This window comes from Neoarius graeffei, chromosome 14 (assembly GCF_027579695.1).
Source record: "Neoarius graeffei isolate fNeoGra1 chromosome 14, fNeoGra1.pri, whole genome shotgun sequence".
NCBI lineage: Eukaryota > Metazoa > Chordata > Actinopteri > Siluriformes > Ariidae > Neoarius > Neoarius graeffei.
Window position 1 is genome coordinate 42,765,668 of NC_083582.1, and position 144,179 is coordinate 42,909,846.

A 144,179-nucleotide genomic window follows, 5' to 3' on the forward strand; every position below is an offset into this window, starting at 1 on the left:
CATGTTTGTGGAAGTGTATCATGGCACGAACAAAGGAGATTTCTGAGGACCTCAGAAAAAGTGTTGTTGATGCTCATCAGGCTGGAAAAGGTTACAAAACCATCTCTAAAGAGTTTGGACTCCACCAATCCCCAGTCAGACAGATTGTGTACAAATGGAGGAAATTCAAGACCATTGTTACCCTCCCCAGGAGTGGTCGATCAACAAAGATAACTCCAAGAGCAAGGCGTGTAATAGTTGGCAAGGTCACAAAGGACCCCAGGGTAACTTCTAAGCAACTGAAGGCCTCTCTCACATTGGCTAATGTTAATGTTCATGAGTCCACCATCAGGAGAACACTGAACAACAATGGTGTGCATGGCAGGGTTGCAAGGATAAAGCCACTGCTCTCCAAAAAGAACATTGCTGCTCGTCTGCAGTTTGCTAAAGATCACGTGGACAAGCCGGAAGGCTATTGGAAAAATGTTTTGTGGACGGATGAGACCAAAATAGAACTTTTTGGTTTAAATGAGAAGCATTATATTTGGAGAAAGGAAAACACTGCATTCCAGCATAAGAACCTTATCCCATCCGTGAAACATGGTGGTGGTGGTAGTATCATGGTTTGGGCCTGTTTTGCTGCATCTGGGCCAGGACAGCTTGCCATCATTGATGGAACAATGAATTCTGAATTATACCAGCAAATTCTAAAGGAAAATGTCAGGACATCCGTCCATGAACTGAATCTCAAGAGAAGGTGGGTCATGCAGCAAGACAATGACCCTAAGCACACAAGTCGTTCTACCAAAGAATGGTTAAAGAAGAATAAAGTTAATGTTTTGTAATGGCCAAGTCAAAGTCCTGACCTTAATCCAATCGAAATGTTGTGGAAGGACCTGAAGCGAGCAGTTCATGTGAGGAAACCCACCAACATCCCAGAGTTGAAGCTGTTCTGTACAGAGAAATGGGCTAAAATTCCTCCAAGCCGGTGTGCAGGACTGATCAACAATTACCAGAAATGTTTAGTTGCAGTTATTGCTGCACAAGGGGGGGGTCACACCAGATACTGAAAGCAAAGGTTCACATACTTTTGCCACTCACAGATATGTAATATTGGATCATTTTCCTCAATAAATAAATGACCAAGTATAATATTTTTGTCTCATTTGTTTAACTGGGTTCTCTTTATCTACTTTTAGGACTTGTGTGAAAATCTGATGATGTTTTAGGTCATATTTATGCAGAAATATAGAAAATTCTAAAGGGTTCACAAACTTTCAAGCACCACTGCAGGTTTCTATTTGATGACTTCTACATTATCGAGTCAGCACAAAATTAAATGGTACAAAAAAATGTTTCTATCTGAGCAGCATATCACATAAGAGAGCACTTTTCAGATTTAAAAAAAAGAAAACATAATGAAGGCTGCTGGGTTTTGGTGCAAAATGAAGAAGCGAGTGTGACAGTCAAAGTGTCCAGAAGAATTAGATGCTCAGTAAAACCTACAGCTCATTTCCTTATAAAACTTCACTCATTGTACCTGAGACTGCCATTTTTTTCTTTAGAGCACAAGATCATCTCACACCAAATATTGACTTTGTTTCATTTATTATGGTTTACTGTTGTTTGTGGCCTTTTTTTTCCTTTTTTTTTTTAAAGATGTTGAAACATTTCATTATTTTTGTAAGCCATTTTTGATCTACAACATTTCTTTACATGTGCCTAAGAGTTTTGCACAGTACTCTATATATTTGTTAGTTAATGTACGTTAACCAAAATTGTCAAGTTTTAAACAAAAGTAGTCAAAAACAGCACTTCTTTGACCACAAGAGAAGGGGAAAAAAAACTAACCCAAAACAGATTAAATAGACCATCGGTCTGCATTTCTTTCAGTCCCTGCTCTTCTGTCATTCAACATCATAAAATTGAAAGACGTTATATCTAACTATTGCTAGCTAAAGCATTTTAATAATAACTAGCTGTTAATAGCTTTCTTCGGTGTTTCTTCCCCCCAAGCTTACTGTAATCTAGCAAACTGCTTCGCAGGCAGGAAATCTATCCCAGGTGGTTGTTTCTTGTTTGTACTGGTATCATACTTATGTATGTCACTTTTATTAAATGTTAAGCACAGGAATTATAAGTCATACAGTGCTCAGCGTAAATGAGTGCACCCCCTTTGAAAAGTAGCATTTTAAACAATATCTCAATGAACACAAACAATTTCCAAAATGTTGACAAGACAAAGTTTAATATAACATCTGTTTAACTTATAACATCAAACTAAGGTTAATAATGTAACTGAGATTACACATTTTTCAGTTTTATTCAAATTAGGGTGGTGCAAAAATGAGTACACCCCACTGAAAGTCTCTGGAGCAAAGCTAAATTGTAGACTACAAATGTCTAATTTAATAAGAATACAATCACAGGTGAGTCTAATTAGTCATTGCACAGGTGTCCAGCAGACAGTTGACTATAAAAGGGTGTTACTTAAAGAAAACCCCTTCTTATTTCATGCTGTCAGCAATGGCACCACATGGAAGAGAAATGACACAAGACTTGAGAAAGAAAATAACTTCTTTACGCCACAAAGGTGAAGGCTACAAGAAGATCAGCAAAGCTTTACTTATCAGTCAGAATACTGTAGCAAAAGTGGTACAAAAATTTAAGAAAGATGGAACTGCAACCATCTCATGGAGACGTCCAGGTCATCCACAGAAGTTAACACCTCGACAGGAGCGTCTTCTGATGAGAAGGGTTGAAGAAAATCGGCATGCAAGTTCACTGCAGTTATCTAAAGAAGTAGAAAGCCAAACTGGGGTGACTATTTCCCATGACACAATACGGCGTACACTGCAGAGGAATGGCATGCATGGATGCCGTCCATGAAAGAAGCCTCTCCTAAAGCCCAGGCACAAAAAAGCCCGCCTAGAGTTTGCCAGCGCCCATGCTGACAAAGATGAAGACTACTGGGACTCTATACTCTGGAGTGATGAGACCAAGATAAATGTTTTTGGAACTGATGGCTTCAAAACTGTATGGCGTCGCAAAGGTGAGGAATACAAAGAAAAATGCATGGTGCCTACAGTGAAACATGGTGGTGGCAGTGTCCTTATGTGGGGCTGCATGAGTGCTGCTGGTGTCGGGGAGCTGCATTTCATTGATGGCATCATGAATTCACAGATGTATTGCTCTATACTGAAAGAGAAGATGCTACCATCACTCCATGCCCTTGGTCGTCGTGCACTTTTCCAACATGACAATGATCCTAAACACACATCTAAGGCCACTGTTGGATTTCTGAAGAAGAACAGGGTGAAAGTGATTCAGTGGCCAAGTATGTCTCCTGATCTGAACCCAGTCAAACACCTATGGGGAATTCTGAAGAGACAAGTTGAGCATCACTCTCCATCCAGCATCCAGTCACTAAAAGAGCTCATTGTTGAAGAATGGAAAAAGGTTGATGTTGCAAAATGTCGCCAACTTGTTCATTCCATGCCTAGAAGACTTGGTGCTGTCGTTAAAAATCATGGAGGCCATACAAAGTACTAGATGTAGTAGTTTTTTTGTGGGGTGTACTCATTTTTGCACCACCCTAATTTGAGTAAAACTGAAAAATGTGTAATCTCAGTTATATTATTAACCTTACTTTCCCGTTATAAGTTAAACAGATGTTATATTAAACTTTGTCTTGTCAACATTTTGGAAATTGTTTGTGTTCATTGAGATATTGTTTAAAATGTTACTTTTCAAAGGGGGTGTAGGACAATTCGCATTACTAAAAGTCCGATCTATACAATTACCTTGTCTACTTGCTAACTTATTTTGCTGTATTACAGCATGATCTCAAGACACCTAGATAAAGACAGAAAAATGATGAAAAACAACGCTAATATAGTTAACTAGTAAGCTATAGCACAGGAGCACAGGCACTTTAAAATATTATATTTCAGTGCTTTCACTAGTAAACATGGACATTTCCCATTTTACAGGTAGTAAGGTGGTTTGTTTGTGAAGGACAGACCAGCTGTATTTGGAAGAAATTAAGGCATCTAAATAAGTTTCCAAAATTAAATCCTGTTAATTTCTGAATTTACATCCCATACGTTCTTTAAATTACACTGTAGGCTGTTGTGGCTTTGCAGATACGGCTTGGTTCTAAAAAGTGATTTTGTAATAAAGAAGAATATATTTCTTTTTATTTAATTACACTACAGAGTACAAGCACTGAATACTCTACACTTTCCTGCTTTGACAGATTGTTGTCTTTGCCTCATTTTGAGTCGGAAAAACCCTGTGTAATGTTTGTCTAGACTGCAGATTAACTCAAACAAACTGTATTTGTTATGTGCTGAGTGAATAGACCACAGAGAGATATTGTGTTGTTGCAAAAACACTAATTTTAATAAATCACACACTTCTCTAAATTCAACTCTCACAAAGGGAGGTGACACCTGAACAGTCCGGTTGTCCTGGACACACAAGTGGTTCTTCGGGACACGTAATACACATGGAACTTTATAACATGATTACTGGACAGTAAATTCTGATATCTGAAACTGAATATCCAGTAAGGAAAAGGAATGATGTGATGTTAGAAGAGAAAGAGCTCAAGCTGACAGATTTGTTCTGAAGATCTTTCTCTTGCTCACTTTTTGTTTAGCTTGACGGTGGTCAGTTTTGGCCAGGAGGTCTGTTACAGTACAACAGAATAGTGGTTTCTGAGAGTTGGTGAGATGAATGAAAGGTCAGTGGCAAATGTTGAGTAGTCTGTAGATGTGAGAAATTCTTGCAAATAAATAAATTGACTTTTTTGAGTAATTTTATTTTACTGACTAATTTTTATTTCATTTTGTGAGTTATTTTTGGAGCAATTTTATGTTCAGTTTAGAAGAATGGGAAACAGTAATTGCTTTTTTTTTTTCTCCCACTATCACACAAGTTACCGTTAATCAGCAACAGTTGATAATGATTTCATATATAAAGGACTTGTTTTAAGGTACCTAATCTCATAAATATTGAATTTCTGAATTCACATAATTTCCTCAGTGATGCTCAAACCCTACTATCTGATTAAATCTTTTATGACCGTATATATAACAAGATTAATTCAATTTGTTCAATCAAATATGTGCAATTTTGTGCATGGATATTTTTATGAGTACCACTCGTCAGTGTCTGCACTACATCATGTGTCTTTTGCATTTTAGCGTGATTGGGAGTGTAATATGCTCTGTGGTCGACGTGTGGAGAATGAGTGATTTTTATTATTTTATTTCATAATGTCAGTATTGAGACGGTAAAACTGAATGCAGTGATCACGGCTTTTGACTTTTTATTTGTGTGGTTTTTTTTTTTAATTTATTTTAAAGCTTGTGTTAACAGAAATCTAAGTGTGTTTTGCTTTTTGTAAGCTGTTTTAAAGCCTTTTGCACCTCATGGTTCAATGATCATAACTATCAGTTTAAAAATAAATACAAATCATTGACTTCACTGAGATTGAAACTATGTAAGAGAGTTGCTTAAGTGATCACACATCGTGGTCAGCGATGCTCTTTTTTTTTTTTTTTTACTTAACGTGGGAAGGAATTTCTTCATGGCATTTTCATATACATGTACGAGTAGTACTTTTTCTTTGTCCAGATATGTATTTGAAGTGTTATGTGTCTGTGTGAGCGCACTGCCATTCCCACTGCAGGAAATGTTCATTTTGTGGAGAGAAGAGAAAAAAGGAGAACAAGCAAAGAGAGTTCAAGTGCGTTGTATTGAAGCGTGTGTGAGGCACGGCTAAACCGTACACTGCTGTGACCGATGTGCTGGTCTGTGTGCTTACTTGTTGTTATACCTCAAGCTGCACTCTGTGCTCTTTAATTCATGCATGTGCTAATCTCTAATAAAACATATCATGCTGGTGACCTTTCATCAAATCTGCCTTTTCTGCTTTTTTTCAATGACTATACAGTAATGTATCAAATGTGTCCATTTCTTTATGACGATGTTCAGGAGATCCTTCAGAATTAATGATGGCACATACGCTCAAGCAGCTATCACTCTCCAGATGCTGTGTAGCTTATTTGCTTAAATGTTACAAGCCAATAATTTGTGAGGAATTAAGCTTAATTAAGAATAAAGCTCTCATGCCATAGGCTGTTCTGATGTTACGAGAAGTGCCGTGATGAAATCAAAGGGTTCAAGCAGCAAAAAGCTCATCAAATGTAATTACATGAGTACTACATACATATTACGTGCGTACTACATACAGTACATACTGTACGTATGCATGTTTCTACGAGTTACAGTATTTGCAACGATGAGACAATGATGAATATTTGTACGCTTTTCTGTTTGCCAGTAAACACGTAGTGATGGATTTATATTCTGATTGAATTGTTTTTTTTTATATCCTGAGCTTGTTTCTTATCCTCAGCTGAAGACCTAGATGGTAATTATGACTGTTTCTACACAGACCTTAGGATAATTTATGAATTTCTCTCACAATACAGATCATGTTATTTTGCTTAGACACGTGTCATTTCTTTTTATCGGTTTCACACTCATGTCTATCTGATTTTATTCTTCACTGTCCCCAAGGTCATTCAGGAAAAAATGCTGTTCCAGTATACCTATGTCCGGTTGAACTATCAGCAGTATGTCATGAGTAAATCAAGTTCAAATAAGTGTAAACGTTGCCACAGAATGATGCTACAGGATTGATATTAAAATTGCAACATGGTGAGTTTTTCTGCGATCTGAACAATCACATTGCTATGTCTTTGGCCTCGAGTTATTGAAATAATCCTCATTAGCACCCAGAGCATTTGGAAATGTACATTAATCTGCAGTGAGCACTTCATCTTTGCTCTTCAGCAAAAACAGACCGCAAGGAAAATATTATTAATCAGGACGTTAATAATTGGGTTGCCATTCTTAGACATAAACATGCAATAATGCATTTTTTTTTAACAAGTACGTTTCTTATGAGTTATTGAGTCATATAAAAAAGCAATTATAAACTGTGGAGAAAAGTTAGAAACAGTTGAGTAAATTGGCTATTTATGTTTGTGATGTGGTGGCTGCTATTTTTGTTGTTGCACACCACTGGTTTCGCAATTGCCTCTCTCAATTCTGTTTACTTTGCCCAAAGCTCCTAATTTCCCCAGTGTCACACTGGTACCACATAATGCAATAATGATGTGCAAAAAAAAAAGACTAATATTATAAAAAGACACATTTTTATTTGCATAGACAAAGGCAAAACAACCTATATTTATATTTTTGGGAAATATCAATAAATAATAACTAGTTCTGTTCTGAATCATCCCATGGCATTGAGACACATGGTAATCTTGAGCTAACGCCATGAAGAAAGAGTACATAGAGGCTGATGGCTTTGGTCTTTTTGTTGTTTCCATTATTTTTTAAGCCCAGGCCTTGGAGCACTTTATGCTAAGTTAATTTACCCAAATATATCCACACCACAGCCCACAACATCAACAGCTCTGTTAATAGAAACCTGCTGATCCATAACAGTTCTACTGCTAGACAGGAGCTGGGGGGGCAGCGTAATATTAACATTAATATCAATGATCGATCAGGGGATTTGCAAGCCGGCATAAGGCATTTAATTATAATTGCATTGGGAGTGGTGTTGTAGTGGCAGCAGGATTTGAATAAGGTCACATCTCCTGCTAACCTTGCAAGTGTAATACTATATTAAATGCCACTCATGGTAAGTGTGTCGAAACCTTCCTGATGTAGTCACACCATAATATAAAGGTTAAGTTGAAAAATGTCCCCTCTCCAGTACAAACGCAATGATTGATACACCTTAGAAGGAAAATAAATGTTAACAGGCTTCCATTTTAAATGGGCGCTGTTATGAATGATATGTATTCTAATAGAGCGGTGGGATCAAATTGAGAGTGACTCTGTTTCAGCACAAAGGAAAAGGTCAGTCAGAGAGATTAGTCGGATTTGGAGAAGGTTAGACCACACTGGTTTGGCAGTATGTTAATTACCATGTCACTGAAATACAGAATTTAAAATACAACGAATGACATATATTTTTAATCTTTAACATGAACTGTCCTGACACTTTCATTGTAATAAACTGTGTTAGGATTGATATTGTTTTGCAATTTTCTGTAAGCAGCTGTTTATGTGAGAAAGGTATATTCATTAAGCCAAATTCTATGCTACACTTAATGCAGATTTTATTCATTTAAGGCATCTTGCAGTTTAAGTTTAATTTTAAGTAGGCTATAATCTTTCATATTATGATACAAATGGTCACAATAGATTTGATGTCTCATGGCTATTTGCATAATATGTGCATAAGCGTAGTTTACAAATTAGCCTATATCTACCACCTGATTAGAGAGTTATTTTAATTATCTGGTCTGCCATGTTTTGAAAGTAGTTATACAGATTCTCTCTCTCTCTCATTATCTCTAGCCGCTTTATCCTTCTACAGGGTCGCAGGCAAGCTGGAGCCTATCCCAGCTGACTACGGGCGAAAGGCGGGGTACACCCTGGACAAGTCGCCAGGTCATCACAGGGCTGACACATAGACACAGACAACCATTCACACTTACATTCACACCTATGGTCAATTTAGAGTCACCAGTTAACCTAACCTGCATGTCTTTGGACTGTGGGGGAAACCGGAGCACCCGGAGGAAACCCACGCGGACACAGGGAGAACATGCAAACTCCACACAGAAAGGCCCTCGCCGGCCCCGGGGCTCGAACCCAGGACCTTCTTGCTGTGAGGCGACAGCGCTAACCACTACACCACCGTGCCACCGTTATACAGATTATATACAATATAAAATACAATCATAGTTACTGTAGCACACACATACTGTATACGCTGATATTGCACAAAAAGGTTCTTTCACTTTCCTCTAACCTACTGAATGATCACAGATTATCAATGTTATATTTTACAGTGATTATTAAATTATTACATTGAAATCTGTCCTCTGAGCACAGAATATTATAATAATAATAATAATAAGAAGAAGAAGTAAAGTTTAGTGTATAATCAGTGAACACATCCTTCTTGTAAAATGATGAAAGGGTGACGCTGAATTGTTTTTTATCTGCAAAAGGGAGAGATGGTCCATCTGTAAATGTCGGACAGATCAGTGAGTGTCAGGGGAAATTATACAGACAAAGATGTACACACTGAAATGTGCAAACAACATACAGTAGCACTTCAACTCTTTCTCCAAGAGGGGGTGCGATACTGAATGCTTCACTCCAAAGGCAGGTTAAACACACTGAACAGAACCGTCCAGATCATGCACTGGGTTTTGCAACCAAGTTTCTTCAGCTTAGGTCTGGAAATGATATAAAATTAGCTAAGGGGAAAAAATTGACCATATAATATCTTAATTATATGTCAGTGTCAGTACAATTATAAAGCTTTAGGAATATGGACATTATTATTAACTTAAAGGATATGTTAGTGAACCAAAGCAGAACTTACTTTGTCTAATCTTCAGATGGAAACGGCTTTTGTATAGAGAAAAAAAAAAATTCTGTGCATTTGGTAACGTACAGATTTTTTTTTTTTTAATCCACTGTACTAGTATGAGTGCAAATCCAGGCCATATTATTTGTACCTACACTGTGTTTAAAGATTTGATCTAAAAATAAAAATAAAGAAAAATCAGATGAACTCAATACAACAATCACCACATTATTGTCCCAATTAATTTGCACCACAGCTTTGAAAAGTTCAGTGAGGTTTCTTGATTTTTCCCAGTTTTTCAGACTGTGGAATTTACATGGTCCAGAAGTGCAAGTTTAGCTGCTGAGGCTCCAAGTGCTGTATCACGGCTCCTGCAGAGCTGCCGTGTGGAGGTCTAAACCCTGGTGAGGGGTCTGGTGTGGACAGAATGTAGTCGATGCTGAATTTGATCTCCGGCTCGGGTTTGCTGAGTGGAGGGTTGCGCTGGTCCACTCTGTGATTTGAACTCTCTGGACAAAATGAATCAGGATGAAGCGACCGCACCGTGGCATTCTGCTGTGAGTCCATGGGGCTGAAGGGTTCAGACGGCTCCCTGAAGCCCAGGCTTAAGTTGCGTCGCCGACGCCGACGGCGTCGAAAGTTACCGTTTTCAAAGAGGTCTAGCATGGACTCACAGCCTGTAGCAAAAGTCCAGTAATTTCCTTTCCCCTTCTCATTGCCCTCAGTGCGAGGTACCTGAAGAAAACAAATTTTGGCATCATGATCTGTCATGGAATTTAAAATGTGGCTCAGTCGTATGTGTGTGTGTGTGTGTGTGTGTGTGTGTGTGTGTGTGTGTGTTTAGTTGCAGGTGTCAGTTAGGTAGAGGGTTCAGAGGCTAAGAGAATCACTAAAACACAAGCTCTTATTCCACAGACACAAGTTGTGTAACAAAAGTTCAACCCCGAAACAGTGAAACTGCTTGTGCGCAAGGCTCTGCTCACTCTCTACTTACTACATTTTCATTTAATTTAATCTTGGCATGCATTTGTGCCGTATAAAAATTTTGGCACCCTTCTTACCTTTATAAAGCAGCTGTTGAGGGAGAGATTATGGCGTATGGAGTTTTGCCAGGCTCTCTGGTTGGATCTGTAATAAGGAAACCTTTTCATGATGAACTCATAGATGCCCGATAGGGTGACTTTGTTCTCTGGACTTTGCTGGATTGCCATGGCTATTAGCGCAATATAACTGTAAGATGAGAGAAAAGATTGATGAGAGAAAAACACATTTACTATCAGCAAAGAGGTTTCAGCTATTTCTGTCAGATATTTCTGACAGAACTCCTGGTGTGAAAACACTAAGCATGTACTATGAAAATTACAGACTGTAGATAATTATTCTTACTGTTTGAATAAGTGAGCTACTTAGTTTTACACATAAACTTTTAATGACCTTGAATAATATGAGCACTGTTTACACTAGTATTGACTCAACAAAAAGAGAAAGTTCCCAGGTGTATATTTTCTTTTACTCAGCGATATAGGGATATTATGGTTGGGCTAATATTTTATGAATAGTACTTTTATAATTACTCATCTTCCCGAATAATTATAAAAGTACTATTAATCAATTCATTATTAGTATTGTTAAATACAACAATAATAAAAAAATTAAATAAAGATAATTGGTAATGAATTGCTACAATTATTATTATTATTATTATTATTATTATTATTATTAACATTAATGTGTAATAATAAAAAAGCAGCTTTATTATTAATCAATTCTATTATTATTACTAGTATTATGTTTAACAATAATTTTTAAATAAAGGTAATTAGAGATAGTAATTAGAATAATAGAACTAGAACTGTTGCATAATCATCCCCAGGATTATTTTTTTAGTATAATAATGTTAACTTCAACAGCAAGGACAATAAACTTAATAATAATAATAATAATAATAATAATAATAATAATAATAATAATAATAATGAAATTTAAATGTTTAAAGCAAATACCTGTAAGCAGGTCTGCACACTTTTTTCTCCTCTTCAGTGCCACAGGACGGATAATCTCCATCATAATTAAAGCAGTTGTAAGGGTACTGTGAATTGTCGAACATTGTGTGGTGCGCAGGATGGAAAGTCACCTGTGATGATAATTCAATGTAATTCAGGGCTGTTGAGAGCAGAAGGGAACTTGGTGAAGTGAACACACTTCAGCATTGGCCTGGTGTGGTGGAAACCCCCCTCTGTCCACCCCCCACCCCCCTACCTCCCCTTCTCCACCGTCCTGGCTCCCTCCCCCTCCCTCTCCTCCTCCCCCTCACTGCTGCTCTAAGTGGGCTTTAATGATGGAGCCAGCAAACACACTCACTCACTCACTCACTCACTCACTCACTCACTCACTCACTTATTCACTCACTCACTCACTCACTCACTCACTCACTCACTCACTCACTCACCCCCACTCACTCACTCACTCACTCACTCACTCACTCACTCACTCACTCCTCATTCACTCACTCATTCACCCCTCATTCACTCACTCACTCACTCATGCCCTCATTCACTCACTCACCCATTCACCCACTCATTCACCCCCATTCAATCCCTCATTCACTCACTCACCCCTCATTCACTCACTCACTCATTCACCCCTCATTCAATCCCTCATTCACTCACTCACCCATTCACCTACTCACTCACCCACTCATTCACTCACTCACCCCTCATTCAATCCCTCATTCACTCACTCACCCCTCATTCACTCATTCACCCCTCATTCACTCACTCATTCAATCACTCACTCAATCACTCACTCATTCACCCCTCATTCACTCAGTCATTCAATCACTCACTCACTCACTCACTCACTCACTCACTCACTCACCCCTCATTCACTCACTCACTCATTCAATCCCTCACTCACTCACTCACTCACTCACTCACTCACTCACTCACTCACTCACTCACTCACCCCTCATTCACTCACTCATTCAATCCCTCACTCACTCATGCCCTCATTCACTCACTCATTCAATCCCTCACTCACTCATGCCCTCATTCACTCACTCACTCACTCACTCACTCACTCACTCACTGACCCACTCATTCACTCACTCACCCCTCATTCACTTACTCATTCAATCCCTCATTCACTCACTCATTCAATTCCTCATTCACTCACCCCTCACTCACTCACTCACTCACTCACTCACTCACTCACTCACTCACTAACTCACTGACCCACTCACTCACTCACTCACTCACTCACTCACTCACTCACTCACTCACTCACTCACTCACTCACCCATCCCCTCACTCACTCACTCACTCACTCACTCACTCACTCACCCATCCCCTCACTCACTCACTCACTCACTCACTCACCCATCCCCTCACTCACTCACTCACTCACTCACTCACTCACTCACTCACTCACTCAGTCATCCCCTCATTCACTCACTCACTCACTTACTCACTCATCCCCTCACTCACCCCACTCACTCATTCACTCACTCAGTAACTCATTCGCGCATTAATTCATTCACTCCCTCACTCACCCATCCCTCCCTCCCTCCCTCCCTCCCTCCCTCAATCCCTCATTCGCACATTCCCTCCCTCACTCAGGGTGGTCCAGCCCTGTTTTAAAACAGAGGCTCTTTCCCCTCATGCTCCTTTTTTTTTTTTTTTTTTTAATAGCTTAAGCCACTAATAGCGACTAAACCTGGAGTGGAGCTGTGTAACAGACCCGGGGAAGGCGAGCGGCTCGCCGCTGTTTGAGTTTCTCCACTGGCTTTGTTCCACACAGAGCCGTGTTTGCGCACCGAATCGCACAAATCTCCCAGCAGCCAATCGAGTTCCGTAGATGTAATCTATAATGCTGTGTAATGAGCATAAATTGTGTTTCCGTGACTAAACGGGAGGACGTGTGTGTTCAAAAGGAGCCTGAACGGCCCAGATGAGGGGCCAGGGTTTACTGCGAGGCCGGCAAACACCCTGCGGCGGCTCCAGTGTGTGTGTGGCCCAGTGTCACTCTGACAGAGACACTGCTGCTACCGCTCACACACACACACACACACACACACACACACACACACACACACACACACCCCAACGTCATCTCAGACCGCTTATATTTCCTTCTGAAAACAAAAGCTCGGGATGAGTTTGTAGGCCGGTTTCCCGAAAGCGTGTAATTTAATGATCTTTGTGTTGACATACTTTTGAAAAACTCATCCGGAGGTGTGTATATGCGGTCTGAACACACACCCGCCCTGTTAGTCATAAGCTATAGGCGAACCAAAGGATTGCTAAAAGACCAAAGATGCTTGTGATATATTAGTATGACTAAATAAGATTTTTGTAAAAGCCAGTTGTTTTAAAATGCATAGACATGCATGATGGACTGATTGGGTTGCCAGATTTCGTACTGTATACACTAGATTCAGCTCTACAATGTTCAGCTGTTGGATTTTATAAGAGATCCAAAACTATAGGGGGAAAAAATCAACAAATATTCGACGAAAGCTGTATAAATGTCCAATCTGGCAACTCTGTGTACGGGCTCGAGTCCTGCAGCGTTCCCATGTCGCTCTTTCCTCTGCTTGGTGTCTGCGGCTTGTCTGATCGCGATTACTGAGTTCTAGCTGGCCCAAGGGACTTTACTTTCTGCTCTGTTTCCGTCCTCTGTTCGGATTGTTGTGTCTCTAAAGTTAGACGCTAGATCCCTCAGCTAAGGGCATATGGAGGTCATCATAACTTACACACATCCACAACGCACCCAAGCAGTTCTTGAAATCATGTTATAGTACAGTACTTCTTGTTATACAAATTTAAAAAATTTGGGGAGTGTTTTTTTTTTCACCTTAACTTTTTTCTGACATGAAAAATTCTCTTCCACACATCTATTTCAAACTGAAGGATATTTAAAGGAAAACTCCACCCTTAACAATCTGCATATTAATCTTTATAATTAACATGTCATCAATTTGGCAGCACGGTGGTGTAGTGGTTAGCGCTGTCGCCTCACAGCAAGAAGGTCCTGGGTTCGAGCCCCGGGGCCAGCGAGGGCCTTTCTGTGTGGAGTTTGCATGTTGTCCGCGTGGGTTTCCTCTGGGTGCTCCGGTTTCCCCCACAGTCCAAAGACATGCAGGCTAGGTTAACTGGTGACTCTAAATTGACCGTAGGTGTGAATGTGAGTGTGAATGGTTGTCTGTGTCTATGTGTCAGCCCTGTGATGACCTGGCGACTTGTCCAGGGTGTACCCCGCCTTTCGCCCGTAGTCAGCTGGGATAGGCTCCAGCTTGCCTGCGACCCTGTAGAAGGATAAAGCAGCTAGAGATAATGAGATGAGATGTCATCAATTTGTTTTGAATGATTTTGTAATTAAATTCAATTTAAACATTAAAACCATTTCCACTTCAGTGAATGGTTTCCTACATTACACCCAATGCTGTTTGTTTAGCTCTTTCTCCATGTCTACCTAGAGAGCGATGCAGCAGTGCTTTAGTCCTGTAATCTGTTCAGTTCTCTCACCTCCTCGTGTGTAAACTCTGCTCAAACAGATCAGGCTCCAAACCTTCAATTCTCATGCGAACATTGCTATCAGTACTATCGTACTTGTCATCTCGTAGATCACTAACTAGCTGAGTTGCGTCTCTGGAGTCTCCAGCGTTTGCTGTCTCCACTCATCGTACAATGGATTTCCTCATAAATATGACACAAACATTGCTCAGTTGTTGAGTGAGAAAAGAAGCTTTTTCTCTTTTGTTTTTAGGAGCTAACAGTGTCACATGACTGTTATTGCTTATGCTTGGGATAATTGTTTTTTGTTTGTTTTTTTGTTTGTTTGTTTTCATATTACATGCCACTGTAACTATGTTATCAATGTCCCCCTGTGATGTCATTGATAACTTCTCACAGGAGTAACAAAAATACTGCAATAATTAGCATCGGAATTGTTATAAATTACATATATTTTAGTTTAAACATGTTTAATATGTTTCAGAGAGGAGTTTTCCTTTAATTTGAGGTTTAATATTTAGGTCACAGCTTTCTCTGTAAGCGACTAAAGACTTCCAGGCAGACAAGCACCAGCCGTCTGAAAAACCACTGCATTCCATTTTCCTCCTGCTAACTGGCTGATTGTCACAAGGATGAAGATAAACTCCTGGTATTCCAGCTGTGGAAAAACTAAAACAAAATAAACATTTGTTGTGCAACATAACACTAATAACTATAACAACAACAAGAGTGGGCGGCACGGTGGTGTAGTGGTTAGCGCTGTCGCCTCACAGCAAGAAGGTCTAGGTTTGAGCCCCATGGCCGACGAGGGCCTTTCTGTGCAGAGTTTGCATGTTCTCCCCGTGTCTGCATGGGTTTCCTCCGGGTGCTCCGGTTTCCCCCACAGTCCAAAGACATGCAGGCTAGGTTAACTGGTGACTCTAAATTGACCGTAGGTGTGAATGTGAGTGTGAATGGTTGTCTGTGTCTATGTGTCAGCCCTGTAATGACCTGGCGACTTGTCCAGGGTGTACCCCGCCTTTCGCCCGTAGTCAGCTGGGATAGGCTCCAGCTTGCCTGCGACCCTGTAGAACAGGATAAAGTGGCTAGAGATAATGAGATGAGATGAGAACAACAAGAGTCATCAGGAGATGACATATCCCTCCTCCAGCCCCCAGATGAAACCTCACTCCAAATTTTCCGAAGTTGAATTGGTTGCAGGCAGCATGGTGGTGTTGTGGTTATCACTGTCGCTTCACAGCAAGAAGGTTCTGGGTTTGAGCCCAGTGGCTGACGGGGACCTTTCTGTGTGGAGTTTGCATGTTCTCCTCGTGTCTGTGTGGGTTTCCTCCGGGTGCTCCGGTTTCCCCCACAGTCCAAAGACTAATCGGTGGCTCTAAATTGACCGTAGGTGTGAATGTGAGTGTGAATGGTTGGTTGTCTCTGTGTCTCAGCCCTGCGATGATCTGGTGACTTGTCCAGGGTGTACCCTGCTTCTCGCCCATAGTCAACTGGGATAGGCTCCAGCTTGCCCGCGACCGTGCACAGGATAAGCGGTTACAGATAATGAATGGACAGAATTGGTTGCCATGGAAATACAGGAAAAAATAAAAATCACAAAAATCCCCAAAATGTCAAAAGGCACAACTGCTCAAGTCACTTAACATAACTGTAAGGTTTTGTGAAAAAGTTCCTAATAGTTTTTGAGTTATGTTCCAGAAACTAAAATGTTTACAGATGGACAGAGAGACAGATGGATGGACAGACGGACAGAGCGATAGCTATATCCTCCCACATTATATGCCGGGGGGACAATAATAACTGCGTGATTCAAGCTCAGGTCAGCTACAGTATATCAGTATACAATACACAGATGTGCTACAATGGTCAGTTTATTGCACTTGGACATGAAAAAGAAACCTTACACAGAAACGGTGCAATTAAAAAGCATGTAGGCATCTCTACAGTTCATATGTTAGTGATATTTCTGACAGAACTCAATGTGAACACTGTAAAATAATGTACAGTGAATGAAAAAAAACTTACCTTAATTTGGCAATGAAATGCCATCGCTCAGTTTATGTAAGCCAGTTCTATAGAATCCATATGTTCAAGTATTTCTATAATTGCACAGGTAATGGATTCACATAATATATACAGGACTTTTTCAACAGATACTGAAATATGCTCTAGTGCAGTTTAAAGTCTTTGTTTTGTACATTAACACCCATGTTCATTCTTCATTAAAAAAAAAAGACAGCAAATAATGGTAAATACTAGGCTTATACATAATGTCAAAACCAGGATTTTCAAATATATTGGAAATAAATGTGATAAAAATCTATAAATAGACTGTAAAAACCCTTGCAAATAAGGTTTATGAACAAGAAAGAGTGTTTTGTTGAATAAAATAAAAGCTTTTTGACCAAACACATGTTCAAGTTCGTGCTTGGCAAAGGAGAGACCCAGTCATCTTTCCTCAGAGTGCGATAAAGAAAGAAAGCGAGAGTGTGCTTTTCCTGCACAGATATACATATCTCAGTATCCTGCTTACCCCCGAAATCCTAAATGTTCTGACATAGCAGCATTCCAGCCTAGCACAATCACGGCACAGTTTATATAAAGCCCGTGGAAATATTGTAAATCAGTCAAAACCAAACCATTATTTATAAAGAGGATCTGATGAATGCGGATGCAGGTGTGAATAATACATTGCCAAAATACCACTGTTCTACGTGTAAGCTAAACCTCAAAGTGAAAACGCAAAGAATGCTGGTCCATTCAAATATTTACCTCTGACATTTATGCTGTAATTCATTTACTGTGTATTCTGTAAGTCAATCCACCTGGTCTTATAAATGAACATATCCAGTATGCACAATAAATTCGGCAACCTCTCTAATATTCTGAGCTAATTTATGATTATGATTTTTTATGATACTTTATGATTAGATTTGTTACAAACCTTTCCGGTGATCAGAGAGATTGCACTGATGTGTTTTATTGATACTGAGAGAGTGATTAATAGGATTTCTTGGTATCCAACAGGCTATATCAGGAATGTCTTTAATACACAAAACAATCACTTTCTAAATACTATCACAAACACTGAAATTTCATTAAAGTTTTCTCTGAAGCCATCCATCTTTTCTGTAATGACATAAGAAGTTGGTCAAACAATTCTTGAAAATAAATATAAAACTTAATAAATAATTATTGGCAGCTACACATATTGGAGCTAACCTGCACTCCACTCAAAGCTCTTCGACTTTAAAAAAAGAAAAAAGAAAAAAGAAACCTCTGTTAAATGCACAGTTCTTCTTTGCTATTAAGAGCAAGAATAAAAGACCCCCATTATACTGCATTAAGACACAAATGTCCACATACTCAGGCAGCAATGCACATGTTGTCCACATCTATGTCTTTAACATGACACACATGGTCCACTGATTGCGGATGGAGTCTTTGGAATTCACTGAATTCAGAAAAGTCATCTTCGAGAGCTTCCTTTGTGAGAAGTTCGTCATCTGCTGAGATGTGTCGGAAAGCTGGAAGACCGGCTCCTCCACACCTACTACCTCAGAGGAGTCGAGGCTTTGTCCATGTTTTCCGAAGTCATATCATCCTCCACCACACTGCTGTAGCCCTCCTTCTCGATACAGTCAGCCAGCACCTGCAGCACGAGGCGCAGACGGCGGTCCATTGCTTCCAGGTGGGGCTGGATGAGGATGGGGGCCAGCGAGTCTCTCTGCAGTGACTCCTCCATGAGAAAGCTCAGCTTGTATTCCTCTTTAGCCAGCAGCTGCAGACGCAAGTGAGTCGACTTCTTCACTCTGTTGAAATGCAGCGATCATCTAGTCATTATCGAGCCTGACCGCATGATAAGCCATGCACACCAGAAATGAAAATGGCCTCACATTGCTGCTTTTTTTAATAAACTCTTTAAATGCTTAAAAATGATCTGCAAAATTTTTTTTTGGCTCATTTCATTACGCATTACTATTTAAAGCTAAAATAATTGCAGGATAAAGGCATTTTCACAAGGTAGTATAAAAAAGATCTCATTACTATACTATATGGTACCATACCATGGCCCTTTTCTACTGCATGGTACTGATTTGACTCGGCTTTTGTAGTAGCTTGTTTTCCACTACAGCTGATCGTCATAGCGACAAAATTAAAACCTTATTGGCCCATCATAGTGTTACAGAGCGAGGTGGAGTAATGGTGAAAACACGGGACTACCAGTCTGAAGGCGCAGGTTTGCTTCCTTGTTTGGTGAATATTATTTGGGGAAAGTTTTTCTGCAGGTAGCTCATTTAAAACTAACTCATCAGTTTTACCAACAGACTATTATACAAAATACCAGTACAGGCTGGTTAATTTTAAATGAGTTACCTGCAGAAACTTTCCCCAAATAACATACGTATGTTATGTCCTGACAGGTTGGACGTCACTTTTTTTATACTTTTTTTTTTTGACAGCTTCCACTTGACATAACACCATTCCACGTGCACACACAATCATGCATACGAGCTATGAAAATATAGCACACATAATCAGGGAAGCATGATAAATAAATTTAACGCTATTTAAAAATGGAGGTTTTGTTCAGGACGTCCCATCTCGCACAATGATGACACCGGAATAGTGATGATTCTCTCTGACCAATCAGTTGTGTTTTCCACAGTGTTTTCACGTCACCTTTTAGAACCTTGCTTGGAACCTCAACGGAGGTGATGCCAAAAAGGTACCAGGTACTATCCAGAACTATGGCTCAGTGGAAAACAAAGGAAGGCGAGTAGAGTTGAGTCGAGTTGAGCTGGCAGCATGTGGTGGGAAAGAGCCACTATGTTATACAATACTATTAGTGTCCTCTTCTTACTAGGGACAGAAAATTCTCTTGCAAAGCAGGATGTGTGTATGAACAGTAACGCTATGTAGGTAAATTAACTAATACCATATTCTACAAAGCTTCAGGTAAGTGTATAATAATAATAATAATAATAATAATGTAAAGAATGGATGACTAACCTGCAACACTGACTTAGAGGTGCCAGAATTGAGACTTCATCATGAGAATGTTTGCCAAACCTGAAATTAGAAAGAAAACTCAAGTCCTTTGTGCCCTTAACATATTCACATATTGAAAACTACAGTGTAGAGTTTCTAATAAAAATGCATTTTCTTTTAAATCACTGAATATGAAACAAAGAGGAGCCTTTTCTCACCCTCTTCCATTATCAAGGTGAATAATGAAGGTCTCATTTCCAAACTTCTCAAATGTCTCATAGTGATGACGATCCATGTTCCCTGTAAAGAGCAACAATTATTATTCATCATTATCGTTCACCCAAATATGTACATTCTGAACTAGCATTACAACCGAGAGATTTCTGTTACCCATGAGAAAGTCAAAGATGGTCATATCCATGATGTCCAGCAGGCGAGTGCCGCTGTCATACGGGGGAGTTTGTTTCACCTCCTCACAGTAGTCTGGATCCACCTCCCACCTAGGAACACACACAGAACTCATTACAGCAGACTATCAACATTATCTGAAGTAAAAATGCAGGATCTGTTTAGTATAAACATGCTCAGTCCATTGCTGCTGTTCTGTAACGTGGGACTGTCACAAGAGGCACTGGCTGCTCAGTTTACTCAGTTTACTCACGATCTTGCTCTCGGAGTCACGACACTTCCTTACACCCGAAGCCCCGTCATTTTGGATTTAAACAAATATTGATTCTTTAATACGGATTTCCTGCTATCCAACGGAATATTTGTCACAACAGACACCATGACACCATCAGTACTCCTTCTGAATATAAAGCTTATAATACAAGGCTTTACTTTATTTTATTAATTTTGTTCCACTGCATTTGTTGTGCTTTTGTGAATTTTCATTGTGATAAACAAGGTAGTCCTGAAAAAATTGTTTCAGAAATGTTGGTATATTTGCGCAATCCCAGAGAAGAATATATATATATATATATATAAAATACAGACACGAGTATTTTACTGAGAAATACTGTATGCCACTTATATTTTTCATATTTTCATATTTTACATATTTTGGCTCAGTTGGATAAGGCGCCATACCATAAATCTGGGGACCTGGGTTCAATTCCAACCCGAGGTCATTTCCCAATCCTTTCCTGTCTCTACACTGTCTTATCCAATAAAGGTGGAAAAAGCCCCACCTAACATATTTTGCAATATCTTCACTCGTGAGGAAATCAATGAATTGTTTTGATAAATTTGGGTACTGTTTAATTTTGTGAATGTGTCTATATAATAAAAAAATCACACGTTGGCTTGAAGATTTGAAGTTTATCTTCTTGTATTGAAAAACTTGCATTTTTCATATGAAATACATCACAGATCTGAGTGACATATTTAAAATAATATTGGTTGGTGTCGATTGGTATATTAGATATATTCCATTCAGCTAGCATGATATTGTACGAGTCGAAGACGAGTTCAATTTCATGCTAGCTGAATGGAACATATCTGATATACCACAAAAAAAGCCAGCCAATATTATTATTATTATTATTATTATTATTATACATTCTTTTTGGGTGTTCAACGCGTCTTTCTCTTTCAAAATTCTCTCAAAATTTTCTGTATTTAACAAAGCAAACCTGACGGCCATGTTTGTTTACAAATTGTCACAGTCGCTCACTACCATGGAAGTTTTACGTATAATACGTATCGCATCAGCTCCAACGTGTGATGTTATGTTGTCTTGACAACCATGCAGCGTTGCAAACCATATTAAACACTCATTCTCCATTGGGTAGAGTGACATAATACATGTGGGATAAGTGATATGATAAGAATATTGCATGCTATCAAACCAAATGAAAGAAACCCGCTAGAAGGGAATAGAATACTTGTTTTTATTCCATTGAAAAAGTATCCTGTATGTATAATAATTCCTGATATTTCACTCCAATGACGTCATTCCCAGTGTTTTCCCGCTGACAAAATGGTGAAATGTGTTGTCAAAATGGTGAAACGGTTCAAAATTTAAATCCTTTTGATTAATTTGCTTTTTTTTTTTGTGGATGTGTATTTTTGCACAACCATGTAATATCCTCCCCACAAATATATATATATATATATATATATATATATATATATATATATATATATATATATATATATATATATATATATTTCAATACAACTACTACTAATATTTATTATTATAAAATGTGCGCTTATTTCCATTCTTTTGTATTAATTATCATTACTATAATTCTAAATAATAATAATAATAATAATAATAACAGATTTCCACAAAAAATGATGCAGGTGAGCAGGGTTTGAGTTGGTAGCAGAGCCTGAGTGTATCAGCACTGAGGGAAATGTGTGTTATTATTTAAACTCTCAGACAAATACTTCAGGAATCACAGTAAGGATCTTATCTGAAGTATTTATCTTATCTACTGAATATCTATCTTGTTATCTCTACATCAAGTCATTATCTATCTACTGGTGCAGTTCTTACTCAGCTTTCTTGCGCTTGTGGTAGGAGCGTCTCCAAGGGTTCCTCCAGGTTTTGCGCTTGGCCAGGGCCAGGTCAGGGAGGAACGCTGCCAGAGATCCCTCTATCTGATCTGGCTTCCCACACAGAGCATGCTCAGTGGAACAGTAGTACGAGCACTCACCATAGAAACAGATATTATTGGCTGTGGGAGAGAAAAAGAGGGTTAGGGTAAAATAAACAGAATGGTAAAAAGAGATTAAAAATCCTGATGCATATAAGTTTAATTAAGATTTAATGGGAAAGACTTGATCAGATAAAGCAGGGTGCACTCTGTTGGCCCTTTTGAATTTTTTACTGCGCAATGAGAGAATCCAAATCCAACCCCGCCACCTAGTGTTCACTGTACTTGGTTACTGAGTGCTTAGATATTAGTGCTTAGTTACTCCACCCTCCTGTATTTTAGACCACTCCTTCACCGCACCATTCAGAGTTCATGGTGCCTATTTTCATATTTCACCTGCTGTTTCAAATAATTGCATTTTTATATGGGATTGAAGTGAAATTGATTTTGTAGGCCAGTCAGTGTGTTTCAGCATTCCATCAGGTTCAACAACACACACACACACACACACACACACACACACACACACACACACACACACACACACACACACGGATGGTCCTACAGTATTCATTCCAGAATATAAGAGTCTCAGTGTTGTGTTCTGCATGAACATATACTGTAGCATTGAAGGAAGAAGTCTGCTCTGTAACTGAAGATGTGGTTTTACACTCATTTATATTCGTCCAAATGCAAAACTTTTTTTTTTTTTGCACTCTAAATAAGCAGCTGCTTTTAGTGGATTTGACTCATTTTGTTCCTGGAGAACTTAGGTTCTTTTATATGATAAAAATGAAAAAAAAGAAAAAAGAAAGAAAGATTACTCCGCAATGCAATTTTTTCATATTTTGTATATGCTTGTGTTCTGAGAAGAAATCGTTATGCTTTTGATTATATCATCATGCAGTATCTAGTGATGAAGATCAAATAGTATTATTTAAATAATCCAGAGAGTATTTGGTGAAATGTGCATAAGGCTGGATTTGAACAGCAGGTTAAAATGACTGAGAGTGTTTACGACAAATCTGTTTCTATCATTAACTCGATGAGGAGAAAAGAAAGGAGCCAAAGTGTGAGTGGAATAAAGTCTATGTACCATTTTACATAGAGTTTTACAATGTGCTCAGTACCTGGAGAGATGAAGAAGGTTTTCCACAGCTTTTTGTCTCTGGTTACGTCTCGGATTTCTTTGGTCATATTCACCAGCCTTCCAGCTACGGGAGGAACGCGCCGAAAATCCAAGATTCTGTTATAATCAGAGAATTTTCATAAAATCTGCAATTAATAATCTAAAGAACAAAATTCATTGCAAAGTATATTGCAAAGTGAATTTCTTGCAAGCCAACATCACTGTTCCACAGCATGGCTCATATTCTGGCACCCAGTTAGTCAAAGCATTTCAGTGGACTGCATTTAAACACAAACTTGCATTAAGTCCATCCATCCATCCATCCATCTATCCATTACCTGTAGCTGCTTATCCTGTTCTACAGGGTTGCAGGCAAGCTGGAGCCTATCTCAGCTGACTATGGGCAAGGGTATACTCTGGACAAGTCGCCAGGTTATTGCAGGGCTGACACAGAGACAAACAACCATTCACACTCACATTCACACCTACGGTCAATTTAGAGCCACCAATTAACCTAACCTGCATGTCTTTGGACTGTGGGGGAAACCGGAGCACCCGGAGGAAACCCACACAGACACGGGGAGAACATGCAAACTCCACACAGAAAGGCCCTCGCTGGCCACTGGGGTCAAATCCAGGACCTTCTTGCTGTGAGGCAACAGTGCTAACCACTACACCACCGTGCAGCCCTTGCATTAAGTCTCATCTCATCTCATTATCTCTAGCCGCTTTATCCTGTTCTACAGGGTTGCAGGCAAGCTGGAGCCTATCCCAGCTGACTACGGGCGAAAGGTGGGGTACACCCTGGACAAGTCGCCAGGTCATCACAGGGCTGACACAGAGACAACCATTCACACTCACATTCACACCTACGGTCAATTTAGAGTCACCAGTTAACCTAACCTGCATGTCTTTGGACTGTGGGGGAAACCGGAGCACCCGAAGGAAACCCACGCGGACACGGGGAGAACATGCAAACTCCACACAGAAAGGCCCTCGCCGGCCACTGGGGTCAAATCCAGGACCTTCTTGCTGTGAGGTGACAGCGCTAACCACTACACCACCGTGCCGCCCTTGCATTAAGTCATTATTAACTATTAGTGTCTGACCATGAATATTTATTAAGTGCTTTGACAAGGATACCCCTGATGGATAAAGTGTTTACTGTAGAGGAATGAATGAATGAATATAATTCACAGGAAAAGGAAATCTGAGTTTGCTAACTGATTCTACCAGCAGAGGGCGCTTAAGCCACACTGTTTACTTGTGATATCTGGACTGAAAATTGAGATTCAGCATGACAGAGGAACAAGCAGATGGAAACACTGAATTTTTTGATTGTTTAGTCACAATAAAAATGACTCTCATGAAAAATAATCCAATAATAATACAATAGATATAAAGCAATTAACTAAAAAATCTTTCAAACAGCTTCACCTTGTCAAGTCCTGCAACCATGTATATTATTTTAATCCTTTCAAACACAAGGTGAAAATCTTTACCTGACATTTCCACACTACTTCATTCAGTATTTGGCCTAGTCAGTAATTTGAGTATGTCTCTCTGAGCTGCTAATGTACATGCAGTCTGCCATGCCATGAGAACGTCTCCATCCGCACAGGCATCTGGCATGCATGCCTGATTTTATACGCGTGCTCGCTCTACCCAGAGGCTTTCTGCTGACGGAGCAACTTTAATATTCATCCTGAAAAACATGAAATGGACTGAGCCTGAGGGATGACTGTACTCGAAGCTACTAATTGCTCAGTTGCATTGACAGAGGCAGCAGAAGGAGGGTGGATGTAGAAGACATGCTGCTTCACTGTCTGAGCACAGTGTGAGCCAAGAGGGAAACAGAAAAGTGGTTCAGCCTTTGCTTTGGAGCTGTTCCTGGCCACGGCCATGAGCGAACGCCTTTGACTAAAATCAGATAATTAATGATATGATGGTGGAGGTCGTGGCTGAGGAGAGTGAGGTTCACTCAGCAATGTTGCATTCACCCGACGCTGAACTAAAAACCAGCACTTTTGGCTAACCCAGACAAACTTATATTTAGAAGGAAGGTGGCTTTTTCATGCTCTTGGTTTCCTCTCTCTTCCCACACACATGCCTGTGGGCAGTGAGAGGTTACAGCTGAGGGCCAGATGTGTGGAGAGAGCATAGGAAGGTTGAACTGAGCTGTACTAGGCTGGGCCTGCTCGATCGTTACAGTTTATCCTGATAGAACAGAATTAAATCTATATGAACAGGCTGCAAGAGGCTCACAGTATCACCGAACAAGCACACAGTAAAGATGAGATAGGAAGGTTCAATACAGTGCCTTGCAAAAGTATTCATCCCCCTTGGTGTTTGTCCTGTTTTGTTGCATTACAAGCTGGAATTAAAATGGATTTTTGGAGGGTTAGCACCATTTGATTTACACAACATGCCTACCACCTTTAAAGGTGCTCAGTGGTTTTTTTTTATTTATTGTGACACAAACAATAATTAAGATGGAAAAAAAACAGAAATCTGGAGTGTGCACCCCCCCCCAAAAAAAAAAAAAGTCAATACTTTGTAGAGCCAACTTTTGCTACAATTACAGCTGCAGGTCTCTTGGGGTATGTCTCTATTAGTTTAGCACATCTAGCCACTGGGATTTTTGCCCATTCCTCAAGGCAAAACTGCTCCAATTCCTTCAAGTTAGATGGGTTGCGTTGGTGTACAGCAATCTTCAAGTTAAGCCACAGATTCTCAATTGGATTGAGGTCTGGGCTTTGACGAGGCCATTCCAAGACATTTAAATGTTTCCCTTTAAACCACTCCAGTGTAGCTTTAGCAGTATGTTTAGGGTCATTGTCCTGCTGGAACGTGAACCTTTGTCCCAGTCTCAAACCTCTGGCTGACTCAAACAGGTTTTCCTCCAGAATTGCCCTGTATTTAGTGCCATCCATCTTTCCTTCAGTCCTGACCAGCTTTCCTGTCCCTGCAGATGAAAAACATCTCCACAGCATGATGCTGCCACCACTATGCTTCATTGTAGGGATGGTGTTCTCAGGGCGTTGGGTTTGCGCCACACATGGCATTTCACATGATGGCCAAAAAGTTCAATTTTTGTCTCATTTGACCAGAGAATCTTCTTCCATGTGTTTGGGGAGTCTGTCACATGCTGTTGGGCAAACTCCAAACGTGATTTTTTTTTTAAGCAATGACTTTTTCTGGCCACTCTTCCATAAAGTCTCACTCTGTGGAGTGTACGGCTTAAAGTGGTCCTATGGACAGATACTCCCATCTCCGCTGTGGATCTTTACAGCTCCCTCAGCATTGCCGTTGGTGTCTTTATTGCATCTCTGATTAATGCCCTCCTTGCCCGATCTGTGAGTTTTGGTGGGCGGCCTTCTCTTGTCAGGTTTGTGGTGATGCCATATTCTTTCCATTTTGCTATAATGGATTTAATGGTGCTCCCTGGGATATCCAAAGTTTGGGATATTTTTTTATAACCCAACCCTGATCCATACTTCACAACTTTGTCTCTGACCTGTTTGGAGGCTTATTGGTTTTCATGTTGCTTGCTTAGCAGTGTTGCAGAGTCAGGGTCCTTCCAGAACAGGTTGATTTATACAGACATCATGTGACAGATCATGTGACACTTTAATTACACACAGGTGAATCTTAATCAACTAATTATGTGACTTATGAAGTGAATTGGTTGGACCAGCTCTTATTTAGGGGTTTCATACAAAAGGGGGTGAATACTTATGCACACTCCAGATTTCTATTTTTTCATCTTAATTATTGTTTGTGTCACAATAAATAAACAATGTGCACCTTTAAAGTGGTAGGCATGTTGTGTAAATCAAATGGTGCTAACCATCCAAAAATCCATTTTAATTCCAGCTTGTAATGCAACAAAACAGGATAAACACCAAGGGGGATAAATACTTTTGCAAGGCACTGTAAAAAGGGAAGTTTACAGTACACCCGCATTGGCAGGATAACAATAGATGCCCATGACTGAGTGACTGACTGACTGAAGTCTTTTCCCCATTTCATTTCTTGCCAGTGACCCCAATGCATTCAGACCTGACTGTGTTCATATAAGTCAGCTTGCTGGATGTTTGCAAATGGGAGCTGCATTGATTTTGAGTGAGTCATCGTGGCCTCAGCTGATTCCATGTAAAGTCCGTTTACTCTCCTGAACACACACGTGCTTCTGTACAGTGTTCCTTTGCACTTTCAACAAATGTGCATCATCACATACATGTCAGATTTCACAGCAGAACATCCTCTTGCAAACAAATCCTACACATATACACAGATACTGTAAAAGGTTTCTGTAGATTTTACGGTAAATTCCTGGTCTTTTTCAAGGACACAGCTGTAAAACTGTATTTACTTCTAATATTGTAATTTCACAGGGAATTATGTCATTTTATTTTTATAGCCACCACAATATAGTTATTACTGTAAATGCTCTATATCTCACAGTAAAAATCTCTACAGTAATAAGCTATACAATTAACTACTGTAAAAATCATATAATTATTATATTACAATGACAATAAATAAAGCCAAGAATAAATAAATAAACCTTCTTATATATTTTAAAACAAAATATAGGGAAAACTAACTGAACATAGCAGGTTTTATACATAAACCACACAACTAAACATTTAAAACAATATAAAATAAAAGGGGGCGGCACGGTGGTGTAGTGGTTAGCGCTGTCGCCTCACAGCAAGAAGGTCCTGGGTTCGAGCCCCGTGGCCAGCGAGGGCCTTTCTGTGTGGAGTTTGCATGTTCTCCCCGTGTCCGCATGGGTTTCCTCCGGGTGCTCCGGTTTCCCCCACAGTCCAAAGACATGCAGGTTAGGTTAACTGGTGACTCTAAATTGACCGTAGGTGTGAATGTGAGTGTGAATGGTTGTCTGTGTCTATGTGTCAGCCCTGTGATGACCTGGCGACTTGTCCAGGGTGTACCCCGCCTTTCGCCCGTAGTCAGCTGGGATAGGCTCCAGCTTGCCTGCGACCCTGTAGAAGGATAAAGCGGCTAGAGATAATGAGATGAGATGAGATAAAATAAAAGGCTGAGTCAAAAGTAATATTAAAAGCAAGACATCTCATCTCATTATCTCTAGCCGCTTTATCCTGTTCTACAGGGTTGCAGGCAAGCTGGAGCCTATCCCAGCTGACTACGGGCGAAAGGCGGGGTACACCCTGGACAAGTCGCCAGGTCATCACAGGGCTGACACATAGACACAGACAACCATTCACACTCACATTCACACCTACGGTCAATTTAGAGCCACCAGTTAACCTAACCTGCATGTCTTTGGACTGTGGGGGAAACCGGAGAACCCGGAGGAAACCCACGCGGACACGGGGAGAACATGAAAACTCCACACAGAAAGGCCCTCGTCGGCCACGGGGCTCAAACCCACAGACCTTTTTGCTGTGAGGCGACAGCACTAACCACTACACCACCATGCCGCCCGTGAAATTTTGTTCCCTCTGAAATTTGGTCTTTGTGATATATCTCAAAAAAACCCAAAACAAAACAGGTTATTCTGTGGCTGGGAAGTTATTTAAATTGAGGGGATTCCTGAGCAAATAATGTGAATGAAATCACTCGCTTCATGCAGTCAAGCAAACAGAGGAGGGCCGTGTGCACATGCGCAGGTTTACCTGCTTCTTCTTCTTTTGGGTTTTAAAGCAGCTGGCATGGTGGCACGGTGGTGTAGTGGTTAGCACTGTTGCCTCACAGCAAGAAGGTTCTGGGTTCAAGCCCAGTGGCTGACAGGGGCATTTCTGTGTGCAGTTTGCATGCTCTCCCTGTGCCTACATGGGTTTCCATTTGGCCTGTTTCCCCCACAGTCCAAAGACATGCAGGTTAGGCTAATTGGTGACTCTAAATTGACCGTAGGTGTGAATGATTGTTTGTCTCTGTGTGTCAGCCCTATGAAGACCTGGTGACTTGTCCAGGGTGTACCCTGCCTCTCGCCCATAGTCAGCTGGGATAGGCTCCAGCTTGCCTGCAACCCTACACAGGATAAATGGTTATGGATAATGGATGGCAGCTGGTATCCAGTGTTGCATTACTGCCATCTACAGGTTTACCTTTGACTGTGCACTGACAGTTACATCATTCTGTTGCTAAACGAACAGCTGATCACACCGAGGTGCTCGCTGACCACCGATATTTATTAATTTGGTCCTGCGTTTCCTTTCTTTCGCAACATAACGTCTTTTTTTCTCGCTTTCCATTACTGTAGTCGGTCTTGTATGTTTCATTTGCGTCCTCCATTTTTCTCTCCTGTTTCAAATTTGTATCCCACAATGCCTTTTGTGAACGGGGAAGGCCCACCATGTGATGCATGACGTAGTATCTTGAATTGGGTCATGGTGAAGCAGGAAAAAATAGTGGAGAATTTAGGGCCATGTGGCTCTAAATTCTTTAATTGTTCTATTTTAAAGAAACTAATAAAATTGGAAGTCTGTGATTCGAATTCAGTAGCTTTTGGCCCACTAAACAAAAATAACTGGGTGTCAGGGAGAATTACTTTTATGACCTAAACTTGAAAAATTTGAAAGGCAGTATAGCTTTAACCTAATAATTCTCATCTCATCTCATTGTCTCTAGCCGCTTTATCCTGTTCTACAGGGTCGCAGGCAAGCTGGAGCCTATCCCAGCTGACTACGGGCGAAAGGCGGGGTACACACTGGACAAGTCGCCAGGTCATCACAGGGCTGACACATAGACACAGACAACCATTCACACTCACATTCACACCTACGGTCAATTTAGAGTCACCAGTTAACCTAACCTGCATGTCTTTGGACTGTGGGGGAAACCGGAGCACCCGGAGGAAACCCACGCGGACACGGGGAGAACATGCAAACTCCGCACAGAAAGGCCCTCGCCGGCCACGGGGCTCGAACCCGGACCTTCTTGCTGTGAGGCGACAGCACTAACCACTACACCACTGTGCCGCCCTAACCTAATAATTATTCAGGAAAATCCCATTTCCAGTAATTAGTTGTAAACAATTCATTAAACTATTATTGGAGTTTATTTGTAAATTTTATTGTAAAATTATGCTGTAAAAATGACAACAATTGTTTACAAGCACATACATGTAAACGCACAATTTTAATCATCCAAATGTCGGACATTCACAGCACCAGGTGAGGGATATTTACCTGTCTAGATGATAAGCAGCGATCTCAGCATTGTGTCTCTCAAAATCAGAGAAGTAGAAGAAGTCCGGTGGCGTCTCCTGCTCCCGTGTCTGCCTGCAATACAAAGGTTCATGCACTTTTAGTCCCAGCTGGATTAAAAAAACAAACAAACAAACACATAATTTCACTCTGAGAGAGTCCATTGTGGGCTGCAAAAAAACATTTTGGGATACATCTGCCCTCTACCTATTTCTGGACTCATAAACTCTATCCCAAAAGTATCTGACATATGGAAGCCAAAAGTAGCCAGAGGTGAGAGCTAGGACTAGGGCAAAACAAACAAACAAACAAACAAACAAACAAACAAACAAACAAACAAACAAACAAATAAAGTGTAAGCTCAAGCTTACAAAGCTCAAAATCTTCGGCTATACTGAACAGTGGAGAAATCTCACACTTGCCATCCAATAAAGTAAGAAGCAATCAGTGTTGAGGAGCACATGCTATAAAATCAGAGTATCAGAGTAAAATATGATAATACTGTATTTGCCTTTCACGGAATGAAAAACTATACTAAAAAGGAAATATGTCCGAAATGAAAACACCATAGTTATAGCTTCTTGTCTTTTGTTATAAAGATATCAATTTGCTTTGTTCAAAGCTTATGATGCTCCCTAAAGGCCATACATGTCTCAGGTGTGTAGCATAGTCTGAAATATAATGAGAAGTTAGTGAGAGTGACCCTAGCGTGCTGCAGGCTGGTGTGTCATGTGCCAGTATTGCCAAAGCAGACGAAGTTTCAGCAGACTGGCAGGACAAATGGTCAACAGTTCAAGATCTGCTCTCGTATTCCGGACCTTTAACCCCATAGAGCACCTGTGAGATGCTCTGGATCACAACATGACCTTCTGTCTGCTAACTGAAGGAACTTTATAGGGCCTCTGAGAGAACACACACACACACACACACACACACACACACACACACACACACACACACACACACACACACACACACACTTTCAGAAACTTCTCCAGAGGTGACTCTTCTCCAGAGGTGTGAAGCAGTGATGGTGTAAGAGACACAATGTGCTGTTAATGTTGTTATTCTTATAACTGTCCTCCTGTCACTGTATTTTTTCTCTTAGGTTTTCCTTCATTTTATTGCTTTAACACAATGTAAACAGAGAATAGTAACAACGGATGCCTTTTTTAAAATTTTGCCTAGGATATTTTTACATCATATACATTGGTGCTGGGATGTTTTGAAGCAGAGCTCATTTCAGACCCACTTGAGATTTCTGCCTCACTCTGGGTTCTTACATCTAAAATGTCAACCAAGAGGCTTTTCTCGTACTAAACTTGGCACTTGCTCTCTCAATGTTCATGGCAATATTTCTGCATGGAGTGCCATCCTGTGCTGGCTGTTTGTTCCAGACACAGCTGTGAGGATGACATATGCGCTGATCATTAAGTAAGCTAGTACTGAAGCTGCCAGAGACAGTCCACATTCCTCTGCTCTGAGATGCAGCTCATGCTCCTCGTGCTAACGGCTCACTGCTATTCTGCCTTGCACCCAGTGTTCCTGGATCAGGAGCCATCATAGGCCTGACCAGGTTAATGTATGAATGAATATTTAAGCATTAATTTGATAGCTGGTAGCATTTCTACCTCACAGTTTCGTGGTCCCTGGTTTGATCCTGATCTTGGGTTACAATTTGTGTTGAGTTTCTTTGCGTGTACGTGAAGGTTTCTTCTGGGTTCCTCCCACCTCCCAAAAACATGCCATTAAATGGACTGCCTGGTGTAAATTACCCCTTGGTGTTAGTGTGTGTACTTGGTGCCCTCCAAATGGCTGGTGCCCCACCCAGGCTGTATTCCTTTTTTTTTTCTCTTTTTTGGGATTTCCTCTCCAATTTTTCCTGTAATTTAATCTTGGCCAATTCCGGCCCAGCAGCCAGCTCTCCACTATCATACGACAGCTACCAACCATGGAAGGTAGAACAAGACATGTGAAGCTAGCCACTCTGTCCTGTGTGCTAAACCAGTGTGTACCTTCTTCTGCATAAATAAGCTCACAGACACCCATGATTGACTAATGTCACTGTGATTGATAAGTGAAAGAGAGAAAGCATGTTATCAATCCCACTCAGAGAGTATGGCCATTTTACAGCCATGCATTATTTCACTGTTGGGATTCAAACTAATAATCACTGGATGATAGTGTGAACACATTTCTGTTAATTACTAAAGATTAATGAATTAATTAACTTTGATAACAGCAGATAAAATTCAGTATGTTCAGTGATATTGCTTTCATATTAAACATTATGTCCTCTCTGCTTCAGGTGTAATTTGAAAGAGGATGCCCTATACACAGATCGGAGGCACGTGTTGATTCACTATATGAGATAACACATCTATTATACTGACACAGAAGTAAATATTCTTCCTGTTGAAGAAATTATAGGAGCTATCTGACACTGCTCGGATAATAATTAATAATAATTATAATAATAATAATATAGGGCGTCAGGGTGGTGTAGTGGATAGCGCTGTTGCCTCACAGCAAGAAGGTCCGGGTTCGAGCCCCGTGGCCAGCGAGGGCCTTTCTGTGCGGAGTTTGCATGTTCTCCCCGTGTCCGCGTGGGTTTCCTCCGGGTGCTCCGGTTTCCCCCACAGTCCAAAGACATGCAGGTTAGGTTAACTGGTGACTCTAAATTGACCGTAGGTGTGAATGTGAATGGTTGTCTGTGAAAATGAAAGAAACCCGCTAGAAGGGAATAGAATACATGTTTTTATTCCATCGAAAAAGTGTCCTGTATGTATAATAATTAAAAATATTTGTTACCAATTATGTTGTTCAATATAAGCAACAGAACTATTTAAAGCTTATTTCATGCCATTTGTAGAATCTATAATCTACAATTCCACAATCAGACATCTGATCCACAATCCAAATGATGTCTGGTGAATCTGTGGAGGTGGAGATACTCATCTCACAATCAACAACCCCCTCTCCCCGTCTCACACACACACACACACACACACACACACACACACACACACACACACACACACACACACACACTGCTGCACTGCCTCCTTAAACTGCCTTGTAAAGCAGGAGCGGGAAGAGCTCTATTCTTCCCATAAAAGCTCAGAAAGGACTGGAGGAAAAAAAAAACATTCCACTTCACTGCTGTACTAGGAAATGATAACAAAGGAAACCAGATATGAGTCAGGGGGTCATAAGATCAAAATCATCCACCCAGTACATGGGACATAATACACCCCTGACAACTGGGGCATTCTCACAATGTGAGCAACAAAGCTTTATGTGTAAATGTGAAAAAGATTTTTAAATGGTTTAAAAAGAAATAGGTGGAGAGCAGTTTTGTAAACAAAGGGACTGAGGTGATAGTGAATAGTGAAACAAACAATGAAAGAGCTTACAGAGAGAGAGAGAGAGAGAGAGAGAGAGAGAGAGAGAGGCTCAGGCTCCAGGTGTCACCCCCACCCATTCCACAGATCCTGTCTGCTCCCACAGTTATTTTGGTTTGTACTTACTCGTAATACACTATATAACCAAAAGTATGTGGACACCTGACCATAATACCCATGTGCTTGTTGAACATCCCATTCCAAAACCACAGTCATTAATATTAATAAAAAGAGTTGGTCCTTCCTTTGCTCCTATAACAGCCTCCACTTTCCTGTGAAGGTTTTCCACTAGATTTTGCAGAATGGCTGTGGGGATTTGTGCTCATTCAGCCACAAGAGCATAAGTGAGCTCAGGCCCTGATGCTGGGTGATGATGCCTGACGCATTTTAATTCATCCGTAAGGTGTTCGTTGGGGTTGAGGTCAAGGCTCTGTGTAGGCCATTTGAGTTCTTCCACCCCAAACTTGGCAAACCATGTCTTCATGGTCCTCACTTTGTGCACAGGGGTATTGTCATGCTGGAACAAGTTTAGACTCAGTCCATTAGTTCCAGTGAAGGGAAATTATAATGCTACAGCATATAAAGACATCTAGACAATTGTGTGCTTCCATTTTTGTGGCAACGGTTTGGTAAAGATCCACATATGGATGTGATAGTTAGGTATCCGGAAACCTTTGGTCATATGGTGTATTTTCTAATGAACTTCATTTTTACTATTTCCCAAAATACAATGCTAATTCCAAAAAGGTGGGACACTGTGTAAAACATAAATAAAAACTGAATGTAATGATTTGGGGCGGCACGGTGGTGTAGTGGTTAGCGCTGTCGCCTCACAGCAAGAAGGTCCTGGGTTCGAGCCCCGGGGCCGGCGAGGGCCTTTCTGTGTGGAGTTTGCATGTTCTCCCCGTGTCCGCGTGGGTTTCCTCCGGGTGCTCCGGTTTCCCCCACAGTCCAAAGACATGCAGGTTAGGTTAACTGGTGATTCTAAATTGACCGTAGGTGTGAATGGTTGTCTATGTGTCAGCCCTGTGATGACCTGGCGACTTGTCCAGAGTGTACCCCGCCTTTCGCCCGTAGTCAGCTGGGATAGGCTCCAGCTTGCCTGCGACCCTGTAGAAGGATAAAGCGGCTAGAGATAATGAGATGAGATGTAATGATTTGCAAATCCTTTTTGACCTATACTCAATTGAATACAATACAAAGACCAGATATTTCAAACTGATAAACTCTGTTGGTTTTTTTGCAAATATACACTCATTCTGAATTTGATGCCTGCAGCACGTTCTAAAAAAGTTGAAACAGGGGCAATACAAGACTGGGAAAGTTGTGGAGTACTCAAAAAAAATCCACCTGTTTGGAACATTCTACAGATAAACAGGTTAATTGGTAATAGGTGATAGTATTATAATGATTGGGTATGAAGGTGGCATCCTCCAAAGGCTCAGTCAAGGCAAGGGTGGGGTGAGGTTCACCACTTTAACAACACTTGAACAATGTATCTCAATGTACAATTGCAAGGAATTTATGGATTTCACTATAAACAATCCATAACATCTTCAAAAGATTCAGAGAATCTGGAGAAATCTCTGCATGTAAGGGACAAGGCTGAAAACCAATAGTGAATATCTGTGACCTTCGATCCCTCAGGCAGCACTGCATTAAAAATTGACATGATTGTATAAAGGACTTCACTACATGGGCTCGGGAACATGCTGGAAAACCGTTGGAGGTAAACATAGTTTGTCGCTGCATCTACAAATGCAAAGTGAAAGTAAGATATCAACAACACCCAGAAATGCCACTGAATTCTCTGTGCCTGAGCTCATCTGAGATAGACTGATGCAAATTAGAAAAGCGTGCTGTGGTCTGATGAGGCCACATTTCAAATTGTTTTTGGAAATCATGGACGTTGTATCCTCTGAGCTGAAGAGGAAAAGAACCATCCAGATTGTTACCAGCACAAAGTTCAAAAGCCAGCATCTGTGATGGTATGGGGGTGTGTTAGTGCCCATCGCATGGGTAACTTACACATCTGTGAAGGCTCCATTAATGCTGAAAGGTACGTACAGTACAGGTTTTGGAGCAACATATGCTGCCATCCAGATGATGTTTTTTCAGGGATGTCCCTGCCTATTCCAGGAAGACAATGCCAAGCTACATTCTGTACGTGTTACAACAGTGTGGCTTCATAGTAAAGAGTGTAGGTGCGAAACTGGCCTGCCTGCCTCTCACTGAAAGCATGTGGTGCATTATGAAGTGCAAAATATGACAACAGAGACTCCAGACTGTTGAACAACTGGAGACGTATATCAAACAAGAATGGGAAAGAATTTAATTTTAAAAACTTCAACAATTAGTGTCCTCAGTTCACAAATGCGGGCGGCATGGTGGTGTAGTGGTTAGCGCTGTCGCCTCACAGCAAGAAGGTCCGAGTTCGAGACCTGTGGCTGGCGAGGGCCTTTCTGTGTGGAGTTTGCATGTTCTCCCCGTGTCCACGTGGGTTTCCTCCGGGTGCTCCGGTTTCCCCCACAGCCCAAAGACATGCAGGTTAGGTTAACTGGTGACTCTAAATTGACCGTAGGTGTGAATGTGAGTGTGAATGGTTGTCTGTGTCTATGTGTCAGCCCTGTGATGACCTGGCGACTTGTCCAGGGTGTACCCCGCCTTTCGCCCGTAGTCAGCTGGGATAGGCTCCAGCTTGTCTGCGACCCTGTAGAACAGGATAAAGCGGCTACAGATAATGAGATGAGATGATATGAGTTCACAAATGCTTACTGAGTGTTGTTAAAATTAAAGGTGATGTAACACAGAGGTAAACATCCCCCTGTCCCAAAATTTTTGGAACATGTTGCAGTCATGAAATTCAGAATGGGTGTATATTTACAAAATAAAAAAAGTTTATCAGTTTGAAAAATAAATAGCTTGTTTTTTTATTGTATTCAACCGACTATATGTTGAAAATGATTTGCAAATCTTTGCATTCTGTTTTTATTTACATTTTACACAGCGTCTCAATTTTTTTGGGAATTGGGCTGTACAAAAATAAGCCATTTAAGCCACAGTAATTTGACTCTCTGCCCAGGAGTAAGGACGCTCCCATACTAATATACATGACCTTTCTTTGTCCATTTAGATTCATATCTGTCCGCCCACAACAGAGTAAAATTTGCCTACTCTAGCCCCTTCTTTGTTCCAGTTCTGATGCACAACTCATAGAATGTGGTTCATCCTAAAACACAACATCTCTCATAAACTAGCCTTCCAGTTGACACCCATTTCAGAGAAAGCAAAGACAGGCTTTTCAGATGTGTTTCGAGAATGTAGCTTTTTTAAAATTAAAGTCTGCTGAGACAAAGAGCTCATGATCTATCAAAATATGCTGCGTATGCACTTTGCATGGGTGTAAAGACACTATTTATTCTTGTTTTCTCTTAACAGGCAGACAATTTACTGGCACAAAGGACACATGAAGTTCAATCACACACACCCCCCACACACACACCAAAGGCTAAAAAGATCATACCAGCAAGAAAAAAAAGTTGCCTGTTTGCTTATTAAGCAAAAAATAGGAAGCAGATAGCAAAATGCTTTAGGGTGTGGGAGCACAAAAGGTGTGCACAATATAAAATCTGATACCACGAGAAAATCTGCAAGAACAGATTAACGGTTCGAGAAACAGCTGTGACTGTGCACACTGCCTGAATGCCTCACTGACCCTTCGCTCAGTAAATACCATTAAACATGTGTCATTGATAACTGCTTGGAGAACAGGAACAATACACATGCATGGCAGCTGTACATGCTCTAAAAGCTTACGCTATCATTCCAGTTAACATGATGCAGAGGAACAACTGAACACTCAAACCACATGCTGCTGAACCACATGCTAATAAACTTCATTTCATGTGAACTTTCTACTGGGACCACACTGTGACTTTTTGACTTTACTATGATTAGCAAATGCAATATTGTTTAAACTCTACTGGAGCTTACAGAGATGACCTTTGGAGTTAATGCCCTGGCTCTCGTAGAGTGAAGAGTTTTTGATGGGGAGGGTGTGAGGGGTACCTGGGAGAAAATAAAGCAGCTTTCATTGGCACATTGGTGATAACAGATAACACATTATGCCAGAAGGCACTTTGTTTTACCAGCCTCGCTACTCCACCCGAGCTATAGTTAGAATGGCACTCAATAAGGTGAAATGCCCTTATCCACATTTCACCACAATTTCTGTCTGTGCAGCTACAAAACATACGAGGTGTGGAACAGAAGCATGTGGGTGGCGGTGTCTGGAACTGCTTGTCAGATAAAACACTGCTATCATTTTTCTCTCATTCAACATTAAAGCACTTGGTGCAGTTTCACTTGTGAAAGGCGCGTTGGCTCCAAGTGAGAACCGAGGCCATTGCACTCATCCACACATGCACTGAACTCAGATCAGCCCAGATGGCCACTATTTAGTGCTGTGTCTGACAGTTCTGGCAAAGCTGTTTATTGAGACAGTCCTACGACGGCCTTGAGGCTGCTTTATGGGAGGGTCTTGCTGTAAAATTTCCACCAAACAACTAAGCATGTTTCCTGCTGTCTCTGAACAGTCACAAGATTCTGTTTTTTTTTTTTTTGGAGCCATAGTTCAGGCTCGGGTGTCTATGTTTGTGCATGTCTGGGGCCGGTATATATTTTTACCCATGAATGAGTATGTCTGTGTGCATATGTGTGTTTCAGCAGGATTGCTGTTTCTGTGTTGGTATATTTACTGTCTGGGTAGTAGTACTCCATGTTGAACGCTATATCAGTCCCTCAATCATGTCTCCCACTAACTTTCAGCAGTGCCTTGAGGTATGAAGAACAGATACACAGATACAGAAGGCCAGCTGTTTGTCTTCAGCCAGCACATGTGTGGGGAAAAAGCGCCGGTGTGCATATGAGGACATGGTGTGGGCTCCAGGAGGATATGCATTTTTCTGAGTTCAGATTTGTAGCAGGCAGTTTCATGTCAAGCTTGAACTATCATAGAGCTCATAGATTGCTTGATACTTTGGAAAAATGTACCTTTGCGGAGCGCATCAGGTGGCCAATGCAGCAATCGATTTCTCCTCTCCTCCTCATAGTCAGTTATGATAACAACTGACTATGTGTCAGTTTAAACAGGCCCTCTCAAGATGACAGAAGGCTGACAGACCAGCTGCAACAATCAGAAAACCAATCCTTACTGCCTTTGAAAATAACCCACCAAACTGAACGATAGGCAGACCTAAACATCCTGCTGCATCAACCCCTCCATGGTCCATCACTCCCTTAATGGCATTCTGTAAATATTCTAGCCAGATCAACGAACCATAAAGAGGAATCCATCATCTCCACATAATCTCTGACAGATTTACCAGCCATGGCTGCTGGGCTTCTCTGTTTGATAATGCATCCAGGATTTCACAAATGTACACAGCCTGCACTGCCCACCCACCTTGCTTCAGGCAGGTGCTGCTGATGTCTAATGTGAGGTTATAAAGTGCACTGGAGCACTGGATAGCGGCTTCCCAGACTCACTCAGCTTGATCATTGTGTTCATATGCAGTATTGACAAAAGGTTTGAAAATATATCACACCTTGCCTCTATGCAATTACAAATTAAAAATAAGACACCTACTGTTACTAGAAGCAAAGTCAGGGGTATAATGGCAGCAAAAAATAATTATAGCTGTGATTTCAAAAACACATGAGTGGAACCTATTTGGCAATGTATAACCTTTGAAATTACGCCTTTCATTTAATTAAAAGTTCTTTGATGAAAAAGCTCATTTTCCAGCTCTTGCTGGAAACTAGCACACAGAAGTGCTTATACATAGACACATGAGAGCCAAACACCATTCAGAAACTTTGTTCCAGAAAAGCATACAAAAGATATCAAAGGCTCTATGGCCCATGGGTGGAGCATCTGGAGCTGAGATTACCTGAAGCCTAACACCATGTTCATAACTAACATACAATAACATAGATTATTATACATACAGAACACTTTTTCAATGGAATAAAAACATGCGTTCTATTCCCTTCTAGTGGGTTACATTCATTTGGTTTGATAGCATGCAATATTGTTAGCATATCGCTTGTCCCATGTGTACTACATCACGCTACCTAATGGAGAATGAGTGTTGAATATGGTTTACGATATTGCATGGTTGTCAAGACAGCATGACGCCACACGTCGGAGACGTAAAACTTCCGCGCTAGCGAGCGACTGTGACAATTTGCAAACAAACATGGCCACCAGGTTTACGTCATTAAAACAGAAGATTTTGAGAGACCTTTAAAAGAGAAAGATGCATTGAACACTCGAAAGGAGTGTGTATGCATAATAATAATAATAATAATAATAATAATAATAATAATATTGGCTGGCTTTTTTTCGTGGTATATCAGATATATTCCATTCAGCTAGCATGATATTGAATGAGTCTTCTCGTTCAATATTATGCTAGCTCAATGGAATATATCTGATATACCACGAAAAAAAAGCCAGCCAATATTTTTTAACTAATTCACTGCACCATATGTTTCATTAGATTTGGCAGACAGATTATTGAGCATGTTTGTGCACTTGTTCTTTGTGGTTTGCATGCAAGTATCAACCACATTTGAAAAATTAATCAGTAGCAAACCTGGTCATGGAATTTTACTTTTTTTTTTGCGCTCAGTGGTATATGTCTTTTAAAAACTGAATCAGAGTACCCAGTCTTAGCATGTGGTACGCCTTAAAGCAGCATGGCTCATTTTAAAAAACCCACTGAGACAGGAGAGAGGCTCTGATTGGAATTCTCAGAGTGTGAATACACACTAAATGCCTCAGATGTGTGGGAGGAACTGAGACATCATAATAAGGTGGAGGGTGACATGTTTGTAATTGATTATGACTTATGGTACTGAGATACCATCTTTTAGGATGATCCAAAACAAGAAAATGTTGCTAGCATTATACAAGGACTTGAAAGTGACTGTATTCCTCTTTACAAGCCAATAAAAGTGGCCAATAAGTGAGGTGCTATTGAACACATTCAGAAATATTGAGCCAATACTGGAGCTGTTTCCAACTCACAATCATTAAAGATCATTAACTGAATACCAGTCAGTCATAAAGGGAAGTACACACATTACAGATTGAAATATTTGTTCCGGTGATTAAATAGACCACAACCAGCTTTGATCGCCATAACATGCTGATCTACAAATGATGCTTGTTTTGAAGAACATGGATTTATGTTAACACTTAAAATCATATATAGTATGAACTGTATTTATTCTTGAGCTGAGATCCAGACATCTCTGTGTAATTGGAATTGAGCAATTGATAGAAGATAGCCATCATTACCAGTTAGACCTGATGCATGAGACGGATATGGATTGCCCACCCTTTCTTTTTTTTGTAAATGTAATGTCTGATTCTTTAAAACAAGTTATACAACTGCCAAATCTGTGTGCAATTCAGAGTAATCCAATAACAGTCAACAATTTTGACAATAAATTATTTATAACTAGATCATACGCTAATGATCTAAAAACTAAGATCCTAGATCCACTAAGGACTCCATTTAAACTACCAATACTAAACTGGATGTTCCTGTATATATACTGATTTAAATAAAAATAAACGGTGCATTTTTTTTTCTAAGAAGCCAATGTACATACTTGCGCCTTTCTTTTGCTTTATCACTGATTACTACAGTCTGCTAACATACTGGCTTAAACTTTCATGAACGTCTAAGAAATATAGACAATATTTCCTTCAGAAATCATGAACATAGTTTAAGAGTAAAGCCTTAAAGGTGTACAATTTACATTTCTCATGAGAAAACAAGCAAATTGCTTTGTCTATAGAGCAATTACCACTAATTAGCAGGCCTGAACCTTCAATTTTTGATTTGGCACTCCGTGCACGTAGTCTACCTTATTTGTCGCTCCTCAGGCGCCTCTTCCCCACGGATAGCAAAACAGCATTTATCTAGCAGCGGGGGAACATCACAAGCTGAGCGCTACAACCATTCATTGCTGGGCCACAGCAGAAGGGCATAAAGGGCATGGGGTAATGGCTTTAAAAGAGGGAAGGACACTATCAGCTGACATCTTCCATACATGCAGAACTCTATGCTAGTGTTAAAACAAAGCCTGAATCAGCTTTTGTGTAGCAGCAGGGGAGGAATGCGGCAGTAAGACTTTTTGTCTGAGGAAAATCTCAAGGTCCAGCACTAAGCTTTATCCTCCAAAGGGAAAACACAAAAGGCTGGCACAGAGCTGTAAGAGTGGAGTTGCATGGTTGGATGTGACTGAGAGTAGGCTTTACATAATTTATATCTATTCCTTTATTCCCCTTCCTTTGAGCAGGATCTTTTAAAAGGCATTACCAGGAATCTCCGTCATTCCACCACGGTTTTACAGTCATATGTTAATGAGAACCTTGAGTGAACGTTAGACAGCAAATTGATGGAAAATCATGAATATTTTGTTTACGCTGAATAAAACTACTGAAACTTCACTTGTATAATTATATGCCTTTCTTATTTGACTGTACAATTATTATTATTATTATTATTATTATTTTTTTTTTTTAAAGATTCTTTGGATAATTCATAAGGGGTTTGGTTCAATGCAGATCCCAGAAGGAAAAACCCAACAGTCCTTAAGGGTACTGGATGAAACTATTTTTTTAAGTGAACTTACTGAATAATATATAGCTGTTACTTTGCTTTAAGAGCAATAACTCGATAATAAGCCAAGATTTTATGGGGTTTCATTCAATAAAGAATTCATCTGAACTGTGTAAGAAGTGCAAGGATTTTAAGTATCTGAACACTCTCTATATCAGCAATAAGAGTAATCTGTATGAGGGCAGCCGGAAAATGTTCTTGGATCAGTGAGACTGGGTGCCTGTGAGAAAGCTTAAGGAAAGTGTACTCCTATATCTTTGTAAAAACAGGGATTATCTTGATTTGGCATTCAGAGAGCTGTTTTTGGGCTTTACACATAGCTCGTTTCCTCCTCTCCCTACCTTGGCTCTTAATAGGATAACCCAAGCACATTATTTGTATTGTTCCAGGGTCATCAGCAGCCGTGCAGCAAACATAGCTCTACATCAAGCAGATACACAGGCAGGCTATTAGAGCAGCCTGTGTTAACGATGAGCCAGTCACAATTTCTTTGTGCCGAGGGCACACCATTCCTTCACATTACACAGCAGCTCGGTGAAAGTTAATGGACAGCATCTAAGGCCAGGGTGCACTGTCAGGTCAGAAACCAGAGAGAGAGAAAGGGAGAGAGAGAGAGAGAGAGAGAGAGAGAGAGAGAGAGAGAGAGATTCTATGTACATAAAAAGTAAAGTAAGATGACTGGAGTAAATTTAAGTGCCACATATGAACCAGAACCACTGATGAGGGTTCAAGTGCTGCTAACAGGAATTACAGACAGTTTCACTAGGCATTAAAAAAATATTGATAACTATTAAGCCCAGTGATGGACTGTTGTCCAATCCAGGGTATATTTCCACCTCGTGCCCAGTGTTCCTGGGCTAGGTTCTGTATTCATTTGTTACCCTGGGCAGGAAAAAGTACAGGGTTCTCCAGAAAATCTGAAGTAGCTGTCTAAAAAAAAGTAGTAGATTGGCAGGCCTAAAGGCCAATTTATGCTGACAACCCAGTCCTCGCAGACGGCGTCGCAGATAGTGTCTGCGTAGCCCCCCACCTTCGCAGACGCTCTGCGCGCACCTCCCAAAGCTTGTGACCACCGCAGAAGCCTCACAGACAGCGTCGCAGACAAGAGGGCTCTGATTGGTCCACTCTACATCCGCTGTACACGCACTTCCGCTTCCCTACTTTCCCGGTTTGGTTTGTTTTCACGACCGCCATTTTTAAAAACACGAGCGAAGATGGAGCAGCACGAAGAGCGGTTGATCGAGGAAGTATGTACATCTATACGACTCCAGTTCTAGTCATTATAAAAAAAAAAGTTCTAGTCATTATAAGTAACCGGAGGATAAACACTCCACTAACCACACCCACCAACTACTCCTAGCGACTTCGCGCCCCCTTGCGTTGTGGCGGTGAATAACATCGCGCACGCCTATTACTCCCCGCTCAACAATAAATTACAACTGTCTGCGAAAAGCTATCTGCGAAAGCCTTGTCGCAAGAGCATGCAGAGGCCTTAAGGCGTGCTAATGCTAGGGGGGTCTGGGGGCACCCCCCTCCCAGAAAATTTTGAAATTTACATGCCTTCTGGTGGCTTCTGGTGCATTCTCAGCTAATAAATTACTAACCATTTCCCTGTAAAATACTTGCAAAATATGTATGAAATTTCCGTCCAGATGCATGTGTGCTTGGCATTCTCAGTTACCCTCTGTAATATGCTACCTGGCTCTGTAACATAACTACACACACTATGGCGTGGTCACGTTGCCTGGCTCAGCCAATCAGAGCGCGAGAATCGATCAACAAATATGGCGTCGCTTCCAGTCATACGAGACCTGAATCAAAGACAATTTCGTGTTGAAATAATTGGACTTGCAGCAAATTATGGGCAGCAGAGACTATATAAATTGTTTGAACATTGAAAGGCAAGGTTTTTTTTTCTGGAATCGAGTAGCCGGCGCAGACCGTCTGTCGGCAGAGAAAACTGCTGGTCGCCGGCACTTGTGAACATCTCTGATGAAGGACTGAGTGAAAATTATTGATAACAATTCAACACTTGATAAACCAAGTTTTACTGTTTTGGTTCAAATGGCCTTGAGCAGGTTTGTCTACTGTGATTTGGCACTTCTTTAAAGGTTTCTTAAATTTGAAATATACTCAGAATACATTCACAGGTGCAGACGTGTTGAAGCAATTTGGCTTGTGAGCTCCTGTGAGTGAAAAGAATTTCTTCTTCACTGGGATGCTGAGATGCATCTCTCTCATACTTGGATACAGTGGCAACAGCTGCCCTTTGGGATTCAGAGAGGCCAAGGAGATGGAAGAAACATCTGAGGGAGGCAAGTCCTGCTTCTCTTAGTCACTGGTGCTGTAAAAGCTGCTCCTGCTGTGAGGGACTTGTAACAGAAATGCCTTGCTAGTGCTCTGATGGGTCAAGTGAACATCGCCTTCACCTTCCAGGCTTATTCTTCCACCATGACATATAAACAGTGATATCTCTGTTATGTCTGTTTGTTCCCCTTCTGTTCCAAAACATGAATCTGCACTGAATCTAAAAAAATACACCACACACATTTTAAAGTGATTATTCTGAAAGCCCATAAACCTCATGTAGTAATATCACCCTCAGGACAAATAATGTCAGCTGAAACAAAAATGAGGTTCATGAAATGTTAAAAGACTAAGTAAAGACAAGCCTTATTTTTTTAACTACTCATTTTTTTGAGAGATCCATGATGATCCTGTCATGTTTGTCTTATTGTAATCCAATTTCACTGACTACAAGCTGCTATAGAAGCAAGACGCCAATTAGAATTGTGCATTTTTCTAGTCAATGCAATTCAGTTTAAAAGTTAGTAGTGATACAGTGAGATATTAGCAATATCAGCTCATGTGGATTATTTTATAGAAGTAAGAAACATCATGTAACTTTCATTTTCTAGTTAGTTGAACTGGCAGGCAGACACGAGAGTGTAATGTTAGCAAGCACATGTCAAAGCACTTACCACCTGCCTTATGCTTTAGTGCCAGTTCAAATATCAGATTAAAGAGCTTACCTGCTAATATTACAGCCACATGACTGCTGTGTCCATCGAGAGAACTTCATGAACACAGCTTCATGTTACGTCCATGTTACTGAAACCTTTAGAAATTATTGCTCAAATGACTTTATTCCTGTGTCTTTGTGGCTCCACACAGAAAGGCACCCATTGGCCAGTGGGTTGAACCCAGAACCTTCGTATATAACTGCACACCTGCCCATATGAATTGGTAATGTTCTCTTATAATCTCTAATCCATACAGCTCTGATTAGTGACACTAACACAGCGGCATGTGTTTTCTTGTTCAAGGCAAGCAAAAGTCATCAGAGGTTTTATATAAAAATATAATAATATGAAAATACACTGCGTGTACTATTAAAGAGGCAAGTGTATATGTGTGTGTGTGTATATATATATATATATATATATATATATATATATATATATATATACACATCCATCCATTATGAACCAATTTGTGTGTGTGTGTATATATATATATATATAGATATGATATATATAGATATCAGCTGGATAGTACAGTGGTAATGCTCACTGACTACGACGAGATCGGGGTTCGAATCCCGGTCGGGGCAAAACATCATCCAGTAAGGGTCCTTAGGCAAAACCCCTCATGATATATCAGCCTACCTCAGGAATGAGTGAAAACATAACTGATAGAGTCATACCGGCTCAGACGTCGCCCGGGTCAACAAGGTCTGCGTCAGTTGCTAGGGAACCAGGGCAAACTGATGAGAAATGGGCTACTGGAACAAGACATCGATGGATTTGCAAATACGGATTTGCTGGAATGCTACTATACAAGCAATCCCAGAGAGAGGGGATACATGCAGAGAATGTGGGACCATTGGATACTTCGAAACCCACAATCAAGGCTAACAAAGAAACAGCTATTAGCCCAGTGTTCCAACATCCATACTCGAAATCTGCTATCACAACTAGAGATTAATGAAATACAACAACAACGATGCTACGGCAAGGGGGAGCCAGGAAGACAGGTCAGCGGGGAGATGTCATCATCCCCACAACCAGAGATTGGGTACCAAGCCCCAACAGCTAACAGCCTCAACACAAGAGCTGCTGACCTGAGAAGGAAGATCGTGACCCAACTGGAAACCTGGAGCCCCCGACAAATACCGAAGCTGAGTTGCCAAGTACCTTCAGAAGATCTACTAGTAGATGTGAATGCTGCTCTGAAGACAATCTCCACAAGAACCATCACTGAGACCAACAAGCTGATACACAGTACAGCAACAGTAATCATGGAGATGCTTGGACACAAGGTGGGCTCGGGACATAACAAACAGTATCCACCATGGAAGAGACGATTAGAGGCCAAGATAAAGGCAGTAAGGAGAGAAGTTAGCCAGCTAGCTGAACTACAGAAAGGGAACATGGTGAATAAAGGGGCGCCCAGGAAGTACAACTCACTCTCCATACCAGAGGCACTCGAAACTGCCAAACAGCGACTAACAGCTCTGGCCACCCGGTTGAGGAGATACACCAAGGAAGGAGAGGCCAGGAGAATAAACAAGCTGTTCTCCACTGAACCAGCCAAGGTGTACTCTCAATGGCAGGGGAACAACAACCGGTCAGACCCACCAAGAGCTGAGGTGGAAAAATACTGGAAAGACATATGGGAAAGAAAGGCATCACACAACACCAATGCCCAATGGTTAGTGGACCTAAGAGCTGACCACAGCAACCTCCCAGAACAAGAACCAGTAACCATCTCAATGGCAGACGTCCAAGAAAGAGTGTCAAAGATGAAGAGCTGGACAGCACCAGGCCCCGATATGATCCATACGTACTGGCTGAAGAAGCTAACTGCACTCCATGAACGCCTAGCAGCACAGATGAACCAGCTGCTGAGGGATGGAACCCACCCAGAATGGCTAACCCAAGGCAGGACAGTCCTAATCATGAAGGACCCCCAGAAGGGACCCATCCCATCCAACTACCGGCCAATTACCTGTCTCTGCACAACATGGAAGGCCCTGTCAGGCATCATTGCGGCAAAAATGAGTAAGCATGTGGCTCAATACATGAGCGAGGCACAGAAAGGAATTGGCAGTAACACCAGAGGAGCCAAGCACCAGCTACTGGCCGATAGAACAGTCGCCCGAGACTGTAAGAAGAGACAGACCAACCTGTGCACTGCCTGGATTGACTACAAGAAAGCCTACGACTCAATGCCACACACATGGATACTGGAATGTCTGGAACTGTATAAGATCAACAGGAACCTAAGGACCTTCATACAGAACTCAATGGAAATGTGGAAGACAACCCTAGAGGCCAACTCAAAACCCATTGCCCAAGTCAACATCAAGTGCGGCATATACCAAGGAGATGCGCTATCACCACTGCTGTTCTGCATAGGCCTGAACCCCCTCAGTCAGATCATCACGAAGAGCGGCTACGGGTACCGATTCCGTAGTGGGGCAACAATCAGCCACCTGCTCTACATGGATGACATCAAGCTGTATGCCAGGAATGAGTGAGAAATAGACTCGCTGATCCACACCACCCGGATCTACAGCGATGACATAGGGATGTCATTCGGATTGGACAAGTGTGGCCGGATGGTCTCAAAGAGAGGCAAGATGATCCGGACTGAAGGGATTGACCTACCAGAGGGCAACATAGGTGATATCCAAGACAGCTACAAGTACCTTGGCATCCCACAGGCTAATGGAAACCATGAAGAGGCCACAAGGAAGTCAACCACAGCCAAATACCTCCAGAGAGTAAGGCAGGTCCTGAAAAGTCAGCTGAATGGTAAAAACAAGGTCCGAGCCATCAACATGTACGCACTACCAGTCATCAGATACCCCGCTGGTATCATAAACTGGTCAAAGGAGGAGATAGAAGCCACAGATATCAAGACTAGAAAGCTCCTCACCATGCATGGAGGGTTCCACCCCAAGTCCAGCACCCTGAGACTATACACTAAGCGGAAAGAGGGAGGCCGAGGGCTAGTGAGCGTCAAGACCACGGTCCAGGATGAAACATCGAAAATCCGAGAATACATCAGAAAGATGGCCCCAAAGGATGAACTGCTAAGTGAATGTCTCAGGCAGCAGAACCCTGATGAGAGTGCAGAGGAGGAGGAGGAACAGACAACCTGGAGAGACAAACCCCTACATGGCATGTACCACCGTCAGATAGAGGAAGTGGCTGATATCAAGAAATCCTACCAGTGGCTGGATAATGCAGGACTGACAGACAGCACAGAGGCACTAATCATAGCAGCACAAGAACAGGCCATAAGCACAAGAGCCATAGAGGCCAGGATCTACCAGAGTAGATCAGACCCAAGATGCAGACTGTGCAAAGAAGCCCCTGAAACAGTCCAGCATATAGTAGCAGGGTGTAAGATGCTAGCTGGATCAGCGTACATGGAGAGGCACAACCAAGTGGCTGGGATAGTATACAGGAACATCTGCAACCAGTATGGAATAGAAATACCCAAGTCCCAATGGGCCATGCCACAGAAGGTGGCTGAGAACAACAGGGCCAAGATTCTGTGGGACTTCAGCTTCCAGACTGACAAACAGATCCTGGCTAACCAACCGGACATAGTGGTGGTGGACAAAGAGCAGAAGAGGGTGGTGGTGATAGATGTGGCAATCCCAGCTGACATCAACATCAGGAAGAAGGAACATGAGAAACTTGAGAAGTATCAAGGGTTGAAAGAGCAGCTGGAACGGATGTGGAAGGTCAAGGGTTGCGTGGTCCCCGTGGTAGTGGGGGCACTTGGGGCAGTAACCCCCAAACTGGGAGAGTGGCTCCAGCAAATCCCAGGAACAACATCTGAAGCCTCAGTCCAGAAGAGCGCAGTCCTAGGAACATCGAAGATACTGCGCAGAACCCTCAAACTCCCAGGCCTCTGGTAGAGGACCCGAGCTTGAGGATGACATGGACACCACCACCCCCCCGCCGGGGGTGAGAAGGAGATTTTTTTTATATATATATATATATATGTATATATGTATGTATATATGAGTGTTTAGTCTACATCTAGTTCATATCTACAGTGTTTATACTGTTTATATTGTCTGAGTGTTTAGTCTATGTCTAGTTCTTCTTATCTAGTGTTTATACTGTTTATTTATACTGCTTATATTGTTTGTCTGAGTGTTTAGTCTATGTCTAGTTCCTATCGAGAGTGTTTATACTGGGGCGGCATGGTGGTGTAGTGGTTAGTGCTGTCGCCTCACAGCAAGAAGGTCCGGGTTCGAGCCCCGTGGCCAGCGAGGGCCTTTCTGTGTGGAGTTTGCATGTTCTCCCCGTGTCCGCGTGGGTTTCCTCCGGGTGCTCCGGTTTCCCCCACAGTCCAAAGACATGCAGGTTAGGTTAACTGGTGACTCTAAATTGAGCGTAGGTGTGAATGTGAGTGTGAATGGTTGTCTGTGTCTATGTGTCAGCCCTGTGATGACCTGGCGACTTGTCCAGGGTGTACCCCGCCTTTCGCCCGTAGTCAGCTGGGATAGGCTCCAGCTTGCCTGCAACCCTGTAGAAGGATAAAGCGGCTAGAGATAATGAGATGAGTGTTTATACTGGTTATATTGTTTGGTTTTTTTCAATTATTCTATTTTTATTTTTATTTTATTGCATTGCCTGTTTGCACCGTGGGTCAGAGAGGACTGAAATTTCATCTGCGCTGTATGTCGAGCATGTATAGCATATTTGACAATAAAGTTGACTTGACTTGACTTGACTTATCTGTAACCACTTATCCTGTGCAGGGTTGCGGGCAAGCTGGAGCCTATCCCAGCTGACTATGGGCGAGAAGCAGTGGGGTACACCCTGGACAAGTTGCCAGATCATCAGACGGCTGAGACAAATAGAGACAAACAACCATTCACACCTACGGTCAATTTAGAGCCATCAATTAGCCTAACCTGTATGTCTTTGGACTGGACTGTGGGGGAAACCGGAACACCCGGAAGAAACCCATACAGAGAACATGCAAACTCCACACAGAAAGGCCCCTGTCGGCCACTGGCTTGAACCCAGAACCTTCCTGCTGTGAGGCGACAGTGCTAACTACTACACCACTGTGCCACCATATATATATATATATATATATATATATATATATATATATATATATACCCTCTCTAATACAAGCCTTACGCTTTTCTTTCTCTATTATATCAGGATGTGGTTCAGTGGTCCAGCACTGCATGGCATTTGTAATGAATCTGGCACATTCAACTAAATAAATTCTGACTTTACAATATACGCACTCGACCTCTCATATAATGGGTCGATGTACCTCCTAAACACCTTCAATTCATTGCTCTTGTAAGCTAATATGTGCTACTTTTTTCCTCCATGGTATGGATTTCTTACAGATAAAGGGGTGATCAGAGGGCAGACAATAGCCGAGAGTGCAGGACAATGGCAGCACAGTGTCTCCTCTGTCCCACCTCAGGCTTGTCTGAGGTCCTCTGGATAAAAACAGAGCAGAGATCAAATTTCAAAAGCACCACGTAAATACTGGGTTGTTGCACAACCATGGAAATTCCTGACAACACAAAGATCAGACATGGCGGTAGGTCACTTTATTTAGCAAATAATTATCTCTATTTCTGTCTGTCTATTTCTGTCTAAGAGAGATCTTGGAGCAAGGGCAATAATGATCAGTTCATTTATTCCAGGCAAAGTGTAATAAATGCATCATAAGTACATGAAGAACTGTCATAGAGTCATGAATACACACTAAATTCCTCAGTTAAATCAGCGTCATGAATGACTGCTGTTTACAGCTGTGTCATATCACATCTGTATTTCCAGTGAGACATTTAATGCACCAAACCCATTGCTGTGGTTTGTACTTTGGTCTTCCTTATGACGAGCTCTGAGTGTGTGATCACAGCTGTACTGCAAGTTTCTTGGTGCACAGAAAAACATAAAATAACACACTGTTGCATTTTAGCTGCATTTTAATTTAGGCTGAAAGGTGTTAAATATAATCCTTAAACGGACATATACACAGGAAGTGATTTGCAGCAATGTGGCAACAAGCTACCATGTAATGTCAATGAAATTCAGCGACTTGTAGCGATGACAAGTAAAATGGGCGGATACCAAGTTAAACTGCTCTCAACACTGAATCAATGCAATTGAGGCAACTACCAATGGAAGTGGAAGGATACCATTGACTGACAGATGACACCAACAGTCAGTGCGTTTACATGCACATCCAAATCGAGCTACTGTCGGTAATCGAGCTAAGGGTCCCAGCAGGGGTGCCAGAGAAATCCAATCCTACATGCACACAAGGAAATCGAGCTATTGTGTGAGGTACATTGTGCACCCGAGCCACAGGTGGCGCTACACGCCCCATCGTTTTGGTACACTTACGGTTGTCGTCATGAAGAAGAGCTATTCAAGAGTATAAACAAAGTTATCAGTTCCGTGTTCACAAGAAGAACGACGACGTTCGTTCTCCTTGTTCCTCCTGACCTCTTCTGCTGCTCGCTACTACTACTGTTGTCATGCCGACTGAGGCTGTTGTGTTTCCCGCTTGTGGTCTCATCACTCGTCACTTCCGGAAGAGGCAGTGCTGAAGTAAGTAGCTCGACTACGTAGCTCGATAGGGTTTACATGCACTAAGTAGCTCGGCTACAATCGCATAATCTAGGTCGCGTGGCTCGATTACGAGAAATCCACTTCGGTTCGATTTCAGCCGAGCTAAGGTGTTTCCATGGCATTTAGAACTTCGATTGCAGTCGAGCTACGGCAGAAATTCGATTTTCTCTATGTGCATGTAAACGCACTGACTGAGTTCCCCAAAACATTAGCCCAAAGGAGACAGCGTCCATGACTTTGGTTACTACATCAGGGTTGCAATGAGAGTTGCAATGAAATTACTTAGCTGCACAATATAATTTTTAGGCATCCTGCCAGAACGTGATTATTCATAACACCAAGATGTAAGATTTGTGATTTTGATTAAACGTTTAGCCAGTCATTTTTCTTTATCAAGATTTATCAGATGTTTAATAAGAAGAATCAGTGATTATAGCCAGACGTTGTCCTTCCTAGATACAGATGTGGAAAAAAATTTGTTGGTACCCTTCCATGAAAAAAAAGAACCCACAACTATCTCTGAAATAACTTAAAACTGACAAAAGTTAATGCCATCCATCATTGTTTAGTCCACATTTAACACAAATCAGAGTTTGCATTTGATTTTTGATTCAACTGAATATTTTACATAACAAAACAAATGAAAACGGCAAATGGACAAAAATTATGGTACCCTTAACTTAGTATTCTGTTGCACAACCTTTAGCAGCAATCATTGCTAAAAAGTGATCTCTGTAGCTCTCAATGAGACTTCTGCATCTGCCAACAGGTAATTTGTCCCACTCTTCCAGAGCAAATTGCTCCAGCTGTCTCAGGTTTGAAAGGTGCCTTCTCCACAGTGCATGTTTCAGCTGTTTCCAAAGATGTTCGATAGGATTCAGATCAGGGCTCATAGAAGGCCACTTCAGAATAGTCCAATGTTTTGTTCTTCACCATTCTTGGGTGCTTTTAGCTGTGTGTTTTGGGTCTTTCTCCTGTAGAAGGACCCATGACCTGCAACTGAGACAGAGCTTTCTGACACTGGGTGGTACGTTTCCCTTCAGAATGCCTTGAGAGTCTTGAGATTTTATTGTGCCCTGCAAAGATTCAAGACCCCCCATGCCAGACACAGCAAAGTAGCCTCAAATCATAACCAAGCCTCCTCCGTGCTTCACAGTAGGTATGGTGTTCCTTTCTTTGAAAGATTCACTTTTTCTTCTGTGGACATAGAGCTGATGTGACTTGCCAATAAGCTTGAGTTTTGTCTCATCTGTCCAAAGGACATGCTCCCAGAAGCCTTGTGGCTTGTCAATATGCATTTTAGTAAATACCAATCTGGCTTTTTTTTATTATCTTTTTTCTTCAGTAATGGAGTCCTCCTGGGTCTTCTTCAATTGACCCTAATGTCACTTAAAAAGTAATGGATGGTGCAAACAGACACTGATGTACCTTGACCTTGGAGTTCAACTTTTATCTCTTCGGAAGTTGTCCTTGGCGCTTTTTCTACCATTGGCACCATCCTTCTGTTCCATCTGTGATTGATTTTCCTCTTGAGGCCATGCCCAAGAAGGCTGGCTACAGTCCATGGAACTTAGACTTCTTAATAATAATTACAACTGTAATCACAGGAACATCAAACTGCTTGGAGATGGTCTTATAGCCTTTGCCTTTAACATGGTTGTCTATAATTTTCTTTCTGATCTCCTCAAACAACTCTCTCCTTTGCTTTCTCTGGTCCTTGTTCACTGTGGTGCACACGACGATACCAAACGGCAGAGTGATGACTTTTCTCCATTTAAATAGACTGAATGACTGATTGCAAGATTAAAGACACTTGTGATACTCATAAAGGTTTAACAGTTAGTTTGAAATATCACTATAATTCAATTATTTATAATTTTTTCTAGGGGTACCAACAAATCTGTCCAGGCTATTTTTGAATATCTTTGTAAAATAAACAATAAATCATTTCTTTTCACACTTTATTTTTTGCTTTACTCTATGATGTACCAAAGGTGTGCAAGTATACATGAGAAAATTGCTTTTAATTTCATTACTTTTTAGGAGGAATAAAGCATTGTTTCAACGAGCTGTAAGGGTACCAACAAATTTGTCTACATCTGTATCTCAACAGTTAAATTAGCAGGCAGCCTAAAATCAGCCTTAACAAAGTGTTAGAGAAACCAGAAAAGGTTACGGCTTTGATCTATAAACTGTACTATCTGTGAACAAAAAGAAATCAAATGTGGGTGAATTGTCACAAAGTGTATCTCTATTCATATGCATACACTAGCAATATACACTCACTGGCCACTTAATAGGAACTTGTTCTTGATTCTAAGGCTACATCCACACAACAACGGCAACGAGATGTTATTTAAAAATATATCGCGTCCAAATGGGCAACAATCAGTAAAATATCAGGTCCATATGGCAACGCAACGCTTGCTGAAAACGATGCAATACACATGCCACACCTCTAGGGGCGCTGTAAGACGGTCCCTTCGGAGACACCAGAACAATAGAAGAAGTAAGGACGCATGCGCATAAACTATTATGCGCGAGACTTCATATTAGCCACAAAGTCAGGAAAATCTGTTTGTAAAATTACATTATAATGACCAAATACAATGAAAAGTATTTTTCCAGTCTCACCTGTGAAAGGTAATCCCATGTGATCTCGTTTGGACAGAAAACCTGTTGGTACAGTTAAACGCAGCTAATCTTTATTCTCCGCTTTGACCTCTCCAAAATGGCGGCGAGGATGACATGATTCTACGCGGAAGGTGGCGTCTTTAATGGTCCGGAATAAATTGAATGATACACGTTGATGGATTAATTTGTTTCTCACCTGTGAAAGGTAATCCCATGTGATCTCGTTTGGACGGTAAACCTGTTGGTACAGTTAAATGCAGCTAATCTTTATTCTCCGCTTTGACCTCTTCAATATGGCGGCGAGGATGACGTATGATTCTACGCGGAAGGCGGCGTCTTTAATGGTCCGGAATAAATTGGATTAATTTGCTCCTCTACGCCCTTTTTGAGGAATGTATTGTCGGACTTAAATCAACATCTGAAGAGGTGAGATCGCTCCTTTTTTCCCCTATTTTTGCTGGCGGGATTGCACCATTACACAATAAATATTCACAGTGAAAATATTTTGTAAGCGCGTTTCATGAACCATAGGATTTGTTGACAACTCGAATCGCATCGCAATGAGAAGATCATTGGCACTACTGGTGTTAAGAATCAGACCATTTCATAAATGAATATTTTGCTGTAGAGCTGCAATGTTTGTACAATTGCATGTTTTTGCTTCACTATTACTGTCACTATTCTGCTTCTTGCATTACTACTGTGAACTAACACTGACAATAATAATAATAATAATAATAATAATAATAATAATATCAATATCCAAGCTCGTGTTTCACTCTCACTAGTGCTCTGTAAGGCTTTTTCCTGGTGATATTCGTTACACTTCTACCCGGCGTGAAGCACTCACAGTCATGTCGTTGTGACGTCATCGTAAACAAATCCATTCTACTCATCCAGACGACTTCACAACGGCAACGTTGCCAGATCTTTCCACTCTGGAACCCGTTCTCAAAAAGATTGCGTTTTGGGCACCCAAAACGCCGGTGCCGTGTGGACGCCAGGCCTAAACGATAAGCAATTGTATCGGAGTCACCTGAATCCGTTGCCGTGTGGACAGGGCCTAAGATCCCTGTTCTTGGCTGGCAGGAGTGGAACCCAATGTGGTCTTCTGCTGTTACATGCTGAGATGCTTTTCTGCTCACCACGGTTGTAAAGAGTTGCTATGAGTTGCGAAATCCTTCCTGGCAGCACAAAACAATCTGGCCATTTTCCTCTGGCCTCTCTTATTAACAAGACGTTTCTACCCACAGAACTGTCGCTCACTCAATGTTTTTTTTTGTTTTTCGCACCATTCTGTGTAAATTCTAGAGACTTTTGTGTGTGAAAACCCTAGGAGATCAGCAGTTTCTGAAATACTCAAACCAGGCCATCTGTCACCAACAGCCATGCCACAGTGAAAGTCACACTTTGAGATCACAATTTTTCCCATTCTGATGTTTGAAGTTAACATTAATTGAAGCTTTTGATGCGTATCTGCATGATTTTATGCATTGTGCTGCTGTCAACGGACTAGCTGATTAGATAACTGCCTAAAACAGCAGGTGAATGGGTGTTCCTAATAAAGTGGCCGGCAAGTGTATTTATGGTCTTGTAGTGAACTGGCCAGCAACAACTTGTTTGACTCAGAAACATTTGGGGTGGGATATAGGCAAAAGTGTTACCTAGGCAACCAGAGCTGGGAATTTCTGGGCGACAAGACAAGTGAATCGCTTTATATCAGGGCTTTGAACCGGTTCAAGGAACGAAAACGAAAACCGGGAACTTTTTCTATTTCACATGGAACAGAAACGAAACCAGAAACTTTATTATTTTTTATGTTCCGGAACAGAAACGCTTATTAAAAATAATGGTAACCGGTTAATACCGGTTTTTATTTCGTTCCTCAAAGTTTCCGTAGCCTACAAATAAAAAAGTCATTCTTCTCCTGCGCAAGTTTCTATAACCCGCTGGGGTTCACTTCCTGTGTGACGTTCGCTGACTGAATGGAGAGAGCGGGAGGGTGGACTACTATCACGTCTCCACGTGATGATAAGTGAGTAAGTGCATTACTGAGTGTCTGAGCAAAGAAGAGCCTGAACGATGCAACCTCCCTATTGGCTGTTTGTAAAAATGTATCAATTGTTGCCCTTCCCACGGGAATCATCGTGGGCTCGAGAGCCGAGACCTGACGAGTTAGTTCGTTGGTAGCAGAACAAAATGTCTGAACACAAATCGGGTTTTCAGAAAAGGAAAGAAAATAAACGGAGGGTCGAAAATACAAAAAAGGAGGCAGAAAATGCAAAACGAGTTTTAAGGTAGGACAAATGGTTACTTTTCTGAGGCAGCCCGCCGTGGCTGCAGGCTTTCAGTTGTGTCATTGAATGGTTACTTTTCTGAGGCAGCCCGCCGTGGCTGCCTGCAGGCTTATTTATTATAGCCCATTTAGTTAAAATAGTTGATATAAAATGTTTATAGTTATAGTTATGTGATGGTTGTCCTGATTTAGACTGTTTTTTTTTTTGGGGGGGGGGGGGGGGGGGGGGGTTGCGCGATGTTGCACCCGGGTCCAGATTAGGGCAGAACCGGCCCTTGCTACATTTCAGGTGTAGTTTGTTTTATGTATGTATGTACTTGCATAGATGTGTACTTGGTCTTCCAATATGGTGCCTAACAAAATCTCGCGGCGCGGTGACGTCATGCGGTAGCCCTCTATAGGGCCTGACTAGCCTTTGGTAACACACTAAACAAATTATCTTTCATTTTTGGCACTTTTTCTGTTTGTGTAGATGGGAAGACATACTGAGAATCCAAATCGCCAACATTTGAAATAATAATTGTTTTGAATTATTTCTTGTCTTATTTAATGAAGGTTGTAATAGAATTAGCCTACATTTGGCTTAAGCTGGATGAGACAGAGACATAATTTTATAGCCATTTGTTAAACAGCTGACAGGGAACGTAATTAACCGTTCCGGGAACGAAATTTTTTTGTTCTAACCGGTTCGGGAACGTCTATTTAATGGTGGAACCCAAAACCGGAAACGTTAAAATTCCGTTTCTGTTCAGAACGAACCAATAGGAAAAAAATTCAGGTTCAAAGCCCTGCTTTATATATGGACGGCTTTAGCTACAAACTTTCAGTGACAAAGCAATGGGTGATGAGTGATGAGTGAATCGCTTCCTGTGTGTACACCTCTTAGACTTTCCAAGTCTGAAAATGCAGTCTCATTTTAGTATAATACAAAGTGTCAAACACAGAAACATCGAGTCCCCAAAAAATGTCTTCTGGAAGCAGACCAATAGGGTCTTAGTGTGATCGTCTGGTTCATGCCAGTGTTTTAAAGGCAGTACTTCCACTTCTTCAAATAAACTGTGCTAAATAAGAAACTGAACCAGTGTTCATTTGAACTGAAGTGTGAATTTGCTCAGAGACATCATTACTTGCAAGTTCTTACCAGTTTTGTTAAAATTCAGCATTCTTCAGATAACTCCAACATAAAATTTCTCCCAATGGCATTGTGCTTATTTGGTCTTCCCTGTGTGTATAATTAAAGATGTTCCACAAATTCTTTCATGTCTGGATTCAGATTTATTACAGGAACACTTCAGAGTAATTATACAGTTTTAGTCTGGTCTGGCTGTTGGCAAGATTCGACTTGCGGTCGAGATGTTTTCTCATTTTCCTCATGCTTAATTACAAAAAAGGCAGCTCTTGATCTTGATTTTAAAGCATTTGAGAAAATATGAAAATCTGCTCTAAAAATATAGATTCATTCCCTCTTACTGGCCTCAAAAGAAAGGCAACTTGTTTATCACAAAGTGTGATGTCATTACATTGGTTTTAAAGAAATCATTAAACTTCATAAACACCAACATAAAATGAAAGCATTAGTTCAGATTTTCATCTTAACTGAAAAGAGGACATAAACTTCCTAGTCAGTGGTCGTAAAATGTGTTAAAAGTGTTAAATAAGAGCTCAGTTGCCTCATAGACTTAAACATGGACTTTGTAACGGTCAGGGGTAGGTTTTCCAATAACGTTGCACTTTAGTGCTAAAGAGCTAGTTTAAAGATGCTCTTAAGCAACAAACATTGTCTCTATACGTGGTTTTCCCAAACTAAGAAAGAGTCTTAAGAGCAACTTTGCTAAGAGCTTCTTTGCAATGCGTGTCCTTGATATAGGCATTAGTTGCTAAAGGCATTCGTACTGTAATTGTTAAAGGCATTAGTAGTTGCTAAATCCAGTCAATGAGGTCACATGGCATTCATTTTTAACCAAAATCCAATGAAATATAAAGTGCTTAAAATATGTTAATATATTGTATCATCATTAAGTCTTACATATATAATGTGGTAATTAATAATTGAAACTATTTTACATTTTTGGACAATAACGTTTTTTATTCCAAGCGTGTTTTTTAAATGAAATGATCATATGTTCACATGAAAGAATGAGCAAATAATAAACTAAATATTTAAGTAAATGTTTTCCCTGTCCCCACTCATTTCACTGTTGCCCAAACATGCAGTCATGATTATTTCAACTATGATCCACAATGGCAAGTTGGCAATGTTCTCCCTTCATATATATATATATATATATATATATATATATATATATATATATATATATATATATATATATATATATATATATATATGTGTGTGTGTGTGTGTGAGTCCACCAGATTTTCATACCAGATGCTCAGATTATGGATTTTGAATTAAACCTGCTGCATTAAACTACCAAGCCTCCATATGCAGGAAATATGAACAAAAGTGAAATTAGACCAAAGGAAGTTACTGTAAATCTGACATGTAATCATGTGCATACAACCCAAATGGTCCGTTTTTCCAGGCACTGACTACAGACGATACAGAACTTTGTGAATCCATCAGGAGACAATTTTGACTGTAGACTATTGGCAAATTTCCCAGATTTGTTGAGCATCAGATCACAAAATGCTGCTGGGCAAGAAATGGTCAAGAAAACACGTGGTGAACTATTAGTGCCGCCAAGTGAATGCTGCACGAAAACTGTGCTTGCAGGATTGATGCATTTTCACTACAAATCAAAATGTCATTCGCTGATTTTTATGGCAGAAGGAAGATCTATACTTGTTTCAGTCGTGGGTGATGTTAAGAGTGGTAAATGTATCCTATAGGGGCGCTATTGAGGTGATTATTCATTGATGGTTACTGGATCAGCCAGTGAAAACGGTGCAAAATATCGCACGCTTTTCAACGCTGTTTCAACGCATTCTGTAAACAGCGCATCTGGTACAAAAATCCTGTGGCACCACACACACACACAATATATATATATATATATATATATATATATATATATATATATATATATATATATATATATATATATATATATGTGTAAACCACACACCAAAAAATAAGTGTGTGGTGGACTCTCTCTCTCTCTCTCTCTCTCTCTCTCTCTCTCTCTCTCTCTATATATATATATATATATATATATATATATATATATATATATATATATATATATATTATACACACAGTATATATGAGTCCACCACACACTTTTATTTTTTGGTGTGTGGTTTACACATTTTTATTTATTGGTGTGTATTTTTTTTTTGTCATGCTTATATATATATATATATATAAAATGTGTAAACCACACACCAAAAAATAAAAGTGTGTGGTGGACTATACACACACAGTATATATGAGTCCACCACACACTTTTATTTTTTGGTGTGTGGTTTACACATTTTTATTTATTGGTGTGTATTTTTTTTTGTCATGCTTTAGTGGTGACAAAAAAAAATTACACACCAATAAATAAAAATCAATCAATCAGTCAATCAATCAATACAGATACACGCCACCCTTGGCAACAGTAATGTTTGATGCCTTCACATTTTTACGTGTAGATGTTCCTTTCAGGATACTCCAAGCACAAACAAAAAGAAGAAAACAACAACAACAACAACAAAAAAAACTATCTAAGCTCCAAGCTCACTGACTAAAGAGTAGATTAAGCTGAAGAGTTGGGAAAGGACTTTTCAGCACATGACTTGTTTTCTAGCAAACAGCTCTTTTGTCTTGATAGAGAACAGCGCAGAAATAAAATCATAATGGACTACTATATTGCATTATACATTATACATTTTATTTGATTCCTGAATCTGATTGGTCAGAAGGTGTATATTATTTTTCATATCACAGCACAGGGAGTTCCAGCTGTAACATGAAGCATAGGTTAATATTAATGCTCTTGTTATAATACTTTTTTTTCTTATCATAATAGCTCATACAACCCCGATTCCAAAAAAGTTGGGACAAAGTACAAATTATAAATAAAAACAGAATGCAATAATTTACAAATCTCAAAAACTGATATTGTATTCACAATAGAACATAGACAACATATCAAATGTCGAAAGTGAGACATTTTGAAATTTCATGCCAAATATTGGCTCATTTGAAATTTCATGACAGCAACACATCTCAAAAAAGTTGGGACAGGGGCAATAAGAGGCTGGAAAAGTTAAAGGTACAAAAAAGAAACAGCTGGAGGACCAAACTGCAACTCATTAGGTCAATTGGCAATAGGTCATTAACATGACTGGGTATAAAAAGAGCATCTTGGAGTGGCAGCAGCTCTCAGAAGTAAAGATGGGAAGAGGATCACCAATCCCCCTAATTCTGCGCCGACAAATAGTGGAGCAATATCAGAAAGGAGTTCGACAGTGTAAAATTGCAAAGAGTTTGAACACATCATCATCTACAGTGCATAATATCATCAAAAGATTCAGAGAATCTGGAAGAATCTCTGTGTGTAAGGGTCAAGGCCGGAAAACCATACTGGGTGCCCGTGATCTTCAGGCCCTTAGACAGCACTGCATCACATACAGGCATGCTTCTGTATTGGAAATCACAAAATGGGCTCAGGAATATTTCCAGAGAACATTATCTGTGAACACAATTCACCGTGCCATCCGCCATTGCCAGCTAAAACTCTACAGTTCAAAGAAGAAGCCGTATCTAAACATGATCCAGAAGCGCAGACGTCTTCTCTGGGCCAAGGCTCATTTAAAATGGACTGTGGCAATGTGGAAAACTGTTCTGTGGTCAGACGAATCAAAATCTGAAGTTCTTTATGGAAATCAGGGATGCCGTGTCATTCGGACTAAAGAGGAGAAGGACGACCCAAGTTGTTATCGGCGCTCAGTTCAGAAGCCTGCATCTCTGATGGTATGGAGTTGCATTAGTACATGTGGCATGGGCAGCTTACACATCTGGAAAGACACCATCAATGCTGAAAGGTATATCCAGGTTCTAGAGCAACATATGCTCCCATCCAGACGACGTCTCTTTCAGGGAAGACCTTGCATTTTCCAACATGACAATGCCAAACCACATACTGCATCAATTACAGCATCATGGCTGCATAGAAGAAGGGTCCGGGTACTGAACTGGCCAGCCTGCAGTCCAGATCTTTCACCCATAGAAAACATTTGGCACATCATAAAACGGAAGATACAACAAAAAAGACCTAAGACAGTTGAGCAACTAGAATCCTACATTAGACAAGAATGGGTTAACATTCCTATCCCTAAACTTGAGCAACTTGTCTCCTCAGTCCCCAGACGTTTACAGACTGTTGTAAAGAGAAAAGGGGATGTCTCACAGTGGTAAACATGGCCTTGTCCCAACTTTTTTGAGATGTGTTGTTGTCATGAAATTGAAAATCACCTAATTTTTCTCTTTAAATGATACATTTTCTCAGTTTAAACATTTGATATGTCATCTATCTTCTATTCTGAATAAAATATGGAATTTTGAAACCTCCACATCATTGCATTCCATTTTTATTTACAATTTGTACTTTGTCCCAACTTTTTTGGAATCGGGGTTGTACATCGGACGGACACTCCAAATGAGACTAATAATAAACAGATTTTAAAAAAATAAACACAAAATAAAACCTGTAAATCACTGATGTGATGATTTTTTTTTCTTTTGTAGAAGAGATTTATTTAAGATTTATAGAAGGCGTTTCAGTTGTAAGAACTTTGTAACAGTCATTGTGCTTTGTGAAAGTTTATCAGCAAAGGAAAGTCTTCAGGAGAGGAGCTCTCTATTTTCTCAGTAAAATGACAAGATGCATTTTTTGAGAGAGAGAGAGAGAGAGAGAGAGAGAGAGAGAGAGAAAACCAGGGTGAATAAATAAATAAATAAATAAATAAATAAATGCGGGGGTTTTTTTTAAAGCATTTTAAATAAATTGGGCTAAATATAACAGTGCACAGTGTGAGTAAGTTATTGTAGTGATTCTGCTGATGTAGGTCTCGTGTAAAACAAAGTTCTTCTTTCACGACAGAGCACAGAGTCCCCTCACAACACCGCACTGTCTTAAACATCTCTATATCACCCATACGCTGATAAAAATGAAAATCAATCAAAACTCTGGATTTACTCAGTCTGGAGAGAATTATCTCAGGGTCACAATCTGTGTTTTGTGCCATTTTGTTTTTTTCTATTTAGAGAGAGAGAGAGAGAGAGAGAGAGAGAGAGAGAGAGAGAGGGGTTGGTTTATTTCAGCTATAGCATAAGTGAGAACAGGAAATAACCTTTCTCTCCAACATTCCACAACATTAAATATAACTATAAACTGTTAAAATCTGTTTAATTCTGTACATTAATAAATTAAACATTGCAATCATTGGCAAATTGCTGTAGTATGTAAGGTATAATGTACAGTGGGTCAGTCATTATTGCAAAATAAACCCTGACGGGGTGATGCAGGATCATGAATCAACTTGAAGGGGTTTATTTTTGCAATAATCATCAGACCGTTGCACATTATTTCACTTATTGCGCAGCTACTTACTGAAGAAATCGATAATTTGATGCAAAATACTGATTTAAAAATTATTTTACTGACTCCTATAAAAGTCTGTTAGATTCTATGGTTGGAACTGTATCCATAGCAACGTAAACTCTGTATCCTTCTTAAGATTGGCCTCTTTAGCTTTTAACTGAACATTAAACTGAACATTAAAATGAATATTAGATACATTTTCCAAGGTGTTTTCTGACGGATACTCCATCCATTACATGTAGCCGCTTATCCTGTGCAGGGTTGTGGGCAAGTTGGAGCCTATCCCAGCTGACTATGGGCGAGAGACGGGGTACACCCTGGACAAGTCGCCAGGTTATCGCAGGGCTGACACATAGAGACAAACAACCATTCACGTTCACACGTACGGTCAATTTAGAGCCACCAGTTATCCTGACCTGCATGTCTTTGGACTGTGGGGGAAACCGGAGCACCCGGAGGAAACCCACGCGGACACGGGGAGAACATGCAAACTCCACACAGAAAGGCCCCTGTCGGCCACTGGGCTCGAACCCAGAACCTTCTTACTGTGAGGCGACAGTGCTAACCACTACATCACCATGCCACCTCTGACGGAGAGTAATTTTTTCTTTGGTCACTGGTTTGAATTGACATTGTTAATTTGATTAACAAAACAACAAAATTTCCCAGACTTCTTTCTGTAGATTGATAGGAATGATTGGGCGTGGTCCTCCAGAGTCTACGATTAGAACTGTGTTCATAGCAACAATCTATTATAGCAACAGTTTGCTATTCAAAATAACAGACCACAGAATGCTGTAACTGACCAATCAGAATCGAGTATTCAAAAAGTCCATGTCATAAAAGAGTAATAACACAATCCAGCCTGTGTAAAAACAGCATTGCACATCTGTTTGCGCATTGTGCCACATCATCTGTAATGCAAGTTGCATTTTTTTTTTGTCTCATAAAATTCAAAAGAAATAAATAAAATGAGAGGTGCTGCAATAACACCAGTGATAACAGGAACTAACTTATTTTGCGAAAGTTCCACAACGTTAAACAAAACTATAAATGGGTCAAAAGTATTGCGCGTCATTCTTTAATAAATAATAAATAATAAATTGTAAGTGTTGACAATTTAAAAGGAATAAAAAAAAACATTGAGATGTACTACTATAAGAAGATAAGATAAGATAAGATAAGATAAGATAAGATAAGATAAGATAAGATAAGATAAGATAGAAATTTATTGTCATTGTTTTAGAAACAACGAAACAAAGTTTAACAGCTCTCGGTACTGGCAGTGCAAAATGCCATATAATCATCCTGGTTACAGGAAATGCTTCACATCAGGCCGTAACACACCACCCCGTCACTGAATATTTCCCAGCACACCCCCACTGTGTTTTATTCCTCACATGATACATGATGATGTGTGGATATGAATCAGTCGTCGCCTTTCTCTTTTTTTTTCCTTTTATTCTCCCATTACTTTCCTACCAATAATTTCAAGACATTTTGCAGTCCAAAATATCATCAGGTTGTAGTAGTAATAACAGCTATTTTCATCGCATTGTGTTTTCAATATAAATTTAATGTCAGGAACGCTTTTAAAAAACATTCCCTATTTATCACTACAGAATTTGAACACACAAATATTACCGTGTCCATATTAAACACACAAACTACTTATCTTCCAGACTCAAGTGCAAACAGTCGGGCTGTTTGAATAGCTGTATTCATGCTGCAAAATGTTTATAACTTCGTCGACAGTGAGCAACACACTGCTTGTGGTTAACTGAAACATTTTCCAACATACGCAACTTCCACCACAACTCTTACACCCATCTGGATAAAAATAGTTTAATAACAGAAAAGATGACAAGCTCTCAGAAAGTATTACTCTGGCTTTCTGATTCTGTAACCCTCTTTTTTAAAGTAAGTCCTTTAAATGATTCAACAGCAAAGGCTTATATAATATTACCAGGATTGGCTGTTTTTTAGGGGAGGATTAAAGAAGCAAGACTCAGTTCTTCACCGTGAGATTCTTGGATTCGGCTCATTTATAAGGTGCGCCTGGCGGAGAACACTGGAATTTTGTGAAACTTGCGTTCCATAAATAAGTGCCTCCTCTGTGCTTTGCTGTCTGCCAGCAATATTGTTGTGCCTGAAATAATACATGCACATTACTTTGCATGATTTGAGATTATCTCCAAAACGCAAGCCCCTGCTTTAACCACAAATTAGATTCCAAAGCTCACATTTGCATACGCTGTAAAACAAACAAGCGAATGTGTATTTTTTTTCCCCATTTCTGCTCATCACTGCAGAGTAAACAGATCGATGATTTCCTGCAAGCTTGTTTTGCTTGAGTGCTTTTAGCCTTCATCTCCAGTTTTAACACCTTCTAAAAACTAGTGGTACCTGGCAGAATAGCACACTCTCTTTTTCTCAGCTTTATCACATATTAATCTCTCTTTTATTATCATAAAAATGCCACATGCTTTCGTTTTTCTTGGTTGTCTCGATCCTTTCATTCTAACACAAAAGATTGTGCTCAATCATCTGTATGAGAGTCTTGAAAACCGAGAAGGAAAGCAGACAGGCGTTAACGCTGGGCCTTATGGGAGACACGCAATTCTTCGAGTTTATACTGTAAGAACTGCGGTACTGATTACAAAACAAAGATCTGCAGTGAACTTGTGAGACTCACACAGGGAAGAGCGGGCAGTAAGGAAACAACTATCCAGATACAGTGAAACAGAAAAACACATCAGCTTCAGAAAGAAGGAGAAATTTGTGAATCTGAATCCAGGGCTAAATTCTTAACTTGTTTTGACGATAAAACTTTTCAGTAACACAAGCAGGAATGGCCAGTACAGAAAATTGGAGGCTATTTAGACAAGTAATTGACCTCAGGCTCAGATCTGGAGTGTGTGAGCCAGCCTGGGGTTCCACAGAAAGACTGGAGAAGTGTGTGTTTGAAGTTAAGATGTACAACAGATGTCTTCGAAGCCTTATCCAGGGCCATGAACTGCTCCTCACCCTGGCAGAGCCTGATAGAGTTATGGTGCTGCACTTTCTGCTGTCAAAGCCATGATTCAGATAGCCTTGTACATAGAGTGCCAAATAGAAGGTCTGTCCTACTGTGAAATAAAATAAGCTCAGAGCTCGGGCCTGTGCCGTTATAATTAAGAGTGACAATCAAGAATGTTAACAATGCTGAATTTTTCCTTTCTGCTTCATTATTGGCTCGTTATTTCTCAGGACGCTTCCTGACTGTAACTACAGCTTATATGACGCAGCAGTGTAGCACTGTATTAATCTCAGGAGGGAAGAAGGAGGAAATTTGCTAAATAAAATCACTGTCTGATCTGTACATTACAATGATAAAGTGTGATACACTCATGCATTTTGGGTGGATGCTAGGCAGTAGCAGAAGCGGTGGTGGTAGTATTCGGGGTTTCCCGTGTTCAACTACAAACAGGGGAAGATGCCTGATCCTGATTGGTTCATTCTGTTTCTCATCATACCTGCTGGCAGCCAATAAAATGTGATTAAACAAAACATCATCATGATGCTTTGTTGACCTTTTATAAATTTCTTTAGAGCACATTTACTATGTAAAACATATAATCAGCTGTGCCTTATGTGTGCTATATTCACTGTATATAAGCATTTAGAACTGCCAGAAAATTTCTGACACCACATGGTTGTGTAAAACCTGATGATCCGTATTAGTTCGAATCCACTGGAGTGTCGAACACGTGCTTAAAATGGAAGGAATAAGACTCAAAGAAAGAAATCTGACTTTTTGTCCAAAGAAATTAATATGGACAATGTCACAAATTTGGTAAAAAAATAAAATAAAATAAATTTTAAAAAATAGCGCAGAATTTTCATCACTGTTCAATACAAACGTGTCCTTTCTTTGACTGAAAAATTTCACAATTCTAAAACTTGCTCTTTGATTTCCACTTTTAAATGAACACGATTCCAAGATTTTCGGTGTGCTCTCAGATTTTGGACCTCACTGTACTTGCCTTTTTGATATTTATAGACTAGGCATGTGAGTCAGCATGTCATGCAAAAATCTGAAGGGGAAGTATTAAGGAAAGCTAATACAGATGGGATTTGAGCATTAAGTCATAGCTCATGTGTCGTTTAAGGAAGTTGTACAAAACACCTTTACGGTCATATCTTGAAAAATCAAGAGGTCTCTGTTCTCTGTGTAGACGGGGGACATGCCATTAACCTTTCCTGTCTTGCGCAAATCCCTGTAGTTCATCAGTTCTTCCTACACTGATTCACTATGAAGGACTTTTACTAAAGCACGTGTCCCTAAGATTATGCCTCATCATTGTGTTTGCATTGCGTTCAGGTCATTTCTTCATCACGTGAAGCTAAACGTGCAATAAACAAACGTTAGGGAAACATTTCAACAGTGATCATCAGGCGGGTTTGCAGGTTTGCTATCTATATGCTTGTTATATTTTACATGGCAAACAAGCTTGCTGTGTTTGGGATAAGGTTTTACAGTGTGAAGTCAATGAGTTTGCTCCGTGGCTGGGAGGTATTTTTATACTTCTGGCTTAATGCAGCATGTCATATACAATCAAAGCTCAGAGTGAAATAACTGCTTGGAAGGCAGCTGCACCAAAACTGCTAGTGGTCTGGTGCATGAAAGCAGATCGAATGATCAGCCGCGGCTCGCCATCCAGACACAACATTTTAAATGCTGAAAACTATTTTTTTTAATTGTTCCTGGATACATCAAATAGCTTTCCTTTAGTTTACATGCTAAATCCAAATACATAAGCATGCATTTGTTAAGTCTGCAATCACCTGAGTATATAACATTCTTGAAAAAGTATTTTATTCGCGTTCTTCATCTGTCATCAGTACAACACCACACTGAGATGAACTCTTCGAAACACTGTAATCAATGGCAGCAAAACTGTCCAAAATCTGTTGTTGTGTGCTTATGGAGGTGCTAATTAAGTATGAATCATGTCAGTGCTGGCAAAGCAGTCTGGCTCCTGTGAGAGCTGGCAGAGCTGCAACAGTCAGCCATATAAAGGATCAACACTAAGGCCTATCCCACTGGAGATAAATCTCAGGAAAACATTCACCACCTGCCACTGGCTACAATTAACAATGAACATGGTGCAAGAATGCAACTCCATGACAATATAACTGTCACAATTTTAGTCAATCAGCCAGATTAGGAAGTGGTACAGCAACTCAAGGACGTCTTGTACCGGTCATATGACATCTAGAACATAACGTCAAACAACTGGGGCACAAAGACGAATTGTATTAATGAGCCTCTGTCTCTGTTTCACACAAGAGAGAAAGATCTTTCCTGCAGTATTTTGTGTCACGGAAAGTTTTTTAGACTGGCCTCTGCTATTTTATTGCAACACAGTATGACTCATGGCTCCTTGGTCTATTATTACACTTGTCATATTTTAACTAGCAAGGAGGACATTTAACCAAACTTATTACCTTCATATTCTATCAGTCTAACCCTCACTACGTTCAATTCATCTCTGCAATTTTGTGCATTATGTAGTATTGGTCCTGTTCAGAGACTTGTGGAGAGAATGTCCTGGAGGAAACTTCATTCATCTCATTATCTCTAGCCGCTTTATCCTTCTACAGGGTCGCAGGCAAGCTGGAGCCTATCCCAGCTGACTACGGGCGAAAGGCGGGGTACACCCTGGACAAGTCGCCAGGTCATCACAGGGCTGACACATAGACACAGACAACCATTCACACTCACATTCACACCTACGGTCAATTTAGAGTCACCAGTTAACCTAACCTGCATGTCTTTGGACTGTGGGGGAAACCGGAGCACCCGGAGGAAACCCACGCGGACACGGGGAGAACATGCAAACTCCGCACAGAAAGGCCCTCGCCGGCCACGGGGCTCGAACCCGGATCTTCTCGCTGTGAGGCGACAGCGCTAACCACTACACCACCGTGCCGCCCCTGGAGGAAACTTTCTCATCTCATCTCATCTCATTATCTCTAGCCGCTTTATCCTTCTACAGGGTCGCAGGCAAGCTGGAGCCTATCCCAGCTGACTACGGGCGAAAGGCGGGGTACACCCTGGACAAGTCGCCAGGTCATCACAGGGCTGACACATAGACACAGACAACCATTCACACTCACATTCACACCTACGGTCAATTTAGAATCACCAGTTAACCTAACCTGCATGTCTTTGGACTGTGGGGGAAACCGGAGCACCCGGAGGAAACCCACGCGGACACGGGGAGAACATGCAAACTCCACACAGAAAGGCCCTCGCCGGCCCCGGGGCTCGAACCCAGGACCTTCTTGCTGTGAGGCGACAGCGCTAACCACTACACCACCGTGCCGCCGAGGAAACTTTCTGTAAAATAAAACTTTAGCTACAAAGTTTCAAGGGGATTTCATCCCATTGTACAATCTGTTGATGTTGATATGACTGTATGCCAAACACGGCCAGATAGACATGAATCACTTTTATGCACCTGACTCATGAAACCACAACTTAAACAGAAACACTAAAATAGAAAGATGTACAGGAAGGACTGTCTCTGTACGGACGAACTCAAAAATTAAAAAAAAGATCTACGGCCTTACTTAAGCGTAACATAATCAAACACAACTCACAACAGCCACTGCTTTCTCACCCACAAACCTACAAGCTGGAGCTAACAATCGAGTTATACTCTAACCCTTGGGGGGGAATGCCAAGCTCATGACCTTTTTAACTAAGCAAGGAAAAATTATAAAGTTGTATACTGTGAGGTTTTTACTTTAAAACGATAGATTTTGAAAAGAAAGTATAAGAATGACATCCAGCTCAGAAGAAGCCAGAGTAGATTGTTTGCTTTGTGCTAATTATAGAAGGAACAGACTGTATGCCAATCCCTGCTCTCTAATAACATTTATCTTCTCACCAAAGGACCATTGTTCTCATCTGTCCTAAATACTCCCTGTGCAGAAACCAAACACACTGTTGATGAAAGTAGTCCTGTGGGAGACTTATTTTTGTACCATAAATTGCTGTATGCCATATGTAACCTGCTGAATAGCATTACCCAGATGAAGTGGTGTTAACCTACATGCTGCACATAATCATTATTAACAGCTATGTTTCGATAAAAGGGTATAACTTCTTTTGCTTCTTGTTCACATTCACATTTACCTGAACCTAATCAGGTTTGTTTTAGATATGACTGATTCATTGAAAAGGAGCTAAGCATGATCCAAACCTCAGGCTGAGCTAAAAAAAAAAAAAGGCTGTAATTCAATGGAAGCACGCACCAAATACATGTGCATGAACGGTAAATCTGCTTTTATAGATGCACCTACTGTACTTAACATACTTCATAAAGCTGGGACGAAGAAAACAGCAGCCAGTCTTGATTTTTCTTAACGTCTACCATTTAAGAGGAAGCTCATATGAGGAACTTGTCAACACCAGGCACAGTGACTACGGTCGACATCCAGTTAGTAGTTTTTAATGGTGATCATAGTTCACTGTGGTACTGGTCAGCTTGGCTAAAGGTACCTTATCAGACAACATGACGTACTGCTGTTTATTGATTGGTGGCATCTTTATTTCTATAAAATAATAAAGTGCAATAAAAACAATATGCTAGCGAAGTAAGTGTTTTCAATATTCTGGATTTCTATACACAATAAAATAATCCTATTTATCATTGTATCAGTCCTACAGTATATATTACCATCAAGCTCCCTGGAAAGAAATATAATTGAGAGTTGGTATAATGTAGTAAAAACACAACAATATGAGCCAAGAGGATTTTACTAGCCAGGCCACCTGCATACTGATAGCAACATGGCTGTGGATCAACAGTCAGGTGATTCAGTTTCTGCCTTTTATAGCTTGAGAAAATTATAAGGAGGCCATTATTCCTTGTAGAGACGGGCACGTCAAATCCACACACAGCGACCCTCCCATTGTAACCTATATTTATGACAGAAGATAAACCACCTTCTATAACCTACTGTGATAGCTTCCATAAATCCTCCATCAATGGCCTAAATCCAATGCCATTATTTAATGGTTATAATGAAAGATGATTCCAAATTAAATAAAGCAGCAGTGCTAAAAGCCGTACCTCCCAAAACAGCAAGGCTGATTTTACAGAGCAGAAATAATCACAAGTGTTAGGATAAACCAGACGGAGATATCTTGCCAAAACAATTCTAAGCACTGCAACTCAGACTCTGGCATTTAGTTGTGACTAATGTTACAAGATAAATATCATCAGGTATTTGTTCTGAGCCAACAGATTCACTGTGTTTTAGGTCTGAAATTCTGAAAGAAATGTTCCTGGAGGAAATCCGAATAGAAAATATGTGTCTAGGCAGCTCAGCTCAAACTGAAAACAAATAATAATAATAATAATAATAATAATAATAATAATAATAGTAATAATAGAAAACCTAATAAAAGGATGTGTGAATGTATCTTTATATTTAAACACAAACATATCCACACTTTCACACTTCTCTTCACTGGCATTCTTCCTTTTATCCTTCACACATTGTCTCACACATTTTTTTTCATGAACTCACACATTTAGGTTTTTTCTCATACATTTAGTTTCAGGTAAGAGTGATGACACAGATTTCCTGTCACTTTGTGTGTGTGTGTGTATATATATATATATATATATATATATATATACACAGGGTTAGTCAAAATTATGTTAACACTAATGGATTATTTTTCTCCTGAATGTGTGATGTTCCGTGACCATAATTGGGCCTTACTTGCAGTTGCTCGCTGATTTTTGTGTGTTGAACACGATGGCGAACAGGTTGAGACCGTCCTGTAAATCATCTTGCACATATGATGTATGTTTTGTGAATAAATGGTTTCTACCATTTAAGTGTTAACATAATTTTGACTAACTCTGTGTGTATATATATATATATATATATATATATATATATATATATATATATATATATATATATATATATATATAATTGTTTTTAACAGCTCAGTTTAAAGACAAAAATAAAAAATTCATACACACTGCAGCAGCCATTTACATACTACTTACTTCATAGGTTTGAAGAGCGCTTGGCCGTAGTTCTGGAATGTCATGATGAGCTTCAGCTGCGTGCCTCCAGATTTCATGGCTTTAGAAAAAACAAGAGTGAGCCAATCGCATAAACTCTCATAGTCACATCAGTCCCACATACTTAATGCCGTAACTGTTTTCTTATTAAAGTTAAAAAGGCAATATGGCTGCTGTTTAGTGCAGAACATATAGTATATTTGATGAATCTGGAGACAGGAAGGAAACAAAGGTGCTGAAAATTTCTTGGTGGGCCTTGGTACAAAGGCCTCCATCTACAGAACAAGCAATTGTAAAAAAAAAACAAAACAAAAAACACACTGAGTTAAAACAAAAACAACAAAGAAAAAAAGGCTGTTGATCTTATCAGGTTTTGATTTTCCACTGCGCAGTAAACTGCGTACCGTTCTAGTCAATAGTGTGCGTCTGAGTGCCAACACAGCTGCCTCGCACTAATCACTGCCTGATTCTTATTAGACAGCACTGGTTGTGTTCATGCAATGCATTGAAACACTTTCTTCTTTTGATTCACATTTTAATTAAACGCTAATGAAACGGAAACTGCAGTATAGGTATGAGGTAACTTTGATAATTAGATGAAAGGAATCCTATAGTCAATGTACACCTATACGCAATGAGCGAGGCACAGAATCCCATCGCATCTGTTTAAGGAAAAGGAAATAAATGTATAAATTCTCTTCTCTGTCACCTTTCCAGCTCCAACAATGCTGCTGTCTTGTTTAATAGCATTCACAAAATCACACACTAAGCTACTTTACCCAGCTGCTGGGACTTACCAACACTGGTGATTCTCTGTGTAATCAAGTCCTTCAGCATTGCATCGATGACAGGGTTGTGGCGGGAGTAGAGCTCATAGCGGTTGATGCCAATGTGGAAGCGCAGCCAGTTAGGGTAAGAGTGTGCAGTGAGCTCACCTGTAGGGTTGTACTCCCCATTCTTCTCCTGTTCATGCCTGTGGAGCAGAAACACACACACACACAGACACCTTTTGATAGGACCAGCTGCTGATACTAAACAATGACTGAACTCACCATTCCGAAGACAGTTGTTCATGATTTATATCCTCATTTAACCAGCAAGTGAGAGTGTAATTATTTCTGGCGAAGGTTTTATGGTGTGATTATTTTATTTGTTCATCACTTATGATTATTTATAAAGAATGTTATTTTAATACCAGCAGCCTACTGTTATATTTACAATAGCCTGATATATATTCTGTACAAAAATGTCTCCATTTATAGTTGTGCATTTTATATAAAGCATAATGAGACTTTTTTTCAGAAGGTTAAAAACCAGTTTGGGTCACGCTAATCTTACGATGATATTTTGATATTACGATATGATATCTATCTATCCATCCATCCATCCATCCATTCATCATCTGTAGCCGCTTATCCTGTTCTACAAGGTCACAGGCAAGCTGGAGCCTATCCCAGCTAACTGTGGGCGAGAGGCGGGGTACACCCTGGACAAGTCGCCAGGTCATCGTGGGGCTAACACATAGACACAGACAACCATTCACACTCACATTATGATATCTATGATATTTTGATATTACGATATGATATCTATGATATATCTCATCTCATTATCTCTAGCCGCTTCATCCTGTTCTACAGGGTCGCAGGCAAGCTGGAGCCTATCCCAGCTGACTACGGGCGAAAGGCGGGGTACACCCTGGACAAGTCGCCAGGTCATCGCAGGGCTGACACATAGACACAGACAACCATTCACACTCACATTATGATATCTATGATATTTTGATATCACGATATGATGTCTATGATATATGATATTTTATATTTTATGTAAAATATACTTGATATTTATATAAGTATATAAATAATATATGCTTTTATCATTTAACTGAAATACTTAAATGCACTATATGGTTGAATAAGACATTAAATAAATAAATGTCTTGAAGGTTTGGTTTTATAAAAGTAAAGCAGAGAGGAAGAAACTAACCATTCTTGGTTGTCTGCTGCTTTGGGGTCAAACCTGATGTCGGTGTTGACGTTGAACAGTGTGTCCTGGTCAGTGAGGACAGGTAACGGTCTCTTATAGAGCGGGTGCTCGAACAGCGCTGTGAGTCTGGAGCGTGTCCTCACTCCGGCTGCGCGCATCTCCTGTTTCCGGTCCTGTCCCGCCTTGGCACGGGACTCACCTGTCCTCCTCCTCTGCGCCTCCGTGTCCTCCCCGGCCGGGCTGAGCTTCTCCAGCGAGAGTGAGGACACGTTGGAGCCGGGCTCGCTGCTGAAGTCCTGCAGTATTCGCAGTGTGTGTTTGTGAGGCGGTAGATGCTCCAGGGCGGCGGCTCGGCCCGGAGGCTGGGCCCAGTTGCGCGGCTCCTCGCTGGGAGTGTGAGAGCAGGAGCAGCCGCCAGTGCCTTTACTCTCCAGCCGCGGCAACAAGTCGATCAGGATGTGCAAAGAGCACGCGATCAGGAAGACGGTCAGGATCAAGACGCGGAATTTGCGGAACAGGATCATCTTGAGGCCCTCCTGTTCGCTGAAGCCCCAAGATTTATTGGGAATGAGGAGCAGGAGGAAAGTGAGCAGGCGCGCTACATCGCACACGGTGCACACGACGCGAGTGGCCAAGTTGAGCAGGACGCACGGCGCAGAGTGGCTTTCATGCGCCAGCTTCAAATGGGATGTGGCGATCAGTGGGTGTGAAAACTGATCCTTTTCAATAACGCGTCAGGTCCAAGTGTAATCCAGCCCAGTGACGAGCACATTCCCTTCGAGCAAACTCAGATGAGTCACAGTGCGCTCCGAAATCGAGCTTCACTTGCACCGAGGCTATTTTTTGAAAAGTTTGAAGGCATCACAAGAAGCCATGAAAATCTCCCCAAAGACGCACATCTTTGCAGTCTGGGTTGCAATGTCCGACTCACCGATTTCCATGAGAAATAAAATGCTCACGGAGGAAACATTCGGAGCCGGCAAAAGGTCGCAGTGGAGCTGCGCCTGAGCGCACACCCTTCAGCACACGGGCTTTATCTCATGTCCGACTGTTCGCGCCTGCTTTTCATCCCCGACAGCTCGATCAGACACACCGTGATGGGAAACGAAAACAAAACCCGGGGCAGCTTAGAAGAAGAAGAAGGAGGAGAAGGAGGAGAAGAACGCAGCGCTGCGCCTCTCCTCCTCGACACGGAATTCTTCGAGAAAGTTTCACATCACACTGGATGCACTGCTGTCGAGAAGAAAGCCGTGATGGCAAACGGGATAGATGTGTTTTTTGGTCTGCAGACACCACTAAAACGGTTCGGGTCTCGCGCTCTGGACTGCTGTGTGTGTGTGTGTGTGTGTGTTAAAGGGGCGCTCCTCCGATCCGCTTCAGCGTCACGCATACAGACACGGGATTGGCTAAAGCCGCGCCGTGGAGCTCAGCAGAGCAATCAGAGCCCATTCTCAGTCTGGTGCTGTCTGCAACTCCACACTGTGCAAGAAGAGGGCGTCTTACCCCTTCCTCCTTCCTTCTTTAGTGGTGAACTTGATGGCAGGTCTGGCTCTGGCATCCATCAGAGTTTCTAGGGAACATTACAGTAATGGTTTCCTGTTACCTTCTACAGGATTATTGTAGAGGTTTTCTCCTCATTCACACCTATGGACAATTAGTCCTAACCACATGTCTTTGGACTATGGGGGAAGCCAGAGCACCAGGAGGAAGCCCATGCAGACACGGGGAGAACATGTAAACTCCACACAGAAAGGCTGTCTGTTGGCCGCTGGGCTCAAACCCAGAACCTTTTTGCCGTGAGGCAACAGTGCTAACCACTACACCATCTGTCTTACCCCGTCCAATGCTTTATCCGTGCTTTACTTCATCCATCCATCCATCCATCCATCCATCCATCCATCCATCCATCCATCCATCATCTGTAGCCACTTATCCTGTTCTACAGGGTCACAGGCAAGCTGGAGCCTATCCCAGGGCTGAGACATAGAGACAAACAACCATTCACACTCACATTCACACCTACGGTCAATTTAGAGCCACCGATTAGCCTAACCTGCATGTCTTTGGACTGTGGGGGAAACCAGAGCACCAGAAGGAAACCCATGCAGACACAGGGAGAACATGCAAACTCCACACAGAAAGGCCCCTGTCGGCTGCTGGGCTCAAACCCAGAACCTTCTTGCTGTGAGGCAACAATGCTAACCACTACACCACTGTGCCGCCTGTCTTACCCCATCCACTGCTTTATCCATGCTTTACTTCATCTGAGCATCAAATAAGTAGTCCTACACTACACATACCTTGGTCATCCATTCATGTTCTGGAACTGCTTTATCCCCATCTGGGGCCTATACCCATCCATCCATCCATTCATCCATTATCCATAACTGCTTATCCTGTGCAGGGTCGCAGGCAAGCTGGAGCCTATCCCAGCTGACTATGGGCGAGAGGCGGGGTACACCCTGGACAAGTCGCCAGGTCATCACAGGGCTGATACATAGACACAGACAACCATTCACACTCACATTCACACCTACGGTCAATTTAGAGCCACTGATTAGCCTAAGCTGCATGTCTTTGGTCTGTGGGGGAAACCAGAGCACCAGAAGGAAACCTATGCAGACACGGGGAGAACATGCAAACTCCACACAGAAAGGCCCCTGTCGGCTGCTGGGCTCAAACCCAGAACCTTCTTGCTGTGAGGCAACAGTGTTAACTACTACATCACCATGCCACCTGTCTTAGCTGTCCACTGCTTTATCCATGCTTTACTTCATCTGAGCATCAAATAAGTAGTCCTACACTACACATACCTTGGTCATCCATTCATCTTCTGGAACTGCTTTATCCTCATCTAGGGCCTGTACCCTTACCTGAATTTCCTGGGATCACCAGGTGTGAGGTGCGAATACACCCTGGATGGGATGCTAGCCTATCACAGGACACCATGCTCACACACTCTCATTCCCACCCACAGGCAATTTACAGTAATCAGTCCTCCAACCAGTCCGCCTGCCCTGCATCTTTTTGGACTTTTTGGAACACAGGCATGTTTTGGAACATGCACAGAGACTCCCCATTGTAAGGTAAAGCAACACTACCTGCTACACCACCATGCTGACTCCCCTACCCTATTTTATCAGGTACACATCCCATCAATGTGCATATCATACATATTCATAGGCATACAATTATTAACTATAGTCCATCTGTTGCTATGCATACTTGGTCAACTCTCATCTACAATGTCCATCAGTGAGAAGGAACAGTCATAGAACCACCACTGAATGTACTCAGTTGGGTTTAAGTTTAAGTTTATTAGCATTTATATAGCGCACATAATTGTACAATATATATACACACTATGGCACTTAACAAAATGTAAAAAGTACAATAGAATAAAACTAAATATAATTTAAAATAATAAAATAATGATAGAGATAAAATTTAAAGTAAAATTAAAATGTAGACTAGAAATAAATTTAACAAATCAAGAATAATAAAATGAAAATAAATAAAAATAAATAGAAATTAAGGGGTAATTTAACAACTTAAGATCTTAAAAAATCCACTGGCCACGTTTGTAGCCTATGAACATGACCAGGACTGTTTATGATTTGAATTTTAACTCAACATATTATGGAAAGCCCTGGAGAAAAGATGAGTTTTCAATTTGCTGCGAAACTCCTCATAAGAGTCAATTGATTTTAAGGATAATGGGAGGTTATTCCATAGTCTAGGACCACAAACACTAAAGGACCTGTCAGCAAAGGTCTTCCATGTAGTTTTAGGAATGGTAAGAAGAAGACCTTGGGTGACGAAGATTGGTGTCTCAGTTCAAATGAGATCAAGGTTCATTATTAAACTGATGTGTAAATAAATTAGCATATCATTTGCATGCAACTCAAATAGTCCTCTTCTACTTCATCAAATATTGAACACCACTACCTGGTACTGATTTGAGTCCATCAGACCCATTTGGGCTAAGCACCTCATGATAAGAATAGTCCACTAACCGAAACAGAATCTCACACTTACAAAGCTCCAAATGATGATTAACACAAATTATTTTGAAATCTATGATCTGTAGTGCTTAACTGTAGAACTGTGACTATACTTAGATCAAAACAAAAAGGATGTCTAATAAAGTGTCTTACTGCTGTAATGACAGTGCTACTGCTGTGCTGAGAATGGTCTACCACACAGGTTCTATCTGTGAGTGGTGATGGTGGTAAGATGGTAATGTCATTTAACTGAAAGGGATTATAAATAGTGCACAGTAGGTACCTGATTAAGGGACCAAATAGGTGTTCCTTACAAACTGGCAACTGAGTGCTGTTTTTCTTTCTAGATAAGATGATGCCGAGCTCATAGTACCCCTTAAAACACTATAAGCAGGAGCTAGAACCAAGGTAAGCATCTGCTTCAGATATATATATATATATATATATATATATATATATATATATATATATATATATATATATATATATATATTGGCACCCTTCATAAATAATGAGCAAAAATGACTGTATAAATTAATAAACACAAGACACATTAATTTAAACAATCCACTGAAAAAAATAGGAGAAACAATATATGCTGTGTAGAATAAAATTTGTATGACTTTTAAAAAATGTAAACAAGTTTGAATAACACTATACAATGCCTATGTATGTTTCAAGAATTCTTTTTAAATATATTTTTTTTCTATATTAACCTTTGCCAATCCAACCACTGGGGGTGCATAAGCGTACTCTTGGTGCCGGTCCCAAGCCCGGATAAATGGAGAGGGTTGCGTCAGGAAGGGCATCCGGCGTAAAACTGTGCCAAATCTAACATGCAGATTGAAAATAGAAATACCATACCGGATCGGTCAGGGCCCGGGTTAACAACAGCTGCCTCTGGTACTGTTGGTCAACAGGGTGCTGGTGGAAAGTATGCTACTGTTGCACCAAAACGGAGAAGGAGAAAGAAGTGTGTTAGGAGAGAGTGTGAACGATGGAAGGGAAGGAGCTTAGAATTGAGGTTAGGAACACTGAATGTGGGAACACTGACAGGCAGAGTGAGAGAGTTAGCAGGTATGATGGAAAGAAGGAAGTTGGACATTGTCTGTGTGCAGGAGACGAGGTGGAAGGGAAGCAAGGCCAAGAACATTGGAGGTGGATGCAAGTGTGCATGTGGAGACCTTGGGAATTAAGCTAAGAGAGATGAGACTGAGATGGTATGGGCACATCCTGAGAAGAGATGCAGAGCATGCTGGAAGGAGAATGTTGAGGATGGAGCTGCCAGGCACACGAAAACAAGGAAGGCCAAAGAGGAGATACATGGATGTGGTGAGAGAGGACATGAAAGTGGCAGGTGTGGTAGAGAAGGATGCAGAAGACAGGGAGCAATGGAGACGAAAGATCTGCTGTGGTGACCTCTAATCAGGAGCAGCCAAGAGAAGAAGAAGAAGATTAACCTTTGCACATTTTTATGAAGAGTGCAAATAATTCTGGCACTGTACATAACCTTCGTGGACTTGTTTATGTGGCTTCATTGTAAATTTAAAAATAAATAAAATCTTTTGCTCTGTTCACCCTTGTTCCCCATCACCAGTATTTGTTCCAGCACTTTATCTCACTGAATTACATTTTCTCCACTGACAAACCCCTCTAAAGCAGTTAAATAAAATGTGTCAGAATATGCTCCAACACTGATTAAAAAGTAACACAGACACAGTAACAGCAGTTGATCAGCAGTCCTGTGCCAAAAGGGGGGGGGGGGGGGGTATAATAAATAATTAAGAGTCTAATCTGTTGTGGAAACAGTAACACAAAATGACTAAACACTGAACTTTACAAGATGATGCAATTAAGAAGAAATGGAAATCTAAAGAAGTTAATGCTTTAATATTTAGAATATTCAATAACTATGAATGTTTTAGTTATACATGCAGAATATTATGATCATATACTACATACATGCCATTCGCATTATTTTATTATTGATTCTAGGTTTAGAGAAAGGACTGTTCAAGATTCATTTTCTCTGAATACTGAAAGACCCCCATTGCAGAAAATATTCTAAAGTTTATTCAGGTGGGAGTGCGCTGAGGGTCTTTGTCAGTAAACCACACCAACATAATGTCATGCTTTGTCTAGGGCCTGCCTATTTTGTTCATGAAGGATCCTTTGATTTCGGATGAACACCTGAGATCAGTCTTGATAAACCAGCATTGATTTAAAACAGTGTTGGGTTTCACTTCCAAAAAAAGCTCCTCTGTTTCCAACCCAGCATCAGAAAACATTCTATTTATTTGTACTGCTTGAGAAACTTTGGATGAAGATCCCATTTGGATCCCAACATAACCACTACTTTTTTCCTGGAATTGTTCGTAACCTAACCAAAGCACCCAACAGGCCCTCTCTTGTGTCCTAAAAGCACAGCCTTTTGTTTATAAAGACAATGGGCATAAGAGGAAATAATGAATATCTGTCTTATTGTTCAGCTGTTGAAACTCTTCTGTTTCAGGTTCTTCAGCACTGACCAGCAGCATGGCATCAGCTGGAGTCCTGCAGATGGCAAAGGCACCTGAGGATTTGCACTGTTCAAAGCGCTGACTACAGCAGCGGCTGTAAATAAGCCAGAATAGATTTATGAACAAGTACCGTATGTCTTTGCAAGGTAGCAGGCTGGACCATTAGACACAGTTCCATGGACAGAGAAAGGGGGATTATGCTGGAGATAGAAGCTGCGATATAGATACACATAGGGTGAGAGTGTGAAAGTACTGGGTGATGTCTATTTATTATTGAGTCAGAGATTTACGCTGCACTTTGCTTGAATGGTGATGGAGTGTTGAGGGATGCATGAGTGAATTAAACCTAAGAAATTAAGTTACTGTGTTCCACTGTTATTCTTTAAGTGCTCCTTTTACTATCGGAAAGACTAACTGAGTGGTGCACTGAAGAGGTTTCTAGCTTATAATTAAACAGGCATGAGAAACTGCAGTTGATCTGTGGACATTCATGTTTTGGGAGGCTTTAGAAATTGTAGGAATGCATAGCTTACAGACGTGTGTGTGTGTGTGTGTGTGTGTGTGTGTGTGTGTGTGTGTGTATTTCCCAGCCATTTTCTATAATGAAATATACAAACTTATCATATATACTATACATATAACATATCAGAATTGTAATATGCACCACCTAGCATGAATATATAATGAATAAGGTGACAGGTGTTAACAGATATAAGCAACAAAGGCATGCAACCACAGCTGTCAATAAATTAAACCACCTTGTGAAAGACACAGTGTTTTTCTGTCACTCTGTCTTGCGCTTTCTCTCTTCAGCTCTTGCATTTAGTTTGATATTTTTACCTAGTTTTTGGCATTTACTGTACTTTATACACATGCTATGCTTGTTTGGGTGTTTAAAAAAAAAACATGAGGGGTGCTGGAGACCTGGGTGCCATGTTTGTGTCTTGATAAGATGATGCAGAGCCAGTGCCCATAGGCTCTATATACCATTATAATTAACCCCAGGCGGACAGCTTTAATGAGCAGGAGCCAGAACTGTGGAACGGCTTTGGTTCAGATCATTGCATTAGGCTTATGTTTATTTCAGTGTGTGGGTTTTAATGCCCGTCTCTAAGGATCACTGGTCAGCACTGATTATAGTAACGACCCCCTTGCCCTGCCTAAATAACAGTCATCTATGCCACAGTTAGTTATTTTACTCAAAGGCTATTTATATATTCAATGTTGAAAATGACAGCCAAAGGAGTCTTGGTTTCTTTTTAACGCAAGCGTGCAGCTGATAAAACTCAACTTGATGAGTGTTTTTCCCCACAAGTGAACCCGTTTATCAAGTGAACTTAAACATTGGTCCTGTTTCTATGGAGATTTCATTTTTGAATAGTTGAAGTATCTTGTCTGCATGATTTTGCCTCGGTAGTGATTACTAAACACATGCAGAACAGTAATAATCAAGCAGTATAGCACTGTAATGTATATAGACTGTGTGGATTTCAGTCTGACAGACGTTCCTAGCCTTCTTAATCTGCCACCACCTGCTATTTCACCACACTGAGCAGTCAGCAACCAGCTGTGGGCAAAAGGTCAGAGCCTATTACATCAAATATGCTACAGTAATAATTTTCACTCTCCTCCCAAACAAAAGCAAGCTACGGGTATGGAACAATTCCAAGGAAATGTGTTTATAAGTAAATAAAGAGTACCATGGAAGAGCAATGATGAAAGCAGTAATATAATTACATATTCATTAAAGGTATAGTTAGTGATTTTGGAGTTAACTGTAGCATGTTATTTTGAAACTCAAATTTCAAACAAAGCTTGTCCTTTCAGTGTTCCCTCCAAAGTCACGCCTCTTGAACACTGCAGAGACAAGAGCTCCTTATTTCTGCCACGAGATGGGAGTTTTCTGGAGTTAATTTATACTTTTGCATCTGCATTGGCACAGTCATGTGCAGCCATTCGTGTAGCATTTGTCAGCATGCTTGCATGGACATGTGAACATGTGCACTTGGGTGCCATGTTGTACGTACAAAGGCAGAATATAAGGACATGAAAAAGGAATAACATAAATGTCTCAATTTTTTTTCAGGTGGTTCCAGATACTGTGCATATACATTTCTCTATAAATATTGAGTGCCTAATATGTGTGCATGTGGCATTGTAAGAATCTGATTGGCCATAATGTTTTTCAAGGTGACTGAGGGTGGGATTTATGTGTTACCCCATTCATATTTGAAACAGTCTCTCTCCTCCTACCCTTTCTGTTTAAAGGCAACATGACTGACAGGTAAGTCAATCAGGATGTGTTCTCGTTCTGATTGGTTAGATGACACAGGCCATATAATTTGTTTATTTCTATCTGAAAATTTTCCTCTAAATGGCTGTCTAAATGTGAGAAGATATTTGCCAAATATTAAAAGCCTTAAAGGTAGACTGCCTTTCAGATTTTTCAAGTTTAGGTCATAGAAAGAATTTTCCCTGACACCCAATTATTTTTGTTTAGTGGACCGAAAGCTACTGAATTCGAACCACAGACTGCCAATTTTATTTATTTTTTAAAAATAGAACAATTAATGAATTTAGGACCATGTGGCCCTAAATTCTCCGCTATTTTTTCCTGCTTCACCATGACCCAATTCAAGATACTATGCCATGCATCACATGGTGGGCTTTCCCCATTCGTGCAAGGCATTGTGGGATATAAATTTGAAACAGGAGAGGAAAATGGAGGACGCGAATGAAATGTGAAAGACTGATTACAGTAACGGAAAGCAAAAAGAAAAGACGTTATGTTGCGAAGGAAAGGAAACGTAGGACCAAACTAATAAATATCAGCGGTCAGCGAGCACCTCGGTGTGATCAACTGTTCGTGTAGCGACAGAATGATGTAACCATCAGTGCACGGTCAAGGTAAACCTGTAGATGGCAGTAATGCAACACTGGATGCCAGCTGCTGTAAAACCCAAAAGAAGAAGGAAAAGAAGAAGAAACAGGTAACAGGTAAACCTGCGCATGCACACACGGCCTTCCTCTGTCTGCTTGACTGTGCAAAGCGAGTGATTTAATGCACATTATTTGCTCAGGAATCCCCTCAAATTAAATAACAACCCAGCCACAGAATGGCCTTTTTTGTTTGTTTGTTTTTAGATATTGCAGAACTAAACATATATTACAATGACCAAATTTTGGAGTGAACTAAATTTCACTGATTTTATGAAATCAGAAGGCCATATAGCTTTAAAAATCATTGACACCTCCTTGAATCCTAAGGCAAAACAGTCTTTATCTGTACCTCTGAGGATTGTAACATATGCCAGTGAAAGCATTAACACTTTTGCATTTAGATAGGAACATTATTGTGTGTCATAATTTGTAACCGTGAGTTTGAATCTGATCCAGAGCTTTCCAGAATGTTCCTGAGATTTGTCAGAGTCTCAGTTCCTGAAGTTGGCTCCCCATTCCCCTGCATCGCAATTATTCAAGTGCTGACTTAGTAGATTATCTACTCACAGCCTCCCATGGTTGTAAGTTATAAGACACTTGGCTGTGGCAGGTAACACTTCTTGCTCAGATTTTTATTTTCAGCGCTGTTTTCCTGCTAAAATTCAAGGCTGGAGTCCATGCAGCTGTGTGTACTTGAGGTTGTGGAGTTGTGGCGGTTGTTTGGTGTGGGCTCCGAGTTTTGTGCTGAAGGGAGCTGACACGGCACACTGGCTCAGATCAGAACTCTGTCCCTCACCTCACTGCTTAACAAAGACAGGCAAAGAAAACCACAGTCAATAAAATACTATCCGCTTTCAAGACCATAATAGTAACCATTTCAGTGAAACAGCTGGACTCAGCATCTCTATGACCTTTTTATCACTTTAAAACTGCTATTTTCCATTGTAAGGTTTCATTTTCCAGTTTTAAAGGGATACTACTATATGAGAGGTCTGGGATTAAATATGTGGTATATAGTGGTTGCTATAATGTGCCTGTGAGTTGCTGGAGAAAGCAAAAAAAAATAATTCTGTCCTCCTAGATGCTATGTAATTCTTTTGCGTATTTTACTAGGAATTACCTGCGATGTGGTGCTTGAAGTAGTTTGGTGATGTTCCAGTAATGAGTCGATGTGGGTGAGTATCAAAAAACACAGAGTACTGAGATATAGAGTAGGAGATACTTTATGCATGTTTGTTTATTTGTTTGTTTGTTTTGCCAGAAAGGTTCACAGGGCATCTGGTTGAGACTAGAGATATGCATCAGAGCTGGGATCCTGCAGGACACAAGTTATAAGTCAGGAGAGCAGGAGGTTTTTACTTTCATGCAGACAACCACTTTCAGTAATGAATAATGATGTGTTTGCGGTGTTCTTTTATTAATATTAGTTGTAACTTCTTTATCAGGATTACAAAAAAAAAACAGTCCTGTGTACATCTCTATTTTTTAATACAAAAATACATGCATTTTTAAATACAATAATACAAAAAAAAACACTTTTCAGGTTAGGTCAGGTTTAAACACAGATACAGATAGCAGTATTATATTACACCTCGAGTATCCATAGACTGGCTGTTGTGTTCGTTATAGTTTTCAAGGCTGCTGACCTTTCTGGATTCACTGCTAGGTGCTTTCCTTGCAGTTATACAAAGAGGCATTACAAGTTTCTCCAAACACAAAAGCTTTATTGAACACAACCCTCAGCTCTGGCTCATTGGTCTGCCTTATCAGCTGTCATGAGAAATGCTAGGAACCCCTGAGTCATGACATTCCTTTTCCTGATATGTCTTGGAGAAAAAACAAGCCTTAACGGAAAACCTTCACTGATGTAATGAAGTTAAAATTATATACAGTACCAGTCAATTTTTTTTCTAATTCAATTATTTTTCTTTAGTTTTATTAATTAAAAGACACATCATGTCTTCAAGTAATGATGGATGTCATTTGTCTTTACTTAGTTGAGCAGTTTCTTGACATAATATGGATTACTACAGTTATGGAATAGGGCTATTTACTGTATTTTTATTATTTACTGTTTACTGTTTGAGCTCAAACGCATTAAGGCGGCAAGAAATTGCACTAATTAACTTTTGATGAGACACCTGTTAATTGAAAAGCGTTCCAGGTGACTCCCTCATGAAACTGGTTAAGATAATGCCAATAGTGTGCAAAGCACCATCAAGGTAAACGCTGGCTACTTTGAAGAATCCAAAATATCAAACATGTTTTTTTAAGCTTTTTGTTTACCACATTATGTCATATATGTTCCATATGTTATTTGATAGTTTTGATGGCTTCAGTATTGTTCTACATTTCAGACGACGACTCCAACATCAGACAGTTTAAGCTTCTCAGCAAGTGGGAAATGTAAAGTATGAGCATGAAACAGAAAAAAATTGCTTCTTTTGAATGCTACTAATCAAATCATGGACTTTATGTCAGACTTTAGACTTACAGTTGTGGTCAGAAGTTTACATACAGTGACATGAATGTCATCTTGGATATGAATGTCAAGGCAATATTTGGGCTTTCAGTAATTTCTTTGAACTGTCCTTTTTCTGTGACAGAATGATTGTACATTGTGCATCTTTATCCATCCATCCATCCACCCATCCATCCATTTTCTGCCGCTTATCCTGGTCTGGGTCGCGGGGGTAGTGGCCTAAGCAGAGCAGCCCAGATGTCCATCTCCCTGGTCACCTTCACTAGCTCTTCCAGGGGAATACAGAGGCATTCCCAGGCCAGCCGAGAGATGTAATCTCTCCAGCGTGTCCTGGGTCTGCCCCAAGGTCTCCTCCCAGTGGGGCATGCCCAGAGAACTTCCCCTGGGAGGTGTCCAGGGGGCATCCTAACAAGATGCCCGAACCACCTCAACTGACTCCTTTTCATGTGGAGGAGCAGCAGTTCTACTCTGAGTCTCTCTCGAATGACCAAGCTTCTTATCCTGTCTCTAAGGGAGAGCCCAGCCACCCTGTGGAGAAAACTCATTTCGACATACATAGCATACATCTTTAATTAAAAAAAAAAAAACACTAGAATTTGGTGCACAATTTTAAAATTTCTTTGGGTTTTCTGAAATCAACACAGGGTCAAAATTATACATACAGGCTCAAAAATGTACATATGCTCCCTTAGATTATTAATTCAGAGGTGCTGAAACTTCCAAAATGTCTCTTATCTTGCCAAGGCCAAGGTCTCTTAACTTTCTGTTAGTAATTATGATTGACTACAGCTGGTAGCTTCTCTGTGCCTTCATAAAAAGGGTTTATTTACAGCACTCATTGGATTGACCAACACACAGTAAAATGGGAAAGTCCAAGGAGTTCAGTGCAGATCTGAGAAAGATGATTGCAGATATACAGTACACAACTCCAGAATGTCTCTTGGAGCCATTTCTAAACAACTGCAAATTCCAAGATCAGTTCAAACAGTTGTATCCAAGTTATTGTGAGATGTAATCACTTTGCCAAGCCACTTTGCTTCAAGAAAACCCAAACTGTCACCCTCAGCTGAAAGGAAACTGGTTTGGATAGTCAGGAACAACCTGGGAACCAGCATGGTACAGCCATGCCATGAACTGAAAGTTGATGGATCACTGTCTACAGTTCAGATCACCATGGACTAAGAGGCTGCTATCCAAGAAATAACCCCCTGCTCCAAAACTGACACCTTCAAGCTTGACTAAAGTTTGAAGCTGACCACATGGACAAAGAAAAAGCCTTCTGGAGGAAAGCTGTATGGTCAGATGAGACAAAGATTGAGTTGTTTGGCCACAATGACCACCATGTACAGAGGGACACTGTACCAGCTGGTGGTGGTGGTGGTGGTGGTAGGATCATCATGCTCTGGGGCTGTTTTGCTGCCAGTGGAACTGGTTCATTGCACAAAGTGGATGGAATAATGAAGAAGGAGGACTACCTCAGAATTCTTCAGCACAAACCATCAGAAACTTAAACACAACTTGGGACTTGGGAGTTACAACAGGACAATAAACCCAAACACGCATCAGAGCTAGTTGTGGAGGATAAAGCAGGCTAACATTAAGCTTAAAACAAGTCCTGACTTCAACCCTATTGAAAATATATGGCCCATGCTTATGAGCCGAGTCCATGACAAGAAAAAAATAATAATTTCTACCATGAAAAGTCGTGAAATATCCAACCAGAATTCTGCCAGAAGCTTGTTCATGGTAAACGGAAATGTTTGGTCAATGTGAATCTTGCGAAGAGACATTTTACCCAAATATTAGATGTGCTGTTTGTATATTTTTGAGCCTGTATGTATAATTTTGACCCTGTGTTGATTTCAGAAAACCCAAAGAAGATTAAAACTTGTGCACCAAATTCTATTTTTTTATTAAAGCTGTATGCTGTACATTCTGCCACAGAAAAAGAACAGTTCAAAGAAATTACTGAAATCCCAAATATTGTCATGACATTCATATCCAAGATGACATTCAAGTCACTGTATGTAAACTTCTGACCACAACTGTAGCTAGGATGATAAATGTATCGTGATGATATATGGTTATGTATAATTTGGCATGTTATTTGTGGCAGGGATTCAGATAATGTATTGAGTGTTTAAAACAAACACATTTAATCAGTTTTGTTTGAAATCCCTTTGTTGTGGCTCAGCTGCATAATTGATGAACAGGTTGTGCCTTCCATGGTGATTGATGGCCTTTTCTTTTAGCAAACAGCAGTGAGTTTAATCAGCTGAAAAATACAGCACTTTAGGTAAGAACAGAAAATAGGGCCAACCTGACTGCACCATGAGAATTCGTTCTGATTTTGTTTGACACTAACCATATTTCTGATGTCTGATATTCCACATGTGCAATATCTTCATGTATAGGACTCTGAGACAAACCCTATTTCATATCCATTTTCATGAACTTCTGTCTTTAATAATACTATAATATAAGTGACTGCAGGTTGATACCATAAAGGTCAGACCGTCTGCACAGGCAACTTGAGACAGAAATTTCCCAGGAGAAATCCAATTAGAGCATTACCTCATAGGGCAGGAACACAGCCACAGCATTCTTTGTCCATTTTTCTGAGTTTAGTTGTCACCAGTGTGGTGTAGAATTGAGCTTTTAAAAACTCCAGTAAGGCCACACCCTTTCACTCGTAGCTCTTTTGCCTTGTCTTGCCATGCCTCGACAAGACCCTTCATTACACTCCACACCTAGTAGTATACTTTTCTCTGGGTGGGAAGAACATCAGAGCCCAAGTATTGTAGCAGTGGCTGAGACACACACATACACACAGTATCAATCTCTGTGGGGATCCTATATTTGTGTGCAGGCATTATTCATTAAAGCCAAACCCATAAACCTAACCATAACCTTCACCCTAACCATAACCACAACCCTAAAATGAACTCTAACCAATACTTAATAATAAACCTCAGCCCTAACCATAAGTTGAAACTAAATTTACCTTCAGTGTTAACCATAGTGTGATGTTCTACGTTTGATACATTACAGCTATGTGGGGACACTGAGAGCCCTTTGGGAATAAAAATTTACATAGACATACGCAGGATTCAGTAAATATAAAGAGGAACTGGGACTTTCTGATTAAGTTCTAAGCACATAGGCTTCCTCTCTCCTCCACGTCATTTCATAATCAGAGCACGTAGCCCAGGTTGCTCAACAAAAGCACAGCCAAACAGTGTGGACTCACTGCTTCCACTTAGAGACCTGAGAACACTGTGTTGAAATGTGAGATAAGTGATGATATATCTTTTATAGAAATCACGACAAACCCAAGGTCACACTGACACTGGAATATAAAATTAGGCGTTTATTGGTGTACTAAGTACTAGGCAAGTAATTACAAATTACCATGTGAAAGTGTGCAACTCACTGCCTTGTTTAATCAGTTATATTCTTGTTTAATTTCATATCTATACTTGTATAACAGGTTTTTAAAGACATGTTTAAGATTTTTTTTTCAGCTTCATGACTGCTGGAATTGGCACTCCATTACTACTCAAAACCCCACAGGAACACAGTCCAGGTACAAAAGCCAAATCTGTAGACCTTTTGTTAACTCGCTTATGCACAAAATAATGCTGCAATTTCCTACATTGTAAAGTGAACACAATGAAATTAAAGCTGACGTTCTGTATTTTAATGTCATGTGTAATGTCCAATTATTAAGTTAAAGGTGCGAAAAAAAAGGTTCTTTAGAGTTTCGATCTATGAGTTTTTATCCAATTTTGTTGTTTCCACAGTAAATGGAATAACCATTTTCCTCCACAAATATCCTTCCACATAATGGTAGCTTTTATGACAGCATTTTTAGTTCTCTGTGGAAGCAATAAAAAAGGTTAAATATCTTTTATTTAAAAGTTTCTTAAGGAAGCCATAAACTGCTCTTCTATGGAATCAGTCTAAAGAACCTTTTCCAGCACTTTGATTTTTAATGGTGTAGTTTGTTCAGCAGGTTCTACTTGAACAATTTCTGTTGGAAACTTTAGGGTGGTAGAGGGCACACTTTTTTTCTATCCATTTAATAACACAAGTTAGTTTTGTATTTTCAAGTACAAACAACTTTCGAGGTTAATACTTGTGGTTTTCTCATTTTTTATGAAGTGGATGTTACTGTAAAACACAAAGATGGTATTATGGTATTATCCACTCACTTTCCCAACAGATATTTTATGCCCTTCTTCTACTGCTTTGAAAAACTATAGCTGTTTCATATGTCTAGCTGAGCCTAATGGATGAGGGAGAGACACAACACCACAGTATTGCAGTGGGCACTGGGAGCACTGAATCCTCAGGAGAGCTCTCTCTCCCTCATCCATCAGAGGAGGCGGACAGTGGAAGTTATGATGGTGTTCCCTGCTGGCCCTGGGTCGCACTGAGCATTGGATAAGGCCCCTAACCTCCCACCCCTATTCACACACAGCCTACAGCTGAGCCTAGCCAGTAATTGTAGACATCAATAAAGCTTTCACATCATATCTTTTTCCCTCTCTCTCACCCAGCCAGGATGGGTTGAGGACATCATAATTTAATTGAGGAGAAAATGGGACTGAGGCTGAAATAATATCTATATTACCCACATCGCTGGGAGGATGAGGAGGGAGAAGCTGTCCAGTTTGCAAGAGCCAATGACTTCTGTTTCTTTCTTTATGGTCCAGCCTCCCAATTTCCTTGCAGTGATCGGCTGTAAGAGAGGAAATGGATCTATAACTCATTTACTCTGACCACTGATACATGGCCAGAGAAGAGTTTCAGTTTCTTAGTTACCTACATCTGCATTCGAAAGGTGCTGAGTGCATAGTCACTGTTAAGAAAGATTCACTCATTCTTATGACTTAAAGCCATGTTTTTGTCCCTTAGTTTATGTCCTTTAGTTCAGGGGTTCTCGACCTTTTCTGCTGTGAGGCCCATCTATTCATACTTGTAACGAGTCGGGGCCCATTAAAAAAATTCCCAATTATTTTGCCTCATCTATTCTATTACAATCTAAGAATCTATTGTAAAGTGTATTAAAGGGATGCAACATCACTCCCTGTTACAGATGGGAGCCCAGAAATTAAATAAATACAATGAAAACAAACTGTTTTTTAATTGTAGGTATTGTACAACCACGACTCCAAAAAAGTTGGGACAAAGTATAAATTGTAAATAAAAACGGAATGCAATGATGTGGAAGTTTCAAAATTCCATATTTTATTCAGAATAGAACATAGATGACATATCAAATGTTTAAACTGAGAAAATGTATCATTTAAAGAGAAAAATTAGGTGATTTTCAATGTCATGACAACAACACATCTCAAAAAAGTTGGGACAAGGCCATGTTTACCACTGTGAGACATCCCCTTTTCTCTTTACAACAGTCTGTAAACGTCTGGGAACTGAGGAGACAAGTTGCTCAAGTTTAGGGATAGGAATGTTAACCCATTCTTGTCTAACGTAGGATTCTAGTTGCTCAACTGTCTTAGGTCTTTTTTGTCGTATCTTCCGTTTTATGATACGCCAAATGTTTTCTATGGGTGAAAGATCTGGACTGCAGGCTGGCCAGTTCAGTACCCGGACCCTTCTTCTACGCAGCCATGATGCTGTAATTGATGCAGTATGTGGTTTGGCATTGTCATGTTGGAAAATGCAAGGTCTTCCCTGAAAGAGACGTCGTCGGGATGGGAGCATATGTTGCTCTAGAACCTGGATATACCTTTCAGCATTGATGGTGTCTTTCCAGATGTATAAGCTACCCATGCCACACGCACTAATGCAACCCCATACCATCAGAGATGCAGGCTTCTGAACTGAGCGCTGATAACAACTCGGGTCGTCCTTCTCCTCTTTAGTCCGAATGACACGGTGTCCCTGATTTCCATAAAGAACTTCAAATTTTGATTCGTCTGACCACAGAACAGTTTTCCACTTTGCCACAGTCCATTTTAAATGAGCCTTGGCCCAGAGAAGACGTCTGCGCTTCTGGATCGTGTTTAGATACGGCTTCTTCTTTGAACTATAGAGTTTTAGCTGGCAACGGCGGATGGCACGGTGAATTGTGTTCACAGATAATGTTCTCTGGAAATATTCCTGAGCCCATTTTGTGATTTCCAATACAGAAGCATGCCTGTATGTGATGCAGTGTCGTCTAAGGGCCCGAAGATCATGGGCACCCGGTATGGTTTTCCGGCCTTGACCCTTACGCACAGAGATTCTTCCAGATTCTCTGAATCTTTTGATGATATTATGCACTGTAGATGATGATATGTTCAAACTCTTTGCAATTTTACACTGTCGAACTCCTTTCTGATATTGCTCCACTATTTGTCGGCGCAGAATTAGGGGGATTGGTGATCCTCTTCCCATCTTTACTTCTGAGAGCCGCTGCCACTCCAAGATGCTCTTTTTATACCCAGTCATGTTAATGACCTATTGCCAATTGACCTAATGAGTTGCAATTTGGTCCTCCAGCTGTTCCTTTTTTGTACCTTTAACTTTTCCAGCCTCTTATTGCCCCTGTCACAACTTTTTTGAGATGTGTTGCTGTCATGAAATTTCAAAATGTCTCACTTTCTACAGCTGATATGTTGTCTATGTTCTATTGTGAATACAATATCAGTTTTTGAGATTTGTAAATTATTGCATTCTGTTTTTATTTACAATTTGTACTTTGTCCCAACTTTTTTGGAATCAGGGTTGTATTTAAAACTGTATGGATGTGCCAGAAGCCAACATAAAACCATGCATGCAGGGCATTCTCAGTCAAAAGGGATTAATGATCCAAAAGTGGAGTCTGGTCCATTAACACAAGAACTTATTGCCATGTTTGTGTACAACAAACAAGTGAGTTATTAAAACCAAGAACTACACTCAAATGAAGTGGATATAGAAACCACATAATGGGATAGATCCTTACACACTTACAAAGAAGGATTTTTTCCTGTTATTTGGAAAATTACCCGTCCATTGATTTCCTTGATATCTCAAACTACCTGGTGCTGCAGACATCATTCTACACGGACACACAGATGAAAACCTGGAAGAGCATGGAGGAGTACAACTTTTTATATGTGGCTGAAAGATCTGGGGATCAGGACACTACAAGATAGACAGCAGTAGACGGATCCAAGTGCAGAAAGAGTGTTTATTAGCAGGTGTGATGTTTATAAAAATTAAAGCAAATCAGAATCATAAAGCAAAGTATTTAAACAGTGTTATAAACATGGCTAGAAACAAACATGACAGTGACAATACTTCACAAAGCCTCTGTGAAAACGGTGTCCATATCTGCACGTGTTCATTGCACTTAAATCAGTATCAGGTGTTTCCCATGATGACTGGGTCCCAAGAGTGCGCATAAAATGTTCTGTGAGTGAGTGCGGCTCAAGTGCACGAAGGTGTAACAGCCAAGTGTTCACCTGCTGTGTGACCACAACTTTTAGCTCACATGTATATTGCCACGCATTGCCACCAAAATGCCTCATTTTCATCGATAACCCATCATAAAGCATCACAAGCTGGAGTGTGACCGTAGCTTAATGAGGCAGATGTGACATCGGATGCAACTCAGCAATTGTACCCTACTACGAGTAAAAATGAGCTTCAACTTGGAAAAAAAATTTGCAGCCCACTAGATGGTGCTTTGCGGTCCAGTGGTTGAGAAACACTGCTTTAGTCTGTGGCATGTCCATTTGAATCTTATCTATAAATTGTAGCATGAATTATTAAAATCATTAAATGCTGATCAGTGCTTTCCCCTAAGTATACACAACAAGACTGTGACAACTGTGGAGACTTTCAAGTTCCTGAGAAATCTGAGCTAAAATGGAATTCCAACATGAACTGGATCGTTAAAATGTTTCAGCAGAGAATGTTCTTCCTATGAATGTTGATAAACATCTGTCCTGACACAGGAGCCGAACAAGTTGCAACGCTAGATTAGATAATGCATCAGATTAGCTGAAAGGATAAACCGAAACCCGCCTACCCTCCAGGATATGTTCACTTCCACAGCCAGGAAGCAAACACTGAAAAAAATAAAAATCATCACCCTCTCACCCTCCAGTGGACGTTTGAGATCAGTGTCTGTCAACACCACTAGAAACTATAACAGCTTCTTTTCACATGTATAACCAAGGCTTTCACCATGTTAGTTACATTTATAAAATTCCTCTTTCCTATTCTAAGAACATTTGAACATACTGTAGTCACCAATGCAGGCTTACAGAACTGCATCAGTATGACCATAGGGAATAATGTACATCAATAAAACTAATATATATATATATATATATATATATATATATAAAACCCCGATTCCAAAAAAGTTGGGACAAAGTACAAATTGTAAATAAAAACGGAATGCAATAATTTACAAATCTCAAAAACTGATATTGTATTCAGAATAAAACATAGACAAGATATAAAATGTCTAAAGTGAGACATTTTGAAATTTCATGCCAGATATTGGCTCATTTGGAAATTTCATGACAGCAACACATCTCAACAAAGTTGTGACGGGGCAATAAGAGGCTGGAAAAGTTAAAGGTACAAAAAAGGAACAGCTGGAGGACCAAATTGCAACTCATTAGGTCAATTGGCAATAGGTCATTAACATGACTGGGTATAAAAAGAGCATCTTGGAGTGGCAGCGGCTCTCAGAAGTAAAGATGGGAAGAGGATCACCAATCCCCCTAATTCTGTGCCAACAAATAGTGGAGCAATATCAGAAAGGAGTTCAACAGTGTAAAATTGCAAAGAGTTTGAACATATCGTCATCTACAGTGCATAATATCATCAAAAGATTCAGAGAATCTGGAAGAATCTCTGTGCGTAAGGGTCAAGGCCGGAAAACCATACTGGGTGCCCATGATCTTCGGGCCCTTAGACGGCACTGCATCACATACAGGCATGCTTCTGTATTGGAAATCACAAAATGGGCTCAGGAATATTTCCAGAGAACATTATCTGTGAACACAATTCACCATGCCATCTGCCATTGCTAGCTAAAACTCTATAGTTCAAAGAAAAAGCCATGATCCAGAAGCGCAGACGTCTTCTCTGGGCCAAGGCTCATTTAAAATGGACTGTGGCAAAGTGGAAAACTGTTCTGTGGTCAGACGAATCAAAATTTGAAGTTCTTTATGGAAATCAGGGACGCTGTATCATTCGGACTAAAGAGGAGAAGGATGACCCAAGTTGTTATCAGCGCTCAGTTCAGAAGCCTGCATCTCTGATGGTATGGGGTTGCATTAGTGCGTGTGGCATGGGCAGCTTATACATCTGGAAAGACGCCATCAATGCTGAAAGGTATATCCAGGTTCTAGAGCAAATTATGCTCCCATCCCGACGACGTCTCTTTCAGGGAAGACCTTGCATTTTCCAACATGACAATGCCAAACCACATACTGCATCAATTACAGCATCATGGCTGCGTAGAAGAAGGGTCCGGGTACTGAACTGGCCAGCCTGCAGTCCAGATCTTTCACCCATAGAAAACATTTGGCGCATCATAAAACGGAAGATACGACAAAAAAGACCTAAGACAGTTGAGCAACTAGAATCCTACATTAGACAAGAATGGGTTAACATTCCTCTCCCTAAACTTGAGCAACTTGTCTCCTCAGTCCCCAGACGTTTACAGACTGTTGTAAAGAGAAAAGGGGATGTCTCACAGTGGTAAACATGGCCTTGTCCCAACTTTGAGATGTGTTGTTGTCATGACATTGAAAATCACCTAATTTTTCTCTTTAAATGATACATTTTCTCAGTTTAAACATTTGATATGCCATCTATGTTCTATTCTGAATAAAATATGGAATTTTGAAACTTCCACATCATTGCATTCCGTTTTTATTTACAATTTGTACTTTGTCCCAACTTTTTTGGAATCGGAGGGCAGCATGGTGGTGTAGTGGTTAGCACTGTCGCCTCACAGCAAGAACGTCCTGGTTCGAGCCCCATGGCCGGCGAGGGCCTTTCTGTGTGGAGTTTGCATGTTCTCCCCGTGTCTGCGTGGGTTTCCTCCAGGTGCTCCGGTTTCCCCCCACAGTCCAAAGACATGCAGGTTAGGTTAACTGGTGACTCTAAATTGACCGTAGGTGTGAATGTGAGTGTGAATAGTTGTCTGTGTCTATGTGTCAGCCCTGTGATGACCTGGCGACTTGTCCAGGGTGTACCCCGCCTTTCGCCCGTAGTCAGCTGGGATAGGCTCCAGCTTGCCTGCAACCCTGTAGAACAGGATAAAGCGGCTACAGATAATGAGATGAGATGAGATATACACACACACACACACACACACACAACTCTTTGTGTTAATACAAGGGGCAAAAACACCTCTCCTTGCAGAGCACAAGTAGATAAATCCACATACAGTATATTCATTTCCTTTAACTGTTTAGCATCCTAATAAACAACAGAAATGGATTTAAAATAGTTTAAAAGGTGTAAAAATATCATTACTAATATTGTTAATATTGGTATACAATCGACTGGTACATTAGTAAGCTAAACTACTTGATTTTTTCTCTCTTGACATGAAGTTGCATGACCTGCAGAACTAAAACAACCTTCATAAGTACATTCTAGTTCAGTACTGCCAGCATTGCGCACATAAATACTCAGATACAGTCATTCATACTGACCCATCTGCCTGAAATATTCTCATTTCTCTCAATAAAACGACTGCTTCTTGCAGAATAAAAGCCACACTCCTTGTGTGCATTAGAACAGATTTTGACATTAACAGCATTCCTTCAGACTCCTCTGAAATTATTAATTTTTCTCATAAAGCATGGGTTTGATTAACAGAGCAGGATTTAGACATGAAATTCAAATTTAGATGAGCTTCAGAGGGCACCACATCTGCTTCTGAATTTCAATGTGTATAAGGAATGAGAGAGAGAGAGAGAGAGAGAGAGAGAGTCAAAAAGACTTTCAGTAATGAAGTATCCAATTCTGATCAGAATTAAGTACAGCCTTCGTAAAACAAATCTTACACTCCTACTGTTTAAAAACACTGTGATTTGTGAGCAATTATGGGTGTCCTTGAGACAAATACAGTAATACCTCCTCAAGTTATGTTTACTTTGGAAAGCTAGTTATGTAGGTTTCAAAGTTAACATTGAATTTGGCATAATAAAGCCATATGGCTGCAGCAGATGGTTAGGAGATTTTGTGAGACCTTCAATACACTACTGTTCTTTTGCATAACTGTGTCTTGGTTATTGTGGTAATGGTGCTGTGTGTACACACTGAATACACAGCAGCAGTAATTACCTCCACTGTGGTGTAATTATATTGTAAACTTCTGCATGCCAAAGTCGAATGAAGAAATAAAATCTATTAGTTCAGTAAAATCCTATATCTTTTGTTTTTCAGGGTTTTTTTATATTATTCCTGAGTCTCCATGAAACACATCTTAAGGGATTTTTGCTCTAAAAATCTCTTGAAATTTAAATATACTATATTTTTAATAAAATGTATTTTTCTAGTGGCACGGTGGTGTAATGGTTCGCACTGTCACCTCACAGCAAGAAGGTCCTGGGTTCGAGCCCAGGGGCCGATGAGGGCCTTTCTGTGTGGAGTTTGCATGTTCTCCCCATGTCTGCGTGGTTTTCCTCCTGATGCTCCTGTTTCCCCCACAGTCTAAAGACATGCAAGTTAGGCTAATTGGTGGCTCTAAATTGACCTTAGGTGTGAATGTGAGTGTGAATGGTTGTGTGTCTCATGTGTCAGCACTGTGATGACCTGGCGACTTGTCCAGGGTGTACCCCGCCTCTCGCTCATAGTCAGCTGGGATAGGCTCCAGTTTGCCCACGACCCTGCACAGGATAAGCAGTTACGGATAATGGATAGATGAATGGATGTATTTTTCTTCCTCACAAACTCACAGCCCATTTTCAGTGACACCATCCACTAGTCATTAATATTCATAAAGCAGAACCCCAATGTTTATTGATATTAATTAGCATCCTAATCGTTTTCTCAAATAAGGAGAAGCTTTTGTTATCAATAAACCATAAACTAAATCAGACGCCTGCACTGGTACTTAGTGACACTTAGTGACACATACACTGGTGTTTTCAATGTTGTTTTTCAGGCCCTTTTGTCCTTTCTTTTGTGTTAGTCGTATTTTTCGTTAAAGTGTAGCTGTTAGTATCTACTGACAGTGGAAACTCCTTCCCAAAATGTCACATAAATATTAAATAAGTGTCACTTCACAGAATACTTTGCCATATCAACAATTACACGTTCTTTAAACCCATTTTTTGTTGAAAGCCCTCCATTCACTCTCTGTTCCCACAGAAATAATAACATATTTAAAACAAGTGAACAGGTTAGTACAAACCTTTCAACTGGAACTACGTACTATCAGTTGGACTACTTTATTAGAAGTATATGAGTATATATGTAAAAGTATATTTGAGAAATATAGAAAAGTGTATTTCAAGCTGTTAAACAATTTCTGGTGAGCCGATCTCAATAAAACATCTCATCTCATTATCTCTAGCCGCTTTATCCTTCTACAGGGTCGCAGGCAAGCTGGAGCCTATCCCAGCTGACTACGGGCGAAAGGTGGGGTACACCCTGGACAAGTCGCCAGGTCATCACAGGGCTGACACATAGACACAGACAACCATTCACACTCACATTCACACCTACAGTCAATTTAGAGCCACTGATTAGCCTAAGGCTACGTTTACATTAGACCGTATCTGTCTCGTTTTCTTCGCGGATGCACTGTCTGTTTACATTAAACTGCCTGGAAACGCCGGGAAACGGGAATCCGCCAGCGTCCACGTATTCAATCCAGTTCGTGTCAGCTCCGGTGCTGTGTAAACATTCAGAATACGCGGATACGCTGTGCTGAGCTCTAGCTGGCGTCTCATTGGACAACATCACTGTGACATCCACCTTCCTGATTCACTGGCGTTGGTCATGTGACGCGACTGCTGAAAAACGGCGCGGACTTCCGCCTTGTATCACCTTTCATTAAAGAGTATAAAAGTATGAAAATACTGCAAATACTGATGCAAATACTGCCCATTGTGTAGTTATGATTGTCTTTAGGCTTGCCATCCTTCCACTTGCAAGTAGTAAGTGATATGCGCTGGGATCACACACACAGCGGCTCAGTCCCGAATCACAGCTTGTGCACTTCACTCGCGCGCTCTGTGAGCTGCGCAGGGCCGGAGTGCGCACCCTCCAGAGGGCACTCGCTGTTCAGGGCGGAGAGATTTGGAGCGCAGGATGCCTGCGGAGCCAAGCGTATCCGTGTATTGGTGTTGCTGTGTGCAGGCGAATCGTGTATTGGTGTTGCTGTGTGCACACTAATCGTTTTAAAAACGTTAATCTGATGATCCGCTGATACGGTCTAATGTAAACATGGGCTAAGCTGCATGTCTTTGGACTGTGGGGGAAACCAGAGCACCAGAAGGAAACCCATGCAGACACGGGGAGAACATGCAAACTCCACACAGAAAGGCCCTTGCCGGCCACAGGGCTCGAACCCGGACCTTCTTATTGTGAGGTGACAGCGCTAACCACTACACCACCGTGCCGCCCTCAATAAAACATTTTTACAGATAAAGACCACACATGTATACATGATAAACAGACTAAAAGGATGAAGATGTTGCTTATATGAGCAGGCACAGGTAAGAGTTTTAGTGTGCTTTTAACAAACTTTAAATGGACGACACAGTAGTGGCAATAAAGCAGAAGTGGACCTCTCTAGCCCTCTGTCGTTACTGAATGGCATTATTTCTAGGAAACATCAGCATGTTGTCTTCTTTACTATGATCCGTGGTGTTATAATTACCAAGAAATATATCATGTTGCATGATAGGCAGGAATGTGTGCCGGCATCTTAAATCCCATTCATTATCCCGGCTTCTGTGAGCAGGGGCAAAGGCTGATGGTCAAGAGGTTTGAAATGTAAAATGGATGCTCTAATTAAAGCCTGCCGGTACTGATTTTGGCCCTTGTCACTGGATGATGGCCTGAGGCCAGGAGGTGAATTACAGAGAAAATGAAGGAGAAACTAAAATCACTTAATGGAGGCTTCTTAATTTCAAGTTTCTTCTTAAATTCTTAAGTACTGTAGCCCACTTTTAAATCAATTGTGCTCACAAATCAAGTCTTGTACATTTGTTGGATGGATGGATTTTTGTGCTTCCAAATATAAACACAATTTACAGTGTGTAGTTCAATTCAATTCAATTCAATTCAGTTTATTTTGCCCTTTGGTAGTGATAACACTAAATTACAAGGGAGGCCAAATACAAATACAATACAATGACACACACACACAAAAAACATATTTAGTCTCTACTGAACTTATAGGTCACAAAATTGCTAAGTTGGTCGGTCCTTGTTACACGATAGTCAGCGCGGAACAGGCCAGACCTCAAACCATAGCCATGAACGACCATGTAATACCATTCATCCATCCATCCATCATCTGTAGCCGCTTATCCTGTCCCACAGGGTCGCAGGCAAGTTGGAGCCTATCCCAGCTGACTATGGGTGAGAGGCAGGGTACACCCTGGACAAGTCGCCAGGTCATCACAGGGCTGACACATAGACACAGACAACCATTCATACTCACGGTCAATTTAGAGCCACCAATTAACCTAACCTGCATGCCTTTGGACTGTGGAGGGAAACCAGAGTACCCGGAGGAAACCTATGCAGACACAGGGAAAGCATGCAAACTCCACACAGAAAGGTCCTCATTGGCCACTGAGCTCGAACCCAGGACCTTCTTGCTGTGAGGCGACAGTGCTAACCACTACACCGCCATGCCACTCAGTGTGTAATAAAGAATTTAAAATATCTTATTGATATATTTTACATGTAAATGTGATGTTCTGTAACTGTACTACCTGGGGAAGCCATGGCCTAATGGTTAGAGAAGCAGCTTTGGGACCAAAAGGTTGCTAGTTCGACTCCCTGTACCGGCTGAAATGCCCTTGAGCAAGGCATCTAACCCTTAACTGCTCTGGTTATGTTGTACGTTGCTCTGGATAAGAGTGTCTGCTAAACGCCAGTAATGTAAGGTCTGGGTGTGAGATCACTCATTACTGCAGATTATTATAGAGATGGATAACAGTATATTAAAAGTCACAGTACAGTGGTGCTTGAAAGTTTGTGAACTCTTTAGAATTTTCTATATTTCTGCACACACATGAGCTAAAATATTATTAGGGTTTCACACAAGTCCCAAAAGTTGAAAGAAACCCAACTAAAAAAAGAAACAAAAATATTGTACTTGGTCATTTATTTATTAAGTAATCCAGTAATGAACCAATATGACAATGATAACGATCCAATATTACATATCTGTGAGTGACAAAAGTATGTGAACCTCTAGGATTAGCAGTTAGTTTGAAGGCATAGGTCAATTAGAGTCAAGTGTTTTCAACCAATTGGAGGACAATCAGGTGTGAGTGTGACTTTTATTGAAAGGACAGGGATCTTTCAAAGTCTGATCTTCACAATACTTGTTTATGGAAGTGTATCATTGCACGAACAAAGGAGACTTATGAGGACCCCAATAAAAGAGTTGTTGAGGCTCATCAGGCTGGAAAAGGTTTAAAAAAAACATCTCTGAAGAGTTTGGATCCCACCAATCACCAATCAGACAATGGGGAAAATTCAAGCTCACTGTTACTCTACCCAGGAGTGGTCGATCAACAAAGATCAAGAGCAATGCCAGGACGGCATGCCATCATTGATGGAACAAGGAATTCTGAATTATTCCAGAAAACTCTAAAGGAAAATATGAGGACATCTGTCCATGAATGGAATTTCAAGAGAAAGTGAGTCATGTAGCAAGACAATGACCCTAATCACACAAGTCATTCTACTAAAGAATGTTTAAAGAAGAATAAAGTTAATGTTTTGGAATGACCAAGGCAAAGTCCTGACCTTAATCCAATAGAAATGTTGTGTAAACATTGTTCAGAACATTTTACAGAAACCCAACCAACATCACAGAGTTGAAGCTGTTCTGTACAGAGGACTGGGCTAAAATTCCTCCGAGCCGGTGTGCAGGACTGATCAACAGTTACTGGACATGTTTAGTTTCAGTTATTGCTGCACAAAGGGGTTACACCAGATACTGAAAACAAAGGTTCACATACTTTTGCCATTCATAGATATATAATATTGGATCATTTTCCTCAATTAATAAATGACCAAGTATTTTTTTTTGTCTCATTTGTTGAATCCGATTATGTTTTAGGTCATATTTTTGTGGAACTACGAAAAATTCCAAAGAGTTCACAAATTTTCAAGCACCACTGTACAAATCCTGAGTTCCCTTTAGTATTCACTAGGCCATGGTCATAATGATCAGCGTGTAGGATCACTCTCTGTGTGCTAAACCCATTGTCATGGTTACTTTTTTCACACGTTTAGCACATCAAGGCTTTATGCGTTTCATCAGACATATACTCATTTAGCATGTCATGTCCCCTTAGTAAATTACACCAAAATCAATTTGCAGTCATGTATAATACTACTGAGATCTTACTGATACAATGATACAATTCTATTACAGCAATAATAACCAGTTAGCAGTAATTCACTGGTATTCATGGAGTACAACGCAGGTCAGTAGATTCATTTGGAACTTAGTTTAAAGTCACAGTTTCTGTGAAACAATCTTAATATGAAAGATGAAAGATGGTTTAGTCCTCGTGCCAAGTATTCTTGGGATAGACTCTGGATCCATTATGACCTTCATCAGGATAAAGCAGTTAATGAAAATGAGTGAATGAAGATGGTCAATGTCAAACACTCTGGGAAAGTTTCTATTCACCAGCTCTATTCTCCTGTCATCTGGCTTCATTTGGACAACAAAAAGCATATGGTATATTCACATTTGCGATTCTCATCACAGAACACCGTGCACATACACTGACACACTTATCACCACCTAGGGACAATGCAATTCACTTACTGTTATGTAATGGTAAACACCTTTTTTTGTTTACTACATAATTCCCTATATGTTCCATATGTTATTTCACAGTCATGATGTCTTCAGGATTTGTTCTACAATATAGAAAATAGTCACAATACAGAAAAATGAAACTTGTGTCCAAACTTTTGACTGGTACTGTGCCTGTACAAGACAAACATTTAACAGCATACAGAGTGCTTAGGACTTTTGAAAAGTCTGCACTAGACAAGCTATAAGTTCTGGATTTTTTTTTTTTTACACAGTTTGTATGATGAGTGTCTCAAATCAAAGAAAAAGGAACAAGTAGATGTGACCATGTTTTGATCAGTGCAAAAATCTCATCCGATCATTTGATGGTAGCAAAGATGAGTCCAAACAAATCATACATTTAACCACTTATATTTGAGATGTTGCACAGATGTTGGTAGAATTTCCAACCAACAGACTGACAGATGTACTGATGGACAGATGGCAAAAAACTTAGGAAAGCCAGGATGTGCTTGAGTTCCTGAACATGTACGTGTAGCTAACATCTCTGTATAACAAAAAAGTAGGAAGCTATTGAAAAAAAAACATTTCAGATATTTGACCTTGCTATCACCTTGGCCTGGCTTGGATCAAATTCCAAACTCTAATAAGTTCATCTGCTGGTTACACTCATAATTCTATATAAATTCTACAAACAAGCAACCACTTGCTCTTAAGATATCACGCTAATGAGAATCTCAGACAGACATACAGACAGACACATGGATGAATGCCTTTACCACCTAGTGGCAGTGGCATAAAAATATTATCCAAAAATGACCTGATTATTTACCCCTTGCAGTTATACCATTAATTCATTATTTGCAGTGGTAGTTTTGGAAGTATTTGTTTAAAGATTCATGTATCTCTTGTAGTAGTGCAGGAGCTGTAATCAATTTACCTTGCTGTATGTATTCTTTGGATTCACTACACCAGACATTGTCTAATTTAAAGTCTCTCTCTCTCTCTCTCTCTCTCTCTCTCTGGTAGCCTCTTCATGTGCCAGAATGATGCTCCTATTTCACCCAAAGATTTCATGGATGAAAGGATCCAAATCAGTTTGCTCTACTGACAAACAAATCAATTTTTATAGACCTAAAAGTTGCTGGTCTTGAAAATTGTTAGAATACCTTTGAAGAAACAGAGAAAGACACTCTAATCCATCCATTTTTGGCACGCTGGACTGTTATCGACAAGCCAGACCACACTATAGATGAAAAGCTATGAGTTATTAATAATATATGAATAGCCATGTTCTACTTTTCACCTGAAAACAAGAATAAGAACAGCATTTTCATTGTTCAGGTTGTGAATAGATTGTGTGTTTTTTAAACATTAATATTTCCAAACATTACTTTTCCAATGAAAAAATAAATGTTACAGAAAAATGTTTGTATCTTGGTAAAGAAGGCAGTAAATTAGGTAACAGGCCATATTATTATTATTATTATTATTATTATTATTATTATTTACTGATTTTTATAGTATTTTTATGTAGAAACATTTAATTGAATTATTTTGAAGGAATCTTTGCTTTACAGCATTTCTCTGCATGTTCCTAGGGCTTTCACACAGTACTGTTTTTAGTTTTTGTTTTTTGCATAAATATGTGTTGCATATTGTAAATAGTCTACTTTATAACTGGGAATTAAATAAGCTTCACATTAAGCTATGTACTTGAGACGTGTCATATATATATATATATATATATATATATATATATATATATATATATTACATTGTAAAAAATGTCTTTTATTGCTCCCTATTTAATTAAAGTCCTGTTAATTTGTTTGATTTTTCTTGGTCATGAAATCCAACAGAACCAACACTGTACTATTCTAAAAGCTAACTTTTATCTTTCATCTAATTAGATCTATTTCTTTTGCTATTAAAATTTTTCAAAAAGACATCTTGAGCTCTCATTAGATTATGTTCATTTGCATTATTTCCCCTGATATCAGAGTTCATCACCAAGCTAGAATTTCATCAGAGTCTTATGTGCTGGTGGTCTCAGCAGGCTCTGGTTTTGTTTGTGTACAGGCAAATGGGATTCATTCGAGAAGAGAATAGATGAAAGTCAGCCCATAAATAACAACAATAAAGCTTTCGAGATGAAGAGTGAAATTAAAACTACCCTAACTATGTCTATTAGTGTATTTGGATAATCGCATACTATTATTGTGTGCAGCAGGCCTTAAAGGGAGGATGGTAGGAAAGATTCTAAGTAGACATGAGGGCAGTGGGTCCAGTACATTAACATGTTAGGAGGTGTGAAATTTGAACTTGTACCACTGACTGTGCGTTATAAGTACTTCACAAAATTAGAGTAGAGAGTACACAGCAGAGGCGATTGTGTAAAGATGGCATTGGAAGCTTGGCCTCCCTAAAACTTCATTAGAATGCAGCAACTGTCAGCAACAGCACTGAAAACCTGAAGTCGGAGCAGCCTCCAAACATGGCCGCTCCAGACTACATCACCCAAGCACCACAGAGCCCCTCATCTCCGGAATACTAACAAGTGCACCTGTCTCCTATTTGCCAGTAAATACTTCCCTATATAAGCTCAGCACTCATAAACACCCATTGTGGAGTATTGTTCTGTGTCTCTGTACCTGATCATACCAAGCCTTCTGACTTCCTGTCTGACTACTTCGTGTTTTGACTCGGTTTATGTTTATTTTCCAATTCTGTTTCCTCGCCTGTCCTTTGACATCCCGTTAGTTGAGCGATCGACCCGTGCCCGTCCCTGACTATGTCTTCAGCTGACTGATTTGGATTTGTTGACAGTTTGTGACGCACCCGCTCTCCCCTGCGCTTGCATCTGTAAGTGCCTGCACCCTGACAGCAATGAAATTTTTTATATTAAATGTAGAATTGTATCTATATTATTCATCACTCCTGATGCAATTAAATATTTTAACAAATCAGATTATCATATATCTCACTGCAGTATTATGCTGTTGGGTTCATTAATGTATTCTGTTTTCAGGGGAACAACGCAGCCTTTGAGGCCTTTGAGCTCCAGTGAAGCCTGACTTCTATAGGATCCTATGGCAGATTAAAATACACTGTTTTAATAGGAGAAAAGGTTAACACTCATTAAACAATAAGCTTTTAATATGTTATTTAAAGAAATTATTTTCTTCACTGGGAGACAGTGAGTGTGTGGGCGGGTGGGTTTTGCATAGAAATTGACATTTATTGAACTCTTCACTTGTTCCACCCAGACGCATGGCTTCTTCGCATGATGATTGGGATTTATGTTATACTGTAATTTATAATGTAATATAATTTAGAAATGGACAGTTTAGTCTGTCTGGTCAAACCAAAATGCTTAATTTAATAAAATTAAACTGGAGTCGGAGCAGCTTATGGAAGAATGGAAGCATAACATAACTGTCCATCCATCCATACATTATCTGTAGCAGCTTATCCTGTTCTACAGGGTCATGGGCAAGCTGGAGCCTATCCCAGCTGACTATGGGTGAGAAGCGGGGTACACCCTGGACAAGTCGCCAGGTCATCGCAGGGCTAACACAGAGACAAATAACCATTCACACTCACATTCACACCTACGGTCAATTTAGAGCCACCAATTAGCCTAACCTGCATGTCTTTGGACTGTGGGGGAAACCGGAGCACACCGGAAGAAACCCACACAGCACGGGCGATTGCTCTAAGACAACGAGGGAGGCTCAGCCTCCTCTAAAAATGACGAACATCGTGTAGGATGAATTGTGCTAGGCTTATGTTATAGCCGACCTTATAACATTGCTATTTCAGATCCAGAATCATAGAAATATATGTGCTCAACCCACTACAGTGCGAAATCATTCCGTTATAACTTTCCCCAGTTCGCCTAATGTGTGCGTGAGTTTTTCCCCCTCGTGACAGCGCAATGCAGCCCAGCCTCAGTGGATTGGGAGCTATGTGCTTGTCAATCTCAAAATGCAAGACGATTATTGGACAAATACTGCGAAAATGCCCGCCCACAGAGTCTCACGGACTCCCAGCCTCAATGGACTTCAACGGCATTTGGGAGCTATGCGCTTTTCAATCTCAAAATGCAAGACGGTTATTGGACAAATACTGCAAAAATGCCCGCCCACGGACTCCGAGCCTCACATGGGAGGGACATGGCAGTTTCCGCGAGGAGACTGGTGATTGGTGAAAGCGGCTGGATATTTTCTTTGATTGACAGCTCGTTTCAACTATAGACAGGCATCGGTACAGTGTTGCCAGATTGGGCGATTTACCTCCCAATTGGGCGGTTTTAAGTGCATTTTGACGGGTTTTGAACATATTTTGGGCTGGATAGCGTCAGCAGTATCTGGCAACATCAGTTCAGTCCCATGCGGATTCGCAAGTGCTGTGGTGTATTGTAAGAGATCGGCTTACATTTCGATTTCATTCATTACATACGGTTTCTACCAGCTTTTTTAACTTTTATATATTTTCATTGTAAATAAAGTGTAAATAAAGTGATTTAATTTTGGCGAAGCCATTTGCCAGTCTTCCTTTCAAGGAAAAAATTAAAATTAAAGAGCAGGGTAGACCAACGCCTCAAATTGACTTGGTGAAAAAGGTAGGGAATAATACTCGTTCCTTTCAGCTCTCCTGGTACGAGAAAGTGAATTGGCTAACAGCAAGTGACCCACATCAACAACAGTAAATAGGCTACTTTAGTAATATGTCATGGATGGACCAAAAATATAGAATCTATTTAAAATGTTTATGCTGAGTATATTATATTGGAATATATGTTTTTCTGGATATGAATTAAACACCGCTACAATTTGGAAAACATTTTTAAACAAAAACACAGCCGAGGTCAATTTTTAAACAACATGCCACAATTTTAAAATATAAAATGTTAAAATATACCCCCCCCCCCCCAACACCACCATCATGTATATTGGACAGTAGGCTAATGGGCCAAAAGAACCTGTTATTTCACAGTTTGTGACCCTGCCAACAATCAGCCAGATCAGAGGCAAGAGTATGGGCAAAATTGATGTGTTTTTTCATTTAAAATCTGGAAATATCGTAACCGACCAGCCTCCCCTGTTTGAAAGACTACCAGCCGCCACTGCCACACAGACACGGGGAGAACATGCAAACTCCACACAGAAAGGGCCTCGCCGGCCGCTGGGCTCGAACTCAGGACCTTCTTGCTGTGAGGCGACAGTGCTAACCACTACACTACCACTACCGTGCCACCCATAACATAACTGATTTTTTTTTAATACTAATTGATACTGTACACATTTGGCATTGTGATATATTCACTATGACGTTACTGTAATGTAGACTTTGCTAATATTTGATCCTGGTTACGGTGCTGATTAGGGTCAATTTTTAACGTTGACAGTTAAATGCTAGAGCCTTAAATCACTCTAGAGATGAGTATCAGTACTGTCAATCTGTTATAATTTGCCTACATCTTATACTGGGTACAGAAAACTATGGAACATACTGTACATGTTTCACATCTTTCTTGATGAAAATGGGAGAAAAATGCAATCAGCATATCTCTTTCATTTTTAAAATGCCTTGAAGTAGCTTTTTATCTCAGGTTTCTGATGTTTTCACTGAGGCCAATAGGAGTTCAAGGACAAGCAGCATGGAATGCCAGGGCTTCTTGGTTCATCTTTAAACATTTTACCTACATGTGCCAGTGCTGTGCTGAGAAATGGCTGTGTGATTCCATTACACTTTCATTACAGCTGTAGTTAATGGCTGTGTCACAGTCTATTAGCTGCATTCATCTTTCCTGTGATGTACCACAAGACACCAGGGCACAGCAAAAAGACAAATAGCTCTGACTCGGGGCAACAGCATTACACTTAAAAAAAAAATTACACAGCAGGACAGCCTTGGTGTTTCACTATCCACTGAGAGATATCAGTTTGCTGGAGCAGCACTAGCCATGACCAAAATATTACAATATGTATGTTCAAGTTAAAAACAATATGGCAGAATGAAGGGGGAACACAGATTAAACACAATGGCCCAGGGGCTCCTCTGCCTTGTTTTAATCTCACTGGTTTGTATTGTGCCTTCACACATTAATTTCTAAAGGGCTCCTGTGGTTTTCCAGTTGCCAACACTAATCTATTTAAAAATGCTTTTAGAGGCCCCATCGTTGCTATAGCCTTTCACAATTTATGAGCTGCTGATCAATAAACAATGGAGCATCAACATGATGGATGGTAATCAGTAAACCACCGGGGACTGACATGAAAGAAAAATGCTGAGACGATCCTTTTCCATGAAACAGATATCACTTGAGCGGCTGTTATAACTTCATATCGAGATCTATAATTTACAAGTACCATGAAAGCTGATATTGGGAGGGAGCTTCGTGGTGCCATTAGCACCCAGTGCAACGCAGTGTCCTGTTCAGTGTACACAAACACTTTAGATGGCACTCAGGGAACAACAAGCGGCAGCAGAGATGCTTCATCACCCCATGAGTTGTAGTACCCAGAAAATTACATTGTCACTTAAACATTAATGAAGACGAGTGCTCAAGCCTGGTTTGATCTCATTTAATGAATATTTATTCCCTGCCAGACTTCATTACAGTATATATTAAGTTGTATCTTCTACTGATGTGCTTCTGACCCCAGACAGGAGGCAACATTAAAATCTGTCCACACTTTTGTAGTGCATTCATAAAACACCAGTGTATAAACAAGCTAATGGGACCAATTAAAGGAGATGTAGTAAACATTTCCCCAAGTGTTCAGTGGCATTTTTTTGTGCAGCGTAAAGCCACTTGTTTTGGGTGCTAAGTGCTGTAATAAATCATAACATGTGTAACTTGATTACATTTGTTTGAATGATTAGTCACCCTGCTGCAATGAGTACTGCAATGCTGTAAGCTCAGCTTTCTAAAAATATCTGGGGTGAAATCTCAGCAATTCTGGCAGTTTAACTGCTTATTCTAGTAATGAATCTTTCATAAACACATTGACCATATTTATCAGTTTGTATTCCTCATGTTCTAATACATACATAATACCTAATACACACCCTGTGTAAATTTACTGTATTTATTTGATAATGATTTATTACTTTACAGGATTTGACAAGAAATGATTAGGCAATGGGGCAGCACGGTGGTGTAGTGGTTAGCGCTGTCGCCTCACAGAAAGAAGGTTCTGGGTTCGAGCCCCGTGGCCGGCGAGGGCCTTTCTGTGCGGAGTTTGCATGTTCTCCCTGTGTCCGCATGGGTTTCCTCCAGGTGCTCTGGTTTCCCCCCCATAGTCCAAAGACATGCAGGTTAGGTTAACTGGTGACTCTAAACTGAGCGTAGGTGTGAATGTGAGTGTGAATGGTTGTCTGTGTCTATGTGTCAGCCCTGTGATGACCTGGCGACTTGTCCAGGGTGTACCCCGCCTTTCGCCCGTAGTCAGCTGGGATAGGCTCCAGCTTGCCTGCGACCCTGTAGAACAGGATAAAGCGGCTAGAGATAATGAGATGAGATGAGTATTCCTCATGTTCTAATACATACATAATACCTAATACACACCCTGTGTAAATTTACTGTATTTATTTGATAATGATTTATTACTTTACAGGATTTGACAAGAAATTAGGCAGTGCGGCGGCACAGTGGTGTAGTGGTTAGCGCTGTCGCCTCACAGCAAGAAGGTCCTGGGTTCAAGCCCAGTGGCCGGCGAGGGCCTTTCTGTGTGGAGTTTGCATGTTCTTCCCATGTCTGCATGGGTTTCCTCCGGGTGCTCCGGTTTCCCCCAAAGACATGCAGGTTAGGCTAATCGGTGGCTCTAAATTGACCGTAGGTGTGAATGGTTGTTTGTCTCTGTGTCAGCCCTGTGATGACCTGGTGACTTGTCCAGGGTGTACCCTGCCTCTCGCCCATAGTCAGCTGGGATAGACTCCAACTTGCCTGCAACCTTGTACAGTATAAGCGGCTACAGATAATGGATGGATGATTAGGCCGTTAGAGCGGTGCATTGGTCTACAGTTTAAAAAAAAAAGGAAATTAAATGCATAGTGGGAAATCTCACATTTTATATGATTGAGAGTGAGAGCAATAAACATTATCTTGATTTCTAAAAAATATTTTGGTGCCCTTTATATCAGAAACTGTTTTAGATGAACACAAACCCTCTTCAGGTTAAAGTTTATACACTAGTTAAAACTTTAATACACCAATATCAATGATATTGGTGGATTAATCAGTTCAGGCTAGTTGACGGATTTGGTGGCTCAGTGATATGACCTTCTGAGCTGAGGCTCAGAGTTTAAATCCCAGTTTTGCCAAGTCGACACACTTGGTCCTGGAGCAAGACCCTTAACCTTCAACTACTCATTTGTATCCTGCCTTACTTGTAAGTCACATTGGATAAAAGCATCAGCCAAAGGAGCAAATGTAGCGGATTATATTTTATTTTAAAATGACAGTATATATATAATTGCAAATACAGAAATATGCTGCTGTATGTATACATACAGTAGCAGTCAAAAGTTTGGACACACCTACTCTTTCATAGGTTTTTCTGTATTTTGACTATTTTCTCCATTGTAGAACAATATTGAATACGTCAAAACTATATAACATATGGAATTATGTGGTAAAGAAAAAAGTGTTAAACAAAATGTTTCATATTTTAGATCCTTCAAAGTAGCCAGCATTTACCTTGATGACACTTTGAACTGATGAACTAATTAAAGAGAAATGACATCCATCATTACTTTAAGACATGAAGTGACTTTTAATTAATGAAAATAAGGCTGGTAGGAATCAGGGTGGCACAGTGTTGTACATAGCACTGTCACCTCACAGCAAGAAGGTTCTGGGTTCGAACCCAGTGGCCAACAGGGGCCTTTCTGTGTGGAGTTTGCATGTTCTCCCTGTGTCTCCATGGGTTTCCTCCGGGTGCTCCGGTTTCCCCTACAGTCCAAAGACATGCAGGTTAGACATTTAGTAACTGGCTACTCTAAATTATCTGTGTGTGTGTGTGTGTGTGTGTGTGTGTGTGTGTGTGTGTGTGTGTGTGAATGGTTGTTTCCCAAGCCCAGAAATGGGAGAGTTGCGGCAGGAAGGGCATCCAGTGTAAAACTATGCTCCAATTAATATGACATTTGGATCAATAGGGTCCACATGGACCCTGACCTGGCAACAGTGCTGGACAAGGGAGAAGAAGATGATAATGATGATGAAGGCGGTTAGGTGTCTGATTCATTGAATCAGGTATGTTAGAGCATGAAAAACCCTACAATGTACAGGACAGGAGCTACTTCAGGACGAGGGCTGGAACCCTGTGGCCTAAAACAATCTTTTCTTCACACTTCATCAAAATCAGTGGTGTGTAACACATCATACCATGCTGCTAAAAGCTCATAGAGGTTCACAGAATTTCAGGGTATTTACTTATTCATTACAGAGGCTTAATATATGCAGGCTGTGATTTTGTAAACATAAGTTGTTTCGCCAAATATTCAAGCTCATTTAGCACATTTGACACCATCTCAGTGTACAGTAATTGAACATATCTCACCCTCACACATGTTAATAAGCACATTCACACATGCTTTCATTTTGTTTTTAAACTGGTTGCTTGAATTATTGTTTATAGGCAAATAAATTAATGAGCCCCTGAGGCACCATGTTCTCAGTGCAGTAAGAGAGCTGATCCCAAAGCAAGCTCATTACTTCATTAGCTGTGTATTTCAGGGAACATTCAGCCAAGCCTGAGTCACTGGGAAATATCTCAGTGTATCAAGATAAGCCCTAGAAATTACAAGTGTTAATGCTGAAGGTAAATATGCGCACTGCTACGAGCTGCGCACTCGATTTTTTTGAGTAATGCTATGCCGCATGGTTTGTAGAAATATTGAAAAGACACACATCTTTTAAAACATGATGCAGCATGCAGATGTGTTCAAGCTCTTAAAACATGAATTAACACTTTTATGGATTTTATGTACTCTTTGAATAAGTTAAAATAACTAATCTGTTTGCCAGAAATGAAATTACAGTAATATCATGTAATAACACATTAATTTTCTTTCTTGCTCCTCTAGAGTGTACAAACATATGCTAATCCCTAAAACTCCCAGATGACATATTCCCAACTTCCTAACTGCATATCTTTCAGAGTAGTTTTACAGTAAATCAATAAATAATTTATAATTAATGTATGGTTTTTAATAATTATTTAATATGACTTATAATTCCTAAGAGTTATTGTATAATATGCTTGAAGATAAATAACAGAATGATCAGCACTTTAAAGGGTTAATATAGTCCAATCGAGTGCTGTGATTGGATTTGGATGTATCTAATTACATAGCCTATCCATTCAATGTGTGCTCAAGCTTTTATACCCACTGGGAGGTCCTACTCGCTCTCAATTTCCTGTCTTCCTGTTCCCTTTGAGGTGTCGTGTTCTATTTCATGCTGTCAATGATGTAAGCTGGGAGGCCGTGGCACTCCGCTGGCATGCTGGTGATCCTGCTGCCTCTTGCCAATATCCTATCGCTCTTCCTATCCCACTTGAACCTGATATAACTACACACAGTCATAGCAAAACATGCTGAAGAGCACCATCGCTGTGCTCAGAGCATCTCGAGCCATTCCTTTGGGAAATGTTTAAGGTTAGTTTTAGATTTGCACTCTCAGAAATAAAAGCTTGTCCTTGTTGCTTGGGAAGTACAATCAAGGGAACATGTTTTGTACCTTTATCCTTTCTTTTACCTGGAAATGGAAATAGAGTATGCATTTAAAAAAGAAATTAAAGTATATAATTGGACCTAAAGGACCACTGATGTTCCCCTAAAGCTTTGCTATAAATATTTATTAAAGGTATATGAGCACACCTTCCAAGGTTAAAGATACACTTTTTTTTTTTATCCTGACACCCTAAAGGCCAATTGGTCTGTCAGCTGCCAGCCTCTTACAAGGCTGTATGCATCTATCAAGAACACACACACTCTACCACCCGCTTGCTAGGCCTGTCACAGCTTCACAATCACAGTCAAATTAGAGTCACCAATTAGCCTAACCTGCATGTCTTTGGACTGTGGGGGGAAACCGGAGCACCCGGAGGAAACCCACGCAGACACAGGGAGAACATGCAAACTCCACACAGAAAGGCCCCCATCAACCACTGGGCTCGAACCCAGAACCTTCTTTCTATGAGGTGACAGCGTTAACCACTACACCACCATGCTGCCCCGAAGATACACAATAAAGGTACCAAAGATATACCCTTGATGATACCACCCCAGTGACAGGGCGTACAGCTCAGTACCTTTATTTCTGAGTGTGTAGGTGTAGGCAAAGCATTAATAAATGTCAATGGAAGGTCCTCACAAAGATAGGAAGACAAGTAAGTGTGTGTGTGCACCTCAATTCACTTTCCATCATTTCACCTCTAGCCCATAAACAAAGTCATAATTTGACACAATAAAAGAAAACACACACACATACACACACACATCTCCCAGAAGCCATTTATATCCTTAGGCCATGAAAAAATGACACGGCAGAATTGAAGAGGGAGTTGACTGTCCCAATACCAATGATTTCATCTTAGAACTGTACAATGTTGCACAAAACCAGTGAGTTCAATTATCTGGTGTTCGCCCAGATCTGATGGGACGAGGCATATGTGCACAGAGGCAGTAGATTGAAAACTATCTGGGCTTTAATCTGCAGGGCTATCAGAGCCATGATCAGTAATTACAACTTACTGTCAATTTAGCACTTGCTCACAGGTCCAGAATGAAACCCAGTGACACACACACACACACACACACACTAATCTTTTTTATTTTCTCTACAAATAATTTTCTAGTATCCATTTCATTTTTTATTGTACTTTCGCTTTCACTTTCCTTTTTCCGCATTTTAATTTTTTTCGGAAGAATGCCAAGATGGGGCGGCACGGTGGTGTAGTGGTTAGCGCTGTCGCCTCACAGCAAGAAGGTCCTGGGTTCGAGCCCCGGGGCCGGCGAGGGCCTTTCTGTGCGGAGTTTGCATGTTCTCCGCGTGGGTTTCCTCCGGGTGCTCCGGTTTCCCCCACAGTCCAAAGACATGCAGGTTAGGTTAACTGGTGACTCTAAATTGACCGTAGGTGTGAATGTGAGTGTGAATGGTTGTCTGTGTCTATGTGTCAGCCCTGTGATGACCTGGCGACTTGTCCAGGGTGTATCCCGCCTTTCGCCCATAGTCAGCTGGGATAGGCTCCAGTTTGCCCGCGACCCTGTAGAAGGATAAAGCAGCTAGAGATAATGAGATGAGATGAATGCCAAGACCGGAAGCTTTTTTTTTTCTCCTCCTGTGTAAAGACCACAAGCAGAGGCCATCCACATCAGATCTGCTTTAATCTCAGCAGATCCTTGATTAAGGTACATGAATCCTTTCATCATGGCACACCTTCAGCTTGTTCAGTGTGCTGAGTGCAGGATGTTTAGTCATTCTTCCTCTGTCACTAGTGATAGCTATATTTGTGATAAGTGCAGATTAGCTAGCTCTCTGATGGAAAAGATTGCAGCTTTGGAGGTGCATATCCAGACTTTAGAGAGGGCTAGTGAGAATGAGAACAGTGTAGTTTCTGCAGGGGAAAGTCTGGATGCTCTAGCTGGAGTTAGTAATCCCCCCCAACTTCGGCATTAGAGCCCTCACAGTGGGGTGAATGGGTGATGACTCGGTAGCATAAGCTTAGAGCCAAAGCTACCACTAAGGCTCACCCACGGAAGCACCACTCCTCTCCGCCTCACATGTCGAACAGGTTTGCCCTCCTCAGTGATGCACCTGCTGAGAAACCTGAAAGATCTCTGGTTATAGGGGACTCTATCATATGGCATGTGAAATTAGCTAGGCCTTTCGGGGCACCAGCAGCTTTAGTCAGGTGTATACGGGGAGCCAGGGCGTGGGACATAGCAAGTAATCTTAGGGTCCTAGGAAAGCACAGGTTCTCAAAGATAGTTATCCATGTAGGAGCTAATGATACACACCTTCATCAGTCTGAAATTACTAAGAGTAACTTTGTAGAGGTGTTTAAATTAGCAAAGGCGATGTCCGATGCTGTAGTATGCGCTGGCCCCATCCCAATGCGGTGTGGTGATATAGCTTACAGCAGGTTATGGTCGCTGAACTGCTGGTTGTCCAGGTGGTGCTCTGAAAACAGTGTGGGCTTTATAGATAATTAGACTAATTTTAAGGATACTGCTGGCCTGTTAGGGCGGGACGGTATCCATCCCACTCAGGAAGGTGCTGCTCTCTTTCTTACAGCAAAGTTCATAATCTCAGAACAGGTCTAGTTAACTTCTGACAATCCAGAACCAAAGCCAGGGAGCAGATGAACAGGCTAAACCAACTGTCTGCTAACTGCACAGAGTCATCACTTAGAGTCCACTACATCGAGACTGTGTCTGTTCCCCGAGCTAAACAAAAAAGTAGAAATATTCAGAGTTTGTTCCAGTAACCTAATCAATATAAAATTAGATCATACTGACTGTACAGTCGCTGCCAGCACCTTTGATCTAAAGGTGGGGCTATTAAATATTAGATCTCTTACATCTAAAGCACTAATGGTTAATGAACTTATTACTGATCAGGAGTTTAATGTACTGTGTTTAACAGAAACACGGATTAAGCCAAATGAATATATAGCATTAAATGAAGCTAGTCCTCCTGGATACAGTTATATACACACCAGCCTCGTCTAACTAGCAGAGGAGGAGGCATTGCGGTTATTTATAATGATTATCTAGGTGTAACACAAAAACCTGGTTATAAATTTAATACATTTAAAGTTCTTCATACTAATATAATGTATGTAGCCTTGAAAAAATAGGTCTACCCAGTTAATTCTGTTACTTATTATTTACAGGCCCTAGGGGCCATATTCTGAGTTCCTTTCTGAATTTGCGGATTTCATCTCAGACCTGGTTATTTTCTTAGACAAAGCTTTAGCTGTCAGAGATTTTAATATTCACTTCAATAACCCAGAAGACCCTTTGAAAACAGTGTTTGTGTCCATTTTAGATTCAGTCGGGGTTCATCAGAATGTCATAGGAGCAACCCATAATGGTGGTCACACTCTCGATCTAATGCTAACATTCGGGTTAAGCATAGAAAATATAGTCACACTTCCACTGTCTGAAGTTATCTCAGATCATTATCTCATCTCATTCAAAATATGTCTGAGTAATAATATATGCACCTCACCACGCTACTGTATTAAACATACATTCATGTCAACTACTGCACAGAGCTTTATAAATGATCTCCCAGAGTTATCAACTTTGATTGGGTCACTGTCAGCCCCCGCAGAACTTGATCAGGCAACTGAATGCTTAGAGTCAACGTTCCGCTATACTTTAGATAATGTAGCTTCACTTAAAAGGAAAATGATCAGAGAGAAAAAATTAGCACCCTGGTATAATGATGACACTCACACTTTAAAACAGACCACTTGAAAAGTGGAACGTAAATGGCGTCAAACAAAATTGGTAGCATTCAAATTAGCTTGGAAGGAGAACTTCCTGAAGTATAGAAAAGCTCTTAGTGCTGCTAGATCAACATATCTCTCCACCTTAACCCTCATCCTACCATGCTATTTTACACCTTAATCTTACCATGTGGGGTCCGTTTGGACCCCAATACTTTTCTTTAAAATTAAAGCTTATAAAGACAAAATCACCAGATAAATTTTGTTCAGAACATCTTGTATTAATAACAGCAATATACTAAAGGGCCCAAGGCATAAAGAACACACTTAACCTTCATCCTACCAGCCAATTTTACATACACAAACTACCAGGCGGGGTCCGTATGGACCCCAGGAGGGAATACCTTGAAATCAATGCAGTAAGAACCAATTCAATGCAGCAAACAGACATAACTTTATTGAAGAACAAAATCCACTATGGCTGAATATCAATGATGTCTTATAAATGCAATAACATTGCAATAATATTGCAATAACTAGCATACATGTAGCAAATTATAGCGCCACAAAAAAAATTGGCATTATATACATGATTTTTGCAGCTCATGCAGCTGTAAAACATTCTGGATTACAACTTAGGTCTTTTCTTACAGAATTTAAAACAAAAAAGTAATTGTAAAATAATTTAGGGCTTTTGTTTTGCAGCCTGTGCTTATTGCAGCAGTGGGGTCCACACGGACCCCAAGAAGGAATGCCTTGGTAGTTTCATTATGGAACATAAAAGAAATAAAAGAAGTTAACTTTCAGTGTGCTATTCAATTATAAAATGAAAGACAGATAAACTTTACTCTGGGGTCCGGTTGGACCCCAGTAACAAATTAATTATACCTTCACAATGCAAAAAGCTGATCTTCCGGTGCTTTAGTGTTTTAATTAAGACATAAATTCCGACAAATTCATAAAACGGTGAGGCAGTATGTCACATATTTTTAAAATGGCAAACAAACATATAGGTGTGGGGTCCAGATGGACCCCACTTGGTAGGATGAAGGTTAATAGAAGATAACAAAAATAATCCTAGATTCCTATTTAATGCTGTAGCAAAATTAACCAGGAAAAAGGCCACTGTAGACACATGCACACCTGCAGTATGTAGTAGCAACGACTTCATGAATTTTTTCAATGACAAAAGTGAAAATATCCGACAAAAAATTTGAACTACTAATTTAAGGTCAGACAACTTAAGTGACAATTTAAGTAACCCTTGTTACTTAACCTTTGTTAGTTATATTGTTACTTAACCCTTGTTAGTTATATTGTTAACTAAGTTAACAATATAACTGTATCAGATCAGCAATTAGAATGTTTTACTCCCCTTAGAGAAATCAAACTACTTTCATTAATCTCCGCATCAAAATCCTCAACTTGTGTACTAGATCCCTTACCTACATGTCTATTCAAACAGATAATACCTGAAGTAATTGAACTGTTTTTAAAATAATAAATTCTTCTCTTAGAATTGGCTATGTACCCAAATCCTATAAACTTGCAGTTATCAAATTCCTGATTAAAAAAACCTGACCTTGATCCCTGTCAGCTGTCCAATTATCAGCCAATATCAAACCTCCCCTTTATCTCCAAGATCCTAGAAAAAGCTGTGGCACAGCAGTTCTGCTCATATTTACATAGGAATAACATCCATTAAATGTATCAGTCAGGAGTTAAACCTCATCATAGCACAGAGGCAGCTCTGGTTAAAGTAGTAAATGACCTACTGTTGGCATCTGATCAGGGCTGTGTCTTGCTACTTGTGTTGCTTGACCTTAGTGCAGCATTTGATACCATTGATCATTCCATTCTCCTGGATAGACTAGAAAATGTTGTGGGAGTTAAGGGAACAGCCCTCTCCTGGCTCAGCTTTACATAGGAATAATATCCATGAAATGTATCAGTCAGGAGTTAAACCTCACCATAGCACTGAGACAGCACTGGTTAAAGTAGTAAATGACCTACTGTTGGCATCTGATCAGGGCTTTGTCTTGCTACTTGTGTTGCTTGACCTTAGTGCAGCATTTGATACCATTGATCATTCCATTCTCCTGGATAGACTAGAAATGTTGTGGGAGTTAAGGGAACGGCCCTCTCCCAGCTCAGCTTTCATTTAACTGATTGCTATCAGTATGTTGATGTAAATGGTGATTTTTCTAGACATACTCACTACGTTTACATGCACATAGAGAGAATCGAATTTCTGCCGTTGCTCAACTGAAATCGAAGTTCAAAATGCCATGTATACACCTTAATTCGGCTGAAATTGAACCGAACTTGATTTCTCAGAATCGAGCTACACGACCTAGTTTATGCGATTTCTGCCGAGCTACTTTGTGCATGTATACCCTATCGAGCTAGTTGTTGAACTACTTCCGGAAGTGACGAGTGACGAGACCACAAGCGGGAAACACAACAGCCTCGGTTGGCATGACAACAGTAGTAGCGAGCAGCAGAAGAGGTCAGGAGGAACAAACGAAGAAGAGAAAATGGCGATGTAGAGCTCTCTGAAGTGTGGGTGGAGCACAGAGGACGGCAGGACAAAGCTTCTGGTACTAATAGGCTTTTTATTGTCAGACTTTTCAGTTTAACAGCCTACTTTTATTCTTGAGAGAAAAACACACACGCGCACGCTGTGTTCTAGTCCCGGGATGAGCTGTCCCCTCTGCTCTCCCTCTGCCCCCTTAAATAGGGCGCGGTTACTGGGAACACACACAAACACAGGTTAATTACCGTCAGGTGAAGTGATTCTGCCACTCACCTTCCCTGGCTCCGCCCTCCTGTCACAGACCGGCGCTTGACCATGTCCCCACTGCCACAGGCAAGCAGAAACGTGCACTTCTGGAGCAATGAGGAGACAGAGTTCATGCTCATTCAGCTTAAGGAGTTGAATATATTAAAATTCATGGACGGGAGAAAAACGCGCAATGGAGAACACGGAACTGATAACTTTGTTTACACTCTTGAATAGCTCTTCTTCATGACGACAACTGGAAGTGTACCAACACGATGGGGCGTGTTGCGCCACCTGTGGCTCGGGTGCACAATGCACCTCACACAATAGCCCGATTTCATTTGTGTGCATGTAGGATTGGATTTCTCTGGCACCCTGCTGGGACCTTCAACTCGATTACCGACAGCAGCTCGATTTGGATGTGCATGTAAACGTAGTCACTGAGGTAAAGTTTGGTGTTTCACAAGGTTCTGTCTTAGGTCCACTGCTTTTTTTCTTTATATATGTTACCTCTGGGTGATATTATTTGTAAACATGGCATTAGTTTCCACTTTTATGCTGATGACACACAGTTGTATGTTTCTGCAAAACCAGATGAGAGACACCAGCTTAACAGAACTGAGGAATGTGTAAAGGACGTTAGACACTGGATACTTATTAACTTCCTTCTGCTTAACTCTGACAAGACAGAAGTACTTGCACTAGGACCACATGCAGCTAGGAGTAGGTTTTCTGATTACACAGTAACTCTGGATTGCCTTTCTGTTTCTTCATGTGCAGCAGTAAAAGACCTCATGGTGATTATTAACAGGGCTTTGAACCGGTTCAAGGAACGAAAACGAAAACCGGGAACTTTTTCTATTTCACATGGAACAGAAACGAAACCAGAAACTTTATTATTTTTATGTTCCGGAACAGAAACGCTTATTAAAAATAATGGTAACCGGTTAATACCGGTTTTTATTTCGTTCCTCAAAGTTTCCGTAGCCTACAAATAAAAAAGCCATTCTCCTCCTGCGCAAGTTTCTATGACCCGCTGGGGTTCACTTCCTGTGTGACGTTCACTGACTGAATGGAGAGAGCGGGAAGGTGGACTACTATCACGTCTCCATGTGATAATAAGTGAATTACTGAGTGTCTGAGCAAAGAAGAGCCTGAACGATGTAACCTCCCTATTGGCTGTTTGTAAAAATGTATCAGTTGTTGCCTTTCCCACGGGAATCATCGCGGGCTCGAGAGACGAGACCTGACGAGTTAGTTCGTGGCAGAACAAAATGTCTGGACACAAATCGGGTTTTCAGAAAAGTAAAGAAAATAAACGGAGGGTTGAAAATACAAAAAAGGAGGCAGAAAATGCAAAACGAGTTTTAAGGTAGGACAAATGGTTACTTTTTAAGGCAGCCCGCCGTGGCTGCAGGCTTTCAGTTGTCATTGAATGGTTACTTTTCTGAGGCAGCCCGCCGTGGCTGCCTGCAGGCTTATTTATTATAGCCCATTTAGTTAAAATAGTTGATATAAAATGTTTATAGTTATAGTTATGTGATGATTTAGACTGGTGTTGTTGTTTTTTTTTGGGGGGGGGGTTGCGCGATGTTGCACCCGGGTCCAGATTAGGGCAGAACCGGCCCTGGCTACATTTCAGGTGTAGTTTGTTTTATGAATGTATGTACTTGCATAGATGTGTACTTGGTCTTCCAATATGGCGCTTAACAAAATCTCGCGGCGCGGTGACATCATGCGGTAGCCCTCTATAGGGCCTGACTAGCCTTTGGTAACACACTAAACGAATTATCTTTCATTTTTGGCACTTTTTCTGTTTGTGTAGATGGGAAGACATACTGAGAATCCAAATCGCCAACATTTGAAATAATAATTGTTTTGAATTATTTCTTGTCTTATTTAATGAAGGTTGTAATAGAATTAGCCTACATTTGGCTTAAGCTGGATGAGACAGAGACATAATTTTATAGCCATTTGTTAAACCGCTGACAGGGAACGTAATTAACCGTTCTGGGAACTAAATTTTTTTGTTCTAACTGGTTCGGGAACGTCTATTTAATGGTGGAACCCAAAACCGGAAACGTTAAAATTCCGTTTCTGTTCGGAACGAACCAATAGGAAAAAAATTCTGGTTCAAAGCCCTGATTATTAACCCCAGTCTTTCATTTGAAATTCATATTGATGACATTACCTGGATAGCTTTCTTTCATCTCAGAAATATTGCTAAGATAAGAAATTTAATGTCACTACACAACGCAGAAAAACTAGTTCATGCTTTTGTTACCTCCAGGTTGGATTATTGTAATGCCTTACTGTCTGGATGTTCCAATAAGTGCATAAACAAGCTTCAGTTAGTTCAAAATGCAGCAGCAAGAGTCCTTACTAGAACTAGAAAATATGACCACATCACCCCTGTCTTATCCACACTGCATTGGCTCCCAATCAAATTTCGTATTGATTATAAAATACTACTATTGACCTTTAAAGCGCTGAATGGTCTTGCGCCACAGTACCTGAGCGAACTTCTGGTCCTCTATGACCCGCTACGTCTACTTAGATCAAAAGGTGCAGGCTATCTGCTGGTATCTCATATAGTGAAGGCTACATCAGGGGGGCAGAGCCTTTTCTTACAAAGCCCCACAGTTATAGAACAGCCTTCCAAGTAGTGTTCAGGAATCAGACACAGTCTCAGCTTTAAGTCTAGGCTGAAAACATATCTGTTTATTCAAGCCTTTTGTTAATAGTGCTTATGAGGGAAAGGAATAGATCTGGAGGGTCCTCAGACATAATGTTTTGGTAAACTGGGATGTATGGATGCTGTCAGTCCACCACTTGCTTGCTCATTTGAATTTGTTGATGGTGTAGTGGCTGGCTGCTTTATGTCCTGGGGCTCCCTCATGCCTGTGTTACCTTCTGTCTCTCCCCTTTTAGTTATGCTGTCATAGTTAGTTTTGCCGGAGTCCCTGCTTGCACTCAGCGCAAAATGTATACTGTTCCTACTCATCAGGTGACATTGGGCATACCTAACAACCTGTGTTTTTTTCTCTTTCTCTTTTTCTCCACCCCCCACTCTGTCTGTCCCTCTGAGTTACATGTCAATCCTGAGATCGAGATGTTGACCTCTTCTGCTCCTCAGACCTGCCTGATCCATCCTGATGCCCTATGTCTGGCTGGAGTCTCATCACATCGTTCCTGTGGAGGACGGCCCTGTATGGACAGTTGAAAGTCACACTTGGAGGACACTCTGGACACTTACAGTAATGCTTTTATGCCTGAGGACTACAGTTGACTTGCTAACTTTAGAACTGCAGTTGTCATGAACAGTTTTGCACTCAAGTTTCCATCAATGAAGAGTTACAACATCAACAAAACAGACTTCATGTTAAAACTGTTAATGTTATAATCACGTTGTCTGTTATCACCCAAATGAGGATGGGTTCCCTTTTGAGTCTGGTTCCTCTCAAGGTTTCTTCCTCATGCCATCTGAGGGAGTTTTTCCTTGCCACCATCGCCACAGGCTTGCTCATTGGGGATAGATTAGGGATAAAATTAGCTCATGTTTAAAGTCATTAAAATTTTGTAAAGCTGCTTTGCGACAATGTCTATTGTTAAAAGCGCTATAAAAATAAACTCGACTTGACACACACACAATTTATTTGCTACAATTGTCAGGGAGTTCTCTTATTTAAATGAGGTGCTGCACCAGAAGGATTTTTGTGTAACACTTTTCATCAAGGTTTTGGTGAAGTTTAAATTTAGTGATAGTGTGGCAGCGGGGGCGTGGTCAAGCGCCGGTCTGTGACAGGAGGGCGGAGCCAGGGAAGGTGAGTGGCAGAATCACTACACCTGACGGTAATTAACCTGTGTTTGTGTGTCTTCCCAGTAACCGCGCCCTATTTAAGGAGGCAGAGGGAGAGCAGAGGGGAGCTCCTCCCGGGACAAGAACACAGTGTGTGTGTGTGTCTCTAACAGAATCAAACTAGGCTGTTATACTGAAAAGTCTGGCAATAAAAAGCCTATTAGTACCTGAAGCTTTGTCCTGCCATCCTCTGTGCTCCACCCACACTTCAGACAGCTTTACAGTGGTGCCGAAACCCGGGAAAAGGTGGAGCACCAACCTCGCAGCCCCATGGAATCCTCCCTGTTCGCGGACCTGGTCCACGCCCTCACCACGGCTCAGCAAAGCCAGCACCAGGTGCTCGTCACACTCCGAAAGGAGCAAGAGCGGCGCTTCGAAGCCCTGGTGCTGGCCCAGCAAGAAGATCGCGAGGCGTTCCGGCATCTCCTCGCGTCGGCGGGGTCCACCAGCGCCCCGGCCGCAGGCCCGTCTCCCCTCACCGTGACCAAGATGGGCCCGCAGGACGACCCTGAGGTGTTTCTCACATTGTTCGAGCAGGTCGCCGAAGCCTCGGGGTGGCCGATGGAGCAGAGCGCGGAGCGCCTCCTCCCCCTCCTGACGGGAGAGGCGCAGCTGGCTGCGCTACAGCTCCCCGCCGACCACCGGCTGGCCTACGCGGACCTTCGCCGGGCCATCCTCCAGCGCGTGGGGCGCACCCCAGAACAACAGCGCCAGTGCTTCTGCGTGCTGCGGTTGGAGGAAGTCGGCCGGCCATTCGCGTTCGGCCAGCAGCTCCGGGACGCCTGCTGGCGGCGGCTGAGGGCCGAGGATCGCGACGCCGAGGGAATCATCGATCAGGTGGTGCTGGAGCAGTTCATCGCCCGCTTACCAGCCAGGACCGCGGAGTGGGTCCAGTGCCACCGCCCGGCGTCACTGGATCAGGCAGTAGGACTGACGGAGGATCATTTGGTGGCTGTTCCAGCAGCAGGACAACCGACGACGTCTTCTCTTCTCTCCTCTTCTCTCTCTCTTTTCCCCCTCCCTTCTGTGTCCCGTCCTCGCCCCATTCCCCCACCACGGAGACGGGAGCCGGCTCCACCCCAGCCGGCCCACCGCACCCGTGGTGTCCTCCCGTTTCTCCCTTCTGTGTCTGTCTCTCCCCCCCCCTCAGGTGAGTGAGCCCCAGAGCACCGGTGCAGAGGGAAAGCCCGGGCCGGTTTGCTGGCGCAGCAGGGAGCCAGGCCACCTGCAACAACAGTGCGCAGCAATGGAGGTGGGCGCGATGGTACAGATCCCCGACGCGCCAGAAGCTGCCCTTGATCGGGCCGGAGCGTATCGCATACCGGTAAGTGTGCAAGTGGCTACATATCAGGCGTTGGTGGATTCTGGTTGCAATCAGACCTCGATCCACCAAAGCCTGGTGCAAGACGAGGCATTGGGGGGAGCACAGGGGGTGAAGGTGTTGTGTGTGCACGGGGATGTTCACAGCTACCCTTTGGTGTCGGTCCACATATTTTTCAGAGGGGAAAAATCTATAGTGAAGGCGGCGGTTAATCCTCGCCTTACCCACTCTAATTCTGGGGACTGATTGGCCGGGATTTCGGGGTTTAATGATGCGCCTAGTAAAGAGTGGGTCCTGCCATTTGACAGGGGGAGGTCCCGGTGTCGCTTTGGCTGGAGCTGCTGTTGCAGAGCCGTCTACGTCATCTCTGCGACAGAGTGAGGAGCTGCCGGCTCCTCCTCTTTCTGTTGGGGAATCCCTCGCGGATTTCCCATTAGAACAATCGCGAGACGAGACTCTGCGACATGCGTTTGACCAAGTGAGAGTAATCAATGGTCAAACGCTCCAGCTGAATGCCACCCCGTCCTTCCCCTATTTTTCTATTATGAAGGATAGATTATACCGAGTGACGCAGGACACTAAGACGAAAGAGCTAGTCACACAGCTGTTAATTCCAAAGAGCCGCCGGGAATTGGTATTTCAGGCGGCTCACTTTAATCCCATGGCTGGACACCTAGGACAGGATAAGACACTCGCCCAGATAATGGCCCGATTCTATTGGCCGGGGATTCGCGGCGATGTCCGTAGGTGGTGTACGGCGTGCCGCGAGTGCCAGTTAGTAAATCCAGCGGCCATTCCAAAAGCGCCTTTGCGCCCCCTACCATTAATTGAGACCCCGTTTGAAAGAATTGGGATGGATGTTGTCGGGCCATTAGATCGGTCAACACAAGGGTACCGCTTTATATTGGTTCTGGTGGACTATGCAACGCGATACCCGGAAGCGGTACCTCTTCGCAATATCTCAGCATGCAGTATTGCGGAGGCCCTCTTCCACGTCATCTCCCAGGTTGGAATCCCGAAAGAGATTCTGACTGACCAAGGCACCTTGTTTATGTCATGAACACTGAGCGACCTGTATGGGCTATTAGGTATTAAGCCGATCCGCACCAGTGTTTATCACCCACAAACGGACGGTTTAGTTGAACGGTTCAATCGCACCCTCAAGAATATAATTAAAAAATTCGTAAGTGAGGACGCACGTAACCGGGATAAATGGCTCGAACCCTTGTTATTTGCAGTGCGAGAGGTCCCCCAAGCCTCCACGGGGTTCTCCCCGTTTGAATTGTTATACGGGCGTAAGCCGCGTGGCATTTTAGATGTGCTGCGGGAAAATTGGGAGGAGGGACCTTCACAGAGTAAAAACGAAATTCAGTACATTATGGACCTGCGCGCAAAACTCCACACACTCACCCACCTAACTCAGGAGAATTTGCAGCAGGCCCAGGAACGGCAAGCCCGCCTGTACAACTAGGGCACGCGCCTTAGAGAGTTCACTCCGGGAGATAAGGTACTCATACTGTTGCCCACGTCGAGCTCCAAATTAATCGCCAAGTGGCAAGGACCCTTTGAGGTCACACGGCGAGTCGGGGACGTCGACTATGAGGTAAGGCGAACGGACAGGGAGGGGGCACAACCACCTCAATCTGCTTAAACTCTGGAACGAGGAGGTCCCCGTGGCGTTGGTGTCGGTAGTTCCGGAGAAGGCGGAGCTGGGGCCGGAGGTTCAAAAAGGGACATTGGCATCACGTATCTCTCCAGTCCCCTGTGGAGACCACCTCTCCCCGACCCAACTCACGGAGGTCGCCCAGTTGCAGGCCGAGTTTTCGGATGTGTTCTCGCCCCTGCCCGGTCGCACTAACCTCATAGAACACCACATAGAGATGCCCCGGGGGTGGTAGTGCGTAGCCGCCCTTACAGGCTACCCGAACACAAAAAAAAGGTGGTTCGGGAAGAACTTCAGACCATGCTCGAAATGGGCATCGTCGAGGAGTCCCACAGTGACTGGAGCAGCCCGGTGGTCTTGGTACCCAAGGCCGACGGGTCGGTCCGGTTCTGTGTGGACTATAGGAAAGTCAACGCGGTGTCTAAATTCGACGCGTACCCAATGCCTCGTATTGACGAGCTGCTCGATCGACTAGGCACGGCTCGCTTTTACTCAACACTGGATTTGACGAAGGGATATTGGCAGATCCCCTTGACTCCATTATCCCGGGAGAAAACGGCCTTTTCCACACCGTTCGGCTTACACCAATTCGTCACACTTCCGTTTGGGCTGTTTGGGGCGCCCGCTACAGGGTCCTCTGGCCCCACGCCACCTATGCGGCCGCATATGTGGATGACATTATCATTTATAGTAACGACTGGCAGCGGCACCGGCAACACCTGAGGGCCGTCCTTAGGTCGCTGAGGCGGGCGGGTCTCACTGCCAACCCGAAGAAGTGTGCGATTGGGCGGGTGGAAGTACGGTATCTGGGCTTCCACTTGGGCAATGGGCAGGTGCGTCCCCAAATTAATAAGACAGCAGCGATTGCGGCCTGCCCGAGGCCCAAGACCAAAAAGGGGGTGAGACAGTTCCTGGGGCTGGCTGGCTACTATCATAGGTTTATACCTAATTATTCAGATGTCACCAGCCCGCTGACTGACCTCACTAAAAAGGGGGTGCCAGATCCGGTCCAGTGGACGGAGCAGTGCCAGCGGGCTTTCTCTGAGGTAAAGGCTGCACTGTGTGGGGGCCACTATTACACTCCCCTGACTTCTCTCTCCCTTTTGTGTTGCAGACTGACGCGTCGGACAGAGGGCTGGGGGCGATGTTGTCCCAGGAGGTGGAGGGGGAGGACTGCCCCATCCTGTACATTAATAGGAAGCTGTCGGTGCGTGAGGGGCGCTACAGCACTATTGAGAAGGAATGCCTGGCGATCAAGTGGGCGGTCCTCGCCCTCCATTACTACCTGCTGGGGCGCCCTTTCACCCTCTGTTCGGACCACGCGCCCCTCCAGTGGCTCCACCACATGAAAGATGCCAATGCGCAGATCACCCGTTGGTATCTGGCACTCCAACCCTTCAATTTCAAGGTGGTCCACAGGCCGGGGGCGCAGATGGTCGTGGCGGACTTCCTCTCCCGTCAGGGGGGGGGGGGGAGTCGGCTGCGGGCCGGATGGGCGCCCAGCCTGAGTCGGGCGGTGGGGGTATGTGGCAGCGGGGGCGTGGTCAAGCGCTGGTCTGTGATAGGAGGGCAGAGCCAGGGAAGGTGAGTGGCAGAATCACTATACCTGACGGTAATTAACCTGTGTTTGTGTGTCTTCCCAGTAACCGCGCCCTATTTAAGGAGGCAGAGGGAGAGCAGAAGGGAGCTCCTCCCGGGACAAGAACACAGCGTGTGTGTGTGTCTCTCTAACAGAATCAAACTAGGCTGTTATACTGAAAAGTCTGGCAATAAAAAGCCTATTAGTACCTGAAGCTTTGTCCTGCCATCCTCTGTGCTCCACCCACACTTCAGAGAGCTCTACAGATAGTTTTTCCTCTCTATTACTAACAGTAAGCTATTATTCTGTCTCTGTATTATGTTTTTACATTTTGGTTCCTGTTTTGATTTCAGTTTGTACTAGTTGATCGTCTGCACACATATTTAGCTCAGGATTTAATCTCTGTTATATTTCTGAGATTGCGGTGGCCCTGTATGTGAGGAAATGTGTTCCTTTTATTACATAGTCATGGTTTTAGTTTCTGATTTCTCATCAGCATAGAAGAAACAAGTTTGAGGCATCTACCTGCTGTTCAGTAACCTCATATACCCTGTCTTTACTCCTCCTATGTTAGGTTGATGTGATTTTACCAAGCCTTAGATAATCCTTTCTGATTGTAGATCAGTCTGCTATTTGAATTGCTCTTGTATCAGATTCACTAAGAGTCCACACACTCTCTTCGCTATGACATAATGAACACCTTTATGATTGAGCTTCTGGAGTCGGCATGTTTCTCTCCGCTTTTCTTCATAATGGAATTTTCTCAACCAAAAATTGCTAGTAATTTCTATAAGCAATTTCCATCTGATTCTGACCTGACGCAGTATGACATATTGGTTAAGGGGTTTGTTTGTTTGTTTGTTTGTTTGTTTTTTACACATTCTCTGGTTTGTAGTTTACTGACCCTTTGGATGTTGGTTATTCAAAATGGACCCTATTTCTGTTCTAGGGTTCATACAACCCCGATTCTAAAAAAGTTGGGACAAAGTACAAATTGTAAATAAAAACAGAATGCAATAATTTACAAATCTCAAAAACTGATATTGTATTCACAATAGAACATAGACAACATATCAAATGTCGAAAGTGAGACATTTTGAATTTTCATGCCAAATATTGGCTCATTTGAAATTTCATGACAGCAACACATCTCAAAAAGTTGGGACAGGGGCAATAAGAGGCTGGAAAAGTTAAAGGTACAAAAAAGGAACAGCTGGAGGACCAAATTGCAACTCATTAGGTCAATTGGCAATAGGTCATTAACATGACTGGGTATAAAAAGAGCATCTTGGAGTGGCAGCGGCTCTCAGAAGTAAAGATGGGAAGAGGATCACCAATCCCCCTAATTCTGCGCCGACAAATAGTGGAGCAATATCAGAAAGGAGTTCAACAGTGTAAAATTGCAAAGAGTTTGAACATATCATCATCTACAGCGCAAATATCATCAAAAGATTCAGAGAATCTGGAAGAATCTCTGTGCGTAAGGGTCAAGGCCAGAAAACCATACTGGGTGCCCGTGATCTTTGGGCCCTTAAACAGCACTGCATCACATACAGGCATGCTTCTGTATTGGAAATCACAAAATGGGCTCAGGAATATTTCCAGAGAACATTATCTGTGAACACAATTCACCGTGCCATCCGCTGTTGCCAGCTAAAACTCTATAGATCAAAGAAGAAGCCGTATCTAAACATGATCCAGAAGTGCAGATGTCTTCTCTGGGCCAAGGCTCATTTAAAATGCACTGTGGCAAAGTGGAAAACTGTTCTGTGGTCAGACGACTCAAAATTTGAAGTTCTTTATGGAAATCATGGACGCCGTGTCATTCAGACTAAAGAGGAGAAGGATGACCCAAGTTGTTATCAGCGCTCAGTTCAGAAGCCTGCATCTCTGATGGTATGGGGTTGCATTAGTGCATGTGGCATGGGCAGCTTACACATCTGGAAAGACACCATCAATGCTGAAAGGTATATCCAGGTTCTAGAGCAACATATGCTCCCATCCAGATGACATCTCTTTCAAGGAAGACCTTGCATTTTCCAACATGACAATGCCAAACCACATACTGCATCAATCACAGCATAATGGCTGCGTAGAAGAAGGGTCCGGGTACTGAACAGGCCAGCCTGCAGTCCAGATCTTTCACCCATAGAAAACATTTGGCGCATCATAAAATGGAAGATACAACAAAAAAGACCTAAGACAGTTGAGCAACTAGAATCCTACATTAGACAAGAATGGGTTAACATTCCTATCCCTAAACTTGAGCAACTTGTCTCCTCAGTCCCCAGACGTTTACAGACTGTTGTAAAGAGAAAAGGGGATGTCTCACAGTGGTAAACATGGCCTTGTCCCAACTTTTTTGAGATGTGTTGTTGTCATGAATTTTAAAATCACCTATTTTTTCTCTTTAAATGATACATTTTCTCAGTTTAAACATTTGATATGTCATCTACGTTCTATTCTGAATAAAATATGGAATTTTGAAACTTCCACATCATTGCATTCCGTTTTTATTTACAATTTGTACTTTGTTCCAACTTTTTTGGAATCGGGGTTGTACATCTCTCTGTACTCCATATGGACTGAAATGTGAAACTGAGAAAGTCGCCACTTTCAAAAGGCAGTACTGTTCCATACTCATCGTCTACATTTGTCTCCAATTTTGGCCTGTTCCCAAACTGGCACTAATCCAACTCAATATCATTTGACTATTGATTACACCACATATAGGTGTACATGGTAGGTCTCCTCTTCCTGACAGAGTCAAAACATTAGCCCCTCTAGTTAAGCCATCAAAGGTTACAGGGCTGAGGTGTGCTCTAGGACTTTTTTATTTCAACAGATGGTATAACCCAGATTTCTCTGATTTGGCCAAACACTTAACTGATGCCCTAAAAGGTATCCAGCCAGGTAGCACTCAGATAACTTGAACCACAGAAATGGACAAGTCATTCACTCTGCTTAAAGACACCCTGATCTCCTCTCCGAGTCTCAAACACCCAGACATATTTAAAACTTTTCACATTTGGTCACACATGGACCTGCAAGGCTGCCATGCAGTTTAATCCCAAATTCAAGGTGACTGTGCTCATGCTGTTATTGCATGGTTTTTTTTTTCCAGCTCTCATACCTGCACCTATGAAAGGACAATAGTCATTATCATTGGCCCTGGACTCTGCAGAATGGGCCCTCAAAACTGTGGACCATAGTGTAACCTATAATCATGTGTTTCTCCACGCTCCTCACAGATTCCTCTGCCTCCACAGTAATATCAAACTCTAAAAAATGTCCATGTCAAATAGGAACTTTGTTTTGTCTCTTCTAAACTCACTGTTATGGCTAACAACAAGACCAAACCTGCTATCTATCTCAACATTCAAGGTTCCACATATGACATTGTTCAGGACTCTCTTTTCTCACATGGAGAGGTCCTTCTTATTGATGGTTGCAGTTTTTCTTGTGCCTCTGACAGACTTTCTGAATGGGCAATTGTGACCTCTGACCATGTGGCAGTCCTTTCTGGCTCTCTGAATGGCACTAGTGTTTAAATTGAAATTGCTGGATTAAACACATGCTCATGTGCCATTGCCTTACTCTGCCCTGTCAGTGTGCACAGTTTCAGCTTACTCTTTCACTGGGGTATGTTCATATACTACTTTATGGCAAAAGCACATATTTTTGACCTCATAGTGTTCTATTATTGCCTGTAGAGCATATTTCCCAAGATAGTTTCTTTTTGTGACCAATTTCTCTCTAATTACATTGCTGTTTGTAAATTGACAGGCCACAGTACCATTCTGACTATCTTGCTATAAGAAAAGCCAAACTTGCTACAAAGTTTTGTCTCCCAGCCCTTTAGCATTTATTTTCCTCCCTCTCCCTCCCCTATCCAACTATCTCACCATGACTCTCCAGTCCTTTCTGATTTTCTCTCCCTTAAAGGACATGGGACATGAAACATAAATGCACGCTATATCAGTTTCTTTCCATTAAAAATATTAAATAATTGCATCAACAAATACAAAATTATCTATTAAATTCAGCAAAATCGTTATATTCGTGATGATTATATGGCATTTCTGCTTGAGCTCCGATATGCATATTTTACAACCGGAAGAGCCGCTGTCACGTGATCATACGTCACAAAAACTTTCGGGTACAGCACAAGCGGGTAGATGAATATGGAGAAGTGTGAATCATGATGATGACGAATGCGACAAAATAGTTTTTGTGTCTTGGATGACAAGAAAATTGTTTCGTTTTTAGAGTGTTTAACGTACATTGAACATCATGGTGTATTGCGACCTCCCAGTCAGTCAGACGCGCTGTTACTCCTGTTAGCAATGTAGCTAGGCTCAGCATGGCCAATGGTATTTTTTGGGGCTGTAGTTAGATGCGACCAAACTCTTCCACATTTTTCCTGTTTACATAGTGTAACGATTCTGTGTTGGTGGGTGGAGCACAGAGGACGGCAGGACAGAGATAAGGTTTGACAGACTGTTTTATTTTTACACCTTTCAGCGTTAAACATGCACTCTCCCAGTCTAACACACACACACCAGTCTTCTGGTTGGGGAGATCCTTCCGCTTTCGCTCTCCCTCCTGATATAGGACGCGGTCACTGGGAAGACACACAAACACGGGTTAATTGCTCTCAAGTGTAGTGATTCTGCCACTTGCCTTCCCTGACTCCGCCCTCCTGTCACAGACTGGCGCTTGACCACGCCCCCGCTGCCACACATAGGTTTATATGACCAGTGACATGAAACAAAGTTCAGTTACACAAATTGAAACGTGGCGATTTTCTATGCTATGGAAAGTCCACACTATAATGACAGGCGTACTAACACCTTCTGCGCACTTCAACAGCGCATTGATACCTTCACTCAGAGTTGTACTATTATTTTTTAGACAGGGCGGACAGACCAGGGCATTCGCCCGCCTGGCCGTGGCCGACGAGGAGCGCTCTCGGCCAGCTTGGGAGGCAGACGGCAGCCCCTCCTGGAAGTGTGGTTTTACCATGGGCCTCATGCGGTAAGGATTAGTATTATAATTTTGGGTGTATCAATTATTGATTATCATAATTCTGACTTGTTTCGCCATTTTGAATGTTTTCATCTCGGACTCTGGAAGCATTGTATCTCAATCAATCTCGAAAAATATCAGCAAAAAAAAAACTAGCTTGCAACGGACTTTAGCTAGATCTATGATGAACTTTCAATGTATGATACAAAAATAATACTTCTTTCAACAGATCATTAGCCTTTGAGCAGAATTGTTTTTAACTTACCAGGAAGTGTTATCGAGCCGACCGCTTTCAGTTTCATGGGGATTGAATGAACTCTCACTCTCAGAATCATCTGACCCGTCAGAGTAAAGACAAGATCCATGTTCATGTGAATTTCCAGCTATCGGTTCGAATTGATAGGGTCTAACTTCACATCTCTGTGAAACATCGGGAATGTCACTGTTGATGGTGTCCATTTCAGTAACCTGTTTACATTAGATACCCAAGCGCTGGCTCCTTGAAAAGTTTTTGTGATGTCACGGGTCACGTGACCGCTTAGCTAATTAACGAATCATTGTTTTATGCTGATGTATAAAAAAGTTGAATAATGTGATGATTTTCACATTTTTGACGCCCTGCAGTGATTTAGATGGCATTTCTTATGTCCTTTATACATAATTATACCCAGAAAAAAATCCATGTCCCATGTCCTTTAATTCTCTTGAAGAAGCTGAGACCAGTACACCTACTAAGATCAAAAGGTGCATTATCCATTATGAATCAGTATTCCAGGTCTTTTTTTGGAAGAAATTTAATGCCATGTGCTTCAGACCAAAGATGAAAAGGACCAACCAGACTGTTACCAGGACCACAAGTTGGCCTAGTGGTTAGCATGTCTGCCTCTCAACTGAGAGATCACGAGTTCTACTCACGGTTGGGTCATACCAAAGACCATTATAAAAATGGTACCTACTACCGTCTGGCAAGGCACACTGCAATACAGATGCGAGTGGGGAAGTCAAACTCTTGCAGTTACCAGAGGACTAGCCTCCCACTATAACCCTAGCTGTGTAGGCAAGAAGCTGAGGGCTATTGAAACAGAGATCGGCGCTGCAGCCATACACCTTTAAAGAGTTGGTTAGTACTGGGACAGGAGACTGACTGGGAAGACCAGATTCTGGTGTGAGAGGGACTTTGACTTGAGACTGTTACCAACAACAAGTCGAAAAGCCAGGGTCTGTCATGGTATGGGGTTGTGTCAGTGCCTTTGGTAGCTTACACATCTGTGATGGCAGCATTAATGCAGAAAAGTACATTGAGATTTTGGAGCAACATATGCTGCCTTCAAGATGATATCTTTTCCAGGGATATTTCAACAAGACAAAGTGAAGCCACATTCTACACATGTTACAAAGGCATGGCTGCAGAAGAAGAGGGTGTCTGTCCCCTCTGTCCCCAATAGAGAATGTTAAAGAAAAATATGACAATGATGACCCTGTACTGTTGCACACCTTAAGACCTGTTTGCAGGAAGAATGGGACAAAATGACACCTGAAATACTTCATGACTTGATGTCTTCAGTCCCTAAACATCTTTTAAGTGTTGTGAGAAGGAATTGCTATATTACAAAGTGATAAATGCTTTACCATTGCTACTTTTTTCGAAAATGTGTTGCAAGAATAAAAATTGTAATAAATGTTAATTTTGATGAAATAACACAATTCATGAGGTAAAACATAAAAAGAATGTGCTGTTGTACTGTTTTGAGTGCAATACAGGTCAAAGATTATTTACCATTTGTGGCAGCGGGGGCGTGGTCAGGCGCCAGTCTGTGACAGGAGGGCGGAGTCAGGGAAGGTAAGTGGCAGAATCACTACACCTGATGTCAATTAACCTGTGTTTGTGTGTCTTCCCAGTGACCGCGCCCTACTTAAGGAGGAAGAGCGAGAGCAGAAGGAGCTCTTCCCCAAACCAGACACCGATTGTGTGTGGGTGTCTGTGATTACATGATAGATGTTCACTGAAAAGTGTAACAATAAACAAATGCTTTACCAACCTGAACTCTGTCCTGCCGTCTTCTGTGCTCCGCCCTCCTGTGAGAACCGCTACAGTGGTGCGAAACCCTGGAATTATCTGAAGCGCAGAAGCCGAACAGCCCCATGGAGTCCTCCCCGTTCGCCGACCTGGTCCATGCCCTCGCCACGGCCCAGCAAAGCCAGCACCAGGTGCTAGTCGCCCTCCGAAAGGAGCAGGAACAGCGGTTCGAAGCCCTGATGTTGGCCCGGCAAGAAGATCGTCAGGCGTTCCGGCACCTCCTCACGTCGGAGGGGTCCACCAACGCTCCCACCGTGGGCCCGTCCCCCCCCACCCTAACAAAGATGGGCCTGCAGGACGACCCTGAGGCATTCATCACGCTCTTTGAGCAAGTTGCGGAGACCTCGGGGTGGCCGATGGAACAGCGCGCGGCACGCCTCCTCCCCCTGCTAACGGGAGAGGCGCAGCTGGCCGCGCTACAGCTCCCTGCCGACCGCCGGCTGGCCTACGCGGACCTTCGCCGGGCCGTCCTCCAGCGTGTGGGGCGCACCCCCAAGCAGCAGCGTCAGCGCTTCCGCGCTTTGCGCTTGGAAGAAGTCAGCCGGCCGTTCGTGTTTGGCCAGCAACTCCGGGACGCCTGCTGGCGGTGGTTGAGGGCCGACAACCGCGACGCCGAGGGGATCATCGACCAGGTGGTACTGGAACAATTCATCGCACGCTTGCCAGCAGGAACCGCGGAGTGGGTCCAGTGCCACCGCCCGGCATTGTTGGATCAGGCAATCAAGCTGGCAGAGGACCATTTGGCAGCTGTCCTGGCAGCAGGACAACAGACAGCCTCTTCTCTCAGCTACCCTTTGGTGTTGGTCCACATTTTTTTCCGAGGGGCAAAATTTATAGTAAAGGCGGCGGTTAATCCTCGCCTCACCCACTCGATAATTTTGGGGACTGATTGGCCGGGATTCGGGGAGTTGATAAGTTATTTAATGAAGAGTGGGTCCTGCCATAGTTCAGCAGGGGGAGGTCCCAGTGTCGCCTTGGTGGGAGCTGCTGTCACAGAGCCGTCTACATCATCTCCGCGTCAGAGCAAGGAGCCACAGGCTCCTCCTCCCTCTCTCAGGGAATCCCTGGTGGATTTCCCGTTAGAGCAGTCACGAGACGAGACTCTGCGGCATGCGTTTGACCAAGTGACCAAGTGAGAGTAATCGATGGTCAAACGCTCCCGCTGAACACCACCCTGTCCTTCCCCTATTTTTCTATTATGAAGGATAGATTACACTGAGTGATGCAGGACACTCAGATGAAAGAGCAAATCACACAGCTTTTGGTTCCAAAAAGCCGCTGGGAATTGGTATTCCAGGCGGCTCACTTTAATCCCATGGCTGGACACTTGGGGCAGAATAAGACACTAGCCCGAATAATGGCCCGATTCTATTGGCCGGGGATTCGAGGCGATGTCTGTAGGTGGTGTATGGCATGCCGCGAATGCCAGTTAGTAAATCCAGCGGCCATTCCAAAAGCGCCTTTGCGCCCTCTACCATTAATCGAGACCCCGTTTGAAAGAATTGGGATGGATCTCGTCAGACCATTAGATCGGTCAACACGAGGGTACCGCTTTATATTAGTTCTGGTGGACTATGCAACTCGATACCCGGAAGCAGTGCCTCTCCGTAATATCTCAGCACGCAGTATTGCGGAGGCGCTCTTCCGCGTCATCTCCCGAGTTGGAATCCCAAAAGAGATTCTGACTGATCAAGGCACCATGTTTATGTCACAAACACCGAACGAACTGTATGGGCTATTAGGTATTAAGCCGATCCGCACCAGCGTGTATCACCCACAAACGGACGGTTTAGTTGAACGGTTCAATCGCACCCTCAAGAATATAATTAAAAAATTCATAAGTGAGGACGCACGTAACTGGGATAAATGGCTTGAACCCTTGTTATTTGCAGTGTGAGAGGTCCCCCAAGCCTCCACGGGGTTCTCCCCATTTGAATTATTATATGGGCGTAAGCTGCGCGGCATTCTAGATGTGCTGCGAGAAAATTGGGAGGAGGGACCTTCACCAAGCAAAAATGAAATTCAATACGTTATTGACCTGCGCGCAAAACTCCACACACTCACACACCTAACCCAGGAGAATTTGCAGCAGGCCCAAGAACGGCAAACCCGCCTGTACGACAGGGGTATGCGCCTTAGGGAGTTTGCACCAGGAGATAAAGTACTCATACTGTTGCCCACATCGAGCTCCAAATTCGCCAAGTGGCAAGGACCCTTTGAGGTCACACGGTGAGTCGGGGACATCGACTATGAGGTGAGGCGAATGGACAGGAATGGGGCGCTACAGATTTACCACCTCAATCTACTCAAACTCTGGAACGAGGAGGTCGCCATAGCATTGGTGTCGGTGGTTCCGGAGAAGGCGGAGCTGGGGCCGGAGGTTCAAAAGGGGGCATTGGCATCACATACCTCTCCGGTCCCCTGTGGAGACCACCTCTCCCTGACCCAACTTGCGGAGGTTGCCCAGTTGCAGACCAAGTTTTCGGAAATTTTCTCGCCCCTGCCCGGCTGCACCAACCTCATAGAGCACCATATTGAGACGCCCCGGGGGGTGGTAGTGCGTAGCCGCCCTTACAGGCTACCCGAACACAAAAAAAAGTAGTTCGGGAAGAACTCGAGGCCATGCTCGAAATGGGCATCATCGAGGAGTCCCACAGTGACTGGAGCAGCCCGGTGGTCTTGGTACCCAAGGCCGACGGGTCGGTCCGGTTCTGTGTGGACTAGAGAAAAGTCAATGCAGTGTCTAAATTCGACGCGTACCCAATGCCTCGTATTGATGAGTTGCTCGATCGACTAGGCACGGCTCGCTTCTATTCGACACTGGATTTAACAAAGGGATATTGGCAGATCCCCTTGACTCCACTATCCCGAGAAAAAACGGCCTTTTCCACACCGTTTGGCTTACACCAATTTGTCACACTTCTTTTTGGGCTGTTTGGGGCGCCCGCTACGTTTCAGTGGCTGATGGACAGGGTCCTCCGCCCCCACGCCACCTATGCGGCTGCCTACCTCGACGACATTATTGTCTATAGTAATGACTGGCCGAGGCACCTCGAACACCTGAGGGCCATCCTTAGGTCGCTGAGGCGAGCGGGTCTCACAGCCAACCCGAAAAAGTGTGCGATTGGGCGGGTGGAAGTACGGTATCTGGGCTTCCACTTGGGCAATGGGCAGGTGCGTCCCCAAATTAATAAGACAGCAGCGATTGCGGCCTGCCCGAGGCCCAAGACCAAAAAGGGGGTGAGACAGTTCCTGGGGCTGGCTGGCTATTATCGTAGGTTTATACCTAATTATTCAGACGTCACCAGCCCACTGACTGATCTGACTAAAAAGGGGGCACCAGATCCGGTCCAGTGGACGGAGCAATGCCAGCGGGCTTTTTCTGAGGTAAAGGCCGCACTGTGTGGGGGGCCACTTTTACACTCCCCTGACTTCTCTCTCCCCTTTATGTTACAGACGGATGCGTCGGACAGACGGCTGGGGGCTGTTTTGTCCCAGGAGGTGGAGGGGGAGGACCGCCCAGTCCTGTACATCAGTAGGAAGCTGTCGGTGCGTGAAGGGCGCTACAGCACGATTGAAAAAGAGTGCTTAGCAATCAAGTGGGCGGTCCTCGCCCTCCGTTACTACCTGCTGGGACGCCCTTTCACCCTCTGTTCGGACCACGCGCCCCTCCAGTGGCTCCACCGCATGAAGGATGCTAACACACGGATCACCCGTTGGTATCTGGCACTCCAACCCTTTAATTTCAAGGTGATCCACAGGCCGGGGGCACAGATGGTCGTAGCGGACTTCCTCTCCCGTCAATTGGGGGGGGGGGGGGGGAGTCGGCTGCAGGCCAGACGGCCGCCCGACCTGAGTCAGGCGGTGGGTGGGGGTATGTGGCAGCGGGGGCGTGGTCAAGCGCCGGTCTGTGACAGGAGGGTGGAGTCAGGGAAGGTAAGTGGCAGAATCACTACACCTGATGTCAATTAACCTGTGTTTTGTGTGTCTTCCCAGTGACCGCGCCCTACTTAAGGAGGAAGAGCGAGAGCAGAAGGAGCTCTTCCCCGAACCAGACGCCGACTGTGTGTGGGTGTCTGTGATTACATGATAGATGTTCACTGAAAAGTGTAACAATAAACAAACGCTTTACCAACCTGAACTCTGTCCTGCCGTCTTCTGTGCTCCGCCCTCCTGTGAGAACCACTACACCATTATTTAGCATTGTTTTCAGTTTTAATTTCAATATTAATATACCGTCCCAAATTTTCTGATTTGGGGTTGCATGTTCTATGTTATTTCATAGTTTTGATGTCTTCAGTATTGTTCTATGTTGTAGAAAGTAGACAAAATACAGAAAAACCTATAAATGAGTACAGTAATTGTGTCCAAACTCTAGGTACCAGCATACAGTGCCCAAACAGTATGTATGTGATACAAGGTTTTAATTTTATCACATCCTCAAGGTTTTAGTTTCTGATTACTTTGTGCCGTGGAATAAATGAGTACTGAGACTACATGCTCTTTATTTTGTCCACCAGGTTCTAACATTAGGTACCTAACATTATTCACTGCTTTGGTTAATATGAACTTTGGCATTAATAAACCATAAGTAAAAAACAAATTAAATTAACACCAATATTAATTGAAGTTTATTTAAACGTTAACAAAATGCAAACTGCATCGACTGTTTATTCAGTCCATGACTAATTATAAGTCCACAATGATTAGAAAGAAAATCACTTGTAAATACTGCAACTTGCTTTTCAGCCTCAGTTCTGTCCTCCCCTCCCTCCCCTTGTCAGCATGTACGCTTGTTCATATTAATGAATGTGTAAAGTAAGGAATAAAACACAACTGAGTGTGCTGGTATCAGAAAATAATCAATGACATGGTGGTGTAATGCAAACTGGAATGCCAATATCACTCCAAAATGCATTATTTTTCTATAAGAGCATGTCACAAACTGATTTATTCTTCTTATACCGCAACAATTTGCCAGTGATTTTTTTCTATTCATTAAAGAATGAGATATACTTTTATCTGTTTGTAGTTATATTTAATGTCTGTGAAGTTAGAAAGTTAGCTTGTCACTTGTATCACTTACATAAAACAGTCATTCACTCACCATGTCTCTCTTTTTTGCTCTTGAAGTTAATAAGAAAACTAAAGCATAGATTGTTTTATCATGTTCCTTACAGAACATTCTGTCATTGTCTCCTTACAAAAAACTTCACCATATCAGTGATTACTTGTTTTTATTTGTTACATAACAGCACAGTTCTAATCTATTTTTGTCTTAGATTATCTTTGTGAATTAGGTGCTGTCATTATTACCAGTGATGGGAATAACGGCGTTAGAAATAACGGCGTTACTAACGGCGTTACTTTTTTTAGTAACGAGTAATCTAACTAATTACTTTTTACATCGTTATAACGCCGTTCCCGTTACTTACAATAAAATACCATGCGTTACTTTATTAAAGCTGTTCTCATCTGGCACGCTGCTCGCTCAGCCTTTCTTTACTCTGCTTTAGTGTGGGGCGGGGAGACACGAGACAACGGCACAGTAAGCCAATCAGAGTAGATTTGGACAACAGACGTAGGTAGGCCACGCCTACTGCACTACTGCGCGCTCTTTCAATCGGAAGACCCAGCGATGGCGAGCGGTCAGCCCAGCACTGCGCTTTCACACTGGAAATACAGCCAGTACTTTTCATTACTTGAAATAAAAGGCAAGAGTGTTTACGTGCAATGCACATTATGTCGAGGAACAAAGCGTTTGTCCTCGTCAGTGGCCAGTAATTAGTAACATAATTTTAATAACTACAAAAATATATTAAATTTGATAGATGTCTTATCTCACATTGTCCCACAAACATATTAATATAGTGTAGATAACATTACTAATTGGTTCTGTTAAGTGTCCATTTCAGTCATTAAACACATTTAACATTCACTTTTATTATGATTACACTAATTGAATTTGATTTTTTTTTGAGGGGGAACAAAATGTAACGGAATAATTACTTTCCCTGGTAATTAGTTACTTTTATGACAAAGTAACTCCGTTACTAACTCAGTTACTTTTTGGGAAAAGTAACTATAACTAATTACTTTTTGAAAGTAACGTGCCCAACACTGATTATTACCCATCCATTATCTGTTACCACTTATCCTGTTCAGGGTCACAGGCAAGCTGGAACCTATCCCAGCTGACTATGGGTGAGAGGCGGGGGTACACCCTGGACAAGTTGCCAGATCATCGCAGGGCTGACACATACAGACAAACAACCATTCACACTCACATTCACACCTACGGTCAATTTAGAGCCACCAATTAGCCTAACCTGCATGCCTTTGGACGGTGGGGGAAACCGGAGCACCCGGAGGAAACCCACGCAGACACGGGGAAAACATGCAAACTCCACACAGAAACGTTCCCCATTGGCCACTGGGCTCAAACCCAGAACCTTCTTGCTGTGAGGCGACAGTGCTAACCACGACACCACCTTGCCACCTGTCTTACCCTGTCCAGTGCTTTATCCATGCTTTACTTCATCTGAGCATCAAATAAGTAGGCCTACACTACTTTCTAACCACTACACCACCATACCGTCCTGTTGTTGTTGCTGTTGTTGTTATTATGACGGGTGCCTTTATCTGTGTAGCCAGCATGGTGTTTAGAGCTGCTGATGTGATAAAAATTAATCAACACTTTCTGATCAATCAGATTTATGAATTTACATGGTGATTGACTATAAACTAGACTGCATTTCCGCAGAGAAAATGCAAAGTGTGCTTGCTGAGCTGTAGCAGAACAGCTATCATGCTACCATGCTAAAAACTAGCATGCCAACATGCTAATGCCAACATGCTAACAACTAGCATGCTAACAGTTAGCATACTAACATGCTAACAGCATACTAATGCCGCTTTTCCACTACAAACGCGGCTGAGTCGGGCTGAGCCGTGCCGTGCTGAGTTGGGCTGAGTCGAGCTGAGCGGGGCTGTTGGAGTTGCATTTCGACTACAACCGCGCTGAACCGTGCTGGCTGGAAGTGGGTGGACACATTGGGTGGAGTTAGCGAAAGTGGGTGGACGTCACGTGATGTCGTTAAGCAGCGCAAACAGTGACATCAGTGATCTTTTAAGCGGTAGTCTCACAACCCGGATAGTAAACAATAAACATGGAGGACATGGAGTCGTTAGTGTTGCTGGTCTTGGTTCTGTGGCTTGTTGTCACCGACAACGCCAACAGATAC

The 144,179-nt window shown here is 41.6% G+C and overlaps 2 protein-coding genes and 1 long non-coding RNA gene across 3 annotated transcripts; 1 reads left to right on the top strand and 2 right to left on the bottom strand.

Annotated features, from left to right (window-relative positions):
* Positions 1-9,018: 9,018 nt before the first annotated feature.
* foxl3 (forkhead box L3) lies at positions 9,019-11,603 on the bottom strand. The gene is made up of 3 exons (XM_060938943.1): positions 11,461-11,603; positions 10,519-10,687; positions 9,019-10,192 (listed from the first exon to the last, which is right to left on the bottom strand). Exons 1-3 carry the CDS (start codon positions 11,562-11,564, stop codon positions 9,770-9,772), a joined length of 696 nt encoding a protein of 231 aa, XP_060794926.1. The 5' UTR covers positions 11,565-11,603; the 3' UTR covers positions 9,019-9,769.
* Positions 11,604-16,825: 5,222 nt separating this feature from the next.
* Positions 16,826-75,936, bottom strand: fam20cb (FAM20C golgi associated secretory pathway kinase b). Its single transcript, XM_060939719.1, has 10 exons — positions 75,206-75,936; positions 74,014-74,189; positions 73,199-73,277; positions 30,876-30,968; positions 23,699-23,814; positions 22,469-22,649; positions 20,353-20,462; positions 20,181-20,262; positions 19,984-20,043; positions 16,826-18,782 (listed from the first exon to the last, which is right to left on the bottom strand). Exons 1-10 carry the CDS (start codon positions 75,727-75,729, stop codon positions 18,524-18,526), a joined length of 1,680 nt encoding a protein of 559 aa, XP_060795702.1. The 5' UTR covers positions 75,730-75,936; the 3' UTR covers positions 16,826-18,523.
* On the top strand, positions 75,302-82,262 carry LOC132898241 (uncharacterized). Its single transcript, XR_009656467.1, has 3 exons — positions 75,302-78,291; positions 79,557-79,617; positions 81,722-82,262. It is a non-coding gene; the product is annotated as an uncharacterized LOC132898241 (long non-coding RNA).
* Positions 82,263-144,179: the final 61,917 nt, after the last annotated feature.

What these genes read in the sequence shown, in the direction of transcription:
- foxl3 (XM_060938943.1), bottom strand. Translation starts at nt 11,564, where the DNA reads ATGTTCGACAATTCACAGTACCCTTACAACTGCTTTAATTATGATGGA. An exon ending in GTGTGCAGACCTGCTTACAG is followed by an intron (nt 10,688 to 11,460) that starts GTATTTGCTTTA and finishes CTCATCTTACAG; the next exon opens with TTATATTGCGCTAATAGCCA. An exon ending in TCAACAGCTGCTTTATAAAG is followed by an intron (nt 10,193 to 10,518) that starts GTAAGAAGGGTG and finishes TGTTTTCTTCAG; the next exon opens with GTACCTCGCACTGAGGGCAA.
- fam20cb (XM_060939719.1), bottom strand. Translation starts at nt 75,729, where the DNA reads ATGATCCTGTTCCGCAAATTCCGCGTCTTGATCCTGACCGTCTTCCTG. An exon ending in GCAGCAGACAACCAAGAATG is followed by an intron (nt 74,190 to 75,205) that starts GTTAGTTTCTTC and finishes TCTGCTCCACAG; the next exon opens with GCATGAACAGGAGAAGAATG. An exon ending in CCTCTAAGTCAGTGTTGCAG is followed by an intron (nt 18,783 to 19,983) that starts GTTAGTCATCCA and finishes GCATTTCAACAG; the next exon opens with AGTGAAGAAGTCGACTCACT.